The sequence below is a fragment of the Cupressus sempervirens genome, chromosome 5, assembly GCF_028749045.1.
Source record: "Cupressus sempervirens isolate cs-2001-9-10 chromosome 5, ASM2874904v1, whole genome shotgun sequence".
NCBI classification, from domain to species: domain Eukaryota; kingdom Viridiplantae; phylum Streptophyta; class Pinopsida; order Cupressales; family Cupressaceae; genus Cupressus; species Cupressus sempervirens.
The window spans coordinates 696,342,183-696,486,361 of NC_143122.1; the positions used below are offsets into that span (position 1 = coordinate 696,342,183).

Here is a 144,179-nt window from a genome sequence, read left to right on the forward strand (position 1 = left end):
TTTGTACTACTGCATTAAAATCCAAATTTTGACCAATCAAATTTTTTTTCCTTTAGATAAGGCCTAGAAGTTTAGAAACTAAATTCAATTTCCCATGGATTCTATTTTTTAGAAATTTTTGATATAAAGTCCATAACTACTTTAAAATCATGTGTCAAGTTGACATAACCCTAATTTGTTGATTGTTTACTGTCAGTTAAGGGCATAGTTAGGTTGACCATGATTTTGCACATACCCATAATATAAATTGAGCCTAGGTTTATTCTAGGTTGTCATAGTGGAATAAAAATTTAGATATCTCAAATGGTTATCTCTCAGATTTCCTTTTTAGGTTCAAATTAATTGTATTGTTATGTACATTTTTTCAAACTAAATATATCCATTTTAGGCTCCATTTTTTTATCAAGACTATCTAAATATTTTAGATTGTAAAAGAGATGTATAGACATGAATTTGAGATTATAGATGGTTCTCTATATTATCTTTTATTTGACACTAGTGTGATGAATTATTGTTATGTTTCATGAAAGTTGCAACCATTTTAGTAAAGGTGATTATAAACCCTAACTAGGGTTTTCTATTTTAGAACATAAGTCATGACCTTCATCCTCGTCATTTGATCTTCATATAAATTTTAGGGAAAGTATATAGAGATTTTTTCTTCATTGTCACCAAATTTATTTATTAGATTGATTATTATTTTTTGTGGAATTTATGAGTTATTGTTCATCAATGACTATTCTTGGCATTTAAACATTCTTTAAAATAAACCAAGTATTAGAGGCTTGTAGATTACTAGAGGCTTTTAGGAACATATTTTTTATTCATTTGGTCCTTTATTATATTGAACATTATTTTTATATCATGTATGGCTTATTTTGATGTCTCCTTATGAGTTTTGAAGGCTAGATTAGGGTGTAGGGTTGTCTAGTGGATTACGCACAACCAAAGGTTTCCTAATCCTAATCTATGTGTGTCTTGATGTTATCATGGATTTTGCAACTATGTTGATGACTAAGCAATTTTTTTCATGATTTTATTTAGGTTTAGGAAACCTGGGTGCTCTAGGTGAGTGATTCACCATAGGTGCTAAGACCCATAAGTGGTCACTAGAGGATCCTACGAAGTAAGAGACCAAAGTCCGAAGCAAGATAGCTTCTATATGTAAGTTTTGTAAATAAATGAAAATATTAATTTAAAAAATTGGGCTTTAGAGGCTTCGTTTATCACATTAATAGGATAAAGATATTTAAAAGGTTTCATATACCCTATTGGGGTACTGGGACCATGTCTAACTTTGTTTGGCAAGATGATAGTGGCTTAGGAGGTTGATCCCAACATCTGAGGGTTATGCAACGACACTCACCTAGTCAGTACCCTAGAATATCTTACTCTTGATGGTGTTTCCTCTGTTAGTCTTTTTATTTCATTATGTTTTATCTATCTTGTGCTTTGTTTTGGGAATGGGATCTTTTTGGCCTTAGGTATGCCCTAGTTCTTGTGTAGATCTTGGTTCTATCTCCTAGCTTGGGGGAGAGGATCTTTATTATTCCATGTGGTTTAGTGGAAAATGTTATCAAAGTACTACTCATCGTTCCATAGATAATTTTTCTTATATTACATTCTTTGCTACATTTGATGACCTTTTATTGTATCATGTACTTCATTCTGATGTAATACAATGTACTAATTCGATGTAAGCTCCTAAAATAGGACTCAACATATTATGTAAATTATATAATGAAATGAGAAGCAATCCAAGAGAAAATGGTATCTCTAGGTGAAAATAAAGTGCAAGGCGAACATTTTGTATTATTATAGAGCATTTAAATACGTGGTTTCAATAATGATATTTCTCTTAAGTATTTATTTATATTTATGAATAAAAGGAAATGAACCTAGGAATAGTTATGTGATAAAGGGAACTCCCCTTAATACCAAAAGCACATAACTGAAATAGAGAAATAACAAAATTTTTGCAAGGATAGAAAAAGGGCTTCTTATTATCTCCACAAATATGAAATTATAGATTTTTAGAAATACAATATGCAAGCTATGTGGATGATTTCCTTACAATAATCTTCAAGATAAAGCCATGAACTACCACCCAGAATCATCCTACAACACTACAGGCCTTCCTTTTATAGGTAATTTACCACCACCCATGAAGGTTCTATACTTTTAGCCCTAACTCTTGAGGTTGACTAACCCCCAAATAACTATTATTTTCCTATTTATAACATAATTTTAGCTCAAAAAAATTACAAATTATAGCCCAATATTTGGAGGCCATAACTTTTTTCAAATCAACTCCAACTAGCTATTATAAATACTTTTCAAAAATGACAACTCTTGATCTATAGCACCCTAGTCGAGTAAGCATCATCAGTTGGGGTTTGACCTCAGTCTGGAGTCGTTTAGGCCTTCAAGATTGAGCTCAATGATTTCATACCCAAAAACCTCAATATTTTTTGCAATACATATGGTATGACAATGAAGCTCTACTGGAAAGATAATATGACTAAGATGAAACTCCACTTATGAAACAAGAACATCTTGAGCTTGTATGACCCACTTACTAAAAATAGTAAGTTTCCACAAATAGTAAATCTACATTGAAATAGACCTTATTGAAAAGAAAAGAAATGGAAATGTTTTTAGGTGATGCAAGATTTCTCTTACACCCAAGATGTACTTGCATCATTATACCTTGAAGTATCCAAGTGAATTATTGAAAGGGAATAAAATCTCATCTTTTAACTTAATGCTCAAAGGAAGTATTATGAATGGTATATTTTTAAGTTAGACATGTAATAAATTAGCAGTTATGATATGATGGATGGAGACATTAACTTGATTGTATTGATTAGTGATTGGTTTATATTTACTTAATACATTTAAAATAAGTGTACCATAATAAAACAATGTGTGCCTTAGTGAATGCTTATCTCTACCTTAATGTCTACATAAAACTAATATTAACCATGGACTAGTACAAGTTATGAATTCAATGATTATTTTTGTAGTAGTGGCTTGATTTGATAATTCAAATAATGGTAATTGATTTACATTTAACTAATATTAAATGATAATAGATTAATAAAGATCACAATTCAATTTATATCTTTATAAATTTAAATATGTTAAATGGCATTGCTTTAGTGGTGATATTAGGGAACCTGTGAAGACTTAGGTTGGTTAGTAATCTCACATTTGAGTTTTGTTAAAAAGTATTTGTTTACATATTAGAAATAATGTTTATCTAATCGGTAAAAAAAATACTTGCGCTTTTAGTAGTTAGTCGCCTTTCTCTCTTAGATTCCCAAGTGGGGTGTCACACTACGTCTCAAGTCTAAGGTGTCTTAAGAGAATTTTGAGAGGTCTTTCTAGAGAGAGACCGCTTGTAATAGTTGTGACAGTATTATGGATGGTGCTAGGAAGAGATTGAAGTTGATGAGTTGTAAGACTCACCAATAAAATGTCAAATTATAGGATCTCTTTGTTAAGATTATTTTTATTTGTTATGGCTACAATGATATCCTCACTGATAAATTATATGATTCTTGGTTTAAGGGAAAAGTTACAATTGGTAGTTTACATTTTATAATTTATTATTGCTCCTAGTTATTTGTAGAGGCTACTAGTCTAGAGTGTGTAGGTATGAAGGTTGTTAAAAAGAGTATTGGGAAGTACTAGAATTTGTAGAAAAGTTAAATTTGATAAAGGGGAGAATCTAGATAGGTTCCAAAATGGCTTTGATAATTTGAATTTACCTCCTCTTTATGCTATAGTGATTCTTCATGTTATGCATTATTTTACACTTGAGGCTTCCTATATGATTGTGCATGATCATTGTTTTCCAATCTTGAACCATATTAGGCACAATAACAAATTTATTGTTCCTTTTAATCTATTCTTATCTCTCCAACAAAGTATTGAGAAAGAGTCTTCCCTTCCCCTTATATTAGGACCTCATAATGGCTCTATGTCAATATATCCTTATCATGAACCTACATGGAAAACCTACCATTAGTCTACTTGATAATCTTCCTCCTCAATGTCTATAGGATTTTCTTATCAAAAGCCCTTACATTTCCCTTGAATAAGATTATATTTTATTTTATCCTAAATATAGATATAAATTAATGTCATTCTCTTATTCTATTTTATGAATGACCCCCATTAATAATTATCCTAATCTAATTTATCTTGTATTCCATAACTACAAATCCCCAAATTGTAATCTCATTTAATATTCTTTTCTTAACCAATATATTATAAAATATTTACAAGTAAAATAGTTTTATGAATGTAATTACTCCCTTTCAATATCACTACATAATATTCAGTATCCTTGTGTGATTATCATACTCACCTTCCTTGGTGATGACATGGACTCTAATACTATTGTTTGTTCTTTTCTATTTATTACTTCTACACACATTAACTTTTCTATCAGCTTTTTATTTCCTCTTTTTCCACTTGTCTCCTATCTATCTAATGCACTACCTTAGATATTGTTTGGATTAGTATGATGTTTGCATGGATGCCACATTTGACATCTTATTATCAACTTGGTAAGATTTGTTATTTAATAATATCAATGTTTGAGAATATTAGAATATTAGAATATTAGTGTTTTGAGATATTAATTTGGAATATCCAATATTGATATTTAACAACATTAGTAATTATTTAGTATTAAACTATATTATATTTATCAAATTAGAATATTCATTGTCCAAATTTAAAATATTTTTGAATTAAGGTAAAAGCAGGTTTTGCAGGGACCTTAAACCCAATAGTATCAAATTACAAAATATAATCATTTAAGTCCATAATTAAAAATGTGTTGGGAAAAGGATAAAACATTATAAACTCCAGCATCCTAAAGACTAGTGACCAGTGACCAAAACAAAAGCAAAAAACTAGCAGCAAACTAGAAACATAAAACATGAAAAACAAAGAGACAACTAGAACCAAGCCAACTCCTTAAGAAGTTTGGTTACCTGGAGCTCAACTACCTCTGGATCCTCCTTTGTGATCTTTGGTGTGGCAGTCGCTTTGTTCCTATTCAATTTTCCCCTTGTTCTTTTACTAGGCCCTCACATGGCTTCCTCCTTCCCTTTATCCTCACCAATCAAGTCCACCCTAAGCTTGATGTTATTGGTTTTTTTTTTACCATCTATCAGCTTCTGCATTAGCCCTTGGATTTTTATATCGCTTTCCCCAATGACTTTCTTCAAGTCCTGCACTTGGCTTCAACCTCTTTTTGCAAGTTATTGTCTAGTTTTTACACCACCTCTTTAATGACATTAATCTCATTAAAAATCCAACTATCAAAAGCAATTGAAACTTTCACTTTCTCCTTGACCCTATCAATGTTGTTCTAAGCATTCTAGTTAGAAATGGACATAAATTATTCTTGCTCCTCTGCATTCTTCTCCTTTGGCTCCTCTTTAGACTCTAACACTGCATACCCCACAAGGTTCATGATGGAGACCCTACCCTTTCAATAAATTATTTCCCTTTTCATCTCCTCGGGCTAGATTCTCTGTTTTCTCTTTTGATGTCTCTAGATTTTTAGCTAAAAAAGAAGAATTTTTTTTTTTTTAATAGGAGGGAACACCTTGCTATCTTCCCATGTTTCCATCCCATCACCTTTATCTTCCCAAAGATCTTCAGAAACTACATTCTCTTGGGTGTCCATGGACATGGCTTCTTCCTTGTCTCTTGCTTCCATCCCAAAATCTTCTCTCCACTTTTTTTTCTTCTTACTAGCAGAATTTTTTCTTTTACTCCCAACCTGCTTTCGTCTTTAATTTTAGGGCTCATAGGAAAGGTTATAGCTTTGCAATACTCAACAAAAAGAATGATGAGGCCTTAATGAAGGATAGGATGAGAAGCTTTATTCCTATGACTAGCCACAGTCTTATTCAGGGAATGAAAAATAAGATATAGAAATGAAATTATATCCCCATACTGGAAATGATTTAAGATAACAAAATTGAAATAGCAGAGACAATTCTTGTTAGAAAATTTTTCATGCTCCCCTCGGGATTCATGTACTATAAGTTGAGTGATTGTATCAAGCATTGATAGATCGGTCCTTTGGTGCAACGACAACCCCATTCTAACAAGTGGTATCAAAGCTTGGCCATAGGTTTGAATCCTCAGACCCTCGAATAATGTTAAGGGGGAGATTGTTAGAAATTTTTTCAGTTCTCCCCTTGGGATTCGTCACAAGGGCTTAATTTCCTCCTGTGTACTATAAGTTGAGTTCTATCGAGCATTAACAAGTCGGTCTTTTGGTGCAACAAGAACCCCACCCTAAGGTAAAACAAGCCCTACAAAACTTGCACACGACCCCATAAAGGTTTTATTTGATTGTTACAGAAAGAGCCACCCACCTTAACCAGAGCCTTCTTCTCAACTTTGTTCTTAGGAATTTTCTTCAACACTTCTTCCATGGTCTTTCTTTCCTTGAAGAACTTCAGGCCATCATTCGATAGACCAGAAATTTTAGAGATAAATTAGATGTTAATGGGAAAGGAGACCCCAGACATGGTAACATTGTATTCCTTCCATCGCTTTTTGAATTTTGTTGTTCCCTCAAGTTCAAAACTGTATAGTCGTTCAAGATAAGGAGTCACCCCACCCTTCACCAATTGATCCCAAACCTGCAGTTCCTCCTTCCATTCATTACAATTTCTCAATTCCTGACTCTTTGGCTCACTAGCCATGATTCGGTTAATAATCCTCTCATTCTTTAAAATAATATGGCTTTGCACAAGATCAAAACAAAGAAGAGAAATCCAAGAGAGCCATAAAGCATGCCTATAATCACATCACTTAACACTCTGAATTGCGACATTAACTTGTAATAACTATTGTATTGGCTTGATGTATTCACCATATTGGCTTGAGGTAATGTGTCATGTCCACATTAATCTTTTCCTTTAAAAGTGACCTTTTATAAGATTACCTTGCCATAATATCTTACTATTTGTCCATACTCCCAAGTTAGCAATATAACTTGCATATGAATTGGCTTCTCTGTACACATGAAAAATAATAACTTCCTCAAAAGTGTTTAATAATGATCTTACCAAATTCATAACATATTATATAGTCCATGTGGGATGAGTTCTCCCATTTAGGCAAAATATTATATACTTTGAATCACCTTCAATCCAAAGATATTTACAATTCTTAGCTTTAGCAAGTTTGATTGCGAGGGCCCCATTAGCTTCAGCCACATGACTAGCTTGGGTAACAAGTGGAAAAGCCCCTGCTTTGATATAATTACATTTTGAATCCCTTAAAATTCCACCACCTCCCACCTTCCAAGGGTTGCCTTTGACCACCCCATCAAAGTTGGCCTTGATCCAACCATTAGGGGGGCAAATCCAAACAACATTCTCTCTTAAATTCTACTTAGTACTCTTTTTATTTAAATTGCAAAGGAGTGGAGCATCTTTTGAAAAAACATCACTAGTGAAATTTAAATTTTTCCTTGTGGAGGTTAAAAATTCCTTTATACCTTTAATTTTTTTCCTAGATACAACCCAATCTAAGGATTCCTTATCCCTAAATATCTAATGATTCCTCTCTTTCCATATATTCCAACATATATGAGGGGGCTTTATATTCCAACCCACATTAACATTATCATTCTCTACCTGACATTGTCATTGTTTGACAAAGTCTTCCACTTTTTCAGAAAAAAACCAGTTGAGATTCCAATTAACAAGACATTGGTTCCAGATTTCACGAGCATAAGGGAATTCAAAGAACATATGGTAACTAGTCTCCTCATCCTTTTTGTAGAGAAAACACCTGTTAGCTATATAGAATCCTCTCTTACAAAGATTATCTAGGATAAGAATCATCTTTTGGATCATGGTCTACTAGAAGATTCCCACTTTTGGTATGATGCCCATTATCCAGGACAATGCCCAAGAAGGAGTGGCATCACTAGGAGTCATAATAGATAGACCAGTTGTCACTAAATAAGCTCCATCGAATTCTTTCCCCATATGATAGAGTCCTAAACCTCACCTTTTATATTCCAAGCATTAATACTTAACTAGATATCCCTAAGATCTAGACTAATTAACTAAAGATTGACCCAGCTACCATTTATCCAATAGTTTGAGAACTAGGAACTGTAGATACTTTTACACTAGTTAATAATGTCAATATTATCAATCTTGTCCTCAAGTGGTTCCTCCATCAGCCAATTGTCCTCTAAAAATCTAATCTTTCTTCCATTTCCCAGCTTCCACCTAGCTCCCTGTTTGGCGATCTATTTACAATCCTGGATGGATCTCCAAATATAAGAGCCACCTTCAATACTCTGTCCATTCAGAAATTCCCTTAATGAAAGGTAAGAAAATGAATATTTTCTTCTCAGGATGAGATTCCATTAATTTTCCTTAGCATATATTTTCTAGATCTACCTAGTTAATAGAGCTTTGTTCATAATTTTGATAGATCAGATCCCCAAGACCTCCTGGCCTCTTAGGTTTACATAATTGGTCCCATGCAATGAGAGGCATCATTTTTGTGTCTTCCACCCTAATTCATAAGAATTTCTTTGAGTTCTTTCAATCAATTCTACAAACCTTCACATGATCTTGAAGAGGTTGAGAGCATAGGCTGGAAGGTTCTACAAGTAGCTTTTTAGCAAAGTAACATTTCCATCTTAGCTCACCAAATTACCTTTCCAACTAGCCAATATATAGTTAAATTTATCTAGCAAGCCTTTTCAGAAAGAATCTAGTGGATTAAGGCAGAGAGGAAGACCCAAGTAAGATCCTAGAAGGGAAGAAATAGGATAGCCCATAATACTGGATGTCATATTATGTCGATCAATGGGAGTATTAATTAGCACATAATCTTGGATATCCTATTATGTCGATCAATGGGAGTATTAAGGAAGAATGGAGAGCATTTACCCCAATTGATTAGATAACCTACTGCTGAAGAATAAACATGGAGACCAAATTTCATAATTTTTGCTTCCCAAATGGTAGCTTCCCCCATCATAATTTTATAATCCACAAATTGTTCATGGGTATAAGGTTGAGGGTGAGAAGAAGGATTGAGACCATGGATAGAATTTAGGAAACCCAGATTGGATAAAAATATTTCAAGACGGTCAAGAAGAATAGCAAAAAGGATAGGGGAAATAGGATCTCCCTACCTTAAACCCCAAGATATCTTAAAAACTTTGAAGAAGCACCACTGACCACCACATCAAGAGACCGAGTGGATATCAGCTGGCAAATGGTCTGGATGCAATGGTTGCCAAATCCAAAGGCATCAAGCACCTTCACAAAAAAATTCTAATCCACTCTATCATAAGCCTTGGAAAGATCCAGCTTCATAAGGAAACCCTATTCCTGAGATTTCATACGGAAGTGCACATTTTCATGGACAACAATGATGGAATCCAAAATGTTCCTATGAGGGACAAAAACATTTTACTAGGTATAGATGATCCCAGAAGGAATTCTTAAAAGTCTACAAGTCAACACTACAAAAATAATCTTGTAAAAGGAGTTACAAAGATTGATAGGTCTAAACTGGTCAACTATGTTTCCATCCATTTTCTTAGGTATCAAAACAAGGAAGGTGGAGTTTATCTCCTTCAGAAGTGATCGAGCTCCAAAGAACTCTTTGACAATATCAACAACATCTTTGCCCATGATATGCCAAAACTTTTGGAACACACTTTGTCACTTTCAAAAGAGAAATTTGTTTGCTTTATTTCAAAATAAGAAAGAATAGCCACCAAATCCTTATTTTGATTTTTTGATATCAATCTTGGGATGACTAAAAGAAGTTATCCCTGATCATTAGCCTTGAGAGAGTTCTTAGCAGTAAGGAGGGATGAAAAGTGATTACACATTTCCATTGATATTTCCTCCTCTTTGCAATTCTTCCTCTTTTAGTGTTAAGATGAGAAATCCAATTGGCAGCCATGTCTTAGGCATCCAAATTTAAATGTTAACAAGAAGACACATTATATTTAATTTTAACAAAAAATTCAATGTTAGTGTCTAATGTTATAACATTGTTTATACAACATTAAATAAAAATATATTGCTAGTATATCTTGTCATGCTTATTCATAAATGTGTATATTAGATAGGCTATTTTTATTCTTACTTGAGATCCATTTCACTTCTCTCACACCTTTGAAGTCTGCAAACAAGAAAGGCAAGGAAAATGTTCTAGTGGTTAAGAGACCTACCTAAGTCAAGTCTCCATTTTTTGTGTTTCCACCTCCACGACAACTAGATATATAGATAAAAGATGATAACTACAGCTAAAATATGATAGATAAAGGATAATAAAAGTGAAAAGACTATGATCAATATATCATATCATATGCTAGAACAAAGATGAAATGGAATGGGATGAGTAAATGGGGATTCAAAGCCACAAATACAAAGCTCAATCAAATGAAAGCAAGATAATGATGAAAGTGGTAAGCTTGCAGTATTGTGAATGCTAAGAATGATATATAGATTTGTTCAAAAGTCAAGAAGTGATATCTAAGTGAAAGAACAACTCAAGAAAGCATGGAGGAGTTGTGAGACTCTATTAAGAGAGAGCCAAGAGAATGCCTAAGGAGCATCAAGGATAAATGGAGCTCCAAAATAAAGTTATAAGAAACTTCAACCATTCTCAACATCAATAGATGGTGGTAAGAGGTATTACATCGCAAGGGTGGCAATTGTAACATCTCAATGATAGCCTATATGATTCTAAATTCATGAGATTAATGTATATTGCTCAAATGTCTCTATTGCGTTTGAATGAGAAAACGACAAAGTGGATGGGATGTAAGGGCTTGCATGGAAAAAGAGCATTATGCAATAAGGAATTACGCACAGTGCAATTCATGACAAAACAAGTGACAATTTTATGGTTTCATTATATTATAAGAAACTTATCTTGTTTTGTAATCAATTTTTATTTTTTTATTATATGATGACATCTTACCACTATATTATTTCTTACTTGTTTACTTCTTACCTACCCTTTAACTCAACTTTGTGTGATGACTTTTGGTCAATGATCTCTTTAGTTTCACCAATTCTTATTTTCACATTATGGACAACTATGTCCCCCTTTCCTTCATCTTTCACAATTATATCATGCAATCTATACAGTGGGACAACAAAATTATGTGTGGATATTAATTCTTTTACATGTCTAATCAAATTTATGATGGAATGCAATCAATTCAAGACAGAAAATTATGTCTATTTCAAGTATGTTTTGTGGGATCAATATGGTCATAACTTTATGATTTTATGATACATCATGAATTCGTGTCCTAAATTTACATTCACAAGTTATTAATGTCTCAAGTATTGAAATTTCATATTAAACTCAATTTCACATAATTTTATACAAAAACATTCAATCACAATTTCAAGTCTCTATTTAACTTTATGAACCAACTCAGTCACAACCTTAGATTTATCTTTACAAACTATTCACATATAAACTCATTAACTCATTAAGAACAAATCAACCACAACTTCATTATTGATAATCATTTACACCACCCTTTTCACCTTTCCTACACAACCATTTATATATTGACTAGCATATGAAATTTTAAGAAAAAAATTATGAAGTGAATTGTGAAAGGCTATAGCTAGATAGATCTATGTTGTCATTTCAAAAGTTAAATTTTAAAAAATATCTATCATGAACTTTAAAGTTGATTAAATTATTAGCGTGAAATTTTCTAAAACTTCCAAGAATCTTTAAAGGATTACTTGTTGTAGGTCAAATTAATTGATGCAATCTTGTCTATCTAAATAATTAATATTAGAAATTAAAAACATAAAATGTAGTGTATATTATTTGTACATAATTTCAAAAAATCTAAGATGGGCATACTAACTTGACTCTTCAATTCATGATTTATTGTTGTCAATAGAAGGTTATTTTTGCATATTGCTCAGACACTTTTCCATTTTCTAAATATTTGCTTAGTCTCTTTGCTTACTTGTCATTGAAGGTATTTGAATTTGCTAAATATTAGTGGATTTGATCCATAGAATTCTGCATTTTAAATACTAAAAAGTGCACCTATAACTTTCTATTGTACTTATTTAAACCTAAAATAAAATCCTCTTCAATGGATTGTTTTTTGATACATATCAATAGTTAGCAATCCTCTCAATCTAAACAAACAAATATTACATATTGAAAATATAAAATTAAGTTTGTGCTATTAGTCCATAATGCTAAAACCATGAACTAAATTATTCATCACAACCTATAGCTTGACTCTTCAATTTGTACATTAGTTTTGTATTAAACCTAAACAAAAATTTAAGAAAACATTAACCCTTTGTGCTTTATGATAGCCATATTTATCTCTTTCCTTGAGATTTTATGTACTTTAGGTTCCTCTACTTCTGTATTCCACATTATTACTTGGCTCAACACATTTTCATTGTTATTCTACACTTTTGTATAATTCATGATTACACTTTTAGGCTTCATATCATTTTTCTCAACCTAGAGCCATATGATCTTAATCATACTTACACATATTTATCTTATGATTACATGTCACATGATTCTTATTGTATCTAATTATGAATGATTTTATGATTATGAAAGCTTTATCTTATGATCCAAATTGCTTCATCAAGTTTTCACTATGTTTTTATCATAGAAACATTATCACCTCATTAGCCTTTTTGCCAATATGTTGTGATTTATATGTTCAAAGTTATGTATCATGCTTTTGCAGCATGGTTGGCTCAAGAGTTCAAGCTCCAATATTTAAGGAAGCTTGTGGTCTCACGAATACACTACCTTGTCTATTGTCGGTCTTCTATACTCTGTAACAAACAATTTTTCATATCATAAACAAAGACGGTTTAAACAAAGAATTTCCAACACCCATAAATAGATAACTGAATTCCTTTTCCTATGACATTAACGATTTTTAGCAATTAACTGAAATAACCATAACCATATCAATGTTCATCTAAAATTAACTAGTTTAACGATTGACTGAAGATAACTATATCCATAATCATCTGAAATAACTAGGTTAATAATTAACTAAACATAATTGTATTCTTGATCAATTGAAATAACTAATTTAACAATCAACTGGAAACAATTGTATTTATGATCAGATGTAATAACTAATTAAATGATCAAATGGAAGTAATTGTATTTATGATCATCTGTAATAACTAATTAAACTATCAAATGGAAATAATTGTATTTATGATCAACTGTAATAACTAATTAAATGATCAACTAAAAATAACTATGTTTATGATCAATTGAAATAATAAGATCGACTATCCTTTCTTCATACAAGTAAGTAATGCTTAACAAGGAAAGAAGGAAAGAACATACAAGATTATCTAGAGGATCTTTAGCTGGTTGTGCAAACCTCGGCTTTGGTGAGGGGAGAAGCATTGACATTGGCTTAACCTCTCAACCTCAGACCATACTTATCCCCACACATTCTATCAAATTAGAATGTCCCTCCCTACACTAACATCAAGTTATCATTAGATGGCAACCATGCTTTAAACTACCTTGGTTAAGGATTTCAGATGGGTTCATTGACCCAATCACCACCACTCAACTTGAAAACAAGTTTCATTATAGGGATGAGCTATTAAGTAAGATTTATCTATTTTATTTTCAAATATCAAGTTTGATTTTTATTCTCTTTATCCTTGCACGATTTCATCTCACCTCTTCACCTTTTTCCATGGCTAAACAGTCGGTGAGTCCTAGGTGATCCGAATTCTTAGAGCAATCGGTTCTACTAATTTATGGCAAATGGTTGCTTCCATCTTTTCACATTTCTATGATTAAATACTTACAAAAATTCTCTGTATTTTAACTTCCATTGGCTAAATATTTTATGATTCCATGACTTGGTACTTACTATGAATCATAACAATGTTTTCCTATGATTATTCAAGATCGAATAAAGCTTGCAGTCTATTATTATGGAATTGGAAAGCTTTACTAATTATGAAGGAAATAAATTTAGCAACATGGAAAGACTAATCATTCACTTGACCTGGTATATTATCTGAAGTTTCCTGAGCTTTGTTGGACACTAGATATCTGCCCTTCTTCAATCAATCTCTCAAAGTATAAAGGCAATGTCACTTTTGAAGCAAGAAATATGTGCAGCAACATGCACAAAAACGTCAACACTTATATCTGCAGAAGATTTCGAGTTAACAGAGGTTTGAAGGTTATGAAAACCGGAGCTAAGAGCATGGAGAATATATGACAAAATGAGGAAAGGATTTCGGTTATGGCAATTAGGTGTATAAGTGGAATGTTATCATGCCACAACAAGGCAGTCGGGTGTTAAGGGTGGCAGAAAGAATAAGAAACATCGCCGAGTGTGTGGAAAAAATATGATCCCGAATCCTCTCACGACTTCCATATAAAGGAACAAGTTGTGACTTATTGGCTTCCACCGGTTTAAAAGATTATATGCAAATTCAAATTGCCAAGTGTTAAATCGATTGAAAGAAAAGGGAAAAAAATAAAAGGTTGGAAGAAAGAGTTGGAAAAATTACTATTCAATTATTATTATTATATATATTTACATATGTTCATGTAAGTATATCAATGGGTTGACATCATTTTTTTAAATTAGATTATTTTATGCTTTCTTAGATTATTTTCTTAATAACTCATGCGAGTCCCACAAATGTATCCTGTGTTCAAGTCGTTGTGTCCTTTCCAAAAAAGTTTAAGGTCATACCTGTCGATTCTGATGACTGAACTAAGTGAGCATCCCATTCTGATGATCCCATCGTCTCTTGCAATCACCCATGAAAACACTTCCGCCATAATAACAATTCTAAAATAATTTCACATAAACATTTTAAAAGATTTTAAATTATTAATCATAATTTGAAATGAAGCAACTGCTAATCATCTAATAACAGTTAATGGTTAACGACCATCTTCATTAACAGTTAATACAACATATATAAATAACTACCTATTTCACATGATCATGAAAGAATAATCCGTTAAATCCAACGGTTACAAGTTTTAAAATTAGGTCAAATTTTTGAGATGTAACATACTCAGTGAAGTCTTGATTAAGTGTACATACAGTTCCCCTCCAAATTTTGTTTTTAACAGAAATCTTAATTAGATGATTGACAAGTGGCAGATAACATTTTAAAATTTAAACAAACATATCTTATAATCAGTACTATTTTTTATCCTACACTTCCAGACCCTCTTTTTCAATTTTTAGACTGCTTGCATATGAGACATCTTGGAGTGATAATTGCTAAAAACTTAGTAAAATGAAATCCTAAAACACTAGAATCACTTGGCAAATGCAACAAGAGCTGCAGTGCAGCATACTTCCTGCCAAGTGTAGAGCAGGTTGGTTGTTTTAATGCAAATTAAACTATAATGATTTTCAGTTTTGTGAATAGAAATAAAGATTTGATTGATGTTTGGGTTGCTCAATAAACAATATTCATGGCCTCCTAATCCCCAAAATGGCCTCTTGATCCCCACAATGATCTCATTACTAATTGTGGGGAGAAAAACATAGACCAAAATTGATAATGGAAGAATAATTCTCAGTGGAACTAGAGAATTTGAGATTGTGACTTCATTGAGATTGGTTGATGGATTATTCACCAATCATGAATGTACTCTTCTATGAAATATGCCTATAAGATCCACATACAATAGAGATACAAGCATCCCCTATTTCACAATTCGTAGTAGTTAAAAGTAAATACAATCATCTGCTACTTTACAATCAACAGTAAGAAAGTTAACGCACAGTAGAATAAAATATATACCTTTCTCAATTCATTAAGGCGATTGTAATATAGATTCTTCTAATTAGCATAGTTTGGGCATTTCAGGAGTTAACAATTATACAGTCAAAACTTCATCAAAGTAGGCTAAAACTAAATGGGTCTTGTCAAGAGAGTCCCAAGAAACTTGAAGAACACTGGTGTGCTACTTAAAGCCATTGGAAAATTAATCATGGTCTTATTCCCTCCATTTTCTTACCCATTATAGAAAAAGTTGCAACCCCCTTTTTGCTACTCTCTTTATTGGTCTCTTGGACACTGCACTAGGAATGGGTAGTACATGTATCAGTGCATCTCAATATGACATGCCTGTCATGTCCCCATTTTGGAGGCAATTTGATTTAATTAATTTAATTAATTAAGTTGTCCAAAATAATGAATATTTTATGAGGATGACTAATTAATTATTTTAATTAAATAAATAAATGATATTAAGTTAATTATTTATGAAGTTATCAAATAAATAAATATTAAAAGGTAACTTTATATTTAATTAATTTAATAAAGTGACTTGAATTATAAAATATTTTATAAAGTCACTTAATAGATAAAATAAAATAATGTTCTAGAAGCTTCTGGAGAAAGTGGAGGAAAAAGAATAAATAGGCACCCCGGGCTCCATTCTAATCATCCAGATTTGTTGTTGATGTTGATGTTTGTTGATGTGCATTGTGGAGCCTAGGGTTTCTACAATAGTCACAACTGGCCATTGAGAACGAAAACTCTCAATTGGTATGCAATTTTGAGTGTGTGAAATATCACTTGAATTATTGCAGCTGGGAGGAAGATACTTCAGTCTTCTATTTGTGCTACATTGAGAAAAAATATTTGTGGCCATTGAGAACGAAAACTCTCAATTGGTACGCGATTTTGAGGGTGTGAAATATCACTTGAATTATTGCAGCTAGGAGGAAGATACTTCAGTCTTCTATTTGTGCTACTTTGAGAAAAAAATATTTGAATACAAAAAGCAGGCCAAAAAAGCAGGCCGAAAAAGCAGTTCGAAAAAAGCAGGCCGAAAAAGCAGGCCGAAAATGCAGTTCGAAAAAGCAAGCCGAAAAAGCAGTTCGAAAAAAGCAAGCCGAAAAAAAAGTCCGAAAAAAGCAAGCCGAAAAAGCAGAACCGAAAAAGCAGGCCGAAAAAGCAATCCAACCGAAAAGAAAAAAAAAAAGCAATCCGAAAAAGCAAAGAAAATTATTACAGCCATCTACAATCAGGGGCGGCAACTAGAGAGGCACAACTTGGGCACTTGAGGAGGTTATTTTCTGTTCAATGGTATTGCAATACATCTATTCTCTAAGGCGACTTCATATGCCAGGTCTGATGTGTATTTTCATAGTTGTCTTTCACTATAGAGTGTTGTTGTAATTGTCATTTCGTATCAAACCTATCATTCATTAATAGATACATCATTCATTTTTACATTCCTCACAATGGTATCAGCAATCCATGGCTTTAGTTGTATTTAATCATGCATGTGATTAGCGTACTGTTGTAGGGGAGCATTGAAGTTAGATATTTAGTGTTGCATTAGTTTTCATTGGCAGCTATAGGTGCATATTACTTTACCAGCAATCATCATATTTTGATATCTTTGTAAATGCCAAGAGTCTTGGCTAACTTAGTATAAATATTGTATTGGACACTCATTCTCAATTAAGAAGATACAATTGCTGGTCATTAATAGTTGTCTTTGAGCATTAATATATCATTTCTTATCAGCCAGTTAGCTTGCATACCAACTATTTGTTAAAATACCAGTTGGTTGTAGGTGATCATTTTCATGATTAGAACTCATATATGCATTCACTATTGCCAAAATTAGTTGCATATTTATGTTAGATCATTGTTTAGACAATTTGGAGTCTTTTGTAAGCATTCTCTTTGAGGCAAATCCAAACAAGAAGCACTGCAGCAATCTGAAAAGTTATATCAGTCAGAGGACCCTTGCTTGTAAAGTGTTTGACGAAATGTCAAACAACTGAAGTATAAAGATTTTTGGTGTTGGAAGAAGTTATAACCTGTTGGGGTTATTACAGTGGTATCAGAGCTATTGATCTGTCATCCTGTTGGGTAGATTGGACATTGAATCAATTAGTTAATCATGTTTACTTCAAGTACCCAGAAGCAGTGGGACAAGGATATGAAGAAGCTTAAACAAAATTTGAAAAGGTTGGATGAAAGTCAGAAAAGGATGAATGAATTGATGGTTTCCTTGTTTAAGAGGACTACATCACAGAACAAAGACAAAGAGGAACAAGAGGTCTCCACAAGTGAGGTATCTAGAAACCTCTACAAGGAGTTTGCAGCAGTTAGTGACCAGCATATAGCCGAATCTAGGGAGGACAAAAATCAGACTAGCTTGGAGGAAGATGTTGGGCACACAATACTTCAGAAGGTAGTGGGAATGGATATTATGCAGATTGATAGTAACGGTCAACTTGATACTCAAGTTGAGACAATTGTATACAGGTCGTCAGAGGGTGATGTCACAGGTACTCGGGATGGTTTAGTTCCAACAGGCAGTGACTATAACGTAGTGGGTTCAGATGATTATTATGAGGATGTTGTTGTGCATGATGGTGAGATACTTGGTAGAGATGAGCAGACATTGAGCATTCATGACTTTGTTGAGAGAGAGTACCAGGCACAGATAGATGCTTCGTCACATGAGGTTGACGCTGGTAGTACTTCACATGATTTGTCCAGCCAGCTGAAGGTGAGCGAAGATAGTATTGTGACTTCATTATCTCATCATGACAGAATGCGAGGTATGATAGAGGATCACATCCAGATGATTCAGTTACAAGGTAGATAAGGGAGTTCAGGGAAAATCTTCTTGTGTTGACTTGCAGGTGATTAGGGAAGGAATGGGAACGATGAAGTTGAGTTATTTACATCTTCTATCAGATCGTGACCATCTTCTTAGGCTTGTCGGAGACTATTCAGATGCCTTGAGGAGGAAGGAGGAGGAAGTTGACAGGGTTTCTCGCGAGCTTGAGGACACTCGAGCTTCTTTGGTGAATACTCCATTGGCATTACAGGACTGGGAGAGACATGGGGATAAGCATGGCATGGAGTTGAGGTTAGTTCCATCTTGCACTCCTAATACTCAGCTTTCTGCAGTAGGCAGATCATATGTGGTCGTTGATAGTGTTGTGAGTTCATCTTGCATTCAAATCCAGGATACAGGGACAATATCAGACAGGTATGTGGAGTTAGTTGGTACTAGTCATATTACTCAGGTGAGGAGTTTGCTTGAGTTACCAGATGATTCTAGTTTATGGATATGGACTCGAGATTGTTATATTGGCGTTTGGGATTCAGTTGACTGGAGATCATTATCACTTTTTACTAGCAGTGATTGTTTGGGTGTTATCATGGATTTGATTAGCAGATTGCACGGTGTTGTCTTTTCTTGTGCCAACAGCTTGTCTGATGTTCATATTAGTTTTTATTCACCGGTGATGGGCTTTGTTCATATATCCAATCGACCATTCTTGCTGGAATGTGTTGATGATCTTTCATATTTGGCAGTGTGTACAGATGAGTCCCAGGATCATATTGGCCTTGATGACATCTAGGAGGATGCAGTGGGTAGTTTTGAAGACTTAGCTTCCTTGGCAGTTTCTTTTGGTATAGAGGAGTTGGACAGCAGTGCTACAGTTTTTGATACTCTGTATGTTGATATGAGCTTTGGAGTTGATTCGCAGGATATGGTTGGTAATACTCTAGAGACCAGTAACTTTGAGGATACTCCCTTAGACAGTGTGTCAGAGGAAGTTTGTAGGAGACAGTCTAGCCAGTGCCATCATGTGTCTAGTCAGTTGAGAGTTAGTGAACGAGACATTGCTATTGCTTGTCAGCATTTTGATGTTGCTCGTCAGTTGTTAGCAGTTTATGGATGGGGTTCTCCTACTAGTGATGAGTAGGGAGGCAGTTATTTTTCCTTGACAGAGATCCACTCTTTATGGGAGGCTATTCGGATTTTGAGACAGAATTATATGCAGTTGGTAGCCGACAGAGATTATCTTATGGAGTGGGGGAGTACAGCATACGATGCATTATTGGCCAAGGAAGATGAGGTGAGTGAGCTTACTTAGCAGCTCGAGGTGACTTCTGAGATTCTTGAAAGTACACAGTTGGCTTTCGAGGAGTCACAGCTTCATTTGGCTAAGGTGACCATGGAGTTAGAGCGATTGCAGTCTTTACCAGATTCTGTACAGTCACAAGCTATGGTGTCTGGTGATCCGAGGATGTCTATGGTCGAAATTATCAGAGACAGTGGAGATGGGGATGCATCCATCCTTGATACTAACATTGGCATATCAGGTTCGTTCCCACTAGAGTCAGGTTCAGTTGAGTTGGGTGTTGCAGCAGATTGTTGTATGTCTAACATGGTGGTGGCCTCTAGTACTGATGGCACGGAGACTAGAGATGTTGTATCAAAGATCATGTGTGATGTTGGTGAGCCGACAGTTGGCATGGTTCCTACTAGTAATACTACTCCCTTGGCGATGTCTTCGGAGGTAGTAGTCAATTCCAACTTGGTTAGTGATCGATTGTAGTTAGTTTCATCTGGATTGCAGTCTGAGCCACTGACTGAGATTGGCACATTCTATCGGCATTACACTATGAGGTATGCTCATCAATTTACCTTTGATGACCATGTTGATGAGATGATGATACAGAGATGTACTTTGGTTTCTAGTGCTTGTCATCAGTTATGGGACGGTTTGACGCCTCGAGATGAGAGTTGTGATGAGCATGTCATGGCGATAGATTTTGCGATTGACAGCTTGATAATACACGACTTAAAGCAGGAGTTTGGGAGTGATGCTTCAACAGTTGTTGTTATTGATTCTACTCCTTTGGCTATGACATCTTCTGACTTAGTTGGTGATCAGTCACATTGGGTTGTATCACTTGTTTATGGTGAGTTGTTGACTGAGGTTGGTTCTTTTTATCAGCATTATACTGCAGGGTATGTGCATCAGTTAGCATTTGATCCTCATGCTGAAGAGTTGATAGCAGGAAAATTTGGTTTGGGTTCCATTTCTTGTTGTTTATCTTGTGATGACTTTTCACCATTAGCAGTGCATGGGAGTTATGGCTATGAGACAGTGGCCGGTGATCTACAGAGTTGTGTTGACTGCAGGAGTTGTTTAGTGTGTGGATTCTCCATACTTGGTACAATTTCATTCGGGAGTGTTCACCATTATTGTAGAGTTGGATTGTACATTCCGTATAGGCCAGTGAGATGCATTGATGAAATTTACTGTGTTGGCAGTTTCATTTGTCCACTTTACTTGGGTTTTGATTTTCTAAGAGTTTGTGTCTCGTGGGTTTCTGACTATGGCAGTTGTGATTTTGGAGTTCGGTTGAGCTGTAATTGTCAATTTGATTATGGATTCCTCTTGGTTATATTGCAGAAGCCTGTGTTGATTGATAGCAGTATAGTACATGACAACATTTGGGATCCAAGCGGATTGATTGGTTTATTGTTCAGCCATTGCTTGGGGACAAGCAATTTCAGGAAGGGCGGACTGTCATGTCCCCATTTTGGAGGCAATTTGATTTAATTAATTTAATTAATTAAGTTGTCCAAAATAATGAATATTTTATGAGAATGACTAATTAATTATTTTAATTAAATAAATAAATGATATTAAGTTAATTATTTATGAAGTTATCAAATAAATAAATATTAAAAGGTAACTTTATATTTAATTAATTTAATAAAGTGACTTGAATTATAATATATTTTATAAAGTCACTTAATAGATAAAATAAAATAATGTTCTAGAAGCTTCTGGAGAAAGTGGAGGAAAAAGAATAAATAGGCACCCCGGGCTTCATTCTAATCATCCAAATTTTTTGTTGTTGATGTTGATGTTTGTTGATGTGCATTGTGGAGCCTAAGGTTTCTGCAATAGTCACAACTGGCCATTGAGAACGAAAACTCTCAATTGGTACGCAATTTTGAGGGTGTGAAATATCACTTGAATTATTGCAGCTGGGAGGAAGATACTTCAATCTTCTATTTGTGCTACATTGAGAAAAAATATTTGTGGCCATTGAGAACGAAAACTCTCAATTGGTACGCGATTTTGAAGGTGTGAAATATCACTTGAATTATTGCAGCTGGGAGGAAGATACTTCAGTCTTCTATTTGTGCTACTTTGAGAAAAAATATTTGAGTACAAAAAGCAGGCCGAAAAAGCAGTTCGAAAAAAGCAGGCCAAAAAAGCAGTTCGAAAAAAGCAAGCCGAAAAAGCAGTCCGAAAAAGCAGTTCGAAAAAGCAGTTTGAAAAAAGCAGTCTGAAAAAAGCAGGCCGAAAAAGCAGAACCGAAAAAGCAAGTCCGGAAAAGCAATCCAACCGAAAAAAAAAAGCAATCCGAAAAAGCAAAGAAAATTATTACAGCGATCTACAATCAGGGGCGACAGCTAGAGAGGCACGACTTGGGCACTTGAGGAGGTTATTTTCTGTTCAGTGATATTGCAATACATCTATTGTCTAAGGCGACTTCATATGCCAAGTCTGATGTGTATTTTCATAGTTGCCTTTCACTATAGAGTGCTGTTGTAATTGTCATTTCGTATCAAACCTATCATTCATTAATAGATACATCATTCATTTTTACATTCCTCACAATGGTATCAGCAATCCATGGCTTTAGTTGTATTTAATCATGCATGTGATTAGCGTACTGCTGTAGGGGAGCATTGAAGTTAGATATTTAGTGTTGCATTAGTTTTCATTGACAGCTGTAGGTGCATATTACTTTACCAGCAATCATCATATTTTGATATCTTTGTAAATGCCAAGAGTCTTGGCTAACTTAGTATGAATATTGTATTGGACACTCATTCTCAATTAAGGAGATACAATTGTTGGTCATTAATAGTTGTCTTTGAGCATTAATATATCATTTCTTATCAGCCAGTTAGCTTGCATACCAACTGTTTGTTAAAATACCAGTTGCCTGTAGGTGATCATTTTCATGATTAGAACTCATATATGCATTCACTATTGCCAAAATTAGTTGCATATTTATGTTAGATCATTGTTTAGACAATTTGGAGTCTTTTGTAAGCATTCTCTTTGAGGCAAATCCAAACAAGAATCACTGCAGCAATCTGAAAAGTTATATCAGTCAGAGGACCCTTGCTTGCAAAGTGTTTGACGAAATGTCAAACAACTGAAGTATAAAAATTTTTGGTGTTGGAAGAAGTTATAACCTGTTGGGGTTATTACAATGCTTGCCACATTGAATGATACTATTATTATAGTAATTTTAAAAAAAATATGTAGCTATTATCCTTGCCTCATGATGCTTCTCTTGGTTCCAAGAAGCACCTTACCTTGAACTCTACTTAGTAGGTGGAGAAACACAAATTCATGCTGGTAAAGAATAGAACCTATTGATGGCATTGCTTACCTTGGACTGTTCGTTTATATTATATTTTCCTCGTAACTAGATGTGCAAGAATAAGGCATTCAGCTCTCTCTGCACTTCTCAAGTCAAATAAGTTGTGCACCAGTGGACCAACTCAAGGTTTCAATACTCCATTTCTAGACTACTCTATTTTAGAAATTGTCTTGTTTTCCCTGAAATGTTATATTTTTATCGTAAAACGAATTTTCCATTTTCACCAAACAAAACTGCTACTAATAGTTTGAAAGATGCATATAAAATAGATATAGATCAAACAATGAATCACAAGAATTTACGAAAAATATACATTTATCATTTCTATAAATCCTCTTCAGAAATCTTGTAAATTCTATTGAAACAAACATCCAGCATGGATTCTACAAGATTTTTCCTGCTCTAATTCAATTTTATTTTATAAATCAACTCGTAATATGTAAAGTATCTATGAAGAAAATGGAAGGTAATTTAAGAGTGGAAATACCATGCCATACCCTCCAGATCCAATTTCATTATGGATGGAAAAATCATTTGTGAGCTGTTTCAATTCCTGGAATGTAAATCACTTTGCCCCTTTCAAATTGGGTGTGTCTCTGCTATATTAAGAGCTTGTGAATCCCCAAGAACTTGATGAAAAGTAAATATGCTCCCAAATACAAATCAGTAATTCTTCTATGCACAACTGGAAAGCACTAAATGCAGATGCAATATAATTAGCTTTGTTAAGGAAAACTGAATACTGAATGGTCTTCTACTTTTAGCTGCATCTTTAATCCTCTTTTTCAGGGTAATTGCATAAATCCCAATGGCAATAATGGCAAGCACTAACAGAGCTTCACTAATTGCTATACCAATAACTTCCCCTTCACTCAAACCTCTAGATCTCTTTGAGTCTGAAACAAAGAAGGAAAATAAGATTCTAAAGCAAAAAAAATTAGAATGAATGGCCTTGGAAAAACCAAATGAGAAAAGGAAGGATACTCTCTCACCATGAAATAGGTGGTACGGATTCAGAATGACATACTAGGATCCAAACTCTTTTGGTTGGTTATAAGTTTGATAGCTTAAACTGTAACCCAGCTTTACAATCCCCAATGGCTCAAGATATGGGTTCCCAGCTGAAGGAAAGATCCAAATTTTATATTGAGATAGTCGTTGGCATCAAAATACATTCAGAAAATTATATATACCGATGACCCCGTTCTCAAGTTTCTCTCCAGGGATCTCTCTAACCTTTGGAATCTAGCATCATTTAAAGATGACAAGGATGGAAATCTGAATACCTGAACTCCTGCAAGATATACTGTACTTCAGATGTTAAAATTTTCCCAAAATCTTTCATAGGAGTTGTGTACACAGTGTCGTTTGCTGCCATTTCTGGATAACATAATTTATCATTTGACATGTTTGTTCCATTAGCATAGACCAGGTTCCTGAAGAGCTTGTTGCCAATCCAAAAATGTTTTCCAGTCAGATTAACATTGCTAATGGAAATGCTCATGGATTAATGTGTTCCAAAGTGAAATGCCGCATTCATTAAACGTGAAAGTGAGGATAAAATAGGGGCAGAAACAAGGATGCCTTGTTTCCCTCCACTTTCTTTATAGATGAGCTAAAATATTAGATCAAGAACTGAAGACGAGTAAGCATAGGATAGATGTGGCAAAAATGAGAATTTGAGATCATTATTGAAAAATGGATACATTCTATGCCTGGAATCCAACTCAATTATTTTCCACAAATTTTCTTTGATTTAGAGGACATGATTGATCAATAATTCCCTGGTCACAGAAGACATTTAGACAAAAAAAAAAATACTGTAATTTCTTATTACACTATGTGATATTGAAATTCATCACATGTAACCCGAAAATAATTAACAAATTCTTACAAGGAAGGGTTTTGCAGGAACGCACTGGTGATGATGTTGTAATGTGAATCTACTTCTTGCAATGTCTGGCTTTATAATCTGCTCAGATGGACAACTCCACCAATGGAATTTCTCGTCATATCAGTCACATGTACAGTTGTTTGACATTATTGTAATAGAAGGTTGCAATTGCCTGCTGGCAATGTTATGTCTTTTGAATTTTGTCATATGTAGAGAGAAGAAGAACTGTGTAGATTATTTCCTTCCACATATCAGTCACATGTACAGCTTTTTGACATTATTGTAATAGAAGGTTGCAATTGCCTGCTGGCAATGTTATGTCTTTTGAATTTTGTCATATGTAGAGAGAAGAACCACATACCATCTATTCAAGGATGACTGCAACAATATTTATTTAAAACCTGCTAATCCTGCAAAATACTGACAATGACTTTGTTTCTCATGTGTTTTCTCTTATTGAGGTCTGCAATAGCTCTGCCCACCATCTGGACCACCAATCACAAGCCCTCAAACATGTTATATAAAATATTTAGAATAAGAAATATGCAAGTTGACAGAAGTTGAACTAACAGTGCTTAACAAAAGGAAATTTATGGAAAAAAAGAGTAATTTGATTGGTTGAACAGATTTGAATTAATCACTGGTTAGAAACTAAAAGTGGTAGCCCCAAAATTTGGTATTCATCCACTTGTTTCAACAGCTCGTAAGGTCTTCTGCAATAACGATATTCCCAACACCTTTTCTTTGTTTTTCATGCCTTCTCTTGCATAGAGACCTGCCAAATCCTCTGATCTAGCCAAAACAAATGTGACAACATTCATATTAGGCAGGCAATCTGTAACATCAGATTATATTTTCTTGAGAAAGATTTGGACATAAACATAGTATTAGTAAAATGATGTTATTGGTTGTGGAGGAGAAAATTAATCACAGTTTAATGTGAATACCTTGGCAATAGTTTCCTGCATGGCAGGAACTAAAAACAATTGTATGGAAAGTGTATTAAAAGGTGTTCAGTTATCAAGTGTTCTATTTGAGAAGGTGTTATACCTAGATTGAAGACTTCAAATTAGTTTTACATCCAACATTGACAAAAACTCCAAGAAAATTCTACCTGAGTTGAAGAAAGTGTGTTGATCTTTTGCTGAAGATCAGTATAGATGTCAACACTGCACTTGCCAGCAATCTATCATTATACTTTTTCTGTTCACTTTTGTTTTTCAAGCGAGTGTTGTGTTATGAACCACGATTCCAAATTTAGGTTCTTAATTTTGCTTCACATATGAAGTTCTGGATACTAGTGGTTTCTTTTGAAGCATTAATAATTTAATGGTGAAATGAAATACTACGGTTGAAGCATAAGTATCCATGGTTGATTTTCCAATTATATTAATGGAAAATATTGTGTTTTGTAGATTTTGGCTAAAGTTTGCAATCTTTTTTTCTTAGTGAGAAACGTAGGCCTGATAATTATACCTCTATAAATTGTTGCAAAAAATTCATACAAATATGATTTGTAGGGGAAACGATCCAGTAGCTGCCTAGGCTAATTTCGTGCACCTACAATTCTTAATCCATATGTCAAATTTTGCCAATCTTTTCGGTGAACCTCCATAGGTGAGTGAAGAGCTTAAAGCTAACCTTCCAGCTTTCCCACATTTACAGAGCTCTTTGTAGAACTTGTAGAGTGTGAGGTGGTCTAAAAGTGTCATTTTGAAACGTTCACCCAATACCCCCCACTAAAACCCTCCAATAGCTGTTATAGTACTTTTTGGACAAATTGACCAATCAGCAAATCAAGAAAACTAAAAAATGAAAAACAAAATGGCTATTGGTGTTCATGGTGATTTTTTTGGGCATGTTTGTGTGCAGGTACCGGTGTTTTTTGGGGCAGCAATTGGGAGGAAGGTAACTGTTAACGTGGCGGCCTTGCATACATGGGCGGCAACTAGCTCATTTCCCCTATTATGGAAAGGCTAATTTGAAATAGTATTCATGGGGGAAAACAACCTTCCCCCGTGGAATAAGATCCTTTGCATCAAACAGCCTCAAGCTGAGTTCAAGGTATGATGATTGTAACAAGATGTTTAGTAAATGGCTAATTGTTAGAGAGGACAACAATCTAGAGGTGATAGTTGCTCCTCCATTGAAAAAAATTCAACCATAGGACAATGAAAACAGATGAAAAATGTCACCCTAGAAACCATAAGCCTAAGCTAGAAATAAAAACTTGTATTGATTATTACATATTGGAAGGAGATTATATGGATTAAACAGGATCTCTCCTTTTAATTGGATTAGGCAGAATAATTCAAACAGATAACATCTACAACATCAGCTAGCAAAAGCAACAACGAAAGTTTAGAAATAGTTGCACTAAGCAGAACAAAGTTTGACAATCATTAAACAGTTTTGCAGCTGTATAAGCCAGCAAGCCAACACAGTGTCAAAGAAGACAAGAATAAAATCATAGAATAGGACAAAGCCACCCAAGTAAACAACAGTGTCACGGGAAAACTCAACAACCTAGCATGATAAGACCCACAAATTGCTGGAAATAACAGACGGATCATGAACAAGGATTACAAATGCCTAAAATTAGAACAACAAAACCCCAGCCAATTGGCATCTTCATAATGGCCAAAACAAATGAGGAACAAAACACACGGTAAAATAACCATCCACCCTATAGTCACAACATTTTTTCTGCTATAGAAACTAATTAATTTGTAAAATTCATATGATTACATAAGTAGAAATACTAGTATAAGTTCTAACATTTCATTGCAAGTTTGAGTATTCGGAGAATACAAAATAGCATGGCCTGTAATATGAGTTTCTCTACTTCTATTGAGATTACTACTCTGCAACAAGGAGATTCAAACCCAGGAAGTCAGTAATTCATTTGCTTTTGCTTTTTCAAGCTTTTGGGTTTTGACCTGCAGATATTTGCTAGGTTTTCTGTGACCTGGGGATTTAAAATAGAGGATGAAAGGGAGTTTACATATGATGAGGGAGAGAAAACAGGGCCAGAACATGGGGGAGATCTTTATGAGGAACGAAGTACCTATGGAAAAAGGGCAGCAACAATGTCCCATCAATGTACTGAAACAAAGGGCTAAAATCTACCCTGTTCTGGGTCAATTGCGCTGGATTTATCTCCCTGCAAATGCAACCCTCCTCAACAAGGGTCTCCCATTAATGCACTTCAATCCCTATACAGTATTGCCAGGTGAATGATCTTCGTCAAAATGAGCATTGCCAGCCATCTTCTGCTCTATTTCATGATGGGTTGGGTTGATGGTTGGACCCTTCTCTAGCCACTCCATATGCATCTGGTAGAGACCCTATTAGATTTGGAAATCTCACAGGACCAAAAAACAGAGGAAGAGACTAGAATCAAAATCTCACTATTAAATGCAGAATCAATAAGCAGAAGGCAATGAATGTTTTGAATTTTCTCCAAACTTATGACTAGCCCAGTATACTAGCTGGCGGAAAACCAAACTGTAAACCAGACAAAGAAAATCACATACCAGTGCCAGACAGGTTTGGGGTGAAAGCTCACATAATATAGCCTATCAGATAATTATATTGATGATAACTATTTTAGGATGTACTTGACACTATTTTTCATTACAGTTACAACTAGCCCAAGTGTGTGGGTATCTCTAATAATATGCAATTATTTAAAGAAAATTAAATACAAAACATTTTAGAACAAATAAAAGGTATATAGATTTGGGGCAGTCCCAAAGCCTTGTCACATCTCCAATGAACATGGAGTCCTCCCCATATGGAAAAACTGCTATCGCAAAATTAAACAAACAAACCTATCATCCATGATCGTGAGCATTAGGATTTTATATATATATAGTACAAGCTGATTTTTCTTCTTTTGCTTAATACAAACTAAAATTTTACTTGTTAAAAGCTCAATTGCCTTTAACCATTCCTTCATTCATATGGCATTCTCCTCCATGTTTAAACACCATGATACTTTTTCTCTATCAACCGTTTTGAAGAAATTTAGGAGTAACTAATAAAAAATAGAGTAAACTAGAATGCACAAATATTTATAATTTCTGAGATGTCTGAGATAAGTGCTATCAATATAATTTTATTTTCTAATTAGATATATATCAGAGTAAAATATGTTTCTTTATATTAGATAATTTGACATGAATATTATTATAATTTTCAATATAATTTTTTATTATAATCAACAGCCGGACAAAGGGACTAACCCTTACACAACCACAACATGAAGTGTCAAAGAGAACAACCGCACTAAAACAATGGTGTCGGATTTTATTATTAACAGCACATGAACAAAATAGGTGTTGTCAAAGACAAAATACAATATAAATAGCACACTAGCACTATGGTAGTGGCCCTCCTCAAGAGTAGGAGGGCCAGTCACTGATTGCTTGTGGGGAAGAGTGTGAGTTTGAAGAGCTATTTTCCTAAGTTGTTAGATAATTGTTCAGGCAATGTTGTCCCTAGGATCCCCACCACAACGGGGAGCAAGTATTGAAACTTCATTTGAGCATTTTCCAATAGATTGGCCAGGGTGCTGAGAAAGTTGAATATTGTCAGCTAAAACGTGGAACGGATCAGGAGTAGAAGGCAAAGAATGGTCCACATGGTTAGAGGGGGGCGCATCAATAAGAGAAGTGATATCCACATGGGTTACAGTAGAGGTATCACCCAAATTTGTAGCAGGAGCATGACCCATATTTGCAGTAGGAGAGTGACTTGAATTTGCAGCATGAGCTTCATCCACATCGTCATCCTTTGAGAAGTCCTCAGAGGTAGAATCAAAGAGATAATAAAAAGCTCAAACAGTTAAATGATCATTATTTGCATCCTTCCCCCAAGTAGCAGCACCTTTACAATGCAATAGAGAAAAATTTGTAACCATATGACGAGTAGAGAAGCATCGTTGACATCAAAAGGAAAGGCCCTCATACACTAACTATTGATTACAAGGCCTCTTTCTAACCATGAACACCATCTCCCCCATAAGTGGTGTAGACATATCCACGTCAGCCAAAATGCATGCGAAAGTAGTGGCTAATACAATTTCATCCTCCTGCAAAAATGGCCAATACAGTTTCTAATGGTCTCAAAGAAAAAAAATGGAGTGGAAGATTAGGAAGCAAACCCACAATGAGTGCACACTGAGTGTTCAGTAAGAGGCTTGAAGGAGACTATCTAGGGTTTGGCAGAAAGAGAGTAATAATTCCCCAAACCTACAACTTGCTCAACACCAAATCACAGTCTTTAGAAGAGAAAAATGTAGCGGTAGAAAACCTTTTTGCACGAGGCAAAAGCTCAATGTTACTAGAGACTAAGGAACACTAAGAACTTGTTACCAACAATGCATATCCAAAAGAGAGGGTAAAAGACCTACGAATCTATAGACCAACCCACGTCATTGGTATAAATCCACATTAACCACCACATCCAGGCCTCACCACCATAGGGTATGTCTTGCACTAACAATAGGTCAAGATTTCATCTTTGGAGGAATAGCGGCAACAAATTTGGCAACATGGGCATAGCTCCATCTACCACCACCAGTAAATTTCGTTCCTTTTACAACCGATTTTCCCGAGTCTAATTTATCATTCAACATACTCAAGGAATACAATTACTATTTTGTTTCATAGGAAAACAGTTATGTCATTCATGTTCATGTGATTAAGATTTACCATTTAATGATTTAAATCAGTTAAACAAAATTTCTTATCTAAATACTAGAAGTACCATCAAATGAAATAACTACAAAAATTAAAAACCACTTACCTTGGAAAACTGGGTTCGAATCAAACTAGGGATGCTTCTACAACCACCCAGGTTAGTCCACAAATACACTATAACATTTTCATCTAAAAATGATAATTACAACCAAATATTTCCATTACTTCTAAATTAGGGCATCACATACCACTGTATCAATTAGGGCATCATTTCCCACGGATTCAATTAGGGCTTCCATGACGATGGATACAATTTAGGGCTTCCGCAACCACGGATTCAACTAGGGCTTTCAATACCACGGATTCAACTAGGGCTTATGATACCACGAATTCAATTAGGGCTTCCAATACCACTATATCTTTTGGGGTTCTAGCTGTCACACAATCAATTAGGGCTTCGGATTTCTTTTCCTTCCGATTGCTTATCTGTGACAGTTTCACAAGATTGGATAAGTACTTATATTCAATATTCATATAAATGAAAACAATTCACAAATCAATCCAGGTGTAAAATAATGATAACAATGAATTTAACTTTCGATCCTACCCTTTCATAATAAAAATGATAATACCTGTTTTTGATAAACAATCGAATGCATAGCTTACTTTTGTTTGACTCATATCCGACATCTTGAGAGAGGTGAAACATTGTCAGGTGCTTTACCACCCAACCTCGGACCACAATATATCCCCACACGATCTCCAATGAGAAAGGTCCTCCCTACCCAGAATTGACAGGGAACATCTTACCATCCACTGGGCTTCCTGGTAATTAACTCATCATACAACTTGGTAGTAGAAGTTCTCCATAATAGGAATATGCATGAGCTATTAATTGATTCATATTAATTGATAAATATTGAAATGTCACAGCTATTACGGATTCAATTATCATAGATTCCTCTTTTTCACCTCACCACCCTTTTTCTTGGCTACACAGCCGGGTGAGTTCCAAGTATTATGAAATTCTCAAATTAACCGATTTTGCCAATTATACATGTATCCAACATTTCCCAAACTATGTTCATACAAAATGATTAACATATACAAAATTGAGTACTTTTCTAGGAAATGCCAGCACCATCAAATGTTTTTGAAAAGATTCTGGAGGGCATTTAAATTATTGTTTCCAAATTGGAAATAATGAAATCAGGCACTCATATAATATTTTCATAACCTAGTTCCACACGAAAAAGCCTAACCAGATCCAAAGAAGTTAGAAGACATTAGCACAAACTTATTGATTGACAGGTGCAACATTATGATAGAAGATCTTATATTCAAAAGAATTTCATTTGGTGACATTCGGTTATTCTTGAGGAAGAAAATATAAACAATATGTTCACAGTCAGCTAGCTTTCATTATCACAATATTGTTCTGTGAAGTGACCAAGAATACAGATTTAAGATAATACAAACATTAATATGACAGTATAGACAGCCTAACTATTCTTGCGTGAAGATTCTTGAGTTAGGGACAGAGCCGACTATGAAAAACCAGTAAAAACGAATGAAAATGAATAAAGATGTTTAAGATGCCACCTTACTTGAATCATAGCTCACTATATCCTAGCGTAATGGCTTTCTTCAGAACTCCACTGAAAACAATTGACAATGGTAATGCAAAAATGTAAGAATCTCTGATATTAATAGCTTCGTAACAGAGCAGAGTAAGAGATGTTTTGCGGAGAAAGAGTAGAGTCGGATATCAGTCCCTTCTGTTTGATCTGCGACCCCCGACAGGGATTAAGGTAGTATGCCGGTGAATGATTGTGAGTAGAGAACAAGTATCGGTTAACAAACTCATAATATTGAGAGCTATCGCTAGCCAGCAGCAATTATTATGGAAAATAGAAGTATATATCGTTTTTCGAGTATGAACTTAATTAAAAGAAAAGCTTGTCTATACAACTCCCTACAGTTACAAGAACCCATATGAATGAGAGTTGATGGAAAGTATCCCCAATATGATTTAAAATGATCTCTTAAATGGAAGGAGCTCGACTCTTCAACTCCCTTCAGTTACAAGAAAACCCCTTCGGAAACCCAAGATGACCATTTGGGTTCCAAATATTAAATTGACTAAGAAGAAAGAAAAGGATAAGAAGTTGGAAAGAATACAATTATTATAATTTGAAGTTTATAATAATGCAAAATTATTATAATTTCGAACATTATTATAATGCACAATTGTCAATTATTAAGAAAACAATGCAACAAAAGATAATTTAAAATCCTTTAATATATGTTTAATATTTTATCCCAATTATTTTAATTAAATTATTAAATAACTCATGCAAGTCCCGCAGATGTATTCTGGCTAGGTCCTTTAGCCGTCTGTCCAGTGATGGTGATGCCCTGCCTAATTCTTTTCTGACAATGCTTTCACCCCTTCGACATGCTTCTTGCAAAGAAATTCTTCGTAATTAAATTATATATATTTTAATCATAAATAATCATAACAATTAACATTTCATCTTAATTCCATGAATTCACGATTAACGATCAACTAACATGTCATCTTCACTTGAAATCATAACAACCAACTTACCATTTTGCCAAATTATATCAGATTAAACTACCAACTGACTTCATGCGAACCTTAATGGCTATATTTCATGCTAGGTCAAAAATTGGGATGTAACACCATTGCACCACAGATGTAGAGCTAGAGAATTGTACAGATTCAAGTACTGCCGCCAACTCCATCTACCACCACCAGCAAATTTTGTTCCTTTTTTTTTCAGGTGGGTGAGGGGGAGTAGGAGAAACCCACCATTAATAGCCTTAAGAGGCAGAAACCCCTCCACCTCTAGCACTAGGAACAACAATACCAACCTCCAACCCAAGAAGAGAAGAGGTTGATGGATTAGAAATCTTTTGCCTTCCATTGTCCATCAAGGACGACAACAACCCATTGCACCACAAATGTAGAGCTAGAGAATTGCACAGATTCAAGTACTGCCACAAGAACCACCTGCTCAAGGGAAACACTCAATGTCGAGGGCTCAAATTCAAAAGTGGGAGATTGACCCATGCATGATTCAAAGTACAACAGAGTCATTGGAGACATTGCGGAGCTAGTTAAAACAAAGCAAAGAGCCTAACCATAATGGTTTATCTTCTATATATTATTATAATTAATAAGACAAAATTATTATAGCCATGAAATTTTTAAAATTCATAATAATGATGATAAAAAATCTAATTGAATTATTAAAACTTAAATAAAAAAGATTTTTTTTAAATTAAATGAAAACATCATCACCATTATTACTCCGCTTATCAAATAGATTAATACAAACATTTTTGGGACTTCATAATAATAATTAAATAACTTAATCTATCCAAACAATATAAAAAATTATTTGAATTCTCATAAACAAAAATAAGACTTTTAATTGTGATATTTCCTAAAACCAATTAACATCAAGAGTTTTAATAATTATATATATATAAAAAGTGACATTTAATGCTGTGATTAACTAGCCAAAACACATTATGGTTTGAGTACTCATTAAAAAAAAGGTGAGATTTGATCTCTCTTAAAACTGATTACCCTCAAAAAAAAAAAAATTAATTATTAGATATAAACTATTATAGAATTATAGAATACATCATAGTAATTACATCTACACAAGATATACATCAAAATGAAACATCATACTAGAACTGTTAGGTAACACAAAACATAGTTGTCTAGTAGACTACTATAACATCTTCACATCCTGTAATTATCAGGTAACCCCTTCCCACCCATGTTGTCCATCCTAATAGCTTGCTATCTTCCTAAACATGATCCCCATATGGATGAGACACCTCCTTGGCAACTAGTCCATTGGATCATGGGATCATAGCAAGTGGAACATCATACTAGAACTATAAAGTAACACAAAATATAGTGTCTAGTAGAGTACTATAACATCATCAAGTCTTGTGATTCTCAGGTATCCCCTTCCCTTCCACCCATGTTGTCCACCCCAATAGGTCATCCATCCAACATAACTCCCTATCTTCCTGAACATCCCTGTATGGATGGGGCACCTCCTCAGCAACTGGTGCATTGGGTCTTAGGATCATAGCAAGAGGAACAACTGGCATTGTTGCATCTAGTACAACAGCTACTAATACTGGTTCTACTAGTATTGTTGTGTCTCTTTGACATTGACTTTTCAGTTCCACCATGAAATTTTTCAGTGCAATCTCAAATCAAGACATTTCGACGTATCTTATGGTCCAAGTAAAACCATGGGAGATCTCCCACTTGAAAACTTTGATCGTCCCATCTTGTAGGAGGTCCTCAAAAAATTTCTTAGTTGATCTGATGGTAACTGAGACCTGCACATCAATATTGTGAAAAATGAGTCTCCTATAAGAGTTCTACCCCTGCTACTAAAGACACTGAGATTTCTGAATTTTGAAATGAACCAAAAAAATAATTCAACAAGAAGGCATATAAGAGTTCTACCCCTGCTACAAAAGACACTGGCATTTCTAAATTTCAAAATGAGCCAAAAAAAAATTCAACAAAAAGGCTAGATCAAAAGATACTGATATTCTTCCTAAGGTTCTAGATACAATCAAACATAATCTGTAGAATGTTTACATTACCGTTAACCTCAGACCAAAGCTATTCTAGAATTCTTTGGCAAATAAGAAGTCAAGGAATAGATGATGCATAATTTTGGGGGTTCTAAAGAATATACAAGTGCTATGCCCCAAAAGGTTACCCCGTTCCATTCAAAGACTTTTTGCTCCATAATTAGCATTCCAACAAGAATTTATGTGTTTGAAATTTTCTTCATTGGCAGTTAGAAGTATATGTTTTTTGCCTTCACTATTAGTTTACGGAGGGAAAGGAAATTGCATGCATTTTTTTAAAATGTATTAAGTTCTCCAATGGCCTTGTGGAATGTCATATTTCTGACTGATTTCTTCCCAACCCATCAAATTCCCATCTTTAACTATGTTTGCTTATCTCTTTATCTTCTTCTTTGCCCACATTTTGGCAGAGCAACCTTGAACTAAAGTCATATGCTTATCCTTATGCTTTAAGCACCATATTGATCTTTCACCACCACATGTCTTATTCCTATTAGTAATGACCTTGTCATTTGTTATAAACTCTCATCATCTCCCAGCTTTTCCACATTGATTTGAAAAGTTGAACCGGGCATCTTAACAAGAAAGCTTCTAGCAATTAGATGACATAAATGTAAGTTCTTCCAAAAGGGCCCTTTATAAGGAATAGATTTGCTAATGTTGTTTCAAACCAAGACTTTCCAAGGTTCCTACCCCCATAGAGATTTGAAGATCCATTTGGCAAACCATTTCATTCCATGATGTGTAAAGATCTTTCAGCCCTAGACCTCCTTTATTCTTCCCCATCTTACACCAGCTCCAGCTCACCCCATGTCTCTTCTTGTTGAGCGTACCATCAAACCAATGATTTTGACGAGTCTAACGGTGGACGCAGTTCTGTTCGGCCTAATTTCACCATCAGTCTAGAAGACAAATACGTCCAATCTGCCTTTTGCCTTCTATTACAGGTTAAAGGTATTGATCTTCATCCTGATTCTGTCTATGCCACAACTGGAGGACAATATATCTATAGATTATTGAATATAGTATTTCCTCCCTCTAATTTTCCCACTAGGGTAAGTTACCCAAAAGGTAACTCCAATATTTGAGATCATGGAAGACACATCAATCATGAAGGATTTGACCTTGAATTCCAAGTTATTGAAAAAATTATTGCACATTCACAGCCTAGATTTCAAGAATTACGTACACCACCCCGTACTTTGTGGTCTACTAAACCATGTGTGCGAAGTAGATGAGTTTCTAGTATAAACCTTCAAGCACTACCAGATGAGACCCTATTTGAACAAAAATCACAGTCCACTAATGGAAGACCCAATCTATCTACAAGGTCATATTCTCTATCATGAAACCTTCCAAGAACCTTTAACAAGCCATATATGGACTATAATCCTAAAGAAGAGTTAGGGTCATCCAATCAACTTTCAATTTATAAGCAACTTTCAGTTTACCCCTATCCTTCAAAAGCTTCCTTAGCTACATTGTATGATTTCAGTAGCAATCTTGAGCTAATGAATAGGCTAGCCCCACAGGTCAGTTGAAAGTTAGCCTTGACTCCTAAGGAAGAAGAGAAAAAACAAGGAAAAGGAAAAGGAATAATAATTACCAAGATGGAAGAAAAATATGGTATGATAAAAGAACAACTCCCTAGAGCCAATAATGAAAAGAAAAGCATCTATAAACTTAAATGAAGCGTAAAGAAAAAGTAGTAGTTGTCGATGAACCAGGTTGATGGCCTACACCTAAAACCTTTACAGTAGTAAATCCAAACAAAATTGTGGGTAAATATGAGGCCAGACTTCATGTGGATCTAGGAGAAAAACAAAAAAAATCAGAAGCTCAAGTAAATTGGAAGGCACAGTGTCAAGACAATTTAGATGATATGGTTGTAGATATATGAAATACTAGAAGCACATGTTTAGACAACTAGGCTAGACTAGATACAATGTCTTCTACTCAAGATAGTATCAACTCTTTAGTCTCAAAAACAGAAAAACAGACTACTTCTCTTATGAATAGAGCACCAAGATGTAAGAGTATAATATCTACTCTCTCAAATCAAGATGATTATTTGACGCAAATATATTAAATCAATAGAGCTTTGAGGTTTTCTAGAAGGAGAGAAGTAGATGAACAAAAGGCTCTCATAAATACCATAGCCAACACGCTAGACAAAATTCGGCTAGTTGTTAAAAACCTTAGAAAACATCAAACTGGCCAAGATAGCTCATCTAAAGAAGAGGAAAATAAAAGCCAGGTTCCTGAACCAAAACCCAAAAAGATAGTAATGTTAAAAAGTTCTAGAATGAAGACAATTGAAAAAGAAGTTGTTGAATGTTCTTCTCGTAGAGCCAAAACTTTTTCTAAAATAATTCTTCCAAAAGTTTAAATAACATGGCTTGGCTACGAAAGAAGATGAAATTAGGCATTGGTTTCAAGAGCAAAATATTGAGGAAGAACAACCTGAACCTGTTTATATGGATGAGCCTAGTTGTGTAAATAAAGAATTAGAAGTTCGGCATTGGTTTCAAGAGCAAAATATTGAGGAAGAACAACCTGAACCTGTTTATATGGATGAGCCTAGTTGTGTAAATAAAGAATTAGAAGATGGAACTTCAATTGTAAATAGTTTTGAAATATCTATCAGTGATTCAGACACAAAAACTTATGTACATAATTCAATAGATGATCTAGAAGAATTAGATTTGGATTTTTCAGGATATAATCAGTTGCAAACTAAAGAACCATGGGAATCTATCAAGCAGATTGACATAGATATAGAAATTAAAGATGGTCTAACAGAAAACTCTAAGCCGAAACAAATGAAACCTTATTGTGCGAGTGGGCATATCCTAAATATTGATTAGATTGTTGAACCCTATGATGTTTGTATGTGGGCAGATACCCTTGAGAATATGTTTGATAGAACTAGTGTTACCTGGACTGAACATGATAAGCATTTAGATTATTATCAGGACAATCAAGGAATTGGTGGAATAATTTGCGAAATTCTGGACTGATAACCTCCCAAAATGAAGATTATGCATATGTAAGAAAAAGAGATAGGGGAAAGAAAGATATATTTGCTGAAAGCTTTGAGAGTTTTAAGCTTTTGTTAATTGATCATTTTTGTGGAGAAATTAAAATCAAGAACTAGAAGCGAACAAAATGTTGCAGTCGTGAGGATTATGAATTTAGCAAAATTTCGTGATTATAATCTAGTGTTTGAAAAATATATGATTGCAGCAAACAAGACACATGATTTGACAACAAAGCAATGTATTTGAGTTGTCTGCCTTGTAGACTTAGAAAATGGGCAAAAGATTATATCATTAGGAATGAACACCTAACAGTAGCACAACCTACATTTGTAGAATTAAAGAGATTTATTAGTTATAAATTAGGAAAAAAATGGCTGTTAGGAGTTCTACTAGTTTAATGAACCTTAAGATAGAAATGTAATACATATAGCTATGGATTTAATCAATTTTATCAATAAAACCGTATTGTTATTTCCTAGTTAATTAATATAAATTATTATGACTTGAGCTAGACGCTATAATCAATAATCACTTATAAACTAGGAAGAAGGAACCATACCATATAACTAATAAATATCAATAAACTAAGATGTAATGTCCCCAATTTTGCTAGCATCAGAGTTTCAAGGATTAGCCTATTATTGTGATCCTCATAGGCTAATTATTGTGGATAGAGAGTCTTCTGAGGCAATGGCTTGGCTTGGGAGGTTCTTGTCTTCTCCACAATTCAATAAGCTACAGGTTGGTCTTCGTTTGGCTCAAATTAGACTTCATTCGGGCTTTGATTTGTGTACTTACTATTTGTGGTAAGTTGGGCGTTGATTGAGATGGACCCTTTCTATTTTTGGAGAGTGCATTTGGTTACATGGAGAAATAATAGGGATGATTCCTATTTCAGACGGCATATTTAAAGGATGAGTATTTTGGGAGTTACTATATTTTTAGTGGTTAAATTATTATTAAATCATTAAATGACTTATTATAAAGTTATAATCTAACTTTATAATTTCACTTAAGTTGAGAGTTGAGTCATCATTGGAAAGGGGCATTTATTATATGTATGCCTAAGCCAAGTATTAAATATTTAAAGTGATGTTGTGTTGGAAAGTTTCAAGAGCCGAGTTCTTTCGGGAAACTTTCTCAGTTTATATAGTTGAGTTCTTTTGGAAACTTTTATCAACAAAGCATTATAAATATGAGCTCATTTTATTGGAAAAAGCACACTCGATAATTTATTTGCTTTGTTACCTTTGTGGTTTTTTCTAAGTTCTGAGTTTTGTGCCCTTGTTGAAGTATAAGGGTTTGAATTATGAGTTGTTACATTGGATCTACAGCTTAAGTATTTTAGATTCAAACCTGAAATTTTATTCTGGGGTTGCTTTCAAACAGTTGCTGAGGTAAAACTATTTTCTATCTTCTCCTACTGTTCTCATTGTGTCTAAGGAGGAATATGCTTTCATTGATTGTTGAACGAATTGGAAGTAATTTGTTGGCTGACGATTCTCTTGAAGATCTGAGAATTATATCTGAACTCATTGTGCATTTGAAGATTATTTCTCTTCCTAGCAGCGATTTGTTTTAATTCAGTGATATCTATCATTGGGTGGCTGCAATTGTATTAAACAGATCCGAATTGGTATCTGCAACTGAGTATTAAGCATCTGCAATTTTGTGTGGGTTGGCATTTGGTGTTATAGAGCTGGCTTCTCCATATTATAAGGCCTGTGTTTGATAGAATGTGGCCTGCGATTTCCCATTAAGGCTGACGTCTGATGCTTTTAATCAGCATTGGAGGTTGTTGAGGGTTTTAATAAAAATATTGCCCAGTATTTAAGGAGAGTGCTGCAACATTTCACAGCTGCATTTTCATTTGGGAAGAATTTGCAATGTGTATGGACTAGCGTCTAAACTTGGGAGTGAATTTCTACTGATAACAGGTTCCCATTTAATTGTTTGCTCATTTCAAATCATATAGTGTTGGTAGTAGTTTGTTTTGCATTTGTTTTTCCAAGCATATCATTGGAGGATCAGATAGAATAGCTACATTGGGTGTGACAAATAGAATTCAGGTTCCTTCGTTATTGGGAATTGAATTTAATTTTGCACAAACTTTAACATATTATGTTCGACAAATAAAATTCTGGAAATTCATTTTGCAAAAGTTAACAGTTCTAAATCAATTCCAATATTCTAAAATTTATTCTATGGGTTTAAAATGCAAAGCAACAAATTCAATCACTAGAGGTTGTTCGCCAAGTGTTTGACAAAATGTCAAACCTAGCTTAGTTTTGATTTGGGACCATCAAGGGTTATTACATAATATGTGATGATAATATAAGTAAACTATATTAATAAATTTAAAATTATTCACTTTAATTCACCAATATAAATTGGCACAGAACATTACGGTGAACCTTGTAAGGGTCTGATGGAGCAAGACCACATATATATTAAATAAACTTTAACAAAGGAGCAATATTGATCACGAATAATTCCAAAAGCGGGGGCTCACCACTGACATCGAACACGAAAGGACATCGAGCATTTATAAATAAGTTCACAAGAGCCAAACAAAGTTATCCAACCCACTAGTTGAACATGTCAAACATGACTTCATTACACTACGATACATGTGAAGGCAACGTTCACCACCCAAAATAACATAGCGGGACCCTCGAAAAGATAGTATACATGGTACCAACACACCTAAAGGGACAATCCAATTATATGTTGATTCTATGCAACTTAGTTGCAGATCAAACACAAGAAAAAAGCAATAATCTTAGGGAACAAGAGGCATCGGGCACTAAACCAATAAAGTTTAGCATCATTAATAATTATTTTGTAATATTGAATTTCTATGTTTTATATTATAATCGAAACATATGTTGTACTAACAACTTTATATAAGGGAATACATAAATATGTATACATAGAACATTATGAATATCTTCAAATAGAGATGTGATATAAATGATGTTTCTTAGACAATTGATATTTTGTAAGGAAATTAATATAATGAGGGAAGATTTGATCGATTAATGTCTATATGAGAGGTTGGACATCTCCATTTGTCCGACATGATCCATATGATCTCTATAATATCGGTATGAGAGATTAGTGAGATCTCCATTTGACCAATATGCCTAAGAATTAAGGAATCTCTATAACATTGGTATGCAAGATCAATGATCTCCATCTGATTGATGTGCCTAAGATTGCCATCATCTCTATAATGTTGGTATGTGAGATAAATGTAAGCTCCATCTCACCAACATGCTTAAGACTAAGGAATCTCTATAATGAAGTTATGTGAGATTCATAATCTCCATCTGACCGACATGCCTAAGATTATCACCATCTCTATAATGTCGGTATGTAAGCATCTAATCAACATGCCTAAGATTAACATTGCCAAAAAATTCTAATGTCAACATATGCATGTGTGAACCTTAAGGAGCGCACTCTAGAGAAGATGGTGGAGTAACTAAGGGTTAGGAAACCCGATCTAGAGATGTCTTTAAGGGTATCATTAATATAGAAGGGTAGAATAGTATGTTTGGAATTATTATTATTCTTAAATTTTGACCTCTATTTTGTAGGTATTATTGTCCCAATCTCACCCTAAACAGCGGAGATATTACAGTGGTATCAGAGCATAATCCTGCCATCCTATGGAATTTTGGTTAGTTTACACATCTAAGGAACAATGGCCAAACAACTAGCCCAAGAACTAAGAAGCTTTATGGAACAAATTAATGAAAGAATTGAAAACTACAATAAAATACTACCTGAAGTTTAGTTCCACAAGATACCTTTCCTTCGTTCATTCCAAGGGGAGAACCTGATGTAGAAGAAGAAATAACCACAAACAGTGTGGAAGAAATTGCACAAATGTATGCGAACTTGGATCCAAACATTCAACAATTTATTTTCTTTGAAGAATGCTACAAAACAAAAATCATAGAAAATAAAAAGAAAAATCATGTAGATGAAGACCCTCATGAGAAAGTAAATAAAGTAAAACTACTATGTTTTGATGGGTCAAGAGAGGAAACTGCTCAATCATGGATCCAAAAAATTAGACACATCTATCATTCATTCCTACGGCCGAAGAAGGTGCTATTAAGTTTGTTATATTTCATTTAAGACAATCAGCCCACAAATGGTGGCATTATGGAAAAAATCCCCTAGGACATAAAAAAATACCACCTATAGCAAATTCACTCAAAGGTTGATTAGTAGATTTGATCAAAGAGACCCTGAACAATACTTCCAAGAGCTAACTCACCTCAAACAATCAGGGACAATGGAAGAATTTTCTAATCAGTTTCAAGACCTATCAATAATGGTTCCAAATCTATCTTAGAGCTAACTCACTCATCTACTTATAGGACTCAAAGATTCCATTAAATGTCATCTAAAACCCCTTAAACCCCAAAACTTGGAGGAAGCCATTAGGAAGGCAAAAAAGATTATCTAATATATCACCGGAAAAATCCAAGAACAACACATCCAAAACATATTATCAGAATGAAGGATCAAGAAGACTTTGTCAGGAAAGACCATATTACATGTGAAAAGAACCTTGGAGCAAAGAGCATCGATGTCAAAAAAGGGAGTTAATCGAGCAAAAATATGTTTTCAGTGCAAGAAGCCATGGAAGCATGGCCATCAATGTAAAAGAGGACAAATGAATGAAATAGAGGAGACCTATGATGACGAAAATCCTAGTGAGACAGAGGTCACTTAGGAATGTGTCATCTAAGAATAGGAACCAAATGATCGTTACTCTAATGTATGAGGGTATTTATTATTTGCTTGAGGACAAGCAAATTTGGGAAGGAAGGACTGTAATGAACCTTAATTAAGATTAAAAATGTAATACATATAGCTATGGATTTAATCAATTTTATCAATAAAACTACATTGTGATTAACTAGTGAATTAATATAAATTATTGTAACTCAAGTTTGACACTATAATCAATAATCACTTATAAAATAGGAAGGAACTATGTCGAATAACTAATTAATATCAACAAACTAATATGTGATGATAACATAAATAAACTATATTAGTAAATTAATTACTTTAATTAACCAATGTAAATTGGCATGGAACATTACGACGAACCTTGTAAGGGTTGCGATGGGGCAAGACCACATATATATTAAATAAACTTTTTAAAAGGAGGGATATTGATCACAAAGAATTCCAAAAGTGGGAACCCACCATTGACATCGAATGCAGAAGGACATCAGGCATTTGAAATAAGTTAACAAGAGCCAAACAATATTATCCAACCAACTAGCTGAACACGTTAGACATGACTTTGTTACACTGCGATACATGTGAAGGCAATGTTCACCACCCAAACATCAACCCGAAATAACATAGCGGTACCCTCAAAAAGAGAGTATGCATGGTACCCAGCACACCTAAAGGGACAGCCCAATTATATGGTAATTCTATGCGATTTAGTTGCAGATCGAGCACAAGAAAAAGACAATTTTCTTAAGGAGCAAAAGGCATCGTGCACTAAACCAACAAAGGCAAGTATAAGGTATATGTCATCATTAATAATTATTTTGTAATATTCAATTTCTATGTTTTATATTATAATCAACACATATGTTGTAATAACAACTTTATATAGGGTAATACATGAATATGTATATATAAAACATTATGAATATCTTAGAATAGAGATGTGATATAAATGATGTTCTTAGATAGAGAAATAATATTTTGTAATGAGATTAATATAATGAGGCAATATTTGATCTATTAGTGTGAGTATGAGAGGTTGGACATCTACATTTGTCTGACACAATCCATATGATCTCTTATAATATCGGTACGAGAGATTAGTGAGATCTCGATCTGACCGATGTGCCTGAGAATTAAGGAAACTCTATAATGTTGCTATGCAAGATCAACGATCTCCATCTGACTGACGTGTCTAAGATTTTCATCATCTCTATAATGTTGGTATTGAGATAAGTGTAATCTCCATCTAACCAACATGCTTGAGACTAAGGAATCTCTATAATGAAGGTATGTGAGATTAATAAAATCCATCTAACCAACATGCCTAGGATTATCACCATCTCTATAATGCTGGTATGTCAGATTGAAATAATCTCCATTTGACCCACATGCCTAAGATTGATGGCCAAAATTATTACATCCAATTTTCTGCTCAATTTTTAAACAGCTCATATAGTTGTTGTGCTTTTCATGTGAAATCAGTTAATAGTTAACATTGGGTATGATCATGTGAAATAGATAGATGGTTAGTCGTTAGAATTTCATGTGATGATGACATGTTAGTTATCAATTAAGATGATGTTATATTACTACATTGAAATATTGGGAAATTGGTTATTCTTTCATGAGAAGCAAACTGGTAGTTAGTTGTTATGATTATGATGAATAGCTTGTGAAAAGAATTTTGAATATTTGAAGAATATGATATTAATGTGGAGGATTTCTTCTTGCAAGAGCATGTAGAAGGGGGAAAGCATAACCGAGAAAGAAGGTAGGCGAGGGACACCACTTCATCTAGGAGTCGAGAGGTATGATACCTAACCACCAAGGCTAAGGGATAAAACAACTAGCCAAGCAAGAGTATGTTAAGGACAACAATGAGCTACCCGGTCAATAATTGTGCACTAATAAGAAAACACTAAGCATTTAATTAAATTGTAATACCTTTTGTTTTGTGATGATCCCAGAACTTCATGTGATGTTGTCATGCCTTAGTACATTAGCGTCATTATCATTTACCTATATATATGTATATGTGTGTGTGTGTGTGTGTGTATATATATGTACATGTATGTATGTATGTATGCATGCATGGATTAGACGAATGTATGTGTCCACATTATATATAACATATATGTTAAATACGTAGTTAAAATACCACGTATACATACATGTGTGTACATACATACGCAAGCATAAATAGGTGGCAAATGATACTAGTGTACTAAGTAATAATTCTTGGCAATAGTTTTTTTTTTCTCTTTGAGCGGCCACATTTCTATATTGCTCTCATTAGCCTTTTATTATTTTTATATTTTGAATGGCCATATTATCAATATTATTATTATTTCCAATGAGTCGATGGCCAAAGAATCTTGCAACTCATGCCACCTTTGTATCTTGTTCGTAACTAAGCCAAGAAGGCTACATTTCTTGTGATGGCTCTTGATTGTATATAACTCTTCTTCTTGGCATAACGAGATACGATTGTTACCTCATTTCCGATCTTTGTTATACTCTCAGTACATATTTTGCATTTGATTCACCATTTACGGCACTGCATTTAGAGTTCTTATATCAATGCATAATCAATCATTGCAATCTGAAGCCTCTTGGAGAAGGCAATCTGTGGATCAGCTGGAGCTACTCATAGTGTGCAAATATTACCATCAACTAGGTCATGTTATTCTGCACAAGTATCAATATATAATTTGCAAATAGATCGTAAAGCATGACCGAAGCATTAATGATTTTTCTATGCTATTCTTTACTGATTGTAAATGAAACAATGATCTTGTGAATGGCATGATTGTGTCAAACTACTATATTATATTTTGAAAGTGTTACTGAAATATAAGCCAGTATAGGGAGACTTATACAGGAGCGTCTTGCTATATGCTTCCTACGATGAGAATTATGTATCCTAGCATACTTCTATACCATGTGTTTTTAGCAAGCTGGAATGGCTGAATACTGAATTGATTAAAGGCATTGTAAGTGTTACCAACCCCAGAATGGCGAATATACTGGCCGTTGTATAAGCTTAAAAATTTCCAAATCTTTTTTTTGCCAATGCCAACATGGCAAAAGAATAGGTCATACATAATAAGATATGATTTCACATTTTTCTTTAATAAGCCAAGGCCAGATAAGCAAGTTGTTTAACATGATTACCATTGCTCATACATTCACCCGATGACACATCGAGGAAGACCACTATGGTTGAGATGAAAGGTGTGAACAAAGGATACTCCTGCATGATAAAAGAAGGAATCATCAGTAACTCAAACAAAAAAGTAAAATTAATAAAAGAAACTGTGTCAGCTCATGATAGTCCTTAATGTAGTCTTGTTGTGTACACAGTGCCCCCACAAATCCTTGGCCAAGGTAAGTTAGCGGCATGCTTGTTGTTGCGATCACTAGAGGTCAGAGTTCTAATAGTTAGAAGATAGGTTGATGGAAGATGTCCATAGCCTCGTCAATTCACTAGCCGACACTCTACACCAAGATGCTCAGTGGTTGGACAGTGGTGCCCCAAGCTTGATTCCTAGGGTAGGGAGGGCCTTTTTCGGTAGAAATTGTGTGAGGATACTTTAGGGTTCGTAGATCGGTTAAGCCCAATGGAAATGCTTCTCCTCTCCTCCAATAGCCAAAGCTTGTACAACTCAAGGTCAAAGTCTTTGGCAATCATCTATAAATTGGGTACTTTATATTTATGTTCTACATTTCCAGTTAACTATTGTTGTTAGATGATATGGTTAGTTTCTGTTTACTTGGATTAAAGAAGTTAGTTCAGTTAATCGTTTCCTTCTTTATATTTATGAAAAGAAAATGATATAAATGTATAAGTAGTTAAAACTATCTTTCATGTTACATTGGAAAAGGATGTTATTTTTAGATATTTCCAAGTTATTTAATTAGTATGAAATTTTAGCATGTTACCAGAATATTCTGATGATGTGAACATATGTGTATGTAAACCTTAAGGGGCGCACTCTAGAGAAGACAGTGGAGTAACTGAGGGTTAGGAAACCTGTTGATGCGAGTTTTGTATCACTACATAACATATTAGTAATTGAATATTTGATACGCGGTATCAAACATACAATTCTTCTCTTGAAAAGTTATTGCTCGTGGGATATGAGAATAACTCCAATGTTCCTTACACTTGTGGATACTCGCTCAATTTTATTGATGTGATTTGCTGGTAATCACGAACAAGGCCTTACGCTATTTATTCGAGGATGACTTGGGCTTTTGGTCAGATGGTGATGATTTTGTATGAGTGCGAGGTAATGTTGATGGTGACGGTGATGGTGGAGGATGTAGCGCTAGATAATGTGGATTGCGCTAGGAGGAGGCAATAATGGTTCTAAAGACTTCTACCTTCCTAACTTTCTTAGAGTGAAATTCGACTACCCAACTACTCGCTATTCTACTCCTACTCCTTCAACTACTCACTATTCTACTCCTACTCCTATGAATGGAAAGGTTAGCAAATGGACGGGGATCGAATCTAATGAAAGCTAATCAGTGGCCCCACCTTCACAGATGCAATGATTCAAAGGAAAAATAAATTAGTTTTCCACACTAGGCTTCCCAACAAACCGCTAGGATGCTAGTGGTCTAGTATTGATCCCTATCAAACATATATTAACATCACCATACAATTAGCCATCTACTTCTACTCTAACAACATGAAATGAAATCCTACTTTAATTTGAGAGATGAGAACCATGCAATACACCAAAATGATCATGTATATCCACCATGCAAGTCACAACAATGAATAGAGAACAATTTTGATAGTATCTTGGCAATAATCCTCCAACATAACTCCCTCACAAATGTTACTCTAACTATTTGGAAGTAGAAACCATGCAATACACCAAAATGATCATATATATCCACCATGCAAGTCACAACAATGAATAGAGAACAATTTTGATAGTATCTTGTCAACAATCCTCCAACATAACTCCCTCACAAATGTTACTCTAACTATTTGGAAGTAGAAACCATGCAATAATACCAAAGGCTCTTAATCACCATGCAAGTCACAACAATGAGAGAGAAAGCGATTTTGGCATTATCTTATGCAACAATTTTCTCTGACCCTTACAAATGAGAGCAAATGGCCTTTTATAGAGGCCAAAATTACAACCGACGGTAGAGATCAAAAGCAAAATCGACGATTCAAATTGAATCCTAGAAACCCTAATTAGGGTTGCAACCCCACCGGCCAATGTGAAAACGCCACCTCGTCAATGGACCAATGAAAAAAGTGTAAAAGTGGCAACCAATGAGAAGGCACCAAAATGGCGGCCAATCAGAAATAGACACTTGTCCTATTCTAGAAGAAAGATAAATTGCCACTTGGGCTTACATTAAATGATCTTCTAGTATGACTCTTCCCTTTTCTTTTGTTCTTTTAGCTAAGGCAATGAACCTAGCTAGCCTTTCATTGACTTCCTCCATAGGAGGACAAGGTGTGTGCTTTATCTTGAGCTCTGCTGATTTCATCACATTGTTTGCTGCTTGTAGTGTCTTCTCACGATCCTTCTCATACTCTTTTGTGAATCCAACCAAAAGCATTGAGGGAGGAAAGGGTGTTCAAATGTCTCTTCTTGATAGCTCATCCAATCTCGATCCAAGCTTTGCTTCATTGATGTCCTCTTCTCTGATATCTTCAAAATCAAGTGCTGCTCCGATGTTGCTCATCATGGTTGTAATGGAAGTATCGACGCCTAGGCTGTGATGTGCAACTGCCTTCTGTATATCTTCTTTGCCAAAGGTGATTCTCCTTCCTTTAGTTTGTCCTTTACCCATATCATGTCTACTATACCGATATTGATGTCGGTTCTTCACTTCATTTTCGAGCAGAAAGGTGTTTTTGGAAAATCTTGGATTTCTTTGGTGAGAAGAAAAAAAATCTTTGTGAAGATGAAATCAAATTGAAAAATCGATTTTAGACTCTAGAAATGATTTTATTTTTGTTAAAAAAAAAAAAATTAAAATGGCTTAGTAAAATCGATTTGAATTGAATTGCAAAAATTGGCATTAAATGGATTGAATTTGCCTTGAAAATTTTTAAGTCTTTAATAAAATTGGTAATTTAATATTGAAAAAATGGCTTTTGGCTAGCCAAAATCCGATTTTAATGACATATTAATTACTAAATCGTCATTATATGGAAACATTTAGCATCTCCAAGGCATTATTTACTTTCTTTTTGCAATTTTGGTCTAATTGGCAATTTTTAAAAGTAAATTTCATCTTGGCAAAGTTAATTTTGGGCTAAGCATTTAATTGGGGGCCATGTCTTGTGTTCTAATTAATTTATTTTTGCTCCCAAGGTCCCAGTTGGCCAGCTAGGGAGGATGAGCAAGTAGGGTATAAAAGGAAACTCTTTCCTCTCATTTCCTCATTCCTCACTCGTCTTTGGGTAAGGGCAGATTTCTTCTTCCTTGGACGATTTTTGCAAGGGCAGATTTCTTCTTCCTTGGACAATTTTTGCAAGGGCAGATTGGTATTTTCCTTGGATGATTTTTTTGCAAGAGCATATCTGCACTCTTCTTGCTTGGCGAAATTTGACGGAGCCGACTTTTGTGGAAGGCGAATTTTGTGGGAGCCTAAATTTGAGGGAGCCGAATTTTGTGGGAGCCGAAATTTGTGGAAGATAAAATTCTGATTTTCAAGAGGCGCTATGATTTTCTCCTAAAGCTAGGGCCTCAAAATTTGCAAGGGGTTTGAAATTCTCAAAGTCTGATTCTAAATTCCAAAAAGAAAATCCGACTATTGGTAAAAGTAATTTCAAATCATTTAGAGTTGAAAGGGGTCCTTATGCTGATTTCCTTCTTTCGTTCTTGTCTAGATATTGTCTCCCTTGGTTCTTCTTGCATTCATTGTCCACCACTTTACCATCCCTTAATAGGGCGATGAGATGGAGGATTGTAGTGCAAGCAAGAATCCTAAGGGAACAAACACTAAGAAAGACAAAAAAGATATGATGCTCAAAACTTCTTTTTTCTCAAAAATGAAGCGAATAACAGATCCGACTATTGCTCGAGGTGACTTTTAATCATTTAGAGTTGAAAGGGATCCTTAAGCTGACTTCCTTCTTTCGTTCTAGTCTAAGGATTGCCTCCCTTGGTTCTACTGGTCTAATTGTCCACCACTTTACCATCCCGTAATAGGGCGACAAGATGGAGGATGTTGGTACAAGCAAGGATCCTAAGGGGACAAACACTAAGGAAGATAAAAAGGATATGATGCCGAAAACACCTTTCTTCTCGAAAATGAAGCGAAGAATGGACATCAATATCGGTACAGTAGACATGATACAGGTAAAGGACACACTAAAGGAAGGACAATCCCCTTTAGCAAAGAAGATATACAGAAAGCGGTTGCACATCACAGCCCAGGCGCCAATACTTCCATTACAACCATGATGAGCAACATCGGAGCAACACTTGATTTTGAAGATATTAGAGAAAAGGACATCAATGAAGCAAAGCTTGGATCGAGATTGGATGAGCTAGGAAAGGTTACTATCAAGAAGAGACATTTGAACACCCTTTCCTCCCTCAATGTTTTTGGTTGGATTCGCAAAAGAGTATGAGAAGGATCATGAGAAAACACTACAAGGAGCAAATAGCGTGATGAAATCGGCGGAGCTCAAGATAAAGCACACACCTTGTCCTCCTATAGAGGAAGTCAACGAAAGGCTAGCTAGGTTCATTGCCTTAACTAAAAAAAAAAAAAAAAAGGGCAGGAATAGTCATACTAGAAGATCATTTAATGTAAGCCCAAGTGGCAATTTCTCTTTCTTCTAGAATAGGACAAGTGTCTATTTCTGACTGGCTGCCATTTTGGTGCCTTCTCATTGGTTGTCACTTTTACACCTTTTTCATTGGTCCATTGACGAGGTGGCATTTTCACATTCGTCGGTGGGGTTGCAACCCTAATCAAGGTTTCTAGGATTCAATCTAGATCGTTGGTTTTGCTTTTGATCTCTACCATTGGTTGTAATTTTGGCATCTATAAAAGGTCATTTGCTCTCATTTGTAAGGGTCAGAGAAAATTAATGCATAAGATAATGCCTTAATTGCTTTCTTTCTCATTGTTGTGACTTGCATGGTGATTAAGAGCCTTTGGTTTTATTGCATGGTTTCTACTTCCAAATAGTTAGAGTAACATTTGTGAGGGAGTTATGTTGGAGGATTGTTGCCAAGATACTATCAAAATTGTTCTCTATTCATTGTTGTGACTTGCATGGTGGATATACATGATCATTTTGGTGTATTGCATGGTTCTTCTCATCTCTCAAATTAAAGTAGGATTTCATTTCATGTTGTTAGAGTAGAAGTAGATGGTTAATTGTATGGTGATGTTAGTATATGTTTGATAGAGATCAATACTAGACCACTAGCATCCTAGCGGCTTGTTGGGAAGCCTTGTGTGGCAAACTAGTTTATTTTGCCTTTGAATCATTGCATCTGTGAAGGTGGGGCCACTGGTTAGCTTTCATTAGATTCGATCCCCGTCCATTTGCTAACCATTCCATTCATAGGAGGAGTAGAATAGTGAGTAGTTGAAGGAGTAGGAGTAGAATAGCGAGTAGTTGGGTAGTCGAATTTCACTCTAAGAAAGTTAGGAAGGTAGAAGTCTTTAGAACCATTATTGCCTCCTAGCGCAATCCACATTCTCTGGCGCTACATCCTCCACCATCATCGTCACCATCAACATTACCTCGCACTCATACAAAATCATCACCATCTCACCAAAAGCCCAAGTCATCCTCAAATGAATAGCGTAAGGCCTTGTTCGTGATTACTAGCAAATCACATCGATAAAATTGAGCGAGTATCCACAAGTGTAAGGAACATTGGAGTTATTCTCATATCCCACGAGCAATAACTTTTCAAGAGAGGAATTGTATGTCTGATACTCCGTATCGGATATCCAATTATTAATATGTTATGTAGTGATACAAAAACTCGCATCAACAAAACCAAATCTAGAGACGTCTTTAAGGTTGGTGTTAATATAGAAGTGTAGAATAGTATGTTTAAAATTATTATTACTCTTGAATTTTAACATCTATTTTGCAGGTATTATTGTCCCAATCTAACCCTAAATAGCGGGGACATTACAACAAGCCAATAAGGATGAGTACAATTATACTTGTAATCTAAGGAAATTTTTCAATAATCCACAAATTAATCAATTGGTGGATTTCATCAAACTTAAGCAATTCAAGAAAGGGGATCATAGAGAAGGACAAAAATGTCATTGTAATAAATGCCCCAAACATGACATGATGGAGAGTATACTTTCAAAAGAAGAAAACAAGATAAGTATGGACCCAGAATCCCATACAAAAAGGGTAAGTTTTCAAAACACGCACCGCCAACTTATTAAAAAAGAGAAATAAAAAGGTGCCAAAAAGAATTAAGTGCTTTATTTGTGAAGGACCTCATTCTTTTCTCAAGGATTGTTAATTTATCATCCGGGATAGAGATTGCAATAGTGTTGGGCTTAAAAGAGGAATGATAAGAATTTCTCCCACGTCCTCTAATAGGACTGAATTTATTTCCTTGACCTCTCCCGATGGATGAAAACATGCAACACATGAAGGAAATTTCAGATCATTGGAGTCATCTAATGCAAAATGGAAAATTTTAGATTCTGGACTAGATGGAAACTGATGGCCATTTTGGCAAACAAGAGGTTCTTGTTCTAATGATTGATCATAATCACTTTCTTGTAGCCAATTGTCTTCAAAATCAGAAGGGCTATCGATTTCAATAAAAGGCAGATAGTCTAATCCTGTCTGTCACAATGTGAAAACTCTTTTAGAATCCTTAGATTTATCCCTTTGATCATGTCTATTTGCATAATGCGGTCCTTTATAAATATGACATTGAGCTTTAAAATCCTTATTCTTAATGCGCCTTTTACTACATAGACATGTCCTTTTAGACTTTTTCTTGTACTTGGATTTCCTTGGATATTTATATCCATTGTAAAAATGTTTTGCTTTATATCTATAGCTTGAAGAATGTCGTTCTCCTTCTTTGCGACAGCCATAATTCTTTTGCAAGCATTGACAAAACTCCATGCTTCAAGGAAGAACATATTTCTTTTGTTTTCTATTCTTCTTTTCACTACGCAATTCCTCATTAATTTCTCTGATAAATTGTACTAGCTGAGGAAATGTGATATCATTCAATGTTATTTCTGGAGTGTTCAAGATACTATTAAGTATCTTTTCCCTATAGTATGACTAAAATTGTATGGGAAAACCATCCAGAAAAGTATCATACATCCAAATGTTATTATCTATTTGCCTTGAGAGATAGAACTCTATATGTTGTTCACTATAATATGCATCGAAGTACCTCATATCACAAATTCTATTCTCCTTGAATCTTTTGTAGGTTGTGAGATTCTCATTCTCATGTTGACCCACAAAAATTTGGTATAAGGCTTCACAAACAGTGATTGTGCCAAATCGAATCAAATCTTCTTTACAAGCAAGGTCTAAAGAATCCAATGCTAATCTAGCAATTCCTATCATAGCATTAAGAGTTTTTTGAATGGCTTGCTCCTAAGTTATTCCTTCTACAATGTTTATAGCATTATCATTCCATGTTCTCATGATGTCAATTGTGGCCTTATTTTTTATCGAACCATACTCATCAAATCTTGTTGATAGTGGAGCTATATCTAAGAAATTATAAATCCCTATCATATGGGCCACTAGCAGAAAACTCTTGTTTATCCCTATTTACAGAGTGTCATTTCCTTGTGGTTTTATCAAATTCTTGAGGCTTTTGTGAGTACGGATTCACAAAATGTAGTTGTTGTTGATATATTTCTTTTTTTCTTCTCTTCCAACACCTAGCTGGAACAAGTATCTGTTGCTGATATATTTCCTTCTTCCTTCTTTTCCAACACCTAGCTGGAACAAGTATCTGTCGCTAACAATACTCCTTTGCAATTAACTTCATCCATGTGTAACTCTCATTCTCCTCCAATCTTGTAGGATCTAATGCACCTATAATAAACTTTGTAATACCATACAAATCTTCTTTTGCATACCACATATCACTTGCAAGGCCCTCATATAAACCATTATCACTATCTTTCAAATCCATCTCAAATCTAGCATCCCATAATTCATAGAAATTTACCTCTTTCACATCTTCATCTTTGTTTGCTTCTTTAATGTCGTCAACAAGGCATGTAACCGCTTCGCTTGTTTGATCTCCAACCAAGGTATTGTACTCTACCTCTACTTTTGCAATCTTCAAATCATCTTCTTCTACTTTGGGTTCACAAATCTTGTCATCTTCATGCTCTTCCTCTTCTTTTTCATCTTCTTCAACTTTGGGTTCACAAATAATTTCATCTTCGTGATTTTCTACTTTAGTACCACATGTACCACATCTATTACCACTCTACTACATCTTTTTTTTTCTACATCCAAACAATTATTAGCATCTCTTTTTTGATGAAGCGCTCTTCTCTTTTGCAACTCTGCTTCTAATTCATTCACTTGCTTATGCAAATCAAAGAATGCAACTCACAATGCTTCTTGATTTCTCGCTCTTTGATTTCTTGCTCTAATTTTGTCAAGTCTAGGAATCCTTATAATCCATCCAATCACAAAATTCATCTTCTTCTTTCTCTTCTCTATAATTATATCTTCATAAGACAAACTTCACCCAACCCAAGGTTTTGGTGCAAACTGCCTTATAGTCAATGATCTATCTACACAGTCAGGAACTCTTGCTCTGATTGATGAAGGGCCACACCACCCTTACTACTCATAACCAAAAACATAACAATATGGAGATAAAGAGAAGTCAAAATTCTTTACAAAGCATATATTAATACTTGAAAATCCTTTCAATATCAACAAGATGATATCATAGCTATGACTTCTTCAAAAAGAAGCTTACACAAAGAAGAGCTTCTACCATAAGAGGTTTCATCTAAAGACATTACACTTGAAGATCTTCTTCCACAAGAGCTTTCATTACAAATGCTCATATGCCTTGTTTATATGGCACTTACCTGTTACAAACTAGAGTTGTCTTTGCACCAACAAATCGACCTGTCAATGCCCAATACAACCACTAGACTTATATAACATAGGAGGCAATTAAGTCATGTCACAAATCTCAAAGGAAAACATTGGTGGTTAATCCAACAATCCCCCCCCTCAGCGTTGGCATAGGAGTTTCGAACTTATGACCAAATTCTGATACCACTTGTACAAACTAAGTCGTTGTTGCACCAAAAGATCGACCGGTCAATGCCCAATACAACCACTAGACTTATAGAACACAAGAGGCGATTAAGCCATGTCTCAAATCCCGAAGAGGAACATTGATGGTTAATCTAACACTTACCACCCAAGATATTACAAACACAACCAATGTTCGATAAAAGGTAAATGCAACTACCTTACAATAAATATTAAATACCCACCCAATTGTTAAAGATTGTAGTTGCACTAGAGATCTTTATCTCTCAAAATCTAGACGTTATTACTGTTATGATCACCTTCAGCTGAAAATGACATTTGTTGTAATATTAATTGTAAATGACATGTGTCATTCACATGTGTTGAGGCATGAATATTCGAAGAATTTTAATTAATTATAGGAGTTATAGGAAACTGAAGAGACTTTTGATTGTTATGTGAAGGGTCTCTTTATTGGTTATATATTTCGTTTCAAGTGAAAGGATTGTATAGTTGAATTCATATTATCAATAAAACTATATTTTTGTTTTGTGGCTGGGTTTTTCCCTTCATTCTAGAAGAGCTTTCGCAGGATATTTATGGTGTTTATTGTTTTAGTTTTGGCTCTTTCTTATTGTTGTTTATCATCATTGATTTCTAGGTTCAAAACTTAACACGGTATCAAAGCCACATTAACTAACAACTTATAAGAAGGTTTTCTTGATCAAATTGTGTGTATATGATGCTGCTTATATTTACTGATTTTTCTATGGTGTCATATCGTTATGGTAAATGAAGTGCTTCATGTCTTGGTTGTATTTTGATTTATTTCAGTAACTTCAAAGCTTGTTTATGGCTCAAAACTTTTGCCAACATGTTAATCTTGTACCTATGTATCTTGCTATGTCACGGTGTCTCTTAATTTGGGTGTTATTTATTATTGATCAATGTTTATTTGTAACTATATCGTATTGCTGTTATGTCAAGGGTAGTCTGTTTTCTTGGTCTCTTTGTGTTTCAATGGTGATCTTTGTTGTACTCATTCTATCAGTCGAAGAGCAAAGACCTTTATTTTTTCGTGGTCTCTTGGTATTCAGCAGGTGCTATGATTTATTTAGCGTGCATAATTATGTGTTGTGAGAAATGTTATTTTGAGGATCAGATGTATTGTCATTCATTGTATTGGATATGACAGGTTGCATGGTCTAATTCTGCGACAATGATCACTAGAGTCATTTTATGTTCATCTTCGTGTGTATCAAAGTTCTATTAAAGTTCTATTGCTTGGACATATTGTGCCCGACATCAGATGTGTAAATGATGCCACGTAACCAAAATCTTCATCCTTCTCTATCGTGAGCAATGGATGCTTCCAATCAAAGAGCCTTATGAGCCTTATAAAAAAAAATGTTCTTGGTATACAAGATGTGTGAGAGCTTTAAGATCCTCTTGCCATGGAACATTACTGATAAATCATACTCTTCACTTTTTTTTCATTATTATTCTCACATGGTGTTGATTATGTTTTTCTGTGTTAGTAAATTCTTCCACATAACTTGTTTGTGTTCTTCATGTAAATATTATAACCATGGTGTCCATAAACATCTATTTGCAGTATCTCTAAATAACCAATTTAGATTATGAAGGATGTATTTTTGAGACTATTCTCTTTCTGTTGGAAGATCAAGTTGATAGACAACTTCTCGTGTTCCTTCTCCAAGCTCAAAATGATTGAGACCATAAACATGATGAAGATCTTGTTGCCTTTATTGGTCCAAATGTTCTCCAACTATAGTTTCTCTCATAATTAACTATCTTTGTTGAATATAATGTTTAATTGGTCCTGGAAGTTCCCATATAACCCAATTGATATGTTGTAGAATGTCTTCCTGCGATAATTCTCTATTACTGTCGAGATGCGCTTGGAGGACTAAAATCTCATCTTCATGTTCAGCTATTTGGTTCACATTTGTAGCCTTTTCTACTAAGAGAATTAGCTAAAATATTCTTAGTTCCCTCGAGATGATTGTCTCAAAAACAAAAATATCGAGAAATTGTGCCCATCTTAGAAGTCCTCCTTGTACAAATATGTTTTAGAATCTTTTTTGAAGAATCAAGGCAAACTCTTTAAATCGCTTTAAAGGAGAAACTTTTGATCACCAACAAATAATTGAAACTTCTTGAAAGCATTAACCATAGCTAAAAGTTCTTTGTGAATAGAGTGGTAGTTTAAATCTGCACTTTTAAATGAACCAGATTCATACCAATCAATTTCTCCCTCGGTCTTTTCTCCTTGTTTGACTTCTTCAAGAAGTATTGGTCCCTATATCATATCATTGGCATCAGTTTGAATTATCTTTTTATTATTTCTAAGGATCTTTAGCTAAGACAAATGTTGACATTGTTGTTTAATTTGTTCAATAGCTAGATTGTGCTTTTCACTCCATGGAGGTGCATTTTTTCAAGGGAGTCTGTTGAGTTCTTTTTTGGCTTCTGCAACATTTTTAAACTAACCAGCAATGTAATTTACCAAACCAAGAAATCTTTAAGTAATATTTTGTCTTTTGCCTCAACCTTTTGAATTGCTTCTAGAAAATGCTCCTGAGGATAGATTTGCTCATTAGACTCAATTCTTGTTCTAATGAAAATCAGATAGACAAAAACTTCTTCAAATGTTCTATGTGAGATTTATGATCTTCGCTGAGAAAGAGAATATCATCAATGTACAGTTGAATAAATTTTGCATATGAAGATAAGACTCGATCCATAATAGCTTAAAATATAGTGTTGTTTTAATGCCAAATGGTAACACGTTTCATTCAAAATGTCTTTGTGGGACTGAGAATGTTGTCTTATAGCAATCTTCTTCTTTGATTTTTCCTTGCCAAAACCCTTTTGTCAGATCAAATTTACCAAATACATTGCATCCTTGAATCCTTTGTCAAATATAATCTTTATTGGATAACTGATGTTGTTTGTTTTCAAGACACAACCAATCTCTTTTCTGCAAGTTCATTACCATGCCCATCTTTCTTCGGTACATACAACATGGCAAGAAAATGGACTAGTGCTTGGTTGAATCGGTTAAGGTTGTAGCTTCAGTCGGATTGATTCAATCTAAGATACATTATTGTTATTGGTAAATCATCATTCCTATTTATACTTGTTCATGTTAAATTTTATATATATATATATATAATTTTACATATTATTATTTTTGTTAATATATTATTATTAACTAAACGATGATTAAACCATATAGAGACATCTCTCTTCTCATATTTATATGAGATTCAAATCTGCATTTGGAACACACCAATACCATGGCAGTTTTATTACATTTGCAGAAACGATCCTTAAAACTTTAACAGAATCATTTCTTTACCATTTTGATATTTTTTCAATTTTAAAAAACACTCAAATGACCTTTGGTATTTGTTCAAGTCTTTGGTTAAGAATGTTCAAGACTAAATCTGGTATCTTCTACCTATTGGGTAAACTAGACTCTTTGTCCCAATTTCACAACTTTCTTTCAAGTTTGGTAAAGTTACTCCTTGCTCCTTGATTTGAGTAACTTTAACAAACTTAAAAGAAATATGTGTTTCTGAAGTGCCAACAGTATAGGGACTCCATGTTTTAACTTGTTCAAGACTAAGTTTGGTGTCTTCTACCTGTTGGGTAAATCAGACTCTTTGTCTCAGTTTCACGACTTTCTCTTTCTTTTCAAATGAAAGCTTAGGAGAATATGCTCTTGCTCCTTGATTTGAGTAACTTTACCAAACTTAAAAGAATGTGTTCCTAAAGTGCCGACAGTATAAGGACTCCATTCTTCAAGAGTCGCACTTCCATTGATGCAATCATAATACTCTACAGGAAATTCAAAAAAAAATTGTTTCATTAATTTTATTTTTAAATTGTGGAGGAATTGATGTTTTATACCTAATTTGATTTCCTTCCAATGTGATTGAGCTGATGGTGGTCTTAGTGTTTATCTAACAATCTTTAGGTTGTGATCAGCCCCCGAATCTAGTATTGCACAAAGATTATAAGCTTTTAAACTAGGTATTTTAATAGTATCCTTTCAAATAGGCATATACATTAGATTCTTCTTTAGAATCTTCTTTCTGATTTGGAGCTTGTTCTTATTTTTTCTTAAATGATTTATGTTACTGGTGTGAAAGAGGCTTCTTCACACTTTAAAACTGTTCAATTTTAGTCAAGTATTTGTCTAAAGAAGTAAGAGAACTAGATGAAGCATCATGTTCTTTAATTTATAGCTGAACATTATGAATTTCTCTTATCACATCATTCTTAACAGTATAAAGAAATACCAAATGATTATGTAACCATTGAAGTTTTAAAGATTTCTGAAAAATGTTTTGAGCCATTGAGTTAGGAACATAACCATGTATAGCTTGTTTTCTGAATGTCTTCTTTTTCATCTTCATTACTTTCAATATCCCAATATTATGCCTGTAGGCTGGAATGTTGGCTGATTATTTCATCCTTTTTTTATTTTAGAATCTTCTTTCTGATTTGAAGCTTGTTCTTCTTTTTCTTGAATGATTTACGTTATTGGTGTGAAAGAGGCTTCTTCATATTTTAACTGTTCAAGTTTCGTCAAGTATTTGTCTAAAGAAGTAAGAGAACTAGTTGAAGCATCATGTTCTTTGATTTCTTGCTGAACACTATGAATTTCTCTAATCACATCATTCTTAACAGTATACAGAAATGCCAAACAATTTTGTAACCATTAGTCTTGAAGAATTCTGAAAAGCCTTTTGAGCTATTGAGTTAGAACATACCCATGTGTAGGTTATTTTTTGGATGTCTTATTTTTCATCTTCATTACATTCATTATTTCATTCTTTTCTTCTTCAAACTTAATTATCTCATGTGTGATCCTTTGGTGTTGAAAAAGAGTAGCAAATTCTCTTTTTTTCTTCAAGTTGCTGAATTCTTTTGTCAAGAATTGCTAATTTATCATCTAGGCTAGAGATTGCAGTAGTGTTGGACTCAAAAGAGGAATGATAAGAATTTCTTCCACGTCCTCTCATAAGACTGGATTTATTTCGTTGACCTCTCCCAGGTGATGAAAACATGTAAAACATGAAGTAAATTTCAAATGCATCAGACTCATTTGATGCAAAATGAAAAATTTTAGATTTTGAAATGGATGGAAATTGATGGCCATAATGGTGAGAAAGAGGTTCTTGTTCTGATAATTGATTAGAATCACTTTCTTTTAAGACAAAAGTCTTCATAATCAGATGGGCTATTAATTTTAGTTAAAAGGTAGGTAGTCTAATCCTGCCTGTTGAAACGTGCGAACTCTTTTAGAATTCTTAGCTTTATCCCGTTGATCACATCTGTTTGCATAATGTGGTCCTTTATATATAATATTGAGGTTTAAAATCCTTATTCTTAATGCGCCTTTTATTGCACAGCTATGTCCTTTTAGACTTTTTCTTAAACTTGGATTTGGAAGAAATTCTTATTATTCCTCTTTTGAGCCCAACACTATTGCAATCTCTAGCCTGGATGATAAATTAACAATCCTTGAGAAAGAATTCATCAACTAAAGGAAAAAGTCAGAAAATTTGTTACTCATTTGCAACACCAAAGGATCAAAACAAGTTAATTAAGATTGAACAAGAAAAGGATGAAATAATCAGCCAACATGTCAGTCTACAAGCAGAATATTAGGATAATGAAAGCAATGAAGATGAAAAGGAAGACACATGCAAAAAGAAGCATACAAATGGTTATGTTCCTAACTCAACAACTCGAAAGATTTTTTGGAAAAACTTTAAGACTTCAATGGTTACAGAATCGTTTGACATTTTTGCATACTGTTAAGAATGGCATGATTAGAGAAATTCATAAACTAAACAACTCGAAAGATTTTTCAGAAAATCTTTAAGACTTCAATGGTTACAAAATCGTTTGACATTTTTGCATACTGTTAAGAATGTTATTAGATTTAGGGGTCAATTGCAATCTAGCCAATGCTAACTGTTTTCCTAATGATTGCTAAATAAACACAAAGACCACCATCTACTCAATCACCGAGAAAGAAGATACAATTGGGTATAAAGCATAAATTCCTCTACAATTTGAAAATAAAATTCATCAAACAGAATTTTTTTTCATGCAGGGTATTAATGATTGTATCATTGGAAGCGCAATCCTTCAAGATTGGAATCCCTATACTGTTGGCGCTTCAAGAACACATAATTTTTTTTATTTTTTTAAAGTTACTCATATCAATGAAGGAGCACCTAAACTCTCATTTGAAAAGAAAGATAAAGATGTGAAACTAGAACAAACAGTCTAGTTTACCCAATAGGCAAAAGACACCAACCCTAGTTTTGAACAAGTTCAAAAAGAGTTTGCAGATACAGTCTTAACCAAAAACTTGAACAAAGAGCTCTTTAAAATTGAAAAATGATCAAAATGCTTAAAAAAATGATCAAAGTGGTAAAGAAATGATTCCATTAAATAGATCAAAAATTGTAGATCTCTTAGCAAAAGGTTTAATTCGACCAAGCACTAGTCCATTTTCTTGCCATGTTATGTATGCACCGAAGAAAGATGAGTATGACAATGAACTTGCAAAAAAGAGATCAATTGTCAATTATAAACCTTTGAATGCATGTCTTGAAAGCAATCAACATTCATTACCCAGTAAAGATTATATTTGGCAAAGGATTCAAAGATGCAATGTATTTTGTAAGTTTGAGACAAAAGGATTTGGGTAGGTAAAGATCAAAGAAGATTGCTATAAGATAGCATTCTCAGTCCCGCAAGGACTTTCCGAATGGAATGTGTTATCATTTGGCATAAAAACAGGACCCTCTATTTTCAAGGTATTATGGATTGAGTCTTCTCTTCGTATGCAAAATTCATTCAGTCATACAATGATGATATTCTCGTTTTCAGCCAAGATCATAAATCTCACATAAAACATTTGAAGAAATTGTTGTCTATCTATCAAACTAATGGAATTTGTTCAAATCTATCAAAAAAACTTAACTAATGTATAGAAAGTCTGATTTTCATCAGAACAAGAATTATGCCTGATGGGAAAATCTATCCTCAGAAACATCTACAAGCAATTCAAAAGGTCAAGGTCAAAGACAAAGTCACTTCAGAGATTTCTCGGTTTGGTAAATTACATTGTTGGTTATTTCAAAAATATTGCAAAAGCCCAAAAGAACTCAACAAACTCCTAGGAAAAAGGTAGCTCCATGGAGTGAAAAGCACAATTTAGCTATTGAACAAATTAAGCAACAATGTCAACATTTGCCTCAACTAAAAATCCCTAGAAATGGTTAAAAGATCATTCAAACCGATACCAACGATACGGGATGGGGAGCGGTACTTCTTGAAGAGGTCAAACAAGGAGAAAAGACCAAGGGAGAGATTGTTAGGAATGAATCTTGTTCATTCAAAGGTGCAGAATTAAACTACCACTCTACTCACAAATAACTTTTAGAAGTGATTTCAAGAAGTTTCAATTATTTTTTGATGATCGAAATTCTCTCCTTAGAAGCAACTTAAATAATTTGCCTAGATTCTTCAAAAAAGAATCTAAAAAACAAAGTTGTACGAGCAATACTTTTAAGGTGGGCACAATTTATTGATACTTGTGATTTCTAGACGAAATATCTCGAGGGCACTAGGAACGTTCTAGCAGATTTTTTGAGTAGAGAAGGCTATGAACATGAACATATTGTTCAAAGCCTGAACCAAATAGTTGAACATGAAGAAGGGATTTCAATCCTCTAGACGCATCTCTATAGTGATATAGAATCATCACATGAAGACATTCTCCAACATATCAATCGGGTTATATGGGAATTTTAGGACCATATTCAACAAACACAGATATTTTAAGAGAATTTGTAATTGGAGAATAGTTGGAGAACAGTTGGATCAGCAAAGGCACAAAATTTTCATCATGTTTATATTCTCAATCATATTGAGCTTGGAGAAGGAACAAAAAAAGAGAATAGTCTCAAGAAGACATCCTTCACAATCTAAATTGGTTATTTAGAGATGTTGCAGATAGATGTCCATGGACAACATGGGCAAAAGATTTATATGAAGAACTCATGCAAGTTTTAGAAGAAGAATTTACTAACATTGAACATTATATTCAACAAAAACAGATATTTTAAGAGAAGTTGTAATTGGAGAACAGTTGGATCATCAAAGGCACAAAATTTTCATCATGTTTATATTCTCAATCATATTGAGCCCGGAGAAGGAATGCGGGAAGTTGTCTATCAACCTGATCTTCCTATAGAAAGAGAAAAGTCTCAAGAAGACATCCTTCACAATCTAAATTGGTTATTTAGAGATGTTGTAGAGAGATGTCCATGGACAACATGGGCAGAAGATTTATATGAAGAAAGCATGCAAGTTTTAGTAGAAGAATTTACTAACACACATCAATGTGAGAATGATAATGGAAAGAAAGGAGTATGATTTTACGAGTAATGTTTCTTAGTAAGAGGATCTTGAAGCTCTCGAGATAACTCCTAACTAATGCAATAATCCAAAGACAACCATACCAACCCGCAAATAATGAAATTAAAAGTTATCTTCATCATAAAACCACGAGTGCAATTTCTTTTGAATGACCTACACAGCGTTTAGGCTATACTTACATTCGTTGACAAGAAAAATGGTTGAGAACTAATCCACTAGAGAATTACTTTAGAGTTGTTTTCATTCATGACCATTGAACACAACCCATTACTTATAATTATGGATAATTACAAAAGGTAACATTTCATTCATATATTTATAATCCAATTAGTTGGTGCATGTTTGATTTATATAGTCTAGAGAAATAACAACCAAACACCATCGAGCTCTGCAACTTAAATCAATGGGTGCTCTAGACCCCAGAAAGCTAGTATAGATTTTCACTACCTACCAACAAAGTCATTAACATGGGATGCAGGAGTAGGAAAACAATACGCTTGCATTCACCTCTATGGTAGAATTGTCTGGAAAGAAGAATCTCTTGCGAAACGAGTAGAAAGACTATTACATGGCCCTTCACCAAAGAGATCCTATGATGAAGATTGACTCAAAATCACATACACCGAAACACCTTAGGTTGGTTTAACCTAATGAGTGGGGGTTGTCACTCATCCAAATTATCCATCACTTCGTAAGGAAATGATGGGCACGGACCCAACCATGGTTCAAAGGGGCAAGGTTACCGCCTTATTGTAACCATGGGTTAGCCTTCTCATACCAAAAGGAGATTGTGCAAAGTATGTGTCTTTGTCTTTTCACATCTTGCATATTCACATCGTTTTTCCTTTAGTGCAGTTACTATGCAAGATGTTCTTTAGATAAGGCTTCTAAAAGAAGGTCAGGTGTAAGTTCCATATAGACAGATTTCAAATGCTTTTTTCAATGCATGGTGATAAGTTTAGCCCCAACTCTCCTATATAAGGAGGAAGATATGGGATGCCAAGGCAAAGGGAGAAAACAAGAGTCCTTGTGGTCTCAATTGGCATTGCTTTGTCCAAGTGAGTTTAGAAGTTATGTGTGTCTATAATGAGGTAGAGAGTATGCTCTTCTCTATTTAACGAGAATCAAAAATCAAACCCCTGTGTGATGGTCCATAGTCCTATTATATGTATCTCATTCTTACTAAAAAAACACATGATTTATGCGATGAATTTTTGGTGCGCATTCAATCTCACAGTTGTTTCCTAAGTTGGTATCAAAGCCATAAGTTACCATAATATTCCAAGATTTATAAAGTTATTCAACTTCAAACACTTGTGTGTCTCTTATCTATGATTCAATCATGTATTCTTGCTTCCTTGTGTCTAAGAGTGAGGTAAGACCTTGTTGTTAGTAAAGTCGTGTTAAGGCATTGTTAGAGATGGGGAGAGTAGCTTTACAAGACAATTGTGCGAAGTAGAATGGAATGACAAGAGCACAAGATACTATAGAGAAATTCAAAGAAAATGAAGTTGAAGAACTTGTAAGTCTAGGATCTATCTTTCATGCTCTAAATGATGTTACTTTTGATGACAATATTCATGTTGATAAATGAGATTAACTTGAATTGCCTGAAAAAAACTTTAAGCTTCCTACAAAGCAGTAGAATGAGATTTGATAAGTAGGAGATAATTTCCACAGCAAGTCAAATTGTGATATTGCTATCAAGATTTAACTGTGTGATTTTGAGTCAAACTCATTGACCCATGTTTCATGAGTAGTGATTCAACATTAATCCATCTCTCACAAGAATGAGATTTCTTCAGATTTGGGTCTGTTACAATATAAGTCTAAGTCTGTGTGGAAGTTCATAGATTTGCAAGTTGAAGTAAAGAATGATGAAGACCATAGTTTCATTAAGCACTATTCAGTTATCCAAAATCATGTTAGGTATTTTTATGATGATTTCTAATTAGCAGTTTTATAGATTCTGGGAGGGTCAATGGATGAGTCTATTCTAAGCTCTACTCCCTTGTTGCACATCACTCTAAAGAAGGGGATAGCCTTCTTCGACTTTTTTTCCTGGCTACACTTGGTTATTGACAATCTGCAAATCCAAGGAGGGTCTCGGCAACAGCAGAATGTTTTGAAGAATTTGTAACCATAAGACATGTTTAGTCTTCGAGGCTATTAAAATAATTTTATATTTACTATAATGGTCATCTTAGTTCGATATTTAGATTCAGATATTTATAGTGCTTTAGTCCACTATTTTTAGTGACTTTTGCCTTGTAATTTGTTATCTACTCGGTTGAATGCAAATATGAATTCTGATTTCTTCATCCACTCAGTTTTAACAATTTCATGTAAGTTCTACAAGTGCCAGCCGAGGCCCTAAACTTGTTCAAGTTTCAGTTTATTGATGGGATCAATAAAAAGCCTATAAAAGTGGTATAAGGGTAACTTCAATTTGTTAATGCAAGTTCAACATTACCCTCAACACAAACTGAAATTTACAATAGGCTTGGCAACAGTGAACCAATCAAAAAATCAGTCAAGCTTGTGGAGAGTGTCATATAGAAGCATAATGATATTGCACAAGATAATGTGTGCTTATTCTCATTCAGTACATATAAACAATATTCCAAAATCAACTGGCTTTTCTAAACTACTCAATATAAACACATATGTACCACTATTATAACATATTTAACAAACTCTAACAAACCCAACAATAATTAGTATATGCATCCTAATACTCATCACCTATGTGAACACTAATTCCTAACACACCTCTTTTGTGTGAGCATCAAGAAAGAATACATACAATATTTGATGACCACACATAGTAGCTCACCAAACACTGAAAGATAAGAGTACAAACATGCACATCTACTCATGTCAAGCAATAGTGGAGCGAGCCTCACTGCACTTAATGTACTTTCATCCAAGGATAGGGACAAACACATCTATCCAAGGCCTTACATCAAATTTGGATAAGCACAAACAAATATATTGAAAAAAAAGGTCATAAACACACACACGTCTGCTCAAAATGAATATGCTACGGGACAAACACATCCATTCACAGACAACCAAGAAATGTGATTAGGGACATACACATCCAATAGTGGAGCTAGCCTCACTACACTTAATGTACTTTCATCCAAGAATAGGGACAAACACATCTACTGATGGATCCAAGGATAAGGATTAAAACATCTATCCAAGGTCTTACATCAATTTTGGATAACGACAAACATATCTATCAAAAAACAAGGTCATAAACACAGACACGCACATCTGCTCAAAATGATTATGATAGGGGACAAACACTTCAATTCACAAACAACCAAGAAATGTGATAAGGGACATACACATCCAACCATAATTACAAAGCTTGAAAACAATGTTCTTGTTATGTATGCAGCCACCATTATAGATCATAACCACTCTAATCCCAAACTGTATGACTGTCACTGCCATCTGGAAACTGTACTTAGTGTACATCAACCCATAGATCCAAAGATAAGGACTAGCACATCTATTGAGTTGAAACCAAACAAAAGAAGTATATAAGTAAATCTAACAATTAATAAAATATTATCCCTAAATAATTGATATATATATATATACACATATATATACATATACAACAATTAAAAGATTTAACAAATATAAATCATGTGAAGATACACACACACACACACATATATGTATTGATACAATAATAAAAAGATTTAACATATATAAATTAAGTATAGATATATCTATATATATATGTATATCTACATATATATAAATCAGGTGTGTGTGTGTGTGTGTGTGTATTAACATATATCAATGTATAAATTCCACATATGTATGTATGTATACGTATATACTGTATACATATATATCTATATATGTGTGTGTATACATATCTATGTATATATACCTATATATATGTATATATGTGCGTGTGTGTCTGTACACACACACACACAACTGCTATTTAAATAGATCGAATTGGTGGAGATCAAACTAACTTAGATTGCAGAAAATACTTTGTTGTTCTGAGTATGTATTCAACTTCTTACTTGTAATCCTAATACATATTAGAATTACTTTCCTTTAAATCTAATTATGTTGATGACAATGAGTATTACCTTCACTGAATGCAGATGTATTTCAGACTCTATTGAAATGGAGTAGACGGCAGACTGAGATAGTTCAATGACTGCAATTCACATTGCCTTGATATTGGTGTGTCTCAACAGTCATCGAACGGTGATATATATTATTAGAAACAAGCCCACGTAGGGGCATGATGATGCATGGCTTATGCCACGTAGGGTCATGACCCTATGTTGGCACTTGTGTTTTAATGCTGTTAATTATGACCAGTTCGTGCGTGCATGCACACGCGTGTGCATATTATATCAGACTTTGATTTCTATCAACATATATATATATATATATTACTTATGGAATTTGGTTCAATTCACTATGAAGCTATTTCTCAACAAGTTGGACATTTCGGTTTGGTGCGCTTCACTAGAGGGACTCGTGACTTGCGTAGTGAAGGGAAGGTAGTATCGACAGGATACAACACATGCAAGAGCACTAAAGTTTATGAGAAGTACAGTGTAAGTTATGGCAGATTTATCTGGTACAGGCTGACAGGACAGAACTTAGAAAACAATAGTATAATGACATTTTGGTTTACCAAAATAATTGCTTAAGGTTGGGACGACATCTTAGATGTTAACCCATATGTGGTAGAATATAACTTAAGATTTAGCAAAGTATCAAGCAACACAAGGTCGACAAGAGGAAAAGTTTTGGTATAGCGGAAAGGAGTTTTGTTAAGCGAAGTGTGGCATTGTATTTTATTGATATGATGCTTATTTTGGCACTGTTTATAAATGTAATAGATGCAAATTAAAAAATCCGAGGAGAGCAAGGGTAGTAGTATGTACAATTTTAAAGAGGAACTACAAGGAAAGATCAGATATTGAACGTATTGTATTATACAGTTGTGTATGCATGTTTGAGTAGTGGGCTCATCTTGCACCTTTTGTATTGTAATCACAACTCCTAATAGGATTGAGGCTTCTAACAAGGCCTAGTCCTCTTTAAGGACAAATACACTATACGGGTGCAATAAACTCCTAACAAGGTCAATTTCTTTTACAAGATACTTTTGATTAATGGATCATTTTGTAGGTATCATCCTCGCTGGGGTCTTCCCTTGGCCAAGGTTTCCCTAGTTAACAAATAATGGTGTTATGAGTTTCATTGTGTTATGGTTATGTTTACTTGTCAGTTTGATCATCTATGCAAGTTTAAAGATGGTTAATAATATCCATAGTTCTGCAAAAGTTTGTGGAACACTGATTCACCCCCCCTCTCAGTATTCCCTATTTCTAACAAAAGGGAGCCTAATATCCATTAGAAGCAACCTTGGTCAAGGAGATCAAAAGGTTGAAAACTTGATGCTTGCAATCATAGGATTGAGTTTATGACTTAAAACATTTCCTCAAAGACAAGGAAATAACATTAAGAGGGAATCTACACATCCATCAGAGGTAACATTGGAAGTTAAGAGGTTGATGAATATTCTCGGAGCTTTAAAAGGGAGCCACATTAGCATGAATGATAAATCCACACTTTATTACATCCTATCATGTTACTATGGAATTACGGGAAGTTGTTCATGTGAACAATGTTGTGGTTGAAGATAGTAATTTTCCACAAACCATTAAAATTGTTTGTTGTGTTTTCTATATAGATTGTGTTCCAATTTAAAAGGGAGCCACATTAGCATGAATGATTGGTGTAGACAATTGCATTTGTGTACGGGAAGTTGCTCATATGAACAATGTCGTGGTTGAAGATAGTAGTTTTCCACAATCCATTAAAATGGTTTGTTGTATTTTCTGGGAAGATTGTGTTCCAATTCAAAAGGAAGCCACATTAGCATGAATGATTGGTGTAGCCAAATTTGGGGATAAATCCACAGTTTATTACATTCACTCATGTTCTAATGGAATCGGACAATTACATTTGTGTACGGGAAGTTGCTCTTGTGAACAACGTTGTGATTGGAGATAGTCATTTTCCACAATCCATTAAAATTGTTTGCTTTGTTTTCTAGGTAACACAACAAACAATGTTATGGTTATTAAACTAATAAATCATGTGCCAAATATTGAGTCTCTTAGAATAAGATATTTTCCATGATTAGAGTATATGAATAGGGCATGCCTCCGTGACAAAGGCAGTAGCTTAAGAACTTGCATCAGTTAACATCTGACAATATTGCTCCAGAGGGAGTAGAAAACACAATCTACTCAAAAAACACAACAAACAATGTTGTGATTATTAAATTAATAAATCATGTGCCTATTGTTGAGACTCTTGGAACAAGAGATTTTCCATGATCAGAGTATATGAACAGAGCATACCTCTGTTATAGAGGGAGCAACTTAAAAATCTGCATCAGTCAACATTTGACACTATTGATTCAAAGGGAGCAGAAAACACAATCTACCCAGAAAACACAATCTACCAATGTTGTGATTATTAAACTAATAAATCATGTGCCTGATGTTGAGTCTTTTGGAACAAGATATTTTTGCGATGGGAGTATATGAACAGGGCATGCCTCTATGATAGAGGGAGCAACTTAAGTATCTGCATCAGTTAACATCTGACAATATTGATTCAGAGGGAATAGACCATGTCGAGATGGTCTCTCTAACATTCAGTTGAGGTACATTATCATTGAAGAACAAATGACTGTCATTCTCACGCAACCCTCATGCTAGAGAAGTTTTGTGTACTTCCCGAAAAAGATTGATAAGTTGGAGAATGAGGCCTTCGCTGAAAAGGAAGTTCAACATCAGTGATCTATTATTTGTATCCTACGTTATCATTGAAGAACAAACGACTGTCATTCTCACGCAGCCCTCGTACTAGAGAAGTTTGGTGTACTTCTTGGAAAAGATTGATAAGTTGGAGAATGAGGCCTTAGCTGAAAAGGAAGTTCAACATCAGTAATCTATTATTTGTATCCTTACATATACTCTGTCCTTCCAGAGAGAAGTTTGATGTGAAAGCCAATTGTTTTCATCCCCTGAAATGAGTCATGGTGGGTCCACCCTCGGACATGTTTCATGGTGGATGTCATGAGTATGACTACATGACTTCATTGGTTCAATGATTAATGGGGCCCTGTACATATCATTGAGAGGGGACGATCTTTTAATGATGTACACTTGTAAATACGGTTACTATTATAAGGCAACGACTTTACAATAGTTTAACCTTTACCATCATGATGGATATCATGTGACTTGATATCCACAAACATGTCACTATAGTTCATCTCTTAGGTAAAATTAACTGAGTGGTGAGTAACCATGATGCAATTTAATATCCATGTATATGCCATGAGCAAATATTCTTTTGGTAAGCACCATGAGATTTGATGCTAGTGTAAAATACCATGAAGGATATTGTATGGTGATTATCACGTGACTTGATATTCGTGGACATGCCATTACTCATGATGTCATCATGAGGTGACATCATTCATGATGGATATCATGTCACTTGATATCCATGGACACATCATGATAGTTAAATATCTCTTGGATTTGTTTATAGATATCATGAAACTTGATATCATGGTGGATATTGTATCCATGGATATACCATGATTTGTTATGGTAGACATCATGAGACATGATGCTAGTGCACATACCATAATATGGATATTTGTGTTATGAAGAGTGTCAGGTGACTTGATATTCTTAAATCATATCTTCTGCCATCACAAGTAAGGTGATATTGTTGTGATTTATGCTTGGTTAGACTTTTATCTCTCCTAGCTAAGAGGTCGTGTTGAAAATGATAGCTTTGGTAAGATGACTATGAATAATAATTATCGATACCATGATATAAATATATGCATTATATGTATATTTATATATTTACATCATAGTTCCCAAACTTGGAATTGGCAAGGCCAACTTGACTCGTGAATTGGCTATGACTTGGCTATGACTCGACAAAATGAAAATTCAAAAAACCTTTGAAAATAACTGACTTTAACGATTTAAAACTTATTTCATGCACCCTTTATAGAATATCACTTTAAAACACTATAACATAAACAAGAAACATAAATGATAATCATAAATCCATCGCATACGTAAAATGTAAATTGTAGCTGAAGTAAATAGAAAACATAGAATCATATGACATGTCACACAAATATATAGAATTATAAATGTCGTCAAATCATTAAATTCCATAAAACCAAAGACATCAAATTATAGATGTATGTAAGATCCATGCTGATGAAAGTGAAACAGTAACACTGTAAACAAAACAAGTGTATCTGCTCAAGCCTCATCCTCATCATCATCCTCAAGTTCAGCTGCAGCCTCAACCTCAACCTCCCCAAATTGAATTGTGATCTACTTGATGCTCTTCTTTCTTGCTGGTTGCAAACCTATGATTTCTCTTTTCTCTTCTTTTCTCTTCTTGTCATACTAAACAAAATTTGAAGGCCATTTAGGGTTATAAGGAAAAGGAATGTTTAAAAAATTAGAAAAAAAGCATGTGATTTTTTTGTTTTTAACTTGCCCACTAAGTCTTTTGCGTGACCGAGTAAGGCCAATGATTTCTGGTGATTCATGGCAATTTTTGACAAATCACCTAACTCAGTGATTCATGGCGATTAATTTCCGAGATGATTCAATGAGTTAGAAAAACTCTGCTTGGCTTATTCATATCGCTGAATCACCAAAATTGTCTGAATTGCAGTGATTGTAGGAACTCTGATTTACATACATATTTAACTGCTTGAAATAATATTATCGTTTTGATGTAATATTTGAAAATTGGTGGTCATCCATGTACCTGATCGAAACATCATATATAATCAGTTCCAAGTATAATAGTGATCAACATTTAATATTGCAGATCATTATTATTTCATGGTCCACATATAATCCTGATCATGACATTATGGATAGTGCAGAGATTACAATCAAGACCGAGTCTGATATTATTACCTATGACTATCGTTGACTGAGTTATCAACATAAGACCAAGTCTGATATTATTACCTATGAGTATCGTTGATTGTGTTGTCAACATACACAAGTGCAAAATTATGTGTAAACCCCGATTAGTGATCGGGTACTATTTGGTAATGAAATGGCACTAATGAAGAGGCATGGCAATGAGCACCATGTGGAGAAATGTCCACTCATGAACATGCTTCCTCAAATCTATATATATAGTAGATCCAATCGGACCAAGACGAACATCAAAATCAATTAATAAAAGTCTTGGAGTACGATCAGTCTATGATATATACATTCTAATTTGTAAATACAATAATCAGAACTCATTATTGTTTCAATATTTATTCTATATTTGAGAAACATTATTCTCATTAAAAGAGAAACAGAAGTCAATAAACATATTATTCAAGAATCAAGAAATTGAAAAGATATACAGTCTAAATTTGCAATAGATCTAAATACTTCAACATGGATTAGTATTATCCTATCTGTGCTTCTTATTGGTTAATTGTCCTTCCACATCACAAATAAGGGCTGCAATATATAAAGTGAAGCTAGACAATAATGTATTGATGAACATATAAAAGTGATGTTGAATGACAAGACCTTATTTGTGAAGGATGGTGTTGGCCATTCATACAGACTATGTGAACATAAAGAAAATTAGATATTTGTGTTGTTTTTGAAGCTCAAAATCAATTAGAGTGAATTGTTGTGAAAAAGAAAAAACATTAAGTCTTGTATGCTATTGTGTGACACGTCTTTGACAACCTCTATAGACTTGGCTAGATTATTCACTCCAGTAAGAAGGCTAATTTGAGTGCTTCCTTTAAGATAATTCATGGGAACTTGGTGGATCGACATTATAGGCTACAGATTGTTGTGGCTATTGTTATAAGAGGTAGGTGCACTTATCAGTGTCCAAACCAAGCCATTTGATAATTTTATATTACTTAGTTATTTTTAAGGTTAAATCATATCATCTTTATGTTTACTATATTTAGTTGACTTATGCTTTTCAAGTTGTATTTAGGTGCTTTTTGTATTGTTTGGTTTAACGTGGCAGTCCTTTTTCATTTTTCAATTACTCTCGTGTTTTTATAGGTTGTGCTTCCTTCTGTTGTGTGAGTGGTTCTTCTTTTCTTCTTGGGTTGTGGTTAGGTGTCCTTTTTTCTAATTTGTTGATTTCATTGTTCTCGGTGATTTTTTACTTCTTGTTGAGTTCCCTTCTCATTCTTTTCTTTTTTCTTTGTTTATTTATTTATTTGTGTGTGTGTGGTTGTTGAGAAATTAGCCTCATAGTGAATGAAGCAAATTAAATTATCATTAACATATATTAATATATCATTTGCATGTTCATTGTCCAGAAGTTGACCACAAATGCATATATATATAATTATCATTAACATAGAAATCAAAGTCTGATATATAAATATAAGTAATTATCATTAACATATATCAATATATCATTTGCATGTTCATGGTCCAGAAGTTGACCACAAATGCACGCCTATGCATTTGCATGTCCAACTTGTTGCTCATAACAGGAATTTATATTGCAAGATATCTGACTCTTTTCTCCAACAGAAACCAAAGAACAAGTCCTTTATTATATTTGTACAGGTCTATGAGAAGTACACGTGCACAGTATACTGAAATATAGTATTTGATTGTCCAAAAGTTGACCACAAATGCATGCCTATGCATTTGCATGTTCAATAAGTTGAAATCGTCCTTGTTTTTAGGTCAACATTATGAGTTCCACTTGGAAAGCATATTCTTGACTTGGTTCCTTCGAATAACAATATTTCCCTTTCAAAAAATATAATTGCTCTGCCAATAACATACCACCAGCTCAATTCGCATGTAATGGTTAGACACTCAATTCATCTTCATGCCAAAGATATATTAAGGGAATTGGCAGACTTAGAGACAATGTAATGACTGAGCTTTCCATTGCCAACAAGCAAAAAGTGAAAAATATTTATCAAACCCTCTGAAGGACCTCAAAGATCCATTCCACATTACTATGGTTGTCGATCCCTGCATTGAATGTCTATTCCTTCACTTCCACCCATATGTCCGAAAGGATAGAGCCCACCATCTACTTCACCATGTATCCAAGGAGAAGGCATATGCAAATGACCATGTTTTTTTTCTTTTGGATACAGAGTCATAAAAATAACCGTATGGAACTTTCTATGTGTAGTTCTAGAAGAAACCTCTAAATTGAACAAGTCTCAAACTGTGGCAGCCATAGCATAGTATGAGCATTAATATAATATCTTCCTCTCTACAGACACACCAAAACATGCAAAAATGAAATGGTGTTTTGTAGGTCCATGGCAATTTTGACTTGAAATCTCCACACTACAAACCCCCGTAAACTCCAGTCTTGAGGCAAACAACTAGACCAATTGGTAGAGTCTAGATAATCTGCTATCTCAAATCTAATGGATCTTCCTTAACTAAGCTCTAATACCATGTTGAAGTAATTTTGCAAATTCAGACCATGTATATGCTTATTGACTTATGTTTCTCTTTTGCAGGCTATAATTAGAATAAGAATAATATTTCTCAAATATAGAATAGACAATAAAACAATGTAAATGTAAAATGAATTTATTATGGACTGATCGCACTCCAAGAGGCTTTCACTTATTGATTTCGATGTTCCTCTTGGTCCAATCGAAGGCATGGCTGAAAGATCCCTGATAGATGCCCTTGCTGATCTGTTATAGTTTTTAAATTAATAAACTATATTTTCCTGTGATTTCTTTGATGGTCTTTGAGAATAGATAGATGTTGTAGAAGGTTTTGTTTTTGTTTTGTGTTTTTTGATAGTTTTCACAATAGTAATGAATAATGAACAATAAACATGAGAGGAGACTGAAAATAAATAAGAACATAGAGCCAAATCAGAATTGCTATAAATCGTACCAGGCAGATTTCTGATTTATAAAGCCAAATAATAAATCCAATGCAGTTCAAAGGAGCTTACATCCAACAATGATGCCAAACTGCTGCAAATGGCAGCCGTAAGACTGCAAGGAATCACGTCCCAGCTGAAAGAATCAATCTGTAACGCTGAAACCATAAATCTGCAACCTGAATCCACAATAAAGAATGGTGTACTCTATCCCTGATAGCAACGCACACTGTCTGAAGAATCCAATGCCAATAACTGCTGAGGGCTACATCCCAACCAATCCAGAACCTGTGGTTTGCGTCCCAGATGAAGAATTGCTCTCTCAGAGCCAATTCACAAAAACAAGTTTTTCAATATGCAAAAGATGATCTTAGAATGAAGCTTCCATCTCCTTATAACCCCCTCTCAATTGCAGATTGAACCCTAAGTGTCTCCAAGTGGCATTGTGTAGTGAAAATGTTATAATTTCTTATTTTAAAGTGGTCATGTTACTAGAAAATGACCTTTTTCCTCATAGATAGAATTTCATTCACTGAAATGCCCTGAGACCAAAGAGAAAGATTTAGAGAATTTTGAGACCTTTCCAACGAGCTATCACACCATAGGATGTGCATCTAGATGAGGCCAAAAAACCCCTTATTACTCCAAAATGGCTAAAACTTAACCTTATTTAATTTATTTAATCACCAACTTAGGAAATATTTAAATATATTAAAATATTTCCCAAATGGTCCCAAAAGGCCCAAAATGACCAATCAAACGTGAATCTGACCTTGTCACCTATCTGTGACTAATGCCGAACAAGATGGGTCAACTGGCAGTCCATCCCTAAAATCTAGGGATGCTCCTAAAAAGTAGGAGATTGCCCCAATCAACCAAAATTGAGTCCCAATGAATCTCCCCTACTGTGTGCACCTCTAAGAGAACTGTCACTGTACTGGGAGTTCCTGCTAAAAAATAGGAGATGCACTCTAAGTCTCCAAAACGTTGGCCGAGGTCTCCAAATGCCTCCTAGACCACTCCTAGTCAATCCCTACAAATTAGGAATCCCTCCTAAATTGTAGGAAATTGTTGTCTACTACTCCAAAGTACTTGGGAATCTCATGCATGACTCTCAAAGCCCTTGGGTTGGTTCCCTCTATGCTCTGCTGGCCTATGGGAACCAGATAATAGACCAACCTTGCTAGAAATGTTGTCACTAAGGAGGGGCAAAAATTGGGGACATGACAATGGCCGCTCATTACCATGCCTCTTCTTTAGTGTCATTTCATTACCAAATAGCACCCGTCACCAATCAGGGTTTACACATTGATTTGCATTTGTGTATGTTGATAACACAATCAACGATTTTCATAGGTAATCATATCAAACTCAATCTAACTGTAAACTCTGCACTATCGATCATGTCCTATCACCAAATTTTATACAAGCTGTGAGAATGAAAGCGACACTTGTGAGAATGAAAGCAACACTGCTATTCCTTACTTAAATCACGCGCTTTACATATACAGACTGATCCATACTAGATACTGACTTAGATCAACAATGAAATTCTGATTTCTGATCCTCAAAATTAACACTTAACATGATATTTGCAGACTCTAGACTAGCTTAGACCTTGAGACTCACTGCTTCTACCTCTTGCCTTGAACATGAACAACTTATTCCCTTTTATAGGCGAGGTGTTGCCCTTAGCAACTCAATTTGGTTTGAAGAGTTTTGAAATCCGACCATAGAAAATAGACACTTGTCCAAATTCTAGAAACCTTATCTAAACAGAATCTCGCACAATAACTCTACTAGAAAAAGGAGTATGAACAGTAATGCGAGAGGACAAAACATGATTACAGATCATCTTTTTAACACGAGAAGGGTAACTTGTAGTTACTTTTAAGGAGTAACTTAACCTCCTTTGAACTATGGTGAGGTCCAAACCCAATTTTACTAAGTGTTGGGTAACTTCTAAGTGACAACCCCACTTATTAGGTTTTAATAGTGATGACTCCTAGGGGAATGAGCTTCCCAATCAAATCCTTCATCCATGTGGTTCTCATACATAGGGTTCTTTCCAATCGCTCTTCCATAGATTCTTCCTTCCATAATATGTTGCGATCAAGATGAACAAAGGCAAGTTGATTACCAATATCAGATCCAAAGGGCCTCTAATGGATGTGATATCTTGTAAAAATCCAAATTGGTCTACGAGCAGATGAATGGGCAAACTAATGTAGATCTCGTAGTTCTATGGTATCTTCTTGAGCCGGTGAATGTGTGAAGGTGCATAGTTGTAAAAAATGAACTGGTTGATAGGATTAGAAAGGCATGAGTAGAAAACTACTTTATGCAAATATTCGTAGTTACAGGTAGTTGGCATCAATGCATGAGAGTGAGGGTATAAACCCCTAAATTAGTCTTCAATGGGATTTACATGGATTAACCAACAGTTTTGATTTGGAATATGAGTGCTGCTTAAAATATGCACTAGTCATTCAAATGAGGTTGCACTAGTGGTTGTGTGATTAAAATATCTTTTGATTTCTTCGTCAACCGGCTAGCATGACTCTTTTTGAATAATAGAATCTGTTAGCAATGCTCTGGAGGCTGCAAAGTGACGATCTCTCTGTTCTTGATAAACCTTTTGAGTAAGTGTAAATAGATTACTTTCCCATGGAACATGACTAGCAAAATTATAGACTTCTTTCCTTTCATGGATCGTTCTGACATTGTTCTGTGGAGGAACATGGTTAAATTCTTCAACAAGAACACGTCTTCGTTCATCATAAATGTCTTCATCATTCCATGTATCTCCAACCAAACTAGCAAACACCCAGTTAATATTATGGATAACATCTTCTTGTGACTGTTCATTTTCTATTACAAGATTTGGTTGAAGAACTACCTGTCTATTGTTTTCCCCTTCTACAATTTCATTGAGACCGTGAACATGATGCAAAGTTTGTTGCCGATGTTATTTTGCAAGATTTCCACAAACATCTTCCTAAAGAATAATTTGTCGTTGATGGACATATTCCTCCATTGTAGTAGGCAAATTATAGCAGGTAAGATGGATATTTTGAAGGATATCAAGCTGATTATAATCATCAGAACTTTGGAGATGAGGTTGTAGGATTTCTAGGCCATCACTTGTATGCACTATTTCTCTCAGGCTATTTATAGTATGAGAGGTTTCTAAACATCCTTCTCTGCTAAGAAAATCTGCAAGAACATTTTTAGTACCTTCAATATATTCAGTTTCAAATTCAAAAGTATCCAAGAATTGAGCCCATCTAAGAAGTCATGCTCGAACAACTTTATTCTTAGATTCTTTTTTGAAAAATCCAGGAATGTTCTGCAAATCGCTACGAAGAATAAACTTTTGATCTCTAATGAACAATTGAAATTTCTGGAAAGCATTTATCACAGCTAAAAGTTCCTTATGGGTGGAATGGTAATTTACTGCAGATCCCTTAAAAGCGCTAGACTCAAATCTGACTATTTCTTCTTTAATCTAGCCATTAGCTTTTACCTATTCCATAAGAATTGCACCCCAAGCTTCTTGACTAGCATTAGTTTGAACAATCTTTTTTCCTTTCCCTAGGATGCGCGAGGTGGCAACTTTTGACATTGTTGCTTAATACTTTCAATTGCCAGATTATGCTTAATACTTTCAATTGCCAGATTATGCTTATCTATATTGTTGAGTTCTTTTCTGGCTTCTACTATATTTTGGAAGTAGCCTGCAATATAATTAACCATGCCAAAAAACCTCTATAAACTTTTCCTATCTTTTACTTCCACCTTTTGAATAGCTTGAAGGAGATGATTTTGAGGATAAAGTTTACCGTTTGGTTCAATTCTTGTTCCTATGAGCACCAAACTTTCAATGCACCAGCTAAGCATAGTAGGATTGAGACATAGACCATGTGTTTGGCATAGGGATAGGATTTTTTTCAAATGTTCCAAGTGGGATTTGTGGTCCTAGCTCAAAATAAGAATGTCATCAATATAGGGCTGAATGAATTTTGCATGAGTAAACATTTGATCCATAAAACCCTGATATATTGAATGGGCTATTTTAATGCCAAAAGGAAGAACATTCCACTCAAATAACCCCTAAGGAAACGAGAAGGAATTGAGAAGGCTGATTTATATCGGTCACTTTCTTGCAGACAAATCTACCAGAATCCTTTTGTTAAATCAAACTTACTAAAAACATTACACCCTTGAATTCGTTGCCATATATAATCCTTACTCAATAGATGTCGCTTGCTTTCAAGACAAGCATTTAGTGATTTGTAATTTACAACAAGTCTTTTTTCTACTAACTCATTACCATTTTCATCTTTCTTAGGTACATACATAGCATGGCATGAGAATGGACTTGAACTTGGTTGAATCAGGGTTTTAGCAAGAAGTTCTGCAATTTCTTTTTCGTAGATGGCTTGTTCAGATCGAGATAATATCAAGTAATTGGCCTTACTTTTGGGAAGTATTTCCTAACCATGAGAATCCCGTTTCATTCGTAGAGAACATTCAAAATTGCGTGTATACTTTTGCAAATTTATTATGAGAACAGATTCTGCGAAAGTTGTTTGGATTTGTTCAAGCTCCCCCCAAGTAGAAAGAGATTGGTTAGCAAACCAAATGCATTGACCTGGCAAAAGACGATTAGGCAGAGTTGGAAAAATGAGCTTGGTAGAGTAGGCACCGGCTTCATTAATTTGGGGAACAATGCCAAATTTGAAGGCAATATGTGCGTCGGACAAACCTACTGTATAAGGACTCCAAGCTTGCAATGTAGCACTGCCAATAATACAGTCATAGTGGTCAACAGGAAATTGTAAGAATGTGGTAAGATAAGTGGCGGTATCAAATTGAATGGGGATGTGAGCTTGAAAACGGATGGGATTGTCGTTATGTGTGATAGAGCTTATATTGGTAGTAGTAGGTAACCAACAATCTTGTGGGAAACATTGAGGACGGGCCATATTGCAATTAGCGCTAGAGTCGAGCAATGCACAAAGATTGTAAGGTTTAATACTAGGCAATTTGATGGTAAGGAGGAACGCAAGGCAAGGATTAGAGAATCCCTTGAGGTAAGCAAATACTTGGTTATTATCAGGTATAGGCGTTCCAAGCTCAGACTGAGTAGTAATAGGCTGAAAAGGTGGTTTATCACACTGAAGGTTATCAAGGTTGGGTAGCTCATGCTGTTGATTTTCTTCATTCAACTTTATTTGTTCCAATTCCACAAGGAATTTATCGAGTGAGCTCAGAGAATTGGTGCTAGAATAAAATTCTTCCAATTCCTGTTTGGATACTACCTATTTCCTTCATAACATCACTTTTAATATTGTACAAGAATGCAAGCCTATCAGATAACCATTTACGCCGAGAATTCTTGGCAAAAGCTTGTTGAGCAATAGGATTGGATACATACCCATGCATAGGTTGTTGGACTGGAATAGGTCGAATAACTTCTTGAGTATCTTCCATATCCTATGTGTGCACGAGGTAAGCTTCAACTTGTAGTTCTAGATACTCCTCAAGGAGTTTCAATCGCTCCTCATCCAGCTTTGAGAGCTCAGTAAGAACCTTTTGACGTTGATGAGGTGTAAGAAAATTTGCCTTTCGTGCTTCTAGCTGAAGAGGCTTTGACTAATATCTTCTGAAGTTGTTCTTCTGGTGAAAGAGTAAGCCATTGAGGATTTTCCTATGAAAGAGATTTTCCTCATCCATAAGAATAATCATATTTAGTTATGGAATCTTTGGAAAACATGAAACACATAAAAGAGACTTCTGAGTCAGAATCTAATAGAGAATGAAATTCATCAAAACTTGATTCAGGCTGTTGTACTAGTGTCTGATTTGAGGGTCCATTTCTTCTTCTTTTGATTCACTCTCTTCTATGTAGATGTCTTCAAAATCAGATGGTTCATGGACTTCTGCTAGAGGAAGAGAATCCAGCTTAGCTTCTACTAAGGTACGAACTCGCTTCGAGTTCTTCTTATCCTGTTGTGGGCATTTATTAGCATAGTGAGATCCTTTGCAGATGTAGCAAATGGGAGTAAAATCTTTCTTCCTGACTTTTCTGTTATCTCTTAAAAAGATTTTTCTATGTTTTGTCTTTATGAAAACTCAAGGGCTTTTTTCCTTATAGGATCTATTTGCTAGATATCTTTTATATGTTTTGACCTTTTTCCTTTTATGATAGCATCCATAGCTATTTTGTGTGCAGTGACAAATCCCAGATTTCAAATAAGGAAGAACTTCTTTCTTTTTCCTTCGATTCTTTCTTTCACTGCAAAGGTCACTATTTATTTCCCTAATGAACTGTACTAGTTGAGGGAAAGTAACATCATTAAAAGTCATGTCTGGAGTGTTGAGAATGCTGTTCAAAATCTTCTCTCTATAATAAGATTGCAACTGTATTGGAAAACCTTCCAAAAAGGTATTATACATCCAGACATTATTGTTGGTCTGCCCTGACAAATAGAAATTTGTGTATTGCTCACTACAATACTCGTCAAAGTATTTCATGTTGCAAATACGGTTCTCCTTGAATCGTTTATAGGCAGCTCGTTGTTCATTGGCATGTTGACCAATGAACATTCTATACAAGGCTTCACATACAACATTGACACCATTGCTGATAACGTCTTCTTTGTATTCAGTGGATATAGAATCCCATGCAAATCGGGCTATACCAGTCAAAGCTTTTCAAATTGCTTGTTCTTGGGAAATATTGGCTATATAGACTGCATTATCAATCCAAGTTCGTATAGAATCTATGGCTGCTTTGTTCTTAATAGGATTGTATTCATCAAAGTTAACTAATGGCGGAACATTTTCAAAAAAATTGTGAATCTGATCATAGGGTCCTCCTGGTTCTTGCTTAACCATATTCACATTTCGCCATTTTCCTGTTTTAGCATCAAACTCTTGAAAGCTTAGGTTTGGGCTCATCTAAGGTTAAAAGCTTTACCTTTAAATTGGCTTTGTAATCTTGCAAGGTCCTGGGAAGGAACACTTTGGAGTTTGGGTAAACTGTAATCTATTTTGAATATCTGCAGTATGGGTGGAAACAGCTTGCTCAAGTTTGGTGGTTACGGTGGTCATAGTTTGAGACAAATGCTGGTATTGGCTAGCTATTGGGAACGAATCTGAGTTGTGGTTTGCTCAATGTGATTGGTGGTTTTAGAGAGTATTTGTAACTGTTGGGTTTGGCGGGATTGTTCAGTCCACCAAGCTTCCATGGTAGTGCGAAATTTGTCATAATTAGAGAGCAAAGCAACAATATCAGCAAAAAGAGAAGAATTCAAATGAGTAGCAAGTCGACTTTCAAGAGACTAAAGAGAAGCAATGAAAGTTAGCATTAGTGCTAGCATCAGATTTTTGATGCAAAAGTTCAGCTTGAAGAAGTCGTTGATACATATCTTGCTGGAAAAGCAGGGCTTTGCGAAGGCCGAGATTGGCATAGTTAAGCATTTTGGTTTGTTTGGTAGCATCGGTTGGCCCGTGCAAATGACATGTTGCGGCCAAAAAGGGATGTTGAACTTGTCATCAAAAGTTTGCAACATAAAATCATAAAACGGTGGGATTTTTGGTTCAACAAAATGATCTTCGGTAAAAGAAGTCATTTGTCCTAAAAACATCATTCTGCAGTGGAAAACAGGTTTGAACATATGGGCAATGATTACACTACAAACTGCCTATTAGATTTAAGATCTCTGCAAATGTAATAACATTGTTGTAATTCTATGTGTTTTCAATTGCAGATTTCCAAGATATATAAATATATCTTCAAGAGGCATGTCTTGTGAAGAGACATGTCTCTATGGTTATATATAATATATAGCATACAATATATATATATATTAGAGTATGTCTAATTAATGATTGCCAATAACCATAGAAGGATTGACTGACTCTAGGACAATTCAATCTGACAGAAGCTACAACTTAACACTCCCTCTTAGCTCAGGAGGATTGTTATAGAATACATTATCACAATAATCTTAGAATGTCATATTAAAGACATCAATATATATTTATCACACTAGATGTTATCCTTTGATAATATAAGTTTCAACAAGAAGTCTTAATCATATCGTAGTTGTGATCTTTATGTTTATAGTAGACATCGCTTCACAAAATATGTCAATATAAACATGCCAATAGTATCTAATTCTAACAATGATATGTATATCAATTGCTTTCTACTACAGCTATGACTTAGATACAATCGAGGTTATCTCAATACTCCCTCTTAAGAGATGATTAAAGTAATACCTTTTGAATCTACGTCTTCCATGACTTTCGAAAAATTCGGGACAACAAATTAATGTAGTCTTGTCATGATAATAAACTTAGATATTGTGATATCCGACTTAGTTTGAGACAACACTTAAAGAATTAATTAAGATATAATTCTATCATATTTATATATCATACAAAGGGTTAGTAAGAGTAAGAATCATGACTCTTCATGAATATGGCCACATAGATTATGTCTATTCTTTACCCACTAACTAATAGATTAGTTTATTTAACATCTCCTTAATTATATCATCTTTCAACAAGATCGATCCATACAAATACACGAGGAGTTCTATAAAAGGCTAAACAAGAATAATTTTAAGGAGAGTGATCTGCATTGATATTACAATCAAGATAATAATCTGACTGTAATACTAATGCAAAGCATTATATCCAAACTGATTTAATCATGTCTAAGCATATACTTCATTAGACATTAAAACTGATCGAAACTACATTCAACACTCCCTCTTTAGCAGTGAGGGTTTGAAAAATCTTTATACTACTAGGTACGAGTACCACTCAAATGTGACTGATAGAATATCCACCAGTAGTTTCAATATACAGAATTGCTAACATCCTTAATACTCCCTCTTAACTAGGGAAGATTGATATATAACACATTATTCTCTTGAGTATATGAAGAGATGTGATCTTAGAATGATATTCCTAAAATGACATATTAAGAATATCAATATAAATCCATCAACACCCACATGTATATATCAACATATTTAACATATGGAATTTAATTCAATTCACTACGAGGCTAAATTCCTCAACACTCCCTCTTTGCTAAATTCCTCAACACTCCCTCTTTAGCAAAGAGGGAATTTAAAGAAGTATAACACAAGGTTATACACCACTTAAAATGTGGTCAAATTATGGTGTCCAGCAAAATCTGGCCCGAAGAACCATAATAGATTTTTCACGGTGTCCGGCAAAATCCGGCCCGAAGAACCATGATGGTTATCAATGTGTTCGACAAAATCCGGCCCAAAGAATAATGACGCCAATTTACCTTCAACATATTTGAAGGAGGATCATCCACTCTGAATAACCAATTTACCTTCAACACATTTGAAGGAGGGTCGTCTATTGATAAGATCGTCACCTTACAATAGATACCTTAAAACATATGTCAATGAAAGATTGTCACCTTCCATGACATATACGCACCAACTAAATGATTCAAGTGCACCTCCATATCAACTAAATGATATAACTCATCCTTGTGATAAGTGCACCAGTATCACTCTTAAGATACATAATGCAAGGTCACAGGACATTAAGTCATGGAGAATTTTCTAAAAGAGCAGATTTGTCACTGTATGCATATAATCATCAACCATATGATGTTAGTCAATAAGTGCATAAGAAACAAAAAACATTAATCATATCAAATTTACCTTTGAAGTGATATGGTCTACTCCCTTTGAATCTAATAATAATCTTTTCAACCTTTAGGTGATAAGTCAATACTTCCTCATGATGTAAATAGAAGTAGGCGCATCAAAATCACGAAGTAATACACATGTATTTCTAGACTCCCTCTGAGTATTGATCTTCTAAGCTCATGTGTTGCCTTCAAAGAAGTGTCATGCTCCCTCTTAATGTAGAAAGATACTCATAATCTCAATCATCAAGGACATTTGCTTCAAGAGCCTCATTTTATCCAGCTTGATCACAACTTCTTTTGAGCTACTGTCATAAGCTGCCTAAAGTGTCATTCTTCTTTTCCTGCAAGATCAACTTTACACACAACGGAAAAGATCAAGGCAATTTAACTCTTATAGTATGTGTATAATTTCAAATAAGAGAGACTACAATAAGTAATTAATTTTTATACTCAACGATAACAAATACTTATCTCGTTCTTGATACAAGTTGCTCCAATTAAGTTCCATATACATTAAAAAAGAAAATGCCACCAATGAGGAATGAAACATTGGTTAAGGTAACCATTCACCAAAAAATGCCTTCAATGGGAATGACACACTGGTTGAGGTAATCATTCACCCCCACAATGTAGAATTCCTACTCTTATATATATTTTTGAATTTGACGCACAATTTTTAGCAACACCAAAGAGAGAGTTTACTCAAAATTAATGTTGTCCACATGAAATTGCCCTAGCTTTCCATAGTAGTAGGGTCAATATGTGTCATATTAGATCCAATGGAATTTTGTTAACCTTTTAACATTTTGAGGATATCGGCATATGATAGGTTATGCAATCCTATGACCATATTTATAGGAAGCTAAGATTACCCAAATATTGTCCTATTGTCTTCTTCCTGTATCTATTCAATCACTGTAATAAATACTTAGATATTTCCATATAAATATTTGTAATGTTCCTTGAAAAGATATTTGATTATATTATGTAATGTCTCGATAGATTACTTGCTTCTCATTACAATTTCAATTTTCCTTTCTTACTTATTTTGATTGAAGACAATATTTCTTTTAATGGAGTCGGCCTTAGAAAATTATATCAATTTTCATTTATCTTCCATCTAAGATCATTTAGTGGGCGCTATAACCAATATGATCATTGGTGCCTACAGTATTCTATCCGACCATAATGAATGTTGAATGTCTTCGCCACATGCAAACTCTTATTTGGGATTGCTTAAGATGATTTCTCCATTTATTGTTAGAATTCTATCAACTTTGAGAAGAGACGTTGTCTGGCATGTTTCATTGAAGATACTACTTCATGTGTCTTAAAGTTTTGATCGTAACATGAGGATAGCATTGACAATAAAAGTGTACAATTATTTAAAATATGTGCCAAATTGTTAGTCATCGTCTAAACCAAACTCCTCCCTTCATTTGTATTTTTGCAATACGCTAATTTCAAGGAACATGCGCAAAGGATTAAGGATTTCTTAACTGAAGTTTTCAAAGCCACTGGTCAAACACATGACGAGTATAGAGCCAAAAATGAAGGCTTCGAATTCAAGGAAACAAGGAACAATGCACACGAAGTATTTGATAGAATGCCTGAGATGGATCTGATCATTTCATATGATGGAGAGGATTGGTATTGAGAAAGATATATAAACCATTAAATATATTAGAATTTCATTCATGGATTCTCAAGTTCACACAATGTCCTCTTCTTATGTTCCTTTCTTAAGTAATATATTTTATTTTTATATAATTCTCACTGTGGATGCAGGTCATTATATTATTTGTTGTCTATAATTTCTTTGTTTTATTCTCATATTAGTACACTTGTTGAGCATAGTATATGGCACTTTTTTGTTTGCTTTTGTGATGATTATTCTTCTACATTGATATAAGGACATGCCCTTCACTTTTACATGGCACATAGACCATTTGAGAGTGACATGTACTTGTTACGAACCGATATTTACATGTTACATTAGTCAGGTTGAATATGAGGTAGGCTATTAAATATAATTTTCCTATCATTCCTATTGTGAACTCCTCAAGCCCATTTATGTCTTTAATCAAACGACCAACTAATTTACTCCCAAGGTTATTAATGCCCAATTAGCTTATTCCACATCTGTGATTAGAAACTCAAATCAATCAATCGTTGTCTCAAAAACCTAATTGATGTCTAGTCCTAATAATTATGTAGTAGCACGTTTAGCTAGGAACTCCATGGGATCCTTGTCAAGCAATTTAGTCTCCTTCTACATCTTCTTAACGCGTTCCATGAACAACTCATACTCGCATTTCTCATTAAGTGTGCCTCTCATGCTCATACTTCCATGGCAAATAAAACTCCTTGGCCCTGCTTCATTCAAAGGAATGAGAAAAAATGCGCGCACTGGTCTCTGAATCCCAATGGTACACGTGCTCTCATCATCTCTTCCTGCATGGTAATTTGCAATTTTGGGGGAATTTCTTTTGCCATTGTTGTAGTCCAACATGGTGTGACTATTAATTCTTCCTTTAGGAATGAACTTGCATTGATTGCCATGTCGTCCTTCTCGTAGACTTCATAGTTCTCCCCGATCATGGTGATGGATATGTTATGGCGTATAATATATTCTCCTTGGCAATTTTATGATTGTCCAAGAAATTAAAACTAGCAAGTTCACTTCAGAGCAATCAGATAACCTAACTATCATTGTGCTCTAGGATTACTTTCCTGAATCTGTTGTTTAATTTACCACCTGACAACCATTGTAGTTGAAGCGATGAAGGCCATAGATATGTTGAATGCAATGTTGTGTACTTTGAACCATCATAATTATATTATCCTTCTACATTTGCAATTGGCTCTGATACCATGTTAGATTTAGGATCTCTACAAATGTAATAGCATTGTTGTAATTCTATGTGTTTCAATTGCAGATTTCCAAGATATATAAATATTTCTATGTGTTTCTATGGTTATATTAATTAATCATTAATTAAAACATTATTAATTATAACATATATATACCATATATAAATATATAATATATAGCATACAATATCAATATATATATATTAGAGTATGTCTAATTAATGATTTCCAATAACCATAGAAGGATTAACTCTAGGACAGTTCAATCCGACAGAAGCTACAACTTAACACTGGCATCATCCAATTCAATGAATTGAGGGTGTTGACAAGTATTCAGAGATTGTGTCAAAGGATTGGAAATTGACAGAAAATCTTTTTCTTCAAAAGACTGCTAACATACAGTACAGTAAAGAGGGCCAGTAGGGCTTGGAATTGCTTTCTCATAATGACACACTGGTCCTGGTAAAGGCTTTTTATTCAGAGTAGAAGCAGAACGTTGGAGCATCCTATTATTGAAGGACGATTGTGAATTGGAACAAGGACTAGATTGACTGGAGCAGCTAGAAGGTCTGCTATCTTTAAAGGAAATTCGGGCTTGCCTCTTAGTTTCCTGTATACTGGCTATAGTAGTCAGATTTTTTGGGCGATCCATTTGCTTTAGGGCTCGTACATCTATAATCCATTCTTTTGGCACTTTTATATCAGTTAAGTTGATCATTTTAGGAACTGTTAACTGAGCACCTTTGGTCTCAGTTTGCCATAAAAAAGAGTAACGAGCTTTTGACTTATCTGATCTTGGATCCTTAACAATAGGCACAGTTGTATTAAACAGACGTCCACACAGCGCGAAGAATAAAGCATGAGTCCTAGATCCAGGTTTCATGTCTAAGTATTGGGTTCCAAATTGGAACATTCTAAGTATTGGTTCCAAATTGGAACATAAGCACCTTATCCAAATGGTCATCTAGTAGACTGACAGCAAAGTTTGGGACAACATTGAAAGTTGTGGCTCCTGAAGCCAGAGGAACAGAGATACCCCCCAAACATATATCTATTGTGACACACATCTAGTAAGGTCATGAAAACAGTAGCGGGAATACCCTTTCGATATAATGGTTCACAATCGGCTACTATACTACCAATATGCAAGTATTTAAAGCCATTCTTTTGCTTAGCTTGCTTCACCAAACATTGAACTTCTTTATTGGACAGAAGATTAATAAAGCTATGAGGTTGGTCATTCTTAAGGACTACTTGCATTTCAATTAATTTACAAACAAACTTAGACTTATAAGACAGAAAACCTAAATCATCATAAATTTCATTCCACTTCTTTTCAGGTAATTTAAATCATTGAGATGGAAGTTCAAACTGATTACTGTTATCATGATATGAGTCCTCATCTATATTGACATCATTCACAGGATGGAAAATGGAGCCAAGACTTACAAGTTGATCTTCATTCTCATTGTTGATGTTCGCAGTGATCTGAGATTCTGCCATCCTGTTTCATTCTACAATAGTTGTTGATGCGCTACCTTCCCTGCCTCAAAACGCCTTTAACAAAGGCTGCAAATACGAGGACTTACTTCATTCTCACAGCTTGTATAAAATTTGGTATATATGTACGTATGTATGTAAATTGATTATAATCCATGTACCTGATCGAAATATCATATATAATCAGTTCCAAGTATAATGGCAATCTGCATTTAATATTGCAAATCATTATTATTTCATGTTCCACATATATTCCCAATCATGACATGATTATTATACATACATTAGGTATACATATATATAATGGTATTGATAATTATTATTCAGAATCATCTGGCCAGAGCTATCATTTTCAACAATCCATGACATCCTATGCAGATTTCACTCACATAGCATGATGTGCATCTCCATAGATTACAGGCTCACTCAACATGCAGATTTCTAGCAATTTGAGAGGCCTGATCTAGTCCACAACACATGCAAAACATAAAAAAATAACAGCAGTGAGTCCAAAGACAGCAAATTGATGAATACACAGAACCTGTTAAATTGAGCCACAGCACAAAATCTGGGCCTCAATATGCCTTGCAAAAACCTTTATCACTCCATGAAGGGTTAATCTTCACTCAAATGGTAAACCAATGACAAGGCTCACAATGCAATCGCCCAAAGTCACAAGACGACTACCAAAAAACAATAGCCAATGACAAGATCCTCCCAATCCAGGCACCAATGCAGAAGTGGATGAATCTGGGCCACAAAATTTGTAACAATCAGATTTGGACTTGAAACTCTGCTTCAACTAAACAAAACTTTCAGATCCCATAATCGTGGGTAACACCGGCTACGAGATGAAAATAAATTCTCCCTGAAACATAAAACACACGTGCAAACCATGAAAGAAAGAACAGCATTGAGTCCAAAGATGGCAAGTTGATGAATACACGGAATCTGCAAATTGAGCCACAGCACAAAATCTGGGCCTCAATATGCCTTATCACTGCAATAAGGGTTAATCTTCACTCAAACCATTTCTCACAATGCAATCACCCAAAAACACAAGACTACAAAGAAACAATAGCCAATGATAAGATCCTCCCGATCCAGGCACCAATGCAGAAGTGGATGAATGTGGGCCATAAAATTTGCAACAATCAGATTTGGACTTGAAACTCTGCTCCAACAAATACACATCCATGGAAATTGAAACAAAACTTTCAGATCCCATAATTGGGTAACACTGGCTACCAGATGAAAAATTAATTCTCCCTGAAACATGCCAATGGTAACAGACTGCCATGAGCCCAACCACTAATATGCATGGGTTAAAGAAAAATTATCTTAATCTATAGAGAATACCAATCTGGCTTGCAATCGCAACCTCAACAAATCAAATAATTAGCTCGACAATCTTAAGTGGCTTCTCTTGCTTTCTACACAGTGAAAACTAGATCCAGATATCTAAAACCTATAGCATAGGCTAACTTTGCACCAGCTCATACAATATGCATATGATTAGCATGATCAGCATACTTTATCCAACACGCATCCAAAAAAATAAAGTGCCTGATATATTCTCTGGACTAAAAATTAGGCACGGAAACTTATCTTCCTCTCTGTTGTGAAATTTGAACATTGCCCCATTGCAAATGGAGACCCCACATTTTGCCTTAGTAGTGGTCTTAGGCGGCTTTAGTCAGCAACAATTTTCACGTCTACAAGTGAGGAAGTGAGTTTGTGCAATTTTCACCTACTGGGAAGTCATGTCTGTCTGGTGTGTGAGTAAGAGTTGAGGTAAGTCTATCAGGAATTTAGAATTGAAACCAAAGGATTTGGAATGAAATAAGTCAAAACCTTGAGAAAATCCTTCCTCCAGCTTCAATTTGCCCTTAGAAAGTCATGATAGATTATGGGGGGGTTAGAGTGTTGAAGGCATGCTGAATTGATTGAGTCTGGAAATTTTTGAGAACCCCCAAAATCTAGATTCTGATATTAACTCCTATGAAGCTGGAACCTACCTCAAACATCCTGACATCATTTATACATATATAACTTATTGAAGTATAAGAAAAGAAATAAATGTAACTTATAAAATAAATCCTCCTGCCCTTGAGCTGGAAAAGAATAAGTGTTACAGTCTCGGCAAAAGCATGTTGAATCTGCTCAAGCTCACCCCGGGTGGAAAAAGACTGGTTGGTAAACCAGATGCGAGAGCCAGGCAAAATCACTTTAGGAGAGCAAGCCGAGGTGAATATGCACAGGTTTCATTGATCTGAGGAACAGATCCAAATTTCAAAGTAATATGGGTACCTGACAAACCAACAGTATAGGGACTCCAGGCTTGTAGACTAGTGCTACCAATGATACAATCATATTGAGCAACAGGAAATTGCAAAAAGGTCGTGGTATATAGACTAGAGGCAAATTGAATAGGAACATGAGCATGAAATCGAATGGGGTTCCCATTATGAGTGACAAAACTGATACTGGTAGAAGTTGGTAACCAACAGTCGGGTGGAAAGCATTGTGGCCGTGCTAGATTACAATCTGCTCCGAAATCAAGGAGAGCACAGAGTGTATAAGGTTTAATGCCTGGAAGTTTGGGCATGGATTGGTGAATCCTTTTAGATAGGCATAAACCTGGTTGGAATCAGCCACTGGTGCATCTGTATTATCAGGATGACTGGAAAAATCATGGCTAGGCGAAACAGGATCTTCAATAGCTTTACATTGTTCTAATTCAACAAGGAACTTGTCAAAAGAATTAAGAGAACTAGAACTGGTAGATCTCTTTGGACACTAGCAATTTCTTTCAAGACACCATTTTTCACATTATATAGAAATGAAAGCCGGGTTAATCACCATTCTTTACGAGAATTTTTTGCAAAGGCTCCTTCAACAGTTGGATTAGAAACATACCCATGTGATGAGCTGGATAGTGGCCGGATGAAGCTCAGGATATTCCTCTGGCAATTTCTGGCGTTCTTCAAGCTTAACCAATTCAGCTAACACTCTTTGATGCTGGTATGGAGTCAACAAATTGACCTTGTGGGCCTTGAACTGAGAGGCTTTAACTTGTATACGCTGCAATTGTTCTTCTTGGGTTAAATTCAACCATTGAGGGTTGCTTTGAGACAAGGATTGTCCGCATCCAGCAAGATACTGAGATCGGAGATTTTGATGGAACATAAAACACATATATGAGATTTCAGAATCTGACTCTGAGTTGTTTGCAGAGTGAGAGAAATTCTTCAGGTTCAGGTTCAGAGAACTGTACAAAATGTCGCACTTGAGCATCTTCCTCATCTTCATCTATTGTACTCTCAATCATGCTAATGTCTTCAGAATCTGAAGGATCTGGGACTTTTGTAAGAGCTAAAGAATCTAGCTTGGCTTCCCATAAGGTACAAACTCTTCTAGAGTTCTATTTCTCTTTATTGGGACATTTGTTGGCATAAAGACCTCCTTTGCAAATGTAGCAAGTTGGGTTGAAGTCCCTTTTTCGTACTTCGTTTTGTTTTCTCATAAATACTTTTTTATGCTTTGATTTTCTAAAAGGCTTAGAGGAGGAAAATGGCTTATGATTAAAATAGCTTGTATGCCTTCTCACTAATTTTCTTTTTCCTTTCTTCTGAAAACACCCATAAATGTTCTGGGGTACAATGACAAATGCCTAATTTTAAATAAGGAAGAACTTCTTTTTTCTTCTTACGGTTCTTCTTTTCACTACACAAATCACTATTAATCTCTTCGAACTACACTGAGGAAAAGTGACATCATTTATTGTCATGTCAGGAGTATTCAAACTACTGTTGAGGATTTTCTCTTTGTAGTAGAACTGGAGTTGTATTGGAAATCCTTCTAGGAATGTGTTGTACATCCAGACATTGTTATTTGTTTGTCCTGACTGATAAAAGTTAGTGTATTGTTCACTACAGAAAGCATCAAAGTGTCACATATCACAAATGCGATTTTCTTTGAATCTTTTGTAAGCAGACCTTTGCTCATTATCATGCTGTCCCACAAACATGCGATATAATGCTTCGCAAACAACATTGACACCACTAATAATTAAATCTTCTTTGTAATCAGTGGTAAGAGATATATTTTCTTTATACACTGCATTGTCTATCCATGTTCTAAGAGCATCAATTGTGGCTTTATTCTTAGTAGGATTATACTCATCAAAGTTTACCAAGGGCGGTACATTCTCAAAAAAGTTAAGTTGATCATATGTTCCTCCAAATTCTTGTTCGACCATATTGACATTCCGTCATTTACCAGTTTTGCTATAAAATTCTTGGAGCTTGGATTTGGGTATATCAAGTGTCAAGGCTTTACCCTTCAGTTGACTTTGTAATCGAGCAAGATCCTGAGAGGAATCAAGAAATGCACACTTAGGGGCTTGTTGTAGCTGCAGTTTATTTTCAAGCTCAGAAGTTTGAGAAGCAATGGCTTGTTGCACAATTGTAATGATTGTAGTCATAGTTTGGGATAAATACTCACTATCAGCAAGTTGCTATGAGCGGATTTGAGTGGTTGTTTGATCAATATGAGTAACAGTTTTGGCAACGGTTTGCAATTGTTGCATTTGGCACGTACGATCGGTCCACCACGCTTCGGCAGAGGTGCGAAAAGCAGCATAAGTTTGGCGGAGAGCAACAATATCTGCAAAAATGGTGGAGTTCATCTGGGCAGTAAGGCGAGAGTCAAGAGACTGCAAAGTAGCGAGAATGGTATGGAAATTGGAGTTCATGTTGGCTTCAGCCTTTTGTCGGGCAAGTTCAGCTTGCAAGAACTTTTGATGCATATCCTATTGAAATAAAAGGGCCTTATGAATACAAAGATTGGCATAGTTTAGCATTTTTGTTTGTGTTGTGACATCTAGTTGACCAGAGGCAATCACATGTGGGGGCCAAACTGGAATACTAAACTTATCATCAATAGACTGTAACATAAAATCATAAAAGGGTAAACTTATCATCAGTAGACTGTAACATAAAATCATGAAAGGGTGGAACTTTTGGCTCAACTAAAAGATGTATTTTGGCCAGAAAGTATCAAGTGGCAATGAAAGACTGGCTGAACATAAGATTTGTTGATGTTGACAAGTAGGGATTTGTTGAGCCAACGAATTGGAGATCTGGGGTAATTTTTTTTCATCAAAAGATTGTTGACAAACTGTGCAAAACAGAGAACTAGTTGGATTTGGAACAGCATCATCATGAACACAAACTGGTAAACACTTTTGACTCAAGGTTGAACTTGATTTTTGTAACATGCGGTTATTGAAAGATGAATTTGCACTTGAAAGAACACTAGAACCAGTAGAAGGTCAAGTATCATCAAAAGAGATCCTAGCTTCACTGGTAGTTTCATGGATACTAGCAATGGTAGTTAAATTTCTGAGAACATCCATTTGTTTTAAAGCTCGGACATCAATAATCCACTCTTTGGATACTTTGATGTCGGTTAGATTTATCATTTTAGGCACAATAAGCTGAGCACCTTTCTTATCTGTTTGCTAGAGTAATGAATAACGAGCTTTGGTTTTGTCTGATCTGGGATCTTTCACTATTGGCACAGTGGTATTGAATAAACGACCATACAAAGCAAAAAACAAAGCACGCATTCTTGAACCGAGCTTCATATCAAGGTATTGAGTACCAAATTGAAACATCAAAACTTTATCCAAATGATCGTCCAAGAGACTAACTGCAAAGTTTAGTACTACATCAAAAGCAATGGCTCCAGCAGCCATAGGAGCAAAAATGCCTCCTATAAGCATGTTTGTATATCTATTATAACGAACATCTAAAAGAGTCATAAACATAGTGGCAAGTATGCCTTTGCGATATAGAAGTTTGCAACCAGCAACAATACTTCCTATATGAAGTATACCTAAAACTTTGGATTTCTTTACTAGACAATAGATTGATGAAACTATGGGGCTGATCATTCTTTACAACTTGCATCTCTATTAGTTTACACACAAATTTAAATTTATAAGACAAGAAACCTAAATCTCCGTAGATCTCATTCCATTTCTTAGATGGGTTAGCTTTAGATTTAAAACGCGGGAAGGAAGATCTAGCTAGCTTTTATCATTCTGAAAAAATTCCTCATTTATATTCACATCATTGACAGTATATCAAAGACAGAGCTGAGACTTACAAGTTTATCTTTGTTAAGATTGCTTTCATTCGTAGTGCTCTGGAATTCTGACATCTTGTTTCATTCTACAAGTGGTTATAAGTGCGCTACTTTCCCTGCCTCAAAGCACCATTCCCACGGCTGAAAACACAAGGACTTACTTCATACATAAACAGAACTGAACAACGAAGAGATTGAATTGAAATCCAGATAAAGACACAACAGTAACAAAAAATTCCTTTCTTTATATTAAAACCTTGCTCTGATACCAAATTTTAAAAAAGTTGTAAGAATGATAATATGACAATTATCATTACTTAAATCACGCGCTTACACACACAAACTAACAAACTTGACTATGTCATATTGATCCTTACACACTAGACAGATTTCAAAGGAAAAGCTTAAGACTTAACTTACAGGACCTGTAAGTTAAGTTAAGCCTTAAGCGTTCCCTTTGAAATCCTATAAGTTAAGCCTTAAGCCTTCCCTTTGAAATCTGTCCAGTGTGTAAGGATCAATATGACATAGAGAGTATGCTCTCCTCAGATCTCTGAGGATCAGAAATCAGACTGTCGAAATTGATTATAGATAGTCAAGTCTATTAGTCTATGTGTGTAAGCGTCATATTATCATAATGATAAGTGTCATATTATCATTCTCACAGCTTTTGTAAAATTTGGTATCAAAGCGAGGTTTTAATACAAAGAAAGTAATATTTTGTTACTATTGTGTTCTTTATCTCAATTTCAATTCTATCTCTTCATTGTTCTGTTCGATTTCTACGTGAAGTAAGTCCTCGTATTTTCAGCTGTTGGAAAGGCACTTTGAGGCAGGGAAGGTAGCGCACTTATAACCACTTGTAGAACGAAACAAGATGTCAGAATTCCAAAGCACTACGAACCAAAGCAATCTTAACGAATATAAACTTGTAAGTCTCAACTCTATCTTTGATACTGTCAATGATGTGAATATAGATAAGAAATCTTTTCCGAATGATAAAAGCCAGTTAGATCTTCCTTCCCAACGTTTTAAATTACCATCCAAGAAATGGAATGAGATCTACGAAAATTTAAGTTTCTTGTCTTATAAATCTAAATCTGTGTGTAAACTAATTGAGATGCAAGTTGTTGTAAGGAATGATCAGTCTCATAGTTTCATCAATCTATTGTCTAGTAAAGAAATCCAAAGTCTTGTCAAACAAGAAAAACAAAAAAATGGTTTTAAGTATCTTCATATAGGAAGTATTGTTGCTGGATGTGAACCTCAGTATTGCAAAGGCATACCTATCACTGTGTTTATGACTCTTTTAGATGTTCATTATAATAGATATACAAACATGCTTATGAGAGGCATTTTTGCTCCTATGGCTGCTAGAGTCACTGCTTGTCATGTAGTACCAAACTTTGTAGTTAGTCTCTTGGACGATCATTTGGATAAAGTTTTAATGTTTCAATTTGGTACCCAATACCTTGATATGAAGCCCGGTTCAAAAACGCGTGCTTTGTTCTTTGCTTTGTATGGTTGTTTATTCAATATCATTGTGCCAATAGCGAAAGATCCTAAATCAGACAAAACCAAAGCCTGTTATTCATTACTTTGACAAACAAATAAGAAAGGGGCTCAGCTTACTGTGCCTAAAATGATAAATCTAACAGAAGTCAAAGTACCCAAAAAGTGGATTATTCATGTCCGAACTTTAAAACAAATGGATGTTCCCAAAAATTTAACTACCATTGCTAATATCCATAGAACTGCCAATGAAGCTAGGATCCCTTTTGATGATACTTGACCTTCTACTAGTTCTAGTGTTCTTTCAAGTGCAAATTCATCTTTCAATAACCGCATGTTACAAAGATCAGGTTCAACCCTGACTCAAAACTCTTTACCAGTTTGTGTCCATGATGATGCTATTCCAAATCCAACTGGTTCTCTATTTTGCACAGTTCATCGACAATCTTTTGATGAAAAGAAATTGCCCCAGATCTCCAATCCGTTGACTTAGCAAATCCCTACTTGTCAACATCATCAATTTACAAAACTTGATGATGGAAGTTTGCAGTGTAACCATTGCTCTTATGTTCAGCCAGTCTTTCACTCCCGCATGATAATATCTAGCCAAAATACATCTTTTACTGAGGAACATTTTGTTGAGCCAAAAGTTCGACCCTTTCATGATTTTATGTTACAGTCTACCGATGATAAGTTTAGTATTCCATTTTGGCCCCAACATGTGATCGCCTCTGGTCAAGTAGATGCCACAACACAAACAAAAATGCTAAACTATGCCAATCTTTGTATTCGTAAGGCCCTTTTATTTCAGCAGGATATGCATCAAAAGTTCTTGCAAGCTGAACTTGCCCAACAAAAGGCTGAAGCCAGCATGCACTCCAATTTTCATACCATCTTTGCTACTTTGCAGTCTCTTGACTCTCACCTTACTGCCCATATGAACTCCACCATTTCTGCAGATATTGTTGCTCTCCACCAAACTTATGCTGCTTTCTACACCTCTGCCGAAGCGTGGTGGACCGATCATACGTGCCAAATGCAACAATTACAAACCGTTGCCAAAACTGCTACTCATATTGATCAAACAACCACTCAAATCCGCTCACAGCAACTTGCTAATAGCAAGTATTTATCCCAAACCATGACTACAATCACTACTACTGTGCAACACGCCATTGCTTCTCAAAATTTTGAGCTTGAAAATAAACTGCAGCTGCAACAAGCCCTTAAGTGTGCATTTCTTGATTCCTCTTAGGATCTTGCTCGGTTACAAAAGCCAGCTGAAGGGTAAAGCCTTGACACTTGATATACCCAAACCCAAACTCCAAGAATTTGATAGCAAAACTGATAAATGGCGAAATGTCAATATAGCCAAACAAGAATTTGGAGGACCATATGATCAACTTCACAACTTTTCTGAGAATGTACCCCCTTGGTAAACTTTGATGAGTATAATCCTACTAAAAATAAAGCCACAATTGATGCTCTTAGAACATAGATAAACAATGCAGTGTATACAGCAAATATATCTCAAGAACAAGCTATTTGAAAAGCCTTGAATGCTCTAACTGGTATTGCTCGCTCTGCCTGGGATTCTCTTACCATTGATTACAAAGAAGATTTAATTATTAGTGGTGTCAATGTTGTCTGTGAAGCATTATATTGCATGTTTGTAGGACAGCATGATAATGAGCAAAGGTTTGCTTACAAAAGATTCAAAGACAATCACATCTGTGATATGCAACACTTTGATGCTTTCTGTAGTGAACAATACACTAACTTTTATCAGTTAGGACAAACAAATAACTTCTCTAGATGTACAACACATTCCTAGAAGGATTTTTAATACAACTCCAATCTTCAACAATATTTTGAATACTCTTGACATGACAATAAATGATGTCCGTTTTCCTCAGTGCAGTTCATCAAAGAAATTAATAGTGATTTGTGTAGTAAAAAGAAGAATCGTAAAAAGAAAAAAGAAGTTCTTCCTTATTTAAAATCAAGCATTTGTCATTGTACCCAGAAAAGTTATGGGTGTTTTCAAAAGAAAAGAAAAGGAAAATCAATGAGAAGGCATACAAGCTATTCTAATCATAAGCCATTTTCCTCCTCTAAGCCTTTTAGAAAATTAAAACATAAAAAAATATTTCTGAGAAAACAAAACAAAGTACGAAAAAGGACTTCACTCCAACTTGCTACATATGCAAAGGAGGTCATTATGCCAACAAATGTCCCAATAAAGAGAAACGGAACTCTAAAAGAATTCGTACCTTATGGGAAGCCAAGCTAGATTCTTTACCTCTATAAGTTGTGGAGTATACTTGCAAGCCAATTGCCCAACCTAGATTGGAATCCAACTCTCTTTGTGCATTATTTCCAACAATGCCACATTTCCACCCATCCGCAACTTGGCCTTTGAACATACAATGATAGCAATTTGAAGTTTTGATTGAAGTACTAAGGTTAAAGGGGGCAATTTCAATGGTTTGTTGACTTCAAATTTTTTGATTTTGGCTGAGAATACCCAACTTGGGTCGAAATCCGACCCTCTATGGGCATTTTTGCCCAAACTTTCATTTTTGCTCACAACTTGGCCTTTGAACATACCATGATAGCAATTTGAAGTTTCGATTGAAGTACTAAAGTTAAAGGGGGCAATTTCAATGGTTTGCTGACTTCAATGTTTTTTATTTTGGCTGAGAATACCCAACTTGGGTCAGAATCCGACCCTCTTTCAGCATTTTAGCCCAAACTTTCATGTTTTCCATACTAAAATTTTAGCTCAAAATTTGGTGAATTTGAAATTTGTTTGGAACTCAGCAAATTTGGTGGGAAAGTGAACTTGAAAGCATGAATTTTGGTGGGTTTTGGGACATGAAATATTTTGTTGCTTGCTGAGGTTGCCCAAAACAGGTTGGAATCCAACCCTTTTTGGGCATTAATGCCCAAATCCATGAAAATTCCAACCCTCTATTTTACCTCCAAACCTTTGATATCATGCTTCAAATTGAGAAAACTTAACAAATTTGGTGAGATGACTTGAGCAAATGCAAGTTTATGGGTTTTTGGACTTAATTTTTTTTCTGATTGACTGAGAATGCCCAAAACAGGTTGGAATCTGGACATTTCTTGGGCATTAATGACCAAAAACACACAATTTCCGACTCCATTTTAACCCAAAACGTTGGTGTCTTGGAAATCTGCCTTAGTCTTATTGAGTTTGGTGCAAAAGAGCTTAGGAAGTGAGGATTATGATGGGTTGATGGTACTTCAAAAATTGAGACAGATAGAATTGCTCAGAATAGGTCAAAATCGAACCATTTTTGCCCAAAAGTCTAACATTTTCCCCCCTTTAATCCTTTTGATGCCAAAACAATTCAGGGCAGGTTATAGTTGTTTTGAACAAAAAGAAGGGGATTGGAGAGCATTGCCCAAGTAAAGTTGGGATCCAACCGTCCTTGGGCATTTTTACCCAAAAACTTGTAAATTCCGGCCCTAAAGAGTCGGGCTTAATTCCATTTTCAGCCCAAGGTTATAGGGGGCAATCATCTTTGGGCATTTTTACCCAAAAACTTGTGAACTCCGGCCGTCAAGAGTCAGGGGCTTCATTCCATTTTCAGCCCAAGGTAAGGGGACAAGTTAATTTTATTGTGCAGATCAGATCATATGGAGGCACCTCTAAGTTGGGTTTTTAAGTCAGGGGCTTAATTCCATTTTCAGCCCAAGGTTAAAGGGGGTGAGTTAAATTTATTGTGCAGATCAGAATATATGGAGGCACCTGTAAGCTGGGTTTTTAAGGGTGGAATCTGCCATCTCCTAGACATTGTTTTGCCTAAACTTCATCCATTTCCACCCAGCCTTTAGGCATGGACCAGCCAGCTTTGATGGAAGAAATTCAAAATTTAAACAAGTTAAAACAAACCCCCATTGACAGGTCGCCCTTGTAAGACTGGAATTAATCAAATTTAATGAAATTTGATTGGTCTCTTCACACCCATCACCTATAAATGAGAGTTTAGATCATTTCATATCACACCAAAATGAAAGCAAATTAAGCTCTGCTAACTCCAACTGATACCACCTCTGCTATCCCTTTCCTAGACTTTTTTTGTATGAAACTACAACTGCTGGTACACATTAAACAAACTCAATATAACTCTAACATGTCATTTGACTTTTTAAAACAATTTGTAACATCATGATGCACAACAATGAATATCATTAACCATAATTAATGAATAATCACTTTAATGACACCATGAGATCCTGATGACACTTTCACATAAAAGAAATAACACCAGTAGGATATATCATTCAACCTTGACCCACACCAAGCATGTGTTATATAAGTTCAAAAACCTATGCAACTCAAAGAATATGTGTTATTAGTACCTTCAAACCAAGCCCACCATACAACTTAACATATATTTGTAGATACTGCCTGCAAAATCATACAGTCATGATGCATCAATGCCACTCAACCGTGATGCGTGTACAAGGAACTTTCAAACAAAATTCATGTTTGTCATAAGAACCTTCACACTAAGCACACAATAGGAGTTTTATAATTGCCATTCATGCTGTAAGTCTAACAAAAAATCTAGAACAATTATAGTATGCTATCATGTATATCATTCAACCTAATGCACCCTATATATGTCATATCCCAGCAGATCCATCAAACATAAGACTCAGTGTCACTCAACCACAATGCATATATGCCATTAGAACCTTCGCTCAAAAAGTCGCATCATTATCATCCATAAATAAGCACACACTGCTAACTCCAACTGATACCACCTCCGCTATCCCTTTCCTATTCTTTTTTTGTATGAAACTAAAACTGCTGGTACACATTAAACAAACTCTCTAACATGTCATTTGACTCTTTTAACAATTTGTATCATCGTGATACACAACAATGAATATCATTAACCATAATTAATGAATAATCACTTTAATGACACCATGAGATCCTGATGACACTTTCACATAAAAGAAATAACACCAGTACGATATATCATTGAACCTTGACCCACACCATGCATGTGTTATATAAGTTCAAAAACCTATGCAACTCAAAGAATATGTGTTATTAGTACCTTCAAACCAAGCCCATCATACAACTCAACATATATTTGTAGATACTGCCTGCAAAAACATAGAGTCATGATGCATCAATGTCACTCAACCATGATGCATGTACAAGGAACTTTCAAACAAAATTCATGTATGTCATAAGAACCTTCACACTAAGCACACAATAGGAGTTATATAATCGCCATTCATGCTCTAAGTCTAACAAAAAATCTAGAACAATTATAGTATGCTATTGTGTATACTATTCAACCTAATGCACCCTATATATGTCATATCCCACTAGATCAGTAAAACATAAGACTCAGTGCCACTCAACCACAATGCATATATGCCATTAAAACATTCGCTCAAAAAGTCGTATCATTATCATCCATAAATAAGCACACACTGCTAACTCCAACTAGTACCACCTCCACTATCCCTTTCCTATGCTTTTTTTGTATGAAACTACAACAGCTGGTACACATTAAACAAACTCAATATAACTCTAACATGTCATTTGACTCTTTAAACAATTTGTATCATCATGATACACAACAATGAATATAATTAACTATTAACGAATAATCACTTTAGTGACACCATGAGATCCTGATGACACTTTCACATAAAAGAAATAACACCAGTAGGATATATCATTCAACCTTAACCCACACCAAGCATGTGTTATATAAGTTCAAAAACCTATGCAACTCAAAGAATATGTGTTATTAGTACCTTCAAACCAAGCCCATCATACATCTCAACATATATTTGTAGATACTGCCTGCAAAACCATACAGTCATGATGCATCAATGTCACTCAACCATGATGCATGTACAAGGAACTTCCAAACAAAATTCATGTATGTCATAAGAGCCTTCACACTAAGCACACAATAGGAGTTTTATAATCGCCATTCATGCTCTAAGTCTAACAAAAAATCTAGAACAATTATAGTATGCCATCATGTATGCCATTCAACCTAAAGCACCCTAAGGCCTATATATGTCATTTCCCACTAGATCCATCAAACATAAGACTCAGTGTCACTCAACCACAATGCATATATGGCATTAGAACCTTTGCTCAAAAATCGTATCATCATCATCATCCACCACACACCATAGGAGTTTTATGATCACTTGCCAGGTGCAGACTTGACATTGAAACCTAAGACTATTACAGGATGCTATGTCACACATGTTATTCAACCTAATACACAAGAACATTTGAGGCTCTCTAAAGGTTAGATGTAGATTAGTTATGCAACTTTCATACAAATCTAGTAAGACTCGATTAAGCATCAAACCTTTCACATGCAATCACCATGCAAAAGATTCCATGTAACCCAACCATTATCAATAAAAAAACACCACTAAGCACATCATAGCAGTTTTCTACAACCTTCAAGCACGAACCCAAACAAGTCAATCACATATACAACATTAAAAAAAAATTAAACAAGATAAGAGTTTTGGACAACTTAATTATATGTTGCCTAATCCTAAATACAAAGGCCATGCAATAAATTGCACAATAGTGAATGAGTAAACACATGATACATGGATAAATATACAAAATCAGTGGTCCATATCTAATATTTATCCAACACTATGGAGTGCTTAAGGCTCTTGCGCAATTATTTTGACAGTAAAAACACCTACAACTATGGAGTGCTTAATGATCTTGAGCAATAAATTTTTACAATAAAAATACCTATATACTGCATGAACAAGCACTGCAGGCGCACAACCATAGAATTCAATCGCATGTACACAACCATAGAGCTCAATGGCATGTATAACATTAGAACCTTCGGGGATCACCCATCTAGTTAACTCAACCATGAAGACAAATGGAATATAAACTATTAGAACCTTCAAGTCTGACCCAGCTAGTCAACTCAACCATGATGCATCGGCAATCATAATACACAAACCCTAGGAGTTTGATGCAACATTCAAATAAAACTCCTCAGATCAACCCCAACAATATATTTTTTGTTAAACCCTTTCTATACAATCCACTCAAACATCACACAAAAACATATATTATACAACTACGATTAATAAAAAAAATGCACTCATAACACCACAGGCATTTGACACAACATTCAAACCAAGCATAAAAGTTGTCACTAGCTAACTCCTTTGATATCTAGAATGTCCAGTTCACCTATATCGGTTGCTGGACCAGGCAAAATTTGGCTTAACACCTGGTCCTAGTACGGTTCAACTGCTGATCTGGACAGGGTTCAATTTTCAGCCACCCAGTTCAAACAACCCATTTGCCATTTGCAACAGGGTGGAAGAGTCACTAACCAGTCAAAGTGATGTCAAACTTTCATTTTTTCAGCTCAGGGGCAGGAGGAATTTGTTATATTTTTATAAATACTATCAGGATGTTTGTGATAGGTTTGAGGCTTCATCTTCATAGAAGTTAAAATACAGATTATAGATTTTAGAAGTTTTCAAAAGAATTCCAAACTTAGCCAAATTTCAAGATTCAGCATGCCTTCGGCACTGTTCTCATTTCCTCACAAACCACTTGGTTTCAATTCTATATTCCTGACAGACTCAGTTCAACCACTTGTTCACACCCAAGACAGACATTTCTTTCCAGCAAGCCAAAATTGCTCAAACTCGCTTTCGGACTCAAAGACTAAACATCACAAAATAAAACATATAAATTCAACTACAATAAGTAAATAAGTGCACTCATAACACCATAAGCATTAGACACAACATTCAAACCAAGCATAGAAGTTGTCACTTGCTAACTCCTTTAGGGCCTGTTTGGTTGCTGGAATATGATTTGAGAATTGGCATTCAGAAACCTTGATTTGGGATTCTGGAACTTGAAATCTAGATTACTGTTTTGAAGATTTGATTTGGGACTGTTTGGTTCACCAAGAATTCAATATGAGAATACACATTTCCACTGTTTGGTTGCACATTTCTGAAATTGGAATACCAACTAAAATAAGCAATTTTTAGTGGTTGTGCTGGAAACAAATCATAAAAATTGAAGATAACATTTTTGGTCCTTCTCATCAAATTTTTGATAATTTATCTCAAGAATATGCATCACCTGCTGAAGAAGAATTGCATGGAAAATATCAGATACAAGAACATTATATCATAAACCAATATTTGGTATACTTTAAAAAAAATTGTTTTAGGAAAAGATAAAATCAATTTAACAATTTCAATAAGAAGAATCGAAAACTAATGGCCTCCCCCTCCATGAATATTCAATTTCATTGCAGCCTTCACCTCAAAATTTCAAAACAATTCTAGAACGCTTCTGTGATTGTGATTTTTCTGGAAGGGCCACAATTTTATCAAGATTATTGTCGAGCCTACTTAGTTTTTTGCTTGCAAAATGGAAACGCAGTTTCTTAAGGTGCTAGTTATCATTGTTAATAATGGAATGATGGTAACAACCCAGTACACAGATATACCCATCGACAGCAAAGTTGCTAATTAGCTTACATATATCTGGACAGGGAATAAATTTGCGTAGAGTCTTCATTAAAGCATTAGCACGCAACCTCGATAATATTTATAGTGACTGGGCGAATGGAACAGATTGCTGCTCAAATAAAATGGTGAGCAAAAGTGGCAACAGATATTAGCAGACCAAAATAGGTCTATGGCGGACATCAAATAAAAGTTTCTTTCATTAATTTAGAATGCTTGTTTTTGCAAAATTGGAATTAAAATAGGTATTTGTGCAATATCAACTATTTGGAAGGAAGACCAAATCCTTGAATTGGGGGATAAATGAGGATACGGGATTCTATTTTTCTCAAATTCTAATTCTCATTTTGTCGACCCAAACAGTGGATTACAACTTTTTTAGAATTGCGAATTCTAATTCCTGGTGATATCCACGATCCAAACGGGCCCTTAGTATCTAGGATGTCCAGTTTGCCTATATTGGTTGTCGGACCAGGCAAAATTCAAACTGCTCCTAATCCTAATACAGTTCAACTGCTGGTCCAGTCAGGGTTCGATTTTTAGCCACCCAGTTCAAACCAACATTGTCTATGCAGGGGCCAAAATGCACATTTATTAATTAAGTTAAAAATTACACATAACAGTTTCATGAATTTTAATTTATTAAAAAATACAAACAAATTGGTTATGAAGGTGCATTTTGGCCCCTCCATAGCCACAACCTCAATTTTCAGCCACCCTTGTCGAACCAACCCTAACACAGTTCAACTGCTGATCCAGTCAGGGTTCAGTTTTTAGCCACCCAGTTTGAACCAACAAATATCATTCAACTACAATAAATAAATAAGTGCACTCATAATAGCATAAGCATTAGACACAACTTTAAAAATCAAACAAAGCATAGAAGCTGTCACTTGCTAACTCCTTTAATATCTAGGATGTCCAGTTTGCCTATATTGGTTGCTGGACCGGGCAAAATTCGAACTAGAACCTAACCCCAGTACAGTTCAACTGCTGGTCCAGACAGGGTCCAATTTTCAGCCACCCGGGTTGAACCAACCCATTTGCCATTCCCACTCGGGTGGAGCAGTCACTAACGGGTCAAACTCTGGTGTCAAACTTCGTCATTTTTTCCAGCTAGGGGCAGTAGGATTTTCCAAATATAAAATTTGTTATATTTGAATAAATACAATCAAGATGCTTGCGATAGGTTTGAGGCTTCAACTTCATAGGAGTTAAAATGCAGATTCTAGATTTTGGAAGTTTTCAAAAAAACTCCAGACTTGACCAAATTTCAAGATTCAGCATGACTTCAACAGTGCTATCTCCCACAACCTGTCCTGGGTTTTTTAGGTCAAATTGAAGCTGGAACAAAAAAATTCTGATGATTCTAACTCATTTCCTCACAAATCACTTGGTTTCAATTCTATATTTCTGACAGACTTCGCTCAAGTATTCACACCCAAGACGGACATTACTTTCCAGTAAGACAAAATTACCCAAACTCTCGGACTCGAAGACTTGAAAATGGCTACCACCTAAGACCACCTAAGAGACTAAGAATACCTAAGACCACCTAAGACCTAAGTCACAAGGTTCGAGTTCAAGTTCGAGTTCGACAACTATGAAGTTCGGATGAAGTTCGACAAGTCAAAATAATCGAAAAAAATTCGACATTAAATTCGCCTTATGTAATTTTAAAAAAAATAGAAGTATATGTTATTTATTATTATATATTTATGAATTTCATGCAAAGAACTTTTCAATTCCTTAGTCACTTGCTGACAAGCTCTAAAACCTCCTCCTCAAGCCCCAATAATACCAAGTAAATGGTCTCTTTCCCTTGTTAAATTTCTCATAAATAAAATCTTTTATACATTTAGTACAATACAATTTAGCACCATTTTTTGTCACATACTTTGACTTGTGTGATAAAATAGAAATTACTATTTTTATTTTAAATCATTTAATATTTATTTTAAAAACATTAAAACTAAATATAGGAATAGTTATTTTAAATTCTATAATGCAAATAAATAAATAATAAATTCCACTTTCATGAACGACAAACTAAATAAATTTATTAAATTCATTTTTTTAAACATTATATTAATTTAAAAAATAAAAATAAAGCTACTAAGTATAATAGTTTAAAATCATAAAAAAATATAATAATAAACTCTATTATGAAAATTAAATAAATATTAAATTCTACTTTAAATAACTTCAATATATATAATTTTTACTTAAAAAGAAAGAAACAAATATTTATTTTAAATGCAAAATTATATATAGAAACAAAATAAAACTATCAAACTATAATATTTTTAAAAAAAATATAAAAGTATAATAATCACTTAATTTTTTTATATTGTAAACTAATTAAAAATAATAAAATTATTGTAATAAATAATAAAAAGTATAAGATGAAACCATACCAAATAATAAATATTTAATCTTTATGTATTATTAAATAAATGAGAACTAAATTTATAAAACTGAGTAACTTAATAATAATTAAAAACAAAATATAAGATTGATATGTTTTAATATTTGATAAATAATATAAAGTTAATAACACTAATAAAGTAATAATAATAATAATAATTCAAAACTATTATTAAACCTAAAACTAAATAATCTCAAACCTTGAAAGTATTACTAAATCTATAATTAAATAATCCTCCACAACTTGATTGAAACTTGATTGAGAAGTCACTCGCCAGAGATTTCATAGGTTATGCAAGAGACGCCAAAAGAAAAGGTTGCAGAAAAATTTAACGACAAGGACTCACAACGATTTGCAGGCAAGGTTGATAATTTCCGCCACAGTTTGCCCTAGTCGTGGAGTTAACAAAGGCATCTACTTATTAATCTTTTTATTGAAATTCTTAGAAAAGCGGTTGTTTACTGGTCGTACAAATTTATGACGATTTTGCACGAATTTTTCTATATTTTTTAAGGTTCGCCAAATTTCGAACCTAGAGCCGAAAATTCGGCGAACCTTGTGACTTAGCCTAAGACTACCTCAAACATGTTATCAAGAGAAAAATCTTTATAAGTGAAGTGAAGAAGATGAAGAAGAAGAAGAATATCAATAAAATTATAATTTATTTTCAAACAATGATACTTGAACTCGATGTTACGGCTTAATTATAATGGTTTGAATCTTTGATGTTGAACTTGAAGTATAAGATGCTATGATGGTATGATGGTATGATCATCATCCATGATGCTATGAATACAAGTTTACAGTGTTTTTGTTGTTCAATTGTTTTTAATATACTATGTGACATTCTAATAAGAATTCACGCTTCTAGGCTTCATAAAATATATATATATATATATATATATCAAACCAGTCCTTTGTACTAACGAAACCAAACCCCTTTACAAACAACCCAATAGAAGACAGAATTGAACTATGAACTTGCATAGAAAAGATAAACTATACTGAGAACCTAGTGCAAAATATATTTAGTTATTAAATGTTTTTGTACTAACGAACACAAACCCCCTTTCAAAATTTTGCCATACCAGCAAGTTGGTTCTTTGTACCCAAACTTGTAACCTAACTCAAACCGGTAACTTAGTTTAATTTCAGAAGACAGAGTTGAACCTCGTGCAAAATATATTTAGCTGAGGGTCAGGTCAACTAAGTACCAAAATAGAGAGACCAATATTCATTGCCATCCAACCACATTTAACATCAAATCTTAAGACTGAACTAATCATCAGTGCTATTAAATACACAAAAACTAAAATTGCTCGTTAAAAAAAACAATACAAGGCAATCAGTTTACAACAACACCAGATCAAACACAAGATTCTTTACGAGACTTCATAACAGTTCTTGCATGCTATGTGTGAAAACTACAAAGACATAAAACATTGTTAACAAAAATAAAGAGTGAAACATCTTCATGATACTAAAGATCACTTATGATTACAGAAATTCCAGTAAAAGTCGCTGTCTCTTCTCATCCTGTGTTGTTGCCTCCTTTTCTGCCTCTTTTTTCCACCACTACAAAAAGACAAACAACATACATGGGGAAAAAACTACGTAACACTACAGAAAACTTAAATGTACATAAACACAACACAAGGAGACACTACAGTGTGCACACTAAAACAACACTACAAGGAAAACAAAAACATAAGAAAAGTTACAGAGAAAAACACGACACTGAGAAAAAGAAGTCTAACGAATAAGAACAGAACATTCTCTACAAACAGAGAATGAGCAATAAAATTCACTGTTATTCTGAGTCTTGCCACATAACATGACACAACAAACTGTTAAGTCAGATTATATGACACATCAAACTGCAAGTGATTTTTGGATAAATGAAAATGTTAAAAGGCCAATATCATGGTTCTGATGCCAGAGTGGACGTTCTACAAGTGTCACTTGAGGCCCTGAACAGTGGTCTGGTAGTTCACGTGGAACTTGTTCAAGTGTTATGTGGGAACAATAAAACCCTGCATGTTAGTTCTATGGAGTATTAGATAACTTCAAATTGTTCAGGCAGATTTAACATAACCCTCAATACATACAATTGCAACAGAGCTGGTAACAATGAACAAATAAAAAAGAAAGCAAAGCTTAACTCGGGACAAGAGTATGCATGATGATTGCAGCAGGATTAGCAACAGTGGATAAATAAAAAAGTAAGGCAACATTCACTCGGGACAAGACATATGCTCAAGTCTGGGAAGGTTCTTATCGGTAATTTGTTGAAAAGAATTTGTTTATTACATTTTTAACATTTCTTGTGGTTCAGTGTAACTCAATAGTTTGCAACAACAAAAAAAGTAAACAAATATGTAATAAATACGTCTTGAATTACTGCACCATAAGACGCCTGCATCAAATGATTGTTTCATTTCAGGGAAATAGAGCTAATGGAAGAGCTTTGAAAAGTAAGATACATTTTGCTTTTCATGTAAAGAAAAAACATGGACCGATCATACATATGTTACATTTATCTCATTCAATCTTTGACCCAAACCAAGCATGCTATATAAGTTTGACGCAAACTACAAATAAAACATACACAACTTAACAGATTATGTGTCAATACCTTCAATATAAGCCCACCATACAACTCAATAATATATCAGGAGGTCCTGCATGCAAAAACCATACAATCATGTACAAGAAAGTATGCATTCAAAATTAATGTGTCATTAGAACCTTCACTCAAAAAGTCATATCATTATCATCCATGAATAATATTCATGTCATTATCGTCATCCATGAATAACAGTCATATCATTATCATCCATGAATAAGCACGCTAAACACACCATTAAGAGTTTTAAAATCGCTAGTCATGCTGCAAGCTAAACATCAAAGCTCGAATAATTATAAGATGCTATCTCATGCAGAAAACCTAGTGCAAAACATATTTAGACGTAATACTACAAATTGTTTTCCAGCCAAATTTAACATGAAATCCCGAGACTAAAACATAGATAAGCGCTAGTAAATACCCAAAAACTATCATTCCTTATAACAACCTGCGGTTGAAAGTATCCCAAACACGAGACAATCAGTTTACAACAATACCAGATCAAACAGAAGATCCTTCATAGACTTCATAATAGTTTTTGCGGGCTATGTATGAAACCACAAGTACAAAGACACAAAGCAATATGAACAAAATAAGGTTTAAAACATCGTCAAGTCATGATATTAAAAGACTTACATGTTTATAAGAACTGGACTAAGAGCTGCTCACACTCCTCGTCCTATCGCGTCGTCCCCTCTTCTCTGCCCCTTTTTTTCTACCCCTGTGAAAAAGACAAACAAAATACAAAGGAGGAAAAATTGCATAATATCAGAAAAAATCAAATTGCACAGAAATACGTCATCGGATAGACACAGTGTGCACACTGAAACAAAGCTACAAGGAAAACAAAACCCTAAGAAAAGTTTAAAAAAGCACAGCGTTGACAAAAAGAAGTCTAACGAACATTCATGAGAACAAGAAAAGGAAAGTGCATTTACAAAACGAGAAAAGGAAAGGGCATTCACAAAACGAGAAAAGGAAAGTTCTCGGTAAACAGAGACCGAGCAATACAACTCTCTTTACAGTTATTTATAACTCCTCTTTAAGTTTTGAGTTCCTTCCGCCTAGCGGCCCTAGCTTTTTTTTTCCCATACAATAGAGCTTTTTTCAAACGGTACTTTTTTAATTCGCACGTTAAAAAAAATCGTGCGTGTGCTAAGTAGGATTTTCACTCCAACGGTACAATTTCAACGGCAAATACCAAACATTCGGCTGGCATATCTACTCTTAACTTTGAGTTCCTTGCCCCTAACAACACTAGCTTTTGGCTTTTTTATTCGTACAATGCATCTTTTTTTCTAACGAAATTTTTTAAATACATCGTTACAATTTTATTTTAACAGGGTTTAAGGAAGACTTTTACTCCAGAGGTACAATTCCACTGTAAATTTGCTGAGGCGCTATATGAAACACTAGGCTGCGCTCTCCATTGTTCCACTGTTTGGGCGATCTGCCGAAGTTAAGAATTGCCTGACAGTTTGATCTGCTAAAATAGCTCTCCATTTTGCGGCTCAAGTAAAAGCCTGCTTTCGTTTGCTTCAACAATTTGAACGATCCACTTTTCCTCCACTTTTAACAATTTGTTGATCAGGAAGTGAAGCTGGAGGAAACATTACAGCCCGTTCAAACAGTTCTGAGAATATAAAAACAAGTTATTTCACACTTGTTCAGATGTTCACTTGAGCGGCAAAATACTTGAGCCGTAAAATGCAAGCCGTTTTGGCATCACAATGTCCACTTTCGAGAAGCTTTTCAAACACCTGATGTCTGCACCATATTCTCCTCTCCGCTGCGAAACTTTCATGCAATATAGCGAAGGTAGCAGGCTCCGCTTAGGGTTTCATCTGGGGAAATTTAAATGAAAATGTCCTCTTTCTTCATTCGTGTCAAATTAGCAATATTGCCTCTTAGAAGATGCCAAGTGATTAGGGTTTTGAATGCACGGGAAGTTGCCATTTGGAAGTTGATCTTGCCACCCATTGCCCTTTCGACGCAGCTATCCTCTTAACCAATTTTCAAAAGATCGTAGATTTTTTTGAAAATTTCAACATTTGGTCTTTATGATTTGCATAGTTTGTAGTCGAAAATAACTAAAAAAAAATTGGAAAAAAAAATCACTATGTTTTCGTGAATCTGAGAAAAAAAAATTGACTTTGTTTTGTCTTTAGTACTTTTTTTTGTAGGAGATTAGCCTTTACCTTACCCTTCTCCCCTATGGCAAAGGCCTCCCCGTTTTAATTACCTAGTTAGAAAGGATTTATGTGTCTACTTAGTTTTTACATTTCCATTAAATTGATAGCATTTCTTATTATATTTTTTATTATTTAGAAATTAGAGGCTTGAGCCATATATAGAAGGGAGCTTTTTACAAAATAGAGTAGAATTTTTTGTTATTTTATAAGATTGTTTTAAAGATGGTGATCTTATGAAATTTTTAGTCTAGTATAAAATTTTAAACAACGACATTTAATGAAGTTACTTGGTCTCGTGAACACAATATACTAGTATTTGCACCTATGAGTGCAATGATAATGTTGACAGGTAGATATGTTGGCTGGTATGTATCTTTTGACATTGTGAAGAAGTTTGAAGATTTGGAGTTGTTTTCTTTGTGTTTGATTAATTTGATTATCGTTGTTGCAAGAGTAAGTTCCAGAGCAAAATTGGATATGTATGTGTGTATCAGTTACATTTTACGTGGCAAAGTTATGTGGCATGTCTCCAAAAGCTTGTAACACAAGGCTAAAAATTTTGTAGTGACACATAAAACATATATGGAAATAGTTGCATATGTATTGGTCCAAGCTATAATTTACATTCATAAAGTTGTGTGTAATGTCATTTCAATACATATTTCTTTCTAAAAATTTACATTAGACTCATCGATTGCATTTGAATTTGTTGCACTATATTGTGTTCCTTTCTTCAAATATATGTAATACCTTGATTTGTTGAGAGAGAGAGAGAGAGAGTTGGTGCAATCGAGCCTCCTCTTTTTTCCATTTTATTGTGTATGGGTTGTTTTCCATTTTGGAATATCTCTTGAAGGAGAACATCAATTGAATACAAAGGTCGTGTAACAATCTAACTTTGGACATAGTTGTGAACATAAGGCCTTGCCTCTCTTTTTACCAATGTCTATTGTTGTTTGTTGTCATGTAAGTCCCTAAGATTTATGTATGGTTATGGCCCATCTCATTGTGAATGGCATTTGCCTTCTATTGCCTAGTGATACTGGAGGTATTAGGATTACCTTGGTGTATGTTTGGTTCTACGGTGGACCATTGTAATTCTCAAACCTCATTAGAGCACACATCGAAATGTTTGGGGGTATGAATCCAAGCCTATAAATTATGTATGTTACTTTATTAAGAGCTCCATTTACAAGGCATGGATGTGTTCGGGTGTTCATGGTCAATAGGATGTGCTACCCTTTGCAAAGTGATGTCTACCTTTCAAGCTACTCATTACGACTACAATGTATATTGTGTATTGTGCTTTTGTTGATGTACTTATTGCAATCAAACAATTTAAATTTTTTTACATTTTTCTATTATGCAGCTTGACTAAATCATTGTTAGCATATAGGTGTGTTGAGGTGTCAATTCTTCCATTTTTGTTGATGTAACATATTTGTTTTTACAAGTCATAAGGAACTTCCAATCTTCTTATTGAGGGTTTGCATTTCGTATATTTTTTAATACTTGTCAAAATTTTGCCTATGTTGTACTTTCACCTTGTTGTCTAAACATTGTTTCCAAGGTGATAATTATTGAAAATTGATCCCATATTATCCTCACACATTATTGAGATGTGTAAATAGGCATGTCCATCATAGGTGGTAACTATGCAAGGTCACCTACCAAGGTTAGGTAAATGACACTGAAGCTTAGGAGTTGACTATGTGAAAACGCTTGGGGTAACCTATTGTCTATTTTTTGTAACAATTTTGGTGCTATGAAACTCATTTCATCAATAAGAATGTATTTTTCCTTAATTTCCTCTTCAAATATTGTCAATGCATGTACTTATAGTGGTAACGTCTCTTTAAAAGGAATTCTAAGCTTTGACTCAATGGTCATTGCATGCATATTGAATGCAGTGGTTCTTGTTGGAGCTAATGTGACGAGTTGTTTCCCCTATTGTAGTGGTTTATTATTAAGTGTGTTTCTTATGCAAGCTATTAAGTGGGATTTTCTTGTCTTGATTGTTCCTTAAATGATCATGTATAGTCAGCTAACTGAGAGGCTTTCATTATGGTTTGTAATTTCTCCAATTGTCATCTCTCGTTGTGTTAATAGTGTGTATTTCGAAAAGTTGTTGTTGGACACCATTGCCTCGTCATGAAAACATATTTTACTTGCACATATGAATTGCATTGAAATCCTTTACTACTAAAGATTCAGCCATAAAAAGTCCTCACAGGTGAGCTCCTTAGAGATAACAAGCATATAAAACTAGGAAATAAAGGAAATATGAGCATGGACAAATTAGCATAGCACATTGTAATTGTTTATTATAAGTATTTCTTTGTATCACGTGAATCAAATTATGATATCCCTACTTTGATATATATGTATTAAGAACCACTAAAGGAGATGTTTAGGTTTAAAATTGAAGTTGGTATGGTTTGAAATCACACGATAATACTGTCAACATTGACAAACCTTACAAACTCCATTCACATCGTACTTACATGTCCATGGAGATCATATTTGCCAAGGCCTATTTTTTTCTTATCGCACTTTATTTAAACTCGATGATGGAGACTCTCTTTTTTCAAATTCTTGGCGAGAGGAATCAGAATCCGTCAAGAGGTCTTCTCAATGAAGATAGCCTATCAACTAATTATTTTATTTATTAAAAAAAATGCCTTCCAAATTTATGTTTAAGAAAATTCAAAAATCAAATGTTTGACAAGTGACCAAACAATAATCCTAAGCTTATGAGGCAATTTCTAACCCCACATTTTTACCAATTTAAATTTGCAATGCTAAAAGGAAGGATCTCTTATTTTGAAGGAGAATATTCTAAACAATCATGTACCTTTAAAAAAATGTTCATAGGCCACCCTCTTCTCAAAAATAGAGCATAGGCCCCCCTTATGAGACTTGCCTAACCTCATGTACCTATGTTGCTACCCAAATAAAATTTTGACATAAAATTAAGTAGTTCAATGTTCCCACACAAAATATAATTGTGCAAAAAGAAAACTTAGAATGTTTTCATATTTTTGTAGAGCAACTTTTTTTAGCAAAATCCAAAAAACCTTATGTCCTGGGACATATGCACCAAGATGGTGTGCAAAAAAGTGGACACTATGAAAAAACAAGTCAAAAGTACACATAACATGATCGTGTTATGTGTACTTTTGATCAAATTTCAAAATGGGTTTGGGCTCATTAAAGAGACAAAAAAAAAACATTTTAAAAATTGAAATTGGAAGCAAGGCAGTTGCATTATAAATGTGATTGTGTTTTGCTTTACCAAACGCGACCACATTATTAAGAACTAGAAACATTGCTTCTAGTTATCCATAACCCCACCGAGTTATGAAGAACCAGGAGGAGAGAGAGGGAGGGAGAGAGAGAGAGAGAGAGAGAGAGAGAGAGAGAGAGAGAGAGAGAGAGAGAGAGAGAGAGAGAGAGAGAGAGAGAGAGAGAGAGAGAGAGAGAGAGAGAGAGTTCACAATGCTCTATGAGTAATTCCATGGCACTTGTCACTTCTCTATCTGAAAAATTTGTTTTTGAGTGCATGTGCATTGAATACCTTTTGTCACTACTTGAGCTACTAGTAGATGGTGAGTATTCATCATGACATAAGCTCACGTGCATATCTTACTTCTTTCCTTCGTTGCTTTCCCCTTTCTAGCTCTTTAGGTCCTTATTTGTAACTTCTCTCATGGCTCCAAGAAGCTCTTCCCACTCTTTTCCATTAACCAGGTAGCTTTGTCTCTTAATCTTGAGTAATTTGTTAATAATTTCATTCTCAACAAAATTCATAACCAAATTCTCCATAGCTAGTTTTCTTCTTCATCACTGCAATATTTTCTCCTCAACTAAACATTTTGTATTCAATTTATATATATAATGACAACTTTCTCTTGGTCAATCCTTTAGGTGTGTGATTGAGCTTGTAGATCTACAAAGGGGTTGAAATCTAGATCTAGTAGAAGAATAATATTAGATCCACTTAGGGCACACTTTATGGTTATAATGTGTCAAAAGGGGCCATAGGGGGTCCTATAACTTCTCAAAAGGGACATTAGCTCGCCCCTTATGACCCCTTGGGACACATTACAACCATCAAGTGTTCCTTAAGGGTTATTATTCTTCTGCCAGATCTAGATTTCAACCCTTTTTTGTATCTATAGGCTCAATCACATGCCTAAAGGATTGGTTAAGAGAAAACTATGATTATATATTAACTGATTACAAAATGTTCATTTGAGTAGAAAATATTGTAGCGATCAAGAAGAAAAGTGGCTATGGAGAATCTAGTTTTGAATTTTGTTAAGAATGAAACTATTAAAAAATTACTCAAGATTAAGAGACAAAGCCCACCTAGTTAATGGAAAAGAGTGGGAAGAGCTTCTTGGATCCATGATAGAAGTTACAGGTAAGGACCTAAAGAGCTAGAAAGGGGAAAGTAGCAAAGTAAATAAGTGAGATATACATGTGAGCCTATGTCAAATGATGATGATGATGAATACTCACCACCTAGTTGTAGCTCAAGTAGTGATAGAAGGTTTCTAGTGCACATCTGCTTAGAAACAAAATTTTAAGGGATCTTAAGGGGTCCCAATGTCCCTTTCGGCACACTAGGACCCCTCATGATCCCTTTTGCTACATTAGAAGAAACAACTCTCTAGAAGCACTTGTATTTGTCAATGGAGGAGATACACCCATTAGATCTATAATAATACTAGCAATCACACCTTAGTGTGCAATAGGCATGCCGAATAGGTGTGGGGTGTCAATTAGGGAAAATTGTGGCGTATTTTATTGTATACACATGCAAGATATGTGGTCAATTGGAAACTTTATTTTGTACCCTATCTAATTTGGAGGACAATAGGGAAAGTTGTGGCCTATTTTTTGTATATACATATGTAAGATATGTGATCGATTAGGAACTTTATTTTGTATCCTACATGATTAACACCCCACCTCCCACCTCTATCACTCTTTCTCACTAACTCATATAAAATATAATAGAAAAATTATTTATTTATTCATTCTCATAATAATTAGAATAAATTTCAAAATCATTTGTATAAAAATCCTTAGAAAAGAGAGGAGGGGAAGAGACAATGATAGATAGGGAGAGAAAAAAATTTAATTTCATATTTATAAAATTTCTTAGAAGAGAGAGGAAGGGGAGAGACAATGATAGATAGTGAGAGAAAATCACATTGTGTGTGTGTGGGTGCATGCACATGTTAGACTTAGCTGAGATAAGAAGGGAGGAACATAGAGTATGTGTGGTTATTGAGATATAGAGTGAAAGTCAATTATAGCTATTGAAAATAGGCTTTATTTGTATTATTAAATTTCCTAATTACTTCAGGCTAATGATTTAGATGCTTTGGATTTGATCGCTCCATTCACCAAATCAGGAATGCCACTTCTTATTGTATTGTACTACAAAGGGTTCTTCTTCCACCAAAGCAAACAACTTCCTCCGCTAAGAAAGGGGTCGAGTTGTGGCATCCCCTATAGCAACAAAGTCATCACAAACTTCAACAACCCTAAAAGAGCCATTTTGTGTGGCAGGGGAGCATAGATTTGGAAAATACAAAGTAGAGATAGATAAGAAAATGTGGTATGGGAACAAGCAAGAAGAGGAAGGGGTTCAAATAGGTTCTTAGAACATAAATCACTAGCAATCACTAATGCAAAAAATAACTAAGAAGTTCGAGAGGAAGCTTCTAGGCACATTCCTAATCTGTTGACATAATTCATGCATCTTCTGTTTGGATACAATTTTCATTGTGCGTGAATGAGATATTACCATTTATCAGATCTTTTGCTTGGTTCCCATCATGTTTGCATGCTTGGTGTGGAAAATTCATTTGTGATGGTTTTGGTTGTGGATGAAGTCTGACAGTGACATAAAATAATGAAGTAATCCTCCTCTTAATGTAGTGATTTCTTCCATTTCTTTTAGCTCAATTTATCTATCATTTTTATATTAAGTCTTCTATCATTTATAACATGTGCCAAGTATATGATTTTTTCATATTACCTTGAGATATAGTATATGATCCTATGTACGTGATGTGTATAAGATATATTATGAATAATTAAAACTTGCTATTACATTTATGGTCATGAGATTTAAACAATAAGTATGCTACAAAGTTATAAAAAGGTCATTTTACTCTCTCTCTCTCTCTCTCTCTCTCTCTCTCTCTCTCTCTCCCCTCTAGATATTTATCTCTATCTTTGCCTTTCCTCTTTCCCGTCCATTTCTAGACATGTCTCCCCCTCTTTATCCATCCATCTCACTCAATTGCCTTCTTTCGATTTCTTTAAATCTCTACACATTTATATTTCCTCTTGATATCTGCCTCTATCTTTGTATTGTTATCTCATTGTCCTTCTCTATTCCAATATATATCCCCCTTCCCACCTCTTAGTCTATCTCACTTTCTACCTCTACACGCACACATGCATATACACACATACACACATGCATACACTTATTGTTTGTCCATCTAGACACATCCCATGTTCTCTAACAACTATTCTGCCTGGATGAATCCCTTCTTGTACCTTTATATCTCAACATCTTTGTATTTCTTTCCCTATCTCTCTTTCATCTCCATATCAAGAAATTTCGATTCAACTCCATCACTCTCACTTTGATTTATATACTAACATGAATCATTCTTTTAGGAAAAGTAAAAGTTTAAGTGGGTGTGCATGAGTTAATTGCATGCACTACGTTGACAACTCATTTTGTGTTGGCATGTATCATAGTAACCAACTGCACGTTATGTTTTTGTTTTGAATACAATCACGTGGTTTTGTTTCCTTGTATACATGTAGTTTATCTCCATATTTTAAAGCATGCCTTTTTTCATTTAGAGTATTGCATTATTTTCTATATTTATAATCAAATATATGGGATATGATACCATAATGTCTTATTGCACTGATGCCATGAGATACATGTATCGACAAGATAGGATTTATCAAGGTTGCTTCTATTGTAATCAAATGTATTATATAATTATTGATAAGATAGGATTTATCAACGACTCTAAATAATTCCATGTGGTGTGTCATTACCTATTCACATTCCACACTCTCTTAATCACCCCCTATACATTTTACCCTTTCTACTCCCATCTCTCTCCCTCTCTCCATATCACCTCTCTATTATGACTATTTTTACACAAACAACATTTCCTATATGGGCCACATATTTAACTCATGTAATGCACAAATATATATAAAAATTAGTCCCAGATTTTTTGTTTATCTTTGACCTTCCACATCTCTTCAATATACCCATTACACAATAATGTACAATTACTAGTAATATTGAATATTTGAAGTTTTTGGATTGGCCATATAACCATTTTTCATCATACATCATACATCATAATGTTTGAAAATATATAATATATCACGTGACTAAAATGATCATGAATAAAAAAAAAAAATCTATACAATTAAATCCAATAAACTTTAAGATAACCTCTCATTATTTTTCCATTAAAATTTGATCCCTCCAGCCTTGTCTTGGGGCCTTCTAATCTTATCAAAGTCCTTGATAACTATCCAAGGTATGTCCTTTAACTTACCAGTCCATTTCCATAGGTCAGTTATCTCATTAACATCATTAGGAGCATAAACAAAGAAGAGACCAAGTTTTGAATTATTAAAAGATAGGGACATCTATATTGCTTTGTTGCACAATAAAAACCCCCAACCAATCACAAATACATTTGAATGCAAAAGGTATGGTAGAAAAGGTATTTGCATCATTTCAAATACATTTTAGTGCAATATCTAGATTGCACCCAATTGCTTTCACTTCTTGAAGCATAGAATGCCAATACCCTTCACCATTCTTTGAAACCTCTTGACTACATACTTTTTGTTTGAATTTTCCAATCCCTTAAAGTTCCATGATGCACATTTCATATCCTTCAATAATATTATACTTTAGTTTCCATTATCCTTCAATAGCAATATAGGTAAATCCGTCAGCTAGTTAGCCACAGGTGTCAAATCCATAACAATCTTAGAATATAATTGAAATCTTATACAATTGATATGCACAAATAAAAATTAACTATGAATCTAATATCTTTTAAGCATGAATATTTTTGACAACTGATTGTCATGGCCAGGGTTACGATGAGTAGTTTAAGGCACTTGGAACATCATCCGCAAGCATTGCTACTCATCGATTCCCCAAGTCACCATTGGCTTCCATCCTGAAGAAGATTCAAATATATACAGACAATTTTTGGAAATTTCTATCTAATTAGCATTAGAATTGTGACTATAAGTAAAGGGCAATGAGATCGACCATCTGTTGGACATTTGTGATTTTTGATTAGGTCTAATGATCCAATATTTTTGTAGAAAAGGGGTTAAATTAATTAATAAATAATAAAAAGATAAGTAAGATAACAACTATTTGAGAAAAGCTCTCTTAGAATAGCTCTCTCAACTCATTAAGTCTGAGAAAAACAATTCAAACTGAACTCAATCTATTTCCCCCAACTTTTGAATCAAATAATGCTTTTGTAAATTTCATATCTTGTATCCACTGAATGGAGTATGGCACTGTACATTGCCCCACTAGAGTGTCGAACGCATGGTTAGGATCTAAACTCTAAGCCCTAACAATTATAAATTTATATTTCATTATAATTATTTTGAACCAACCCTTGTCTACCTTAATGCACACTATTTCTCAAGGAATTTGGAGTAATTGGGTTTGGTTTATTAATTCCTCTTTTCATAACTATTATTGATTATGTCCTTGCATATCATATTTTAGATCCCATACTTGTAACTCAAATTCTTTCTCCATCTACCTGATGATGGCTTGAGAAAATACGCGAAAACCTCACAGAATCCCACCTACATCATAAATCTATCATAAATCAACTTAATCGACTTCCATTTTTGGGATTATGTGTATGGTGTTCTACATAACAGAGGCAAGGGTTGCTTCTCTTCAGTAATATCTCCTTACAGAACTGGTCTCGAAAATAATAAATGATCAACAAATCATATAGATTCAAGATCATTGTGTCATTGTCGATCTAAGGTGTTCAGAGCTACCTCATATTTTAAGAAGTGAATTTCTCTTTCAGTTTTTGGGGATTCCTAATGTGCTTCTTGTGCCTCAATAGGCTTATGGCTTGTCCAAAGAAAGTTGTGTTGTGATGCTTTTCAATACTTTTGATGTTCTCAAATCCCTCTTCACAAACCCCAATAAGAATACCATTTGAAATATATGAAAATATGATCGCAAGTCTATCCGATGAACTGACCATTTTAGCTGCAAGTTGCCCTCCTCCCTTGTTTGTGACGAAAAATACAAAAAAAGTGAAGAAAAAGAGAAGGCTTGTGAGTAGGATTGTGATGAACAAGTAGATCCACAACAACCATGAGACCCCAAACATAAAATTGCCCTATTCTACTTAGATCAATAACAAGACACTACCTTCATTCGGTGGTTAGCAGATTATCAGAAATATCCAAAAACACGATTTGTAAAGCAGCCCAAAAATAGATGCATAAGATTGATTCAATGGTAGTCATTACCTCATTAAGATTGTTAGCCATTGGATTAAATATAGAGCTCCTCCTTGGGCGTAATAAAGATAACAAAGAGAAATCTCAACAACTGAATAGAGAGTTAGACATGTAGATGTGTCCATAAACATGTCGATAACCAATTGCTAACCTGTCGTTTAAAGATTTCATTGAACCAATCCACCTTGCGATGGATTGTCATAACTGGGATACTAGTGAATCTCAGAAACATTTACCGTTCAAAATATTCAACGATCATGATGACTTTGATTGTCTTGCCTTTCTCTTGTATGATATGAACCGTAGATTGGAAAATTAAGGTTGTGAACTTTAGTAAAGGGATGCCTTCGGCGTAATTAGATATCTCACCTCAATTCATGTCATCGATTTTGAAGCTTTCTTCCAACCAGACCTCCTTGTCATTTTATAGTACCTACATGAAAAAAAAATATAAAAAAAATAGTGATAAGCTCTATAAATACCTTGAAAAAGCAGGTGCACTAAAACACAACTTAATATGATATTATAAAAAGATATAGGAGGGATGACAACATATAAAGCATTCCAATTATCAAAAACCATATCAAACAATGCTTGATTCAAAAATGTTATTTATATCTTGACTTGATACCTGTATCCATCTCTAGGTCAGTTTGTTCTTGTTCTTTCTCTTGCCATTTTGGAGAATTTTGCGAATTAGGATTCATTGATTGTACAAAAGCTTCATGAGAAATCCAAAAGAAATATTTATTCCATAGAAACAACAGTATTTACAATAAACTAACATTAATGACAAAACTGCATACCCCATTAACATGTAGAGTCATATCTACAAACTCATGTATATAGGCAAGAAAACAACTGCAGCATATGAAATTAAGTGTATCACATGGGATAATGATGGTTGCATTTTCATGCCCTCCAAATCTAGTGTTACTAGTATATTGACAAGCTATAATGAATCCTAAGATTGTTGGGATTAAGAAGACCTAGTTAACATTCAACTTGATTGCACTTAACACATGATATGCATGTGAGCCTATGTCAGATGATGATGATGATGATGATGATGATGATGATGAATACTCACCATCTACTAGTAGCTCAAGTAGTGATAGAATGTCTTTAGTGCACCTCCAATTACTAGACTAACATGGAAAACTTGTGATGAAGATTACACCTCCAATTACTAGACTAACATCGAAAACTTGTGATGAATATAACACCTGCAACTACTAGACTGTCATGGAAAACTTGTGATGAATATGACACCAATTGACAGACTAGTGGAAAACTTGTGATGAAGATGACACCTCCAACTACTGGTCTTTCATGGAAAACTTGTGATGAAGATGACACCTGCAACTACTGGTCTTTCATGGAAAACTTGTGATGAAGATGGTAGTTGCAACTACTAGACTGTCATGGAAAACTTGTGATGGAGATGGTACCTCCTAGTACTAAACTTTCATGGAAACCCTGTGATGAAGATGGTGTAGACACCTAAATTTGATTACACTGCTTTGGTAATCTAATTTAGCCATCTCTAAAGGCATCATTAATTAAATTCTTATTTAATTAATCTTTTGTCATCCCCTAGTTGATTAATTTAATTAATCATCTATAGTCCTAATTGATAAATCAAATAATCTATTATTTATCAATTAAATCCTATTCTTCTATCTAATTCCAAAAATCCCCATTTATTAAATAAATCTATTTGATAAATGAAATCCTCAAATTCAAAAACCCCTAACCTATCTCTAATCCTCCATTTAGCCTAATCCACCCCATCCACCCATACTAACCAAGCTTAGCCACTAACTCACCCACCCTCATTAATGCCATCCACTTGCACATCTCTAACATCCCTAATCTAATCCTAAACCCAAGCCTAATCCACCCCCTAATGTTGTCACATTCCTTAAACAAGTTTAAGACTTTCCTAATCCAAACCAAAGTCTCCCCTCAAAAAAACCCAACCACTAAGTCATGAGTGCTCTTACAAAACATAAAGACTCTTACAAGCCCACTCATGACTCTTACACCCATCTTCCACACTCATTCCTCTTACATCCCTCTTACATACTCAACCCCACTCATCATGACTTTAACCAACCCTTTACCCTACCCTCTCACACTCATCCTCCTTGTGACAAGTGTCACCTTCCCATTGGTGCTAAACAAGCACAATCCATGTGCTCCCCTTTGAGTGCATCTTAGCCCTCCTTAATCCTTCATCCATCCTTGCATCTAAGCCCTCCATCCCTCTACCCCTTGACCTATAAATTGAATCCCATCCCAAGCCATTTCATCAACAATCTTTGAGCTAAAATTACCATGCTATTTTGAGAACCAAAGCCATCAATATTACCCTTATAATGCCAAATTGAGAGCTCACAAAGCTACCAATTTGCCATTACCCATCTCCATTGAAACAGCTTTTGAGCATCTTGAGCATACATCCACAGCAAAAGGACACATCTACAGAATCAAGAAAGCATGGAGTGTTTTCTCTTGTGAGGTTTGCACTTCTTGTTTGCTTTCTTTGTCTAAGCATATATGTGAATTTAGTTTTTGGTTTGTGAATGTTTACTTTATTTGTTAATGTTCTTTGCATACTAATTCTTGTTCTACATTTTGGCACGCCCGGTGGGACCCCACTATGGGACATTTAATCATCTATTTTCATCTATATGTCATTTTTCTAACCATCTAATGTTTGCTGTTGTTTGAGTGTGTTGTGAGGGTGTTTTGCTTGTTTTTGCAGGTTAAAGAACACACTTAGGAAGAAGAAATACCATCTAAATTTTTTTTTTTCGCATTTTTCAGCTTTTTTTGGCACAGTTTTGGCGTCTGCAACCTGTTCTGTCTGCGAAAATTGACGTCTGCGAAAATCCGCGTCTACGGAAATCAACATCTGCGAAAATCCGCGTCTGCGCAAATCGACATCTGCGAAAATCTGCGTCTGCGCAAATTGACATCTGCGAAAATCCGCGTCTGCAAAAATCGACGTCTGCGAAAATCGACATCTCTGCTTGTCACCTGTGTTCTGTGCTGCAAATCTGTTTTGTCCTCTTCGTATTTTGGCGTCTCTGTAGTTCAGCATCTTCGTATTTTGACAGACTGTCTTCTCTGCTTGCTTATGTTCCATTTCTGCTTTATTATTTCTGCACTTTGTAGCTAAAAAAAAATTATTTAAAAAAAAAAAAAAAGAGTATAAATCAAAATTTGACTTTTAGTGGTTCCGTAGGATTTAGACCATTTTAAGCATTTTTACGCGTAGAAAAAACAACAAAAAAAGTTAAAATTTTTTTTCCCATAGTTAAGCTCTCATTTTTGAAGATTTTGGCTAACTAACTAAATTGCTTTTTTTTTTTTTTTTTTGTCTCATTGCAGGTTGGAGCACATATGGAACCACTAACCATGCTTCTTGCAGGTTTTCATGTTGCTAAAAAATGAACTTGAATGTTTAACCATTTGTCTTTGAATGCATGTTGCTAAAAAAAAAAAAAGAACTTGAATGGTTAAACACATTTTTCATTGAATGAATGTTGCTCAAAAACACACTCTTGAATGTCATGGATTAAAATCAACTTTCTTTGGAATGCATGCTTAAAACAAAAAAATCCAATCTTGAATGCCAAGGATCAATTAACCATTACAAATCTCTTTTTCACATGCAATCTAGGTAAAAATTGATTTTTGGACATTTAAGAAACTTTGTTAAGTTAAAATACAAATTTACAAAAATCAATTTGAGTAGTTCCTTGGACTCACCTCTTTTCTAATCACCCATCAAATATTAACCATTGGTTGCAATCTCAGCGCCATTTATGTGGATGGGTCTACTTGAAAAAGGTGTTAAATGTTCCACAATCTAACTCACTCACTTGGTCTTTGAACGTTTGCTTTAACTTTATCAAAATTCTTAAATGGCCAAAACTCTAGATTAAATCGATCACACTTCAAGTTTGGGCACTAAAATTGAACAACAACTGACGTGGAGAGCCTCCGGGCGCGCGCTTGAAATCGAATCTCACACACTTTTGTTTTGGGCTTAAAACAAACTCACATTCAATCTTGAATGCCTTAAAGAAAATTAATCGATACTTGACGTGGAGGGCCTCCGGGCGCGCGAGTTTGCTTTTGTTGACCCTAACTCTTCCTATTGTTTGCATTCTTCGATCGATTTACTTTTGTTGGCGCTTCAAGTTGGAATTGAACATTGTCTCTTAAACATGAGTGCTTGCAAAGTCTAGATTAGCACACATAAGAGTCAGTTGGTAAAAGAACAAGCGTGTTTTTTAGCCCAAGGTCATCCGAGTCTTCTCTTCCCTTGTCGTCTTTCGAGGCCATCTTGGGTGCATAAGATTAGGATCCAAAACCTTGTTTCTTTTTAGGAGGCCTGCTTGGGGATTTCATCACCCCTTGGATGACCTCAACTCCAACGCTCCGGCGGAGTATAAGAATCGGGAGGTGAATCGAAAGACACCTCTCTTGGGATCAAGATTTTGTCATTCGGGCTAAGCCTCAAGGAACTTTATACCCTTGAGAAGTGAAAGAGGAGAAGTGGGTTACCGCTCCTCTCGGCTGTGTGACATCCTTTTGGTCTCATCTACGGATTTGGGCCTCACGTACCTTGCGTATATCGAGGACTCCCTAGCTAAACCAATTGTCAGCCTTGCAGAAAACCATCTAGGATGTTAATGTGTTTGGAGTGACTGATCGAAACATTTGTAGAACATACACACTCCTTGGCACAAGTATCACATTCTGAGAACCACAAACTTCTATCTGGGTGTTCCTATCTATCGCTTGTTTTTATTTTACTTGTTGAATGAATGTTTGCCAAACTTGGTCAATCCTAGCTTAGGGCACACTTAGCGTAGTCACTGCCTATTTTGGAAGTTGAGTTTTTTCCCAAAGCCAAGCAAATTCAGGAATTTATGTCGGAACAACCCAAACCCAAACAGAAGTTTCACAAGGTCAAACTCAAGCCATCTCTAGCATACCAAGAACTTTCAGCCAAGAGAAAAGAAATAACACCAAGCCCACGAATTTCCAAACTCCACAAAGCAGAGGACAAAGCTACCAACGAAGCACTTCAAGAGGCCTGGTTAGAGCGCACCATCAAATTTAGCCAACATCCAGGAGTTAATCCTGCTTATGCCTTACCAACTAGGCATGATTTCTATGATTAGACACCCTTGTTTCTCCACATCTTCTTGGATAAGCTTCACTCTAGAGTCATCTTTGTAGAAAAGCCAGCCATCTTAGCTTATCCCCTTAAGCATTATTAGCTCATCCATCTCATTTAGAATCATACCATCTAGCTAGTAATCGAAAATCTGCATATCTAAGCTTTCAAAATTGTTGTCACCTTGCTAAAAGTTTGCCATTCCTAAAATCTTCCAAATCCACCAATCTCACCAAGGTTATCCCTTTGACAGAGCTTTGTCTAGGGTAATCTAGCTTTGTCACTTGTTATCCCTCATCACCTTGAGCTAAGGGTTGGGATTCGCAAGTGGTCAATCTCGTGTTCTTCCTAAAGGATCATCAGTCTATCCTTAAGTTGACACAATACCACCAAGCTTGCACATAGGAAAGCAGACCTTTTGTACTTTGACAACATATCTTTGAAGTTAGAATCCCCAACCCGATCCTCCTTAGGTTTTGTCATATAGCTTTGCCTCAACCTAGGAAATCATTTGCATAGAAAAGCCTTCCACCTTTTGCATCCATCAGCATTATTGCATCTCATCCCTAGGAGCATTTTTCATGCCACCTGTCACTCGCTTAGCCAAGAAGAAAGAAACAATGGAGCCCTATCATTTGGATCGAACAACCTCACCCCCCTTGAGCACTCAACCATCCTTCAGCCCAGAGCAAGCTATGCCATCACCTACTGACATTGAAGCTTTCATGAACCAACCAGGAAATGCAGTATTGGTAAACGCCATTATAGACAAAAACAAAGAGACAATCATGGCTAATTTTCGAAGGGACAATGTAGGAACCTTTGACTTTGGAAGACCCCCTCCATTATCAGATCCATCTCACCCATTGTTTGGGCAGCTACCACCACCCATAGGCTCTTATGATCCAAATTATCCTCAATATATTCCAAAAGAAGAGCCTCCAGCCAATCCATATGACCCAACAGACCCAAACATACCATCATCCACCCAAGTTGAAATCTCCATGCCGCAAGCCAACCCAGCCACCACCACTCCATCCTTGGTTCATACCTCTCCACTCCAAACCCCCTTTACCCAAAACATCTCACCGTTCACCCCCTTCACTATTGTTGCTGCTCCCACACCTAGCCTTCCAAATCCACCCATCTCCCAAATTAGTGCTAGCATCTTTGGCCAACCTCAGCAATATACAACAGGGATGCCACCCATGGGGCCAAGTAATCAACCTTTCATCGCCCCCAGCTTGTTCACCACAGCCCAAAGCACAATCCCATCATTTCCATTAGGTCTCGGGAGCTCAATACCACCAGCCACAAATCCACAAGCTACTACCTTCACTCCACAAAGCTATCAAAACCCACAAGCTACTGCCAATCTTCTACCAAGCTCCCAAGTGACCCCAGCTCCCACCACCACTCTACCAAGCTGCCAAATCCAGCCACAAAGCTATCAAACCCCATCAGTTCCATTCCCAAGCTTTCAATTCCCACCACCTCCACCACCAACTAATCCATTACCTCCAATTACCAACTACTTTTCAATGCCACTTCTAGGAGGTAATCCACCACCCCAGCCAACCACCAATTATTTGCAGATGCCATCCCAAATGGGGGCACAACCCACATATATTGGTCAAACCCCACAAGCCCTCTGATCCTTTCCCAAAGCCTCACAACCATCTTATACCTTACCTCCACAAAGCAATCCATTTATCCCATAGCCAGCTTATGTTCCTCAATCCCAACCTCAAATCCCATACCAACAGCAAGCCTCGCAGCACATGCAGCAATATGCGCCACCTCCCCCTCAACAACTCATCATCCACCATGCAGCTGCCCAAACAATGTACAATCCCTATCAGCAAATCCCTCACAGCCATCCATATTCAGTGGCCCCATCCAGCACATACCTACCTCAAGGCACTCCTACATTGGGGGTACCCCAACCATCACCTATCAATTCAGAGTGGGAGCAAATGAAGACAGCTCTAAAAGCCATCCAAGAAGGGAATGATCCAAAGACATTCAAGTTTGAGAATGTGTGTCCTTACCCATTTGACAGAGCCATTACCACGACACCATTTCCCAAACACTTTGAGGTACCTAAATTTGACAAATTCAGAGGAAAAGGAGACCCTGTCACACATATCAAAGAATTTTATATGCATTGCCAGGACGTGGCATACAATGATGTCGTCCTCTTGCGCCTTTTTCCCAAAAGCTTGGCTGGACCAGCTCTTGAATGGTTTTATAGAATCCCCTATGGCACAATTAAAAACTTTGCTGAATTATCTGAGGCATTTGTAGCCCAATATGCCCATCTTGTTGAAACAAAGCTATCAATAGTTGATCTTGTCCACACCAAGCAAAAAGGTGGAGAAAGCCTTGCCAAATACCTACAAAGATGGCAAACCCTTACCACCCGCATATCCTGCACCTTGCCAGAACGCCATGTGGTGAAAATGTTTATTGATAATGCACATCCTAGCTTGGCTCACCACATGACCATGAACTGTTTGCAGACCTATAAGGATATCAAAGAGAAAGGAATGATCCTTGAGCAAGGACTCATCAAAGATGGTGTGGTAAAGATTTACAAAGAGGCCAACCAAAATCAATCACATTCTAATGACAAGTCTAGGTATTGGAACAAAAACAAGCATGTTGCAACAGATGGGGTTACTAACACCAGACATGTGAATATCGTTGGTCCTTCTCAAAACCAGTCTAACCCACCATATCAAACAAACAACCAACAAGCTATCAATTACCAACAACGAAATAACCAAAGCTATCAAAACCACAATACAAGACCCAACTTTCAAGGGTCTAACAATCAAGCTAATGCCATCAATGTAGCTGCAGGGCAAAAGCCCAGATTCCAACCTGCACTTAGAAACTATACACCCCTTGGTGAGCCATTGGATGTTATTTTTGAGAAATTGGCTAAGGAAAACCTCATCAAATTTCCTCCTACCCAGCAAATTGATCCAAGCCAATCCAAAGCTGCATGGTACAAGGACAATGAGTATTGCAAGTTCCATAGGGTAAACAGTCACACCACCCTCAGATGCATGAAATTGAAAGACTATGTGCAAGACCTCATTGATCGGAAGGAAATCACTGTTGGTGCCCAAACCTCTCCCAATGCAGGCTTACAGATTTATCAAAATGCTTTTCCTCCACACAACAACCAAAATCCTGGAAAAGCACCTATCCAAAACAACACCAACAACCGCCAGCCAAACCAACAGCATGGGAAGAACAATGACCACACTTCATCCTATATAGACTATGGTAGCCTTATAGGTTGTATATCTGAGAAAGAACCTTCTGTCAATGTTATCAATATTCGAGGACCAGACAATGAGTCTGCGGTCACCACTCGAAGAGCACGATTTAACATCGCAGGCCCACCAGTTTCATCAACACCATCAGCTCCATCAAAAAGCTGGTACAATATCTTGGAACACCTTAGGAACATGCCAGCCCAAATATCCATTTTAGACCTTCTCCGCACTAGTCATGTGTACAAAGACATCCTTGACAGTGCTCTCATAGAATCCCGTGTCCCTTCTGATATCAATGCTACTGATTTTCGTAATCTTGTTGGACACCTTTCATCCTCATGTGCCCTATCTTTCAAACCCACCGACATACCCACGGTTGAGCCAGATCACACCCTTCCGCTTCGCATAGCCATCATGGTATCCAATTTTGCCGTGAAAAGAGTAATGATAGATAATGGATCAGCCTTGAACATTTGCACCCTAAAATTCATAAAACAAGCTGGGTATACTGAGGCAGATATGATCAGTGAGGTTATCACCATCAAAGCTTATGACAACTTGGAAAGGACCACAGAAGGGACTATTTTGCTACCAATCAAGGTTGGGCCAGTCATTCAAGAGACAGTTTGCCATGTTGTTGATCTAAACCTACCATTTAACATCCTCCTCGGTCGCCCATGGATTCATGCTATGAAGGCCGTTCCATCCACCTACCATCAGTGCATCAAATTTCCGCATCAAGGCACTGAGGTAACCATCCATGCCAATCCAGAACCCTTTGCTTACTGCAATGCGGTTGAAGCTTCATATACAAACCATTGCCCTGGAATAGACATCGGCACAGCCATCGCCAGCTCATCCCACACTTGTAATGACGCAGAAACTATCCTTGCCTCCACCCTATCTACTGTAAAGATCAACAACAAAGGATGTGGAGAATATAGTCTATCATATGCATTTGCTGTCGGACACAATCCCACTTGATCCACATACCCATGGACGGCCAACATATCACAAAGCTAAGGAGATTCCACCTCCTCGATACAAACAGTTTGGCCCAACCACCTTTGTGTCCTCAAAAACCCCTCTTCATGAGGAGCTCACTCCAGATATCAAAAATTGGCTACATAAGGATGCACCTCCAAGAAATCAAGCACGCCTTGATCACTTCAGCCAGAAGTATCCCCAACAACATAAGCTTGTCACTCAAAAATGGAACTATCAAGGAGGTGGACTAGGACCAGAAGAAAGGGGCATGCAATGTCCCATCGAAGCACATGATTGGGAAATAAAGTCAGGTCTTGGCTTTGGCATACCCACAACTGGGGGCACCAACGAGAATGGTCACGCTTTTTCGAACATCCACCGCGACCTTGTCGAAATCGAAGACATTCCTGAGGAAGTTGAAAAGAGAGCCTACGACGATATCCTAGACCAAATCTTCCTAGGAGACTCTGTTCTCCGAGAACTATCCATCCATCTCATTGACCTACCACTTGCTCATCCACAACTCATAGATTGGGACCAACCAAGTGTCATACATATTGATGAGTTCGCATCAGAGGAAGTGCTTCTAAGATTCATGGGAGCTGAAACTCCTCATAAGAAGACAAAGCTAGATTCTGCCTACATCTACAAGCTAGATCCCAAGGGGTATTTTGGAGAAAATCCCCAACCTAGTTTCGATACACCCAAAACTGGAACTAAGGTAAATCTGAGACTAGCTAAGGCAGCAAAGAGAACCCCTCAGCAAGAAAATCCAGAGCCACAAGCAGAATATGAGGATTTAGTATTGCCTCCTCAAGATAATCGACCAAAGGTGTCTTCTATTCTAATAGAGGATACTAGAGAAGTCAACATTGGTTCTTCAGAGATCCCTAGAATTGTTCACATTGCTGCATCCCTATCACAAGACCAAGCTGACCTCCTCTTTGAGGTTTTACGAGAGAACATTGGCCGATTTGCATGGTCATATCAAGACATGCCAGGACTCGATCCAAAGCTTGTAGTTCATCATCTTGCAGTCGATCCAAAGATCAAGCCCGTCAGACAAAAGCTTAGGAAAATGCACCCCAAGGTGGCATTACTAGTCAAAGCTGAACTAGAAAGAATGTTAGCTGCTAAGGTTATCCGACCTATCGACTACTCAGAATGGATCTCCAACATGGTCCCTGTCACTAAGCCTTCCGGTGACATCAGAATCTGCACTGATTTTAGAGATCTTAACAAAGCTTGTCCAAAGGATGATTTTCCCTTGCCCAACATAGATATGATTGTAGATCTTACAGCTGGACATGAAATCCTGTCCCTTATGGATGGATTTTCTGGGTATAATCAGATCAAGATTGCAGAAGAGGATCAGCATAAGACAGCATTCACTACCCCCTGGGGAACCTTTTGCTACACCATGATGCCTTTTGGCCTAAAGAATGCTGGGGCTACCTATCAAAGAGCTATGACAGCCATTTTCCATGATCTTATCCATAGCATTTTGGAAGATTATGTGGACGATATCCTGGTCAAATCTCACACCTTCATGGATCATCTTGCTTACCTGGAAAAAGTCTTTGATAGGTTGGCCCAATATTATCTCATGCTAAATCCCAAGAAGTGTGTCTTTGGGGTCACATCTGGCAAGCTTCTAGGCTTCATAGTTTCTAAACGGGGTATAGAGATCGACCCCAAAAAGGTCAAGGCTATCTTAGACATGCCTCCTCCCCAGACACTACGACAGCTTCGCTCTCTTCAGGGAAAACTTCAATCTGTCCGGCGCTTCATCTCCCAACTTGCAGATAAGTGTACACCATTTTCACACTTACTAAAGAAGAATGAGAACTTCAAGTGGGATCTTTTATGTCAGCGCAACTTCGATCAGCTCAAGCAGTATCTCACCAATCCCCCTATCTTGGTTCCACCAGTTCCTGGTCGTCCCTCGATCTTGTATATATCAGCAACACCTACTGCTCTAGGGGCACTTCTAGCACAACATGATGATTATAGCAGAGAGAGAGCCATCTACTATATCAGTAGAACCCTAGTTGGTTATGAACTCAATTACACTCCTATGGAAAAAGCTTGTTTGGCAATTGTTTTCTCAACTCAAAAGCTTCGCCACTACATGCTGAGTCATACCATCCAACTAGTCTCCAAGATTGACCCTCTCAAGTATATGCTCTCCAGAACAACACTTACAGGCCGTTTGGCCAAATGGGTTATGCTACTAAGTGAGTTTGACATCCAGTATGTGGACAAAAAGGCAATCAAAGGGCAAGCTATAGCAGATCACCTAGCTGATGCACCTCTAGTAGATGCATATCCTTTGCTCACAGAATTTCCAGATGAGCATATCTACCTAATTGAAGAACAGCCCCCATGGAAGCTTTATTTTGATGGCTCATACACCTCTCATGGATCAGGGGCAGGAATATTATTAGTTACACCTCAAGGAGATTACATTCCAAAAGCCTTCAAGCTACAATTCCCTAGCACCAACAATATAGCAGAATATGAAGCTCTTGTAGCAGGATTAAAGATAGCTGCAGAATGGAATATCACTCAGTTACAAGTCTTTGGTGATTCCCAACTCATCATCAAACAAGTCTTAAATGAATATCAAACCAAAGATGAAAAGCTATTACCCTACAAAGAGCTAGTTGGTCAGCTAACCCAGCATTTTACAAAGCTTCAGTTTACACAAGTGCCTCGAATGCAGAACAAGGCAGCAGATGCCATGGCCACTATCGGCTCGCTCTTGGAAATTCCCCAAGAAGCTACGCAGTATGAGTTTTTAGTTGAGCAGCTCCTCACACCTGCCTATGCGAATGAGGATTCAAACCGTGTTTGTATCTTGGTTGGTCCCCAATCCCCTTGGTACCATGAAATTCACGTTTACCTTAACGATGGTATCATATCCCCTCACCTCACATGCACCCAACGCCAGAACCTCATTCGAAAATCATCCCGCTATGTTATCATAGCCAATACCCTATATCGTCGGGGTTATCACGATACTCTCTCTTGATGTTTAGATGAAAATGAGGCCGCGATGGCATTAAAAGAAGTACATTCTGGACTTTGCAGTGCCCACACGAGTGGTATATTCCTAGCACGACAAATCCTTAGAGCAGGCTACTATTGGCCTACCATTGAAGAAGACTCTTGTGACTTTGTCAGAAAGTGTCTCCCATGTCAGCAGCATGCAAATCTTGTGCACGCTCCAGCACAGGATCTACAGCCTATTACACCACCTTGGCCTTTCGCTTGTTGGGGCCTTGATCTAGTTGGAACTATCACCCCTCTCTCATTTGATGGACATAAATGGATAATAACAACTATAGACTATTTCACTAAGTAGGTGGAAGCAGTCCCCCTAGTCTCAGCTACAGGAGTTCAAGTCTCCAAGTTCATCTTGTACCACATTGTTTGCCGCTTCGGCATCCCATCCACCATCTTCACTGACCACGGAGGTAACTTTGAAAATCTCAACATGGAAGAATTATGCACTTCCCTCCGCATCCATCACCGCTTTTCTAGCCCATATTTCCCACAAGGTAACAGCCAGGCAGAGGCAACTAATAAAACCCTCCTCAAAATCCTAAAGAAAGTTGTCAATGATTCCGGCCGTGATTGGCACCTTCAAATAAATCCGGCTCTATGGGCCTATCGAACTTCCTTCCGTACATCCACAGGCACAACTCCATACTCCCTAGTCTATGGTGCCGAAGCGGTATTACCTATAGAAGTTGAACTTCCCTCACTACGCATATCTTTGCGAGGGCAAATCTCAGATGAAGAATACAGAGTAGCTCGACTCACCCAGCTAGATCTCTTAGACGAGAAGAGACAACAAGCCTATGACCATCTCACAGTCTATCAAACTTGTCTCAAAAGGAATTTCAACAAGAAGGTGCTCCCACGACACTTTCAGCCAGGTGACATGGTCCTCAAAGAAAATATGAAAGTCTAAGCAGATCGAGAAAAGAAAGGCAAGTTTGAACCTACATGGCTTGGTCCCTATGTGGTTACTGCCTCCTTTGGCTCCGGAGCCTATCAATTATCTACACCAGAAGGAGAACTCTTAAATGATCCCACTAACATCATTCATCTCAAGAAGTTCTATGCTTGAAGATCCTTGGTATACCCAGCTTTTGAAAAAATACAAAAAAAAAAATAGTAAAGAGAAATAAGCGTCCAGTGGTGAAAACTTGGCAATTCAAGCGCCTTGGATAGGTACCTTGGTGAAAACCTGGTAATTCAGGCGCCTTGTGTGCTAAAGACTAATCCATTATCTATCACTATCCTATCCCTCATCCATCCACCCACCATCCCATAAAACACCTACTTGTTCCCTTGGTGTTCCAATCAAATATCCAAAATCTGATGGAGCTTGTCAATACCTCCTGTACAACTTGTAAATCTTGTACCAAAGCTTGTATTATACCTTGTAAATCTTGTACCATACCTTGTATATATTCGAATCTTGTCCAAAGCTTGTACCATATTCCATCTTGTAAATGATCTTGTATCCTAGCTTGTATCCTATCACATGCACACACAGAATCCCATTTTCCTTAAGCTTTTCACAAACCATCTACCTATCCACCTATCAACTATTATAGACACCCCATCCTTCGCAAACATTTCCATCTCACAAAAAACCAAAACATGAACAAACTTGTACATTTGTAACATATCTTGGTCTGTCAGCTTGTACATCCTCTTTAGCTTAGTATCATTGTATATATCCGGCTTTCGTGTTAGTTCATCCTTGGTCAACATCTTGCACACATCGCACACCTTGGTTAGATATTCCAATGCATCCTTTAGCTAGATCTCCTATCACCAAAGTGTTATCCTTCTTAGTTCAGCTTGCCAGACACATCACTCATCCAGATCCATCAGCTTAGGTGCTCTCTGATAGATTTTTGCAGGATATAGCTTTCCTCATGTCTGATCTTGGTCCGTTAGTACCTCGTCCTACCCATCTCGTTGGCAAACAGTTCTCTTTTGGATTTTCACTTTCTTTTGATTTGGGATCTTCCCTTTTGGGTCTTGAAATATCTTTTCCAAGCAATCTCCTTGTTCCCTCCTCAAGGTTGCCATGATCTTCCATATCATGATATGCTGCGAATGGGGCAATTAGAGCGTAAGGTCTTGATCAGGTCTTTTGCTTGTTTTCTTTTTCTGCTTGTGGGTTACCTAGTGTCGTTTTCACGCTGCTTCCTCTGGGATTCATGTGTGATACTGGGGCAATCCTTGTGTGTTTGTTTTGAGTCAGTTCGTCAGTCCTCTGGATGGTTGGTGAAAAGGCCTTGATGTTCTTGGTAACCTTGGCAATTAACCAACAGTCCTATAGCAAATCTAGTGCTCAACTACATGGTGGTACTTCTCTTTGAAGTATCCCCCCGCTCAAAAAGCTTCAATGGATTCCTTTTATAGCGCTCCGCTCCTCCATCTCCCCCCCCCCCAAATCTTGGAAAGTCTTAAGCTTGCTTTACTATTGTGCCTCTGATTTCCCTTTATCATTCTCTCGTAGTGAGAGTTTGAGCTAATTCAGCCCCTTCTCTTCGCCAACCAGCGTCTCAGCTCGTCTTAATTTCTTGTACTTTTCAAGAATTCGTCAAGCCTCATTTCTCTCCCCGCCGCCTTCTTGAGGGGGCATCATCTAAGTCTAGTCTCTCCTCTTCTTATCCGAGACTGGGGCAACATTGTTGCTAAAACATCTTCCTCGTGTTATCTTCATTCAAACTTCTTTGAAATAGTGTTGTCTCAACACTATGTCAAAGAGGGGCAAAATGTAGACACCTAAATTTGATTACACTGCTTTGGTAATCTAATTTAGCCATCTCTAAAGGCATCATTAATTAAATTCTTATTTAATTAATCATTTGTCATCCCCTAGTTGATTAATTTAATTAATCATCTATAGTCCTAATTAATAAATCAAATAATCTATTATTTATCAATTAAATCCTATTCTTCTATCTAATTCCAAAAATCCCCATTTATTAAATAAATCTATTTGATAAATGAAATCCTCAAATTCAAAAACCCCTAACCTATCTCTAATCCTCCATTTAGCCTAATCCACCCCATCCACCCATACTAACCAAGCTTAGCCACTAACTCACCTACCCTCATTAATGCCATCCACTTGCACATCTCTAACATCTCTAATCTAATCCTAAACCCAAGCCTAATCCACCCCCTAATGTTGTCACATTCCTTAAACAAGTTTAAGACTTTCCTAATCCAAACCAAAGTCTCCCCTCAAAAAAACCCAACCACTAAGTCATGAGTGCTCTTACAAAACATAAAGACTCTTACAAGCCCACTCATGACTCTTACACCCATCTTCCACACTCTTCCCTCTTCCACACTCATTCCTCTTATATCCCTCTTACATACTCAACCCCACTCATCATGACTTTAACCAACCCTTTACCCTACCTCTCACACTCATCCTCCTTGTGACAAGTGTCACCTTCCCATTGGTGCTAAACAAGCACAATCCATGTGCTCCCCTTTGAGTGCATCTTAGCCCTCCTTAAGCCTTCATCCATCCTTGCATCTAAGCCCTCCATCCCTCTACCCCTTGACCTATAAATTGAATCCCATCCCAAGCCATTTCATCAACAATCTTTGAGCTAAAGTTACCATGCTATTTTGAGAACCAAAGCCATCAATATTACCCTTATAATGCCAAATTGAGAGCTCACAAAGCTACCATTACCCATCTCCATTGAAGCAGCTTTTGAGCATCTTGAGCATACATCCACAGCAAAAGGACACATCTACAGAATCAAGAAAGCATGGAGTGTTTTCTCTTGTGAGGTTTGCACTTCTTGTTTGCTTTCTTTGTCTAAGCATATATGTGAATTTAGTTTTTGGTTTGTGAATGTTTACTTTATTTGTTAATGTTCTTTGCATACTAATTCTTGTTCTACAGATGTCATCTCCAACTACTAGTCTATTATGGAAAACTTGTGATGAAGATAACACCTCCAACTACTAGACTATCATGGAAAACTTGTGATGCAAATGACACCTCCAACTACTAGAATGTCATGGAAAACTTGTGATCAAGATAACACTTGTAACTACTAAATTGACATGGAAAATTTGTGATGAAGATGGCACCTCCAACTTCTAGATTATCATGGAAAACTTGTGATGAAGATAACACCTCCAAGTGCTTCACTGTCATGGAAAACTTGTAATGAAGATGGCACCTCCAACCACTAGAATGTCACAAAGATTTGTATCTCTCTTGTTTCAAATTGGGATATAGAGAGAGAGGGAGATTGATAAGTTGGGGCACCTCTAGAATTATATCCATACATTCACTAGAGAGCTTATCAACATGTTTCATTATTTCAAGATCTACACTAAATTGGCTATCAATGTCAACCATCATTTTTTCTTTCATCTCGATAAGAGCTCCAATAATTTGTTAGGTCATTTGAGAAGAATATTGTTGTAGGTTTCCTTGTTTTTCATAGTAATGCACCCTTGGCTTAATTTCATAGTCTTCTTCCTCCTATTCTTGACATGAACGCAAAAACCCATCACTAAATTTTTCTACATGATAAAAATCAAAGAGAAATTTGACTAAAATCAATTGATGTACCTCAGAGCCTTCACAGGAAGTCTCTGTCATTTCTTCAGAAGATGATTTATCTTTTGGTTCAATCACAAGAATCTATCTCCTATATCTTGACCTTACATTATATGGTTGCATTACAATTAGGTCTTCCTTGTAAAGGTTTCCATTTGGATGAAAAACAAATTGAATGATTCCAAGATCCACAGACTAAGTTCCTGAACCTAAACTTTCCTTGATAGAATTGGTATTTGAATCTTTGTATAAAACCCACTTTGCATCGTCCCTCTACCATACCCTTTCTATGGTGGGATTTGGGCAGTATTTGGCAATACACATGTAATGCCCCGCCAAGGGATCCAAAAGAATTAACCTAAAGTTTTACTAAGTTTGTCAAACATTTTTTTTTAACAAGAAAGAATATCATACACATCAAACATAAAGTAGCAGAAGCAATAACATACAATCATCTATAAGCATACATAACAGGTTACATTCCTTAAGGATCCCAAGACATTGAATCACATTTAAATTTAATTAATACTAAGTCTAACAAATACCATATACAGATGAAAGGATAATTAAAAGTCCAATGTCCATTTAAATAATATACATTTGTTCTGAATGCCACTTGGCAATAAAATTCAAAATGCTCAATCATCCACTATACATGTCATAGGGTATGAAAGGCTAAAAGAATATACATTTATACAAATAGAATTTCATCATCCTCCTCGGATCCATGATAGAAAGTACAATACCATAAATGAAACCATCCATCATAAAAGATATAACCATCTATCATAAAAGATATAAACATCCATCATAAGATATAACCATCCATTATAATGATACAAATATAGAATGAAAGGAAATGCAAACAAGTAAACTCTAACCACAATATCAACGGACAGATCTCAATGGTAAGAGTAAAAAGCACTACCAAACAATCATGTGGTAACCCAAAAAGGCCCAGTCCCATCGTACTAAGGAGATAGTCTCAAGTCCCAAATAGGATATCAATACAAATATCAAAAGTACTCTCTAAGTCCAGGAAATCCTAAAAGTAATCTAACTCAAAGGTACCAAGATAAATCAACATCCAGACCTAGAGGCACACAAAGACACATAAGAAACCTACTATGTAAGCAAGTAAGTATCATCACATGAATCACGTTAGAGTTACCCTAGCAGTCTCTCAAGACCCCAACCCCCTAGTGATCCCTATGCGGCACTAGTATCCTCTCGCACTGACAAGGCATACCAATGATGCAAGGTTGCAACCAAGTGTTCTCTCTACTCCCATCCTAGTTTGTACTAGCACTCGAGGCATGGGCGAGAACATACAAAGATTCTTATTAGGTTCATTTTACTCTCATTTAGTGTAGTGTTTTCACTTATTAAACAACTTGCAATGGGTTACCCTAGTAGCCACTTAAGGCCCTGTCCTCCATTGCAAGCCACTTCCCAACATTACATATAGATAACCTACCCTAGGCTCATAAAAGTATAAATCAAAGAATCATATAAAATCACCTCAGTCTTATACAAGTGACTAGAAAGTTTTAAAAGATAATTCACAATAACACATCAGTTCTCTACGAGAAACTAGAAAGCATCCCAAGAAAATAATGATCGAAGACTCAAAATGGTTAAGTCAATTATGTCATAACATGACATCACTAATAACAAATCATACCAAACACCTCAGTCCTATAAAAGTGATTGGAAAGCAATCCAAATACAACTGATCGAAGACTAAAAATGGGTAAGTCAAGTAGGTCATACATTCACCTCAGCATTACACAAGAACACTGGAAAGCAATAACAATCAATAGATCAACACACATCATAGAGCATATCAAACACATTACCATGGTTGGGTTTAAAAGATCGAAATCAAATCATCATAACATTATAAACGTAAAACTCCCAAGCCTCTGGTAACATCCTAAGACTAGTCCACACTCTAGTCAACCCAAACCCAAAACATAGACAACACACAAAAATAGAGTGTAGGTATTAAAGTTTTGGTTTGCTTTTAAAGCACATGGTTGAGTTAACAATAAGGTTTCAATTTTCGTTTTAGTATAAGTTTTCGAGTAGATAAAATTCACAATTTACCCTTACAAATTAACTCGTTCTTATATTCAAATAAAATGCACAATTACCCTTATTTGATTTTAAGTCAATTATTCAAAAATAATTTAGGGTAATTATTTATTTAAATTATTAAATAATAATTATTGATTTTTAATTAAATTAATTACAATTTAACTAAAAACAATATCATTAATTAATAATAGAATAAATCTAACACTTTGCTAAATAATTTCTATTTTTGTTTAAACTTAAATACATTTAATTAAATTGATTAATAAATCTTAAACAAACTATGTTAATAATATATATATATCTTATTAGATAGTTAATAATTAATAAAATTAATAAATACATTTAATAAAATTATATTATATTAAAAAAAATTAAAAGAAATGGGTTGGCGTATTCTTTAAAGGCCCGCTGACCTTATATTAGAATGGCTATGGTCGTATACCCTCAACTGTTGCCGCAGCTATGCTAAGGCCGCAACAGTCATTAACTGTTGTTACTATAGCACTGCTTTGAGCAGTAGCCACGACTTTAAAGCCGTCGAATGGTAAGGTAGGGGGTGGGGGTCTCACAGCCCCACCTCCCCTTTTTATATTATTATTTTTTAAAAATATTTTTGGTTTATAAACATAAATTATTAACAACTCCCCCCCTCATTAATTTTTTTTTAAAATATTATTTTTTAATAAAAATTTCAGCAATACCCTGATAGGGAAAATATGGCCAACCGGTCGAATTCTCTATTTAAATTCTCCTTTTTAGAACTCAAAACCCTTCTCGATTTACAATTTAATTTGCGGAATTATTAGACAAGGATTCTAAGATGTTTCAATCTCTACGTATTTAGAAGATTTAACATGCATACTAGAAATTTACAAAATTGAAACACTCATCACAGAGAATCATTTAGATAATCATTTCATAGACATGAAGAAGAGAGGGAAAGAGAAAGCATAATAAACTGTGTGAATCATCACAAGAATCTACCTAGACTCTGATGTTAATTGCTACGCCCAAAAGATTGTGAGAGAAATTTCTCCTCTCTAAACCTTCTTTCTTCTGAAATTCTTTCCTCTTCCAAAATTTGTGGTCCTTCAAAAATGAACCCTCAATTGGTGATAAGGAGTTCTCTCCTAAAATCAAGGCACTAATTGTCCAATCACTTGAGAGAACTCTTTGCTCACCAGACTTTAACTCTTTATAAACTTTTCTTTATCTTTTCCGTGCATGTTTATTGAATTATAAAATAACTTTATTTAATTTCACTTGACTCCACTTTTTTAATTAATTTATGAAATTTTAATCTCATGTACACATCATGTAATCTTAAAACTTTTAATAAATTAATATCTTTTCACTTTTAATTTATTTTTGAAATGTTAATTGATAAAATATTTATTAACTTAAATAATAATATTTAGCATATATTTAAAAATGAACTTTAAATATATTATTATTAAATTAAATAAATATTATCACGTTCTAAAATTAAACTTATAGCTTTTATCGTTAAATTTAATTCTTTTTATTTAATTAACTTTCTAATTAATTAAATATAATTAAATATTAAAAATACTATAATAATTTTATATTAAATTAAATTAGTAATTAAATCATCTAATTTGACTTAATTAATAAAAAATCACCAAAGACTTATAAAACAAA

General features: G+C 35.3%; 1 long non-coding RNA gene across 11 annotated transcripts; it reads right to left on the reverse strand.

Moving 5' to 3' along the window:
• Positions 1–24,983: 24,983 nt before the first annotated feature.
• LOC149557895 (uncharacterized) lies at positions 24,984–113,518 on the reverse strand. Of its 11 annotated transcripts, none has more exons than XR_016364935.1 (4): positions 112,460–113,518; positions 112,158–112,242; positions 111,531–111,576; positions 24,984–25,703 (listed from the first exon to the last, which is right to left on the reverse strand). It is a non-coding gene; the product is annotated as an uncharacterized LOC149557895 (long non-coding RNA). The 11 variants fall into 11 exon arrangements; XR_016364934.1 differs by having other exon boundaries at positions 24,984–26,005; XR_016364933.1 differs by having other exon boundaries at positions 24,984–26,010.
• Between the last annotated feature and the right edge of the window lie 30,661 nt (positions 113,519–144,179).